This window comes from Miniopterus natalensis, chromosome 14 (assembly GCF_054644295.1).
Source record: "Miniopterus natalensis isolate mMinNat1 chromosome 14, mMinNat1.hap1, whole genome shotgun sequence".
Lineage (NCBI taxonomy): Eukaryota > Metazoa > Chordata > Mammalia > Chiroptera > Miniopteridae > Miniopterus > Miniopterus natalensis.
In genome coordinates, this window is record NC_142094.1 from 15,317,135 (window position 1) to 15,451,411 (window position 134,277).

Here is a 134,277-nt window from a genome sequence, read left to right on the forward strand (position 1 = left end):
ACAGACGCAAATTTAAGCTTGAGAGAGGAAAGAAGTTCTAGGAATCAGAGATGTCTAAATAAAGAAAGTGAGCTTCTCATTGCTGAATACAGAGGCTGAAGAGTCGTTAATCTGGGAGGCGATGGAAAAGATTACTGCATTTAAATGAAAATAATAAAATTAAATAGAAAAAACAAAAACAGTAATTTTAAATTTATGGTATTTGACATTTAATAAATAGTTTTGGTACAACTGAGTTTTAAAATAGTCTTAAGAGGCAGATAAACATTATTCTGACTTCAGGTTCAAGGTGGCAGAGTGAGGAAACACAGCAGGGAACAAAATAGATAAAAATGCCTGCCCTTGTGGAGCTTACGATTAGAAAACCCATAGATTTATATTATTCTCAAGACACTGGAAAAACTTGTGGATAGGGGAGACTAAAACAACGCAAAGAAAGAAGAAAGCCAATTATAAACTCCAAGGGGGAAAAAGACAAGAAAAACAATAAAGGCAATGTAATTATAACAATATTGATTACGTTGTAAATATTCTGTAGTTATAAGAACATAAACACTGTTTTCTATTTTTAGAAACAACGTATCAGCAAAGCATAGAAGCTTCTTGATGATTAAAGAGAGAGTGTTAATGTTAACAATCTTGACAGTATAAAAATGAATGTGTAACAAGTGTATACTTGAGCCAGAGAGGTGACATAAAGAAGGAGTCAGTCTGATGATCACACAGGGTTGCTCAGATACTGAACTGAGGTGATAAAATGAGGAATAGAAGTATCAGCACCTGGTTTCAATGTTCACATGTAACCAGTAGGAGACGTAGTTGGTTGATAGGTAGATAGATGATAGATACATAGGTGATAGATGATAGATAGATAGATAGATAGATAGATAGATAGATAGATAGATAGATAGATAGATAGACAGATAGATAGATAGATCAGAGCTGAAGAGAAAAAGGAAGGGACTAAATTCTCATTTATACTGTGGAGTCAACAGATTACCTAAAGCTGGTAAATCAAGAAATAGACCCAAGCATTTCATCTGGAATTACAGAGGCTAACTAACTACCTGAATAAACTACATACACCAGTTAAAAGAGGTTCCCTTGGGGAAGAATGAATCAGGGTAGGGAGGAGTGAACCAAGAAACTTGGCTTTTTTGCACAAATGTATATAACATTTCTTGATTTTAAACGCAATGTAATTTATTGTTTTCATGTTTTAAGTTTTAAAATCTACCTTGCCCATTAAATAGATCACATAGAAACTGAGGAGCGACCAGGAAAAGACGCTATATATTATGGCACCAGCTCCAAACGGCCCTGAGCTTTTTCCCAGAAAGTTTCTCCTGCTTCTCTGACTCACCCTCCCTTCCTCACAACCCCGCTCTCTCTTGTCCTTCCCCTGTACTCTGTCCCTCCCTCTGCTATCATGTTTGTTTAAATATTTGGTTGTCCATCTGTCTGTCCTACCATCCCCTTTACCAGGCTGTGAACCCCTCAAGGCAGAGGTTTGGTCCGATGCAACGCTGTGCCCCAGCTGCCACCCCGGTGCCCGCCGCTGGGCCTTCAGCGGCGCCTGGGGAATTGTGAACGGGCCCAGCGATGTGTCTGCCTCTGCCCCTGGGCCCCACGGCCTGGCCACGGGCCCCACGGCCTGGCCACGAGCCCGACAGCTGCGGAGGAGGCTGCTTCATTAGGTTCCGACTCATCCCTAAGTGACTCTCCTACCCCCAGCCTTCGTTTTCTGTCACCCTCCTGGTTTCTGGTTTCCCGCATCCCAGGCTTATCTGCAAATCTCAGCGCAGCCAAAGGCAGGCTTTAGGGGCCAATCCCATCTGGATTGAATTAACGCACTGACAGAGTTATGTCCCGGGTCGGCAGGGGCCAGATAGAGAGGTTCTGGGGAAGGGCTCCGACCTTGTCGCCTCAGAGGAACTCAGTCGGCAGGAAAACACTGAGCTGGAAGCGGGAAAACGCTGCCCCAAGGGCTGGGCGCAGGGAGATGGGCGGGCTGAGCACCGCCCGCCCCGCGTGCGCCCCCAGGCAGGCTCTCAGGTCTCTGGGCCTCCGTTCTCACCTGCTAACAGGAGGGGTTACATGCTGGTGGGGGTGGGGGTTCGCTGAGGCAGAGCCGGGGCGTGGGGAACAGTGCCGGCTCTCGGGAACAGTGCCCGCTCAGGACGCGTGCTCAGTGTTCCTTCCTCTCCAGTTTTTGTTTCCTTTTTCTCTATTTTTGTTTTTTGTCTTCATCACAGCTATCCATGGGCATAGTTAAAGCGGCAAATTACTCTCTTGTTACAACAAAAACCGTTTCCCGCCCTGTCCTCACTATTTCTTTTTCCCTAGAGGCAACCACTTTCAACTCTTTTAAATAGCTCTTCGGGTATTTACTTCCATATTTCAAAGTAACTTGCTTGTATTGATACTTTTTATTTTATTTATTGTTTATCTTTATTGTTGAGAGTATTTCAGATGTTCCCCTCTGTTCCCCCACCCCCCCGGGCCTTCACCACTTGGTTGTCTATGTTTATGGGCAATGCATATATGTATATAAATTCTTTGGTTAATCTCTATTTATTTTTATTTTTAAAATTTTATTTATTTTTGAGAGAGAGAGAGAAACATGGATTTGTTGTTCTACATGTTTATGCATTCACTGGCTGATTTTTGTATGTGCCCACAACCTTGGTGTACCAGGATGACACTCTAACCAGCTGAGCTACCCAGGCAGGGCCTATATTGATACTTAAAAAAAAAGTCTTTATTGATTTCAGAGAAAGGAAGGGGGAGAGAGAGAGAGATAGAAACATCAATATCAATGATGAGAGTCATTGATCGGCTGCCTCCTGCAAGTCCCCTACCAGGGATCAAGCCCAAAACCTGGGCATGAGCCCTGACCAGGAATCGAACCACAATCTCCTGGATCCTAGGTTGACACTCAGTCACTGAGCCACTCCAGCTGGGCTGTATTGATACTTTTCAAATCCATCAGTTGAAGGACATCTTGGTTGCTTTTAGTTTTTGGCAATTATAAGTAAAGTTGCTATAAACACATGTGCAGGTTTTTTGTGTGAACGTAAGTTTTCAGCTCATTCAGGTGGATACTGAGGACCCTGATTTCTGGATCATATGGTAAGAGTATGTTTAGCTTTGTAAGAAACTTCCAGACTGTCTTCCAAAGTGGCTGTAAGATTTCGCATTCCCACAAGCAATAGGTGAGAGTGCCTGTCGCTCCACATGCTCACCGCATTCGGTGTGGTCAGTGTTTTGGATTTTAGCCATTCTAATAGGTGTATAGCGTTATCTTGTTATTTTAATTCACAATTCCTAATGACATATGATGTTGAGCTTCTTTTTTGTTGTTGCTGTTTTTTGTTGTTTTGTTAGCTCTCACCTGAGGATGTTTTTTCCATTGAGTTTTAGAGAGAGTGGAAGGGAGGAAGGGAGGGGGAGATAGAGAGAGAAACATCAGTGTGAGAGAGACATCGATCAGTTGTCCCCTGCACGTGCCCCGACGGGGGCTGGATCGAACCTGCAACATAGGTACGTGCCCTTGACCGGGAATCAAGCCAGGACCCTTGGGTGCTCAGGCCCCCGCTCTACCCATTGAGCACACCAGCCAGAGCATGTTCAGCTTCTTTTCATAACTGTCGGCTGTATATCTTCTTTGAGGAGGTATCTGGTCAGACCTTTTGCCTATTTTTATTTTTTATTATTATTTTTTAATCCTCACCTGAGGATATTTTTTCCATTGCTTTTCAGAGAGAGTGGAAGGGGGAGAGAGGGGTGGGGGGAGAGAGAGCGATGTGAGGGAGACTCATCGATTGGTTGCCTTCCACGTGGGCCCGGAACGGGGCTGGGGATCGAGACTGCAACCGAGGTACGTGCCCTTGGCTGGAATCGAACCCGGGACCCTTCAGTCCGCGGGCCGGCGCTCTAACCACTGAGCTCACCCAGCTGGGGCTGCCTATTTTTAATACGGTTGTTTGTTTTCTTACTGTTCAGTTTTAAGAGTTCTTTCTATATTTTAGATACAAGCCTTTATCGGATGTGTGTTTTGCAAATATTTTCTCCCAGTCTTCAGCATGTCCTTTCATTGTCTCAATCTACTGAACTCCTACTTTTATTATGTGTTTAAGTTCTACGGGCTCATTTTTGTTCTCTGGATGCTCTTTCCTTGGGTTCCTTCTTTTTGCTTCACAGAGGCAGTCATTCTTTCTCACCTCTCCGAAGAGATCCATGACAATTATCCCCTGCATGGCCTCCATTCCTTCCACATTGCTTTTATTTCTTAGTATCAGCTTCCCTTAAACAATAGGTGGTTTTTGTCTGTCTTGTCCAAGGAAAACACCAAAGATCTGACTGGATGCTCTGTGTGGGCATGCGTGTGTGTGTGTGTGTGTGTGTGTGTGTGTGCGTGTGCGTGTGTTTGGTGGGTGGGCTGCTTGGTGGCTGTGGGGTCCTTTCCAGGGTAATCGGCGGAGCATTTTGCAGGGAACCTGCCTACACAGTCCTTGCTGGACCTGCTATGTCTGGCTGCTAGTGGTTTAGGATTTGACTGTGGGAGAACATTGGAGGTTTTACCATCTAGTTCATACACTTCCATTTAATCTCTATTTTTAATAATATATATATTTTATTGATTTCAGGGAGAGGAAGGGAGAGGGAGAGAGAGATAGAAACATTAATGATGAGAGAGTCCCTGATTGGCTGCCTCCTGCACGCCCCCTACTGGGGATCGAGCCTGCAACCCAGGCATGGGCCCTGACTGGGAATCAAACCGCGACCACCTGGATCCTAGGTCTATGCTCCACCGCTGAGCCACATCGGCAGGGCTTAATCTCTATTTTTAATACCCACACATCTGTGCCTGGCATCTTCCGGTCTGGATAGCCTCGTTTTACCCTCTCTAGATAATGGATCTTCAGGCTCCTGCTGAGGTAGAGAACAGACAGTCCCCCACCTGTGCAGTGAGGGGTGGAATGGACCTTCTTAGACTTTTTTTGGCACAATATATTGAATTTATTCCAAAGGGAAAATTTCATTTTTCCCAAGTGTTTTAGTATTCTACGAAGATAGCATCTAACATCTTTTCATGTTACTTGTGGCCTTTTAATCAGAAATGGTGATACTATGTGTATATGTACTTACACTGATTTCCAATAATCTCTTTTAATAAAAATATAATAAAGTTATTTTTCTGTCATCCTAAAATGATATTTTACTAAAATTTATACTTTTCTGTCATTTGTTCATCCAAAGATCCAGGTTTATTGCCCTTAATCTGTACTTATAATGAAGGAACTTGGACAAAACACTCTTATTAAGAAATATTTCTATATGATTTAGTTGAGTAGATTCTTCAAGGTATTCTGGCTAGCATTATCTATTTATTGTTTCCAAGTATTTATTAAAAATAAACTTTCTATTTAGTAGTCATGTCTCCTTAGGCTACTCAGCTATGAATTTCTGAGACTTTCCTGGTTTTTAAAATTTGTTTTGTTTTTTTTTGTTGTTTTTAAAAATACGTCTTTATTGATTTTAGACAGAGGAAAGGAGAGGGAGAGAGAGAAAAACATCGATGATGAGAGAGTCATTGATCGGCTGCCTCCAACACGCTCCCTACTGGGGACTGAGCCTGCAACCCAGGCATGTGCCCTGACTGGGAATCGAACCTCAATCTCCTGGATCACAGGCTGATGCTCAACCACTGAGCCACGCCGGCTGGGCTGACTTTCCTGGTTTTTGATGACCTTGACAATTTTGAGGAGTGTTGGTCAGGTATTTTGTAGAATGGCCTTTGGTTGGGATTTGCCTAATGTTTCTCTCATGATTAGACTGGAATTATATGTTCTTAAAAGAAAGGCCTCAGAGGTATAGTGCCATTCTGATCACATTGTCAAGAGTACATAATATCAACATGGCTTATCACTGATAGCGTTAACTTTGATCACCTGACCGAGGTACTGTTTGTCAGGCTCCTTCACTGTAAAGTGACTCTCTCCTCCTCCTGCTCCCCCTCCCTCCCATCCTGTTCTCTTTGGAAGGAAGTCACTATTTACAACCCATATTTAAGGACTGGGCAGTATGTCCCACCTCCTTGAGGGCAGAGTGTCTACATCAATTATTTGGAATCCTCCTGCACAGGAGAGTTAACTATTCTTTATTAATTTAATCATTTATATCAGTATAGACACATTGATATTTATTTTCTTCTTTGAGTTATAACCCAATACTATTTTATTTAGTTGCTCAAGTTGTTCCCTCTTTGACGGTTAGGAGCTCTTTCAGTGTCCTTTGACATGCCCCATCACCAGGGACGCATTGTGTGTGCATGTGTGTGTGTGCGCGCACACTCGCCTACTTCCTTGTTTTCTGGAACTACAAGATGCTCCAGGCTCATTTCCATATTTTTCTGCACCGGTTCTAGATCAGCCATTTCTCCAAGGAGTCCTGGTTCCTTTCATTAGACAGTGGTATTAGAAACCAAAATCCAAGTGCTGAGTGTGCTCATTGATGCCGATGCTTACTCAGCTGATAGAGTAAAAAATATGTGTGTGTGCTAAGTCATGTATATACACGTCCATAAATAACCCCAGATGTAACAGTCTATACGGTGTCTATGTCAGGCTAAATATGTGTTACACTGTTGCCTCCCACTCTAATCCACTTACAAATAGTAGAGCATTCTAACCTCTTTTTACTTGTGACCTCCTACTCCAACAGTGAGAAACAGGCTCCGTCCATTTACCTAATTGTTTACGTCCGTGGTACGTGTACAGCAGTGTCAGAATTGCTCTTTCATTTACTCCTGTGGGAAATAAAACTAGAGCACAGTGATTATGCAGTTTCCTTTGCCTTAGTCTACAGACGCCTCTCATTTCCAGCGTTACTTAGGTCAATACCTTCTCCCCCATCCCCTTTAGTTAGGTTCGTCCAAACATTTGAATACAATTAGATTGTTTTGTCACATTACGCATTCCACCCTGGGATCTGTTGATCTCCTAAATGATTTAAAAAAATTTTTTTGCATATGTTAAGGTTCATTCTTTGTGCTATAAAGTTCTATGGGTTTTCAGAAATGCACCCTTACAGTATCATACAAAATTGTTTTATAGCCCTAAAAAAAAATCCCTCGTGCTTTACCTACTTAACCCTCCCCCACTGCCTGGTAATCAATGATTTAAAAAAAATTTTTTTTTTTTTTACTTTCTCTATATTTTTGCCTTTTCCAGAATGTATTATATTTGGAATCACAGCATGTAGCCCTTTCAAACTGGCTTCTTTCACTTAGCAATATGCATTTAAGATTCATCCATGTCTTTTCACAACTTCATAGCCTCATTTTTTAAATTATTGAATATTATTCAATTCTATGGGTATAAAATTTTGTTTGTCCATTCACCTATAAAAGGACATCTTGGTTGTTTCCAGTTTGAGACAATTATGGATAAAGTTGCTAAAAACATTTGCGTGCAGATTTTTGTGTGGGCCTAAGTTTTCAAATCAGTTGGGTAGTTAAACAGGTTTTTGCCCAGTCATTCCTCTTTTTGGCTCCACCTTCACACCCACTTCCAGAAGAAAGGGATGTTGCCTGTTGTCAGGGCTTTTGGGGTTCTGGACTGAAAATCAACTTGCTTCATGGCTTTCTACCTGCACCTTAAGATTCAGCTCTCTCTCTTCTACTAAGTCAAGTTACACTCTTACATCAGCTTTCCAGCCTGGAAAAATGTTGCATAATTCCCTCTGCTAGGCCCATTTGTTTTGTCGGTTTACTTTTTCTTGATGTTTTACTGTCATTTTAGAAAATGATGGAGTGAAAGCTAATGTCAGTGTTCAACCCACCAAGTTCAACCAGAAGTACCTCCCCTTCCTTTCTCAGAGGCTGAGATTTGATCTCCCTGGGGATGGAGGAGGGAGAGTCAGTGTTTGTAAAGTCGTGGATGCTGTGACTCCAAGTCATGTGAAAAGACCCTCTGCTTCAAATCTGTCCCAGACCAGGCCTCAGTCCCAGCCCCTTGCCCTCGATGAGCCCTTCCTTAGGGCTTTGAAGGCCCAAAACTGTTGAGAAGGGAGGGCATTGGTTCAACGTTCTGAGGCAGAGGCCTCCGAGCAAGGTCATGTCTGGCCAGGACTCGGCTTGGGGAAATGACACAAACAGTGGAGCGGGGGTTAGGGGCAAAGAGAACAAGAATCCCACCAATAAATCTGTCTCTGGCACATCCACCTTCATCTCCCTAGCAATGCCTTGCAGCAAAGCTTCTGAGGGGAGTGATAGAGATGATGACGTTCAGGGTTAGTCAAGAACCTGAATGATGGGTCATTGAGTAGACTCACTTCTCTCTGGTCACCCCCTAATATCTTTTGCCCTTATTTGCTTCACACTAACCAGAGCGCCTTCTCCCTGGGCAACTCCATCGTTCAGTGCCCTCACTTGCAGCCTGTATCCTAAGGACTCCCCAAGTTGTATCTCCAGCCACCATCCCCTTTCTTATCTCTGCCCTGGGTGTCCCACGGATCTCACAGCCACATGTCCTCTGCATCACAATTTCCTCTTCCTACCCGAGCCCATTGTCCGTTTGAGGTTTCTTAAAGATTCTCCGCATTTCTGGTTCACTTCTGTATCTCCTCCTTGTTTCTGAGAACTGTTATGTATTTATTTGGTGGCTTTTAAGTATCTTTGTTATAATTTTTTAGGTCTTTGGATGGGGGTGGCAAGACAGCTTTGTGACTTGAAACTTGGAAGAACATGTATCTCATTTCCTGGGCTTCCTTTTTGAAGGGCCTGTGGAATTCCTTTAACCCAGACCATCTCGAGATGAGAAGAAGCCTTCCTTCCTCAGAAAATGACATTCCCCGAGCTCTTGCACAGATTAGGGTCTCGCAAGCACTTGGCAGTGTTTCTTCAAGTTTACTCTGACAGTCATTCTTTCTCCTCCATTGTTAGCTCATCTCTCACAGGGATGGGAACAGCTTCCCGGATCTCTGGTTTCCCCTTTGGAAAGTGCACTGGAGGTCTTGTTCCCATGGGAAGGATGGGGTGAAATCTTCCTAGGATGACTCCACGGCTATTTAACCAATTACCAGGGGTTTGTGCAATGTTCCCACTGTCCCAGGCCTGTACCAGTAAACATTTACTGCCTACAGGATAGAGCCCGAGTGCCTTGTCCTGTGATTAAAGCCACACGACATCTGCAGCATTAGGGCTCTTATCTCGGAGGCTGCAAAGAGCCAGGAGAGTGAGGTCAGGAATGTGGGCTCTGCAGCCAGACCACCTAGGTTCCAGTCAGACTCTGCCACCCGCTTGCTGTGAGACCTTGAGCAAGTTACTTAACCTCTCTGTGCTTCAGTTTCCTTCCTGGTAAGTAATAGTAGTAATGGTATATGCTTCATAAAGTTTTTGTGAAGATTCAATGAACTAATAATATATGAGAGGGGCTCAGAACAGTGTCCGGTGCTCAGAAAGTGCGCTGTAACCCTCAGCGACGACATCACTTCTCTGCATCTCAAGATAGACCCTCCTCTCCATGAGACTGAGCCCCTCCCTGCTCCCCTCCCCAAAGCTGAATTTCTGTCAATAGAGTCTTCAAGGGCACAGATGAAATTTTCCTCTCCCTTCCCCTTTTCCCTTCCTCTATTATCAATGATAACTGCCACCTATTGAACACTTGCTACATGCTAGTTACTTTTTAAGTGTTATTTTTTTCAAAACGCCCAATGACCCTGACAGGCTGATAACTTCACTCCAGTTTTATAGATAAGGCAGCTAAGCCCGAGAGAGGGAGAGTAAATGGTCCCGATAGGTGGCAGGGCTGAGAGCTGAACTGCGTCCATCTGGCTCTGTCTTCCTCGGCAGGCTGTCTCTCTCTCTCTCTCTTATATCAAGCACCCCTTGTCTGCCACCTCAGCCTGCAAGGCCAAGCTTGGGGCTCTCCATGTGGTGAATCAAATCACTCACAATGATTGTGGTTGCAACAGAAAGCCCAGCTCAAGGTGGCTTAAACCAGAAAGGGAGTCTGTTGTTCATAAAAATGAAGTATTTAGAGGAAAGGCAGACTTCAAGCCAGGGTGGACCCAATGAGTCATCGAGGTCCCCAAGGGCCCAATTTGCTGTTCTCCCGCCTGCTTTCTTCCATGGTCTGGTCTCGTCCTACCCCTGGCTCCTACGTGACCTCAGGATGCTGTCAGCAACAATCTAGATGCATTAGGTTAGATTCCCCTACATTCTGAGATGAAGATGAAAGAATAAATAGTTTATTTGGGAAGCAATCCCAAGAAACATTAGTAGAAAAATAGGAAACTGTGATAGGAAAGGGAAATAGTGCCTACAGGGTTATCTAGAAAATAGCCTTGCTCTAAAACTAGAGCAATCTCACTGAGGAATTCTGGGGAATGATGTAGAACCATGTATCAGAATTATCCCAACAACCTTGGGAGCAGGCAGAGTGGGCTCTGGCAGCCAGAAAAAGCCTCAGGCCAAAACTAACTGACTAACTAACTAACTAACTAACTAACTAACTAACTAACTAACTAAAACAAGAGCTAGCGATGGGAAATGGGGCAGCGGGCATGGGAAGGGGAAGCCCCTGAGTACACCTGTGATGACGGTGTGGGCTTCATCAGTCGTGCCCACGGGAGAGGAGCAATCCCTCCCACGGCCCTCAGGCCATAGCCTTGGGTGGTACTCTGGTTCGTCTTGCTGACATCCTGTGCCCACACCTGAACCCAAACCTCTGTCCGGGTGACTACCCTGCCTGGCCGCCTTGGCCTTCAGTGACCGCCCACCTGGCAACCCATCACTGTGGCAAGAGATGGATGGGGTCATGCTGCCAGGCCTCCTCACACCCTTCTAGGGTTGGAGGTGGGGCCAGCCCACCAGGACTGCATGGCGGCCGTCCCGATGCTGGCAGGGTGGGAAGGATGCCAGGAAGCAAACGACAATGTCCATCCCACAAGTATTCCTAAAAACAAGAGGCATGGAATGGGAATAAAGCTGGGAAAGGAGTACAGAAGCCTGGACCCAGAGCTAGGAGAGGACTTTGGAGGCCACATAGCCTGAGCCACCGGACCTGCTGCCATTCCTTCCTCATCTGTCCTCCAAAGTGACGTTTGGTCTCAGCTCAGACACCTCCAATGACAGGCGTCCATTACTCGCAGAGTAACCCACATTTTTTTTAGAGACATCTTGAATCTTTAGAAGTCTCTCTTCATGGTGGGTTGGGATCTTCCTTCTGTGTCTTTTCTGGGATTTCTAGGACACATCTGTTTCATTTGCCCGAAATCTCAGTTTTAAGGGAAACTGTGAACAGTGACTGCATTTCCCCCAAGACTCCTCTGGAACAAACGGACCCCACCCAGGCCTGTCTCCGCAGTGGTGGTGGCCACAGAAGGGCCCCAACATCTGGAGAGGGGCTCTGGAGAGGCCCTCAGGGCAGGCACCTTGGAGCAACAAATGAGTTTCTTCCCCGAAAGCATTGGCCAGTCTCCAGGTCAGCTGCAGTTTACTGCTCAGAAACAAATGGCCTTGGTCACAGGGAGGAGCCCCAGTTCCCTCGTGGACGTGTTTATTTGGAGGATGTGATCTCCCAGACATGCAAACACTCTGCCTACCTCCTACCCCAGCAGCTCCCCCAGGAGCCGTGAAGTGTCTGGCCACATGCTCCATAGCTGTAGTTTCTAAGGTGCAGGCTGCTCCCACCCAGCCACACGCATCTAGGCTCCACACTCAGCCCCAGCCCTGACCCCAGATGTCTGCAAAGGGTGAGGTGTACACGACAATGGAAGGCGTCCGAGCCGGAGTCTGAAGTCCTTCAGTGAATGTTGCTCCTCTGGGAAGGCTGACTTTGCCTCTCAGAGCCTCAGTTTCCTTTATCGGAAAAGCAGGGAAAGAACTCATTTGCCAAGGTGCTGTGGGACTGTGAATGCCGGGCATACACTGGGTTCTTAACAGGTGTGTGAATTAGGATGCTCTGTGGGTGAAGGCCTCCCTTGATGTCCCCAATGATCAGAATCTGTTGAGATGGTTACTAACCTTTCGTTGCAGTAACCCTGCAACTTTGAAGGCACCAGGTGGAACTCTTCTGTCATGGAAACACGTCTGAACTCCTGCCTTCCTCCAAGATGCCCTCACATACACCAGACAGGGCAGTGTTTTCAAATGTCCCAATCTCCAACTTTTAGAGACCCTATAGAAGACATATGTAGTTCTGTCTTCCCTCCTTCTTCTTGGGCACTGTCCTAGTCCCATTCATATGTCTATAGAGGGGCACCCTGCTGGATTACTACCCATAGCTGGGTCTCCGTTGACCTCATGTCCTTCCCCATGACCTAAGTTGGGCTAAACAGAGCTCTCTGATTCTTCACATTGGAAGTGAAAGAACCCTTCCTTCTCCAAGGTGTGTAGATCTGCAGCTGTCGGCAGCCATGTGGAAACAAAGCCGGCACAGAGAGAGGGGGGAACAAATGACACAGCACGTTGGAGTCCATGGGTCAGGTGTTCTTCGGCCTGTCTGTCTTGCTGCTTAGAGGCACAAACCATCCGTAGCATACAAAGGAATGGTCCATTTCCCCCAGCCTCGTCTGCATCCAGCTGATTGACATGGGAATCTATCCAGAAGCAGGAATGGTCCGACTGGATTGCATATATCTTAGAACTGGAGCATAGAGTGTCAGGATCAGATATTAGCCAGCCCTGAGCTCTAGAGGTAAACACCAGCCTTTGGGGGCAGTCATGTGGATTTTTGACATAAGCAGAGATAGAGCTTGGAGCAGAGGCAAGAGGGGGGCTGGGGGAGGGGCTGCCTTGGTTCCTGGCAGCTTTCTCTTCTTGTTTTCACTCCCCCAGTCCTGCGCTGCCTGCCCTCAGGCATCACGAACTTCTTCTCCATCTATCTGATAAACCTTTCCTTTTGCTCAAGCTGCTTTGAAAGGGCTCCTTGTAGGAGCCCCCACGCTTGTTTCCTTGACACAGCCCAAGATGGAAGCAACAAACAAGAGTCTGTGTCCACCAATAGGGGGCGCTGGAGAATGGGTCTCTACACGACCTGAGACTTGACACTGGGCTCTTTAAAAAGCCTTGAGATATACAGTAGTTCCCCCTACCTGTGATTTTGCTTTCTGCTGTTTCAGTTACCTGTGGTAACTGAAGTCAGAAATATTACATGGAAAATTCCAGAAATAAACCATTTGTAAGTTTTAAGTTGCACACCATTCTGAGTTGCTTGATGAAATCTAGTACCACCCAGTTCTGTCCCGTCAAGGACATGAGTCACCCTTTTGTCCAGTGTCTCCACACCGTGTGTGCTACCTGGTAGCCCGTTAGTCATTTAGTAGTCATCTTGGTTATCAGATTGACTGGCGGGGTATCTCAGTGCTTGTGTTCAAGTCACCCTTCTTTTGCTTCATAATGTCTCCAAAGTGCAAGAGTCGTGATGCTGGCAATTTGGATATGCCAGAGAGAAGCTGTAAAGTTACGCCTTCAAGTGAAAAGGCATGTGCGTATAGGAAAACACATAGTACGTATAGGGTTCGGTACTATCCACGGTTTCAGGCACCCACTGGGGGTCTTAGATTGTATCCCCCACGGATAAGGGTGGGCTACTGTAATTCACATGCATCAGTTCATCCATTTAGAGTGTACACTTCAGAGTTTTTTAGTGTAGTCCCCGAGTTGTGCAATCATCACCACTAATTCCAGAGCAATTACATCATTATGAAAGGAAACCCCACACCCATTTTTTCACTGCTCTCCCCAGCTCCTGGGAACCCCTAAACTGCTTCTCTCTCAATAGATAGATAGATAGATAGATAGATAGATAGATAGATAGATAGATAGATAGATAGATAGATAGATAGATTTGCTTATCCTGGACATTTCATGTAAATGGAGTCATACACAATGAGGCATTTGGCATGTGGCTTTTTTCACGTAGTGGAACATTTTTAAGGTTTACGTTGCAGCCTGGGTCATTACTTCGTTTCGTGGCTGAGCGATATTCACATTTTGCTTATCCATTCATCGGCTGATGGACATTTTTGTTGTTTCCACTTCTGGGCCACTGTGCACAGTGCTGCTATGAACACATGCGCACGAGTATTTGCTTGAGGACCTGCTTTCAATTCTTTTGGGCATATGCCGAGGAGTCGAATTGGTCCGTCATATGGTAATTCTAGGTTTAACCTTTTGAGGAACCGTCAAAGGTGCTACATCTTACATTTCCACCACCAGTTTCTCCACCCCCCCCCACCAGTGCTCGTAATTTTCTTTTAAAAAGAAAAATAACCGTCTTAGTGGCTGTGGAGTAGTATCACCCTGTGGTTTTGATTTGCACTTCCCTGGTGACTAATGATGTTGAACATATTCTCATGGGCTTATTGGCCATTTGTATGTCTTCTTTTTTTGAAAATTTGTATTATTTTTTTTAAAAAAATATCTTTAATGTCTTCTTTTGAGAAATATCTATTCAGATCCTTTGTCAACTTTCAAAAATTGATTATTTGTCTCTTTATTAATGAGTTGCAACAGTTCGTTACGTATTCTGAATACAAATTTCTTATCAGATATATGATTTGTGAATATTTTCTTCTATTCTATTGGTTTTCCTTTCACTTTCTTAATAGTGCCCTTTAAAACACAAAAATTTTAAATTTTTATGAAGTCCAATGTATGTATTTTACTTGTTACTTATGCTTTTGGGGGCATATGTAAGAATATTCAGTCTTTAACCTTAAGATCACATTCCTCCCTCCTGTGGAGTTCTGAATTCTGCCTGATGTTTGCGAATGTCCTTTCTATCACTCAGATCTTCAGCAAGTCTCCCTGTCTGAAATTACAAATTCCCAGGGCTGTGGCCAACTCTGAAAAACTAGTCCACGCTGTGAAACTAAAGCTTTGGTTGCAATAATGACCCAGTGATCAGTAAGTTCTTCTTCAGGTCTAACCACATATTGCAGAACAAATCCATTTCCCCTTCACAGGTTCTGAGGGGACTTTGATGTGAAGGCCCCGCAAAAAGGGGAGACACTTAAACCCAATGGGGGGGTCAGCAGTGACTGACCTGCTTGGAGCTGGTCCACCAGCAGCAAGGATTTCCACTGAGCCTGGCTTCCCACCAAGCCAAGGGCCGCAGTTTGTGCTGGGACAGTGGTGGGGGCTGGGAGTTGGCACCGCCTTTCCCACTCCAAGAGAAAAAACTGTGCTGCCTGGGCAAGACCCAGTCTCTAGCTCCGGCAGCTCTGGCTGAGGGTGGGAACGTGGGCAAGGCAGGCAGACGCAGGACACAAGGAAGGTGCTGCTCAGCTCCTGGTCTCCAGAGACACTTTCTGGCTGCAGTTTTTTGGGGTCAGCTCTGCCCTGTGGGAAGCTTGTCTTGGGGGATCTTCCCAGGTTCTGCCAGGGCAAGCCAGCCCTGAATAAGGCGTACCTCCTGCCAGTGGACAGGGACCACGACTGACTGGCTCCAGGTCCCAGGCTGCCCACACTCACAGGCTTCTGCAGGACTCACTAGCACATTCCCATCCAGTCATGTTGAGACCTCCCACTGTGTGCCTGTGCCACCCCAGGCCCTCACCCAGGCCCTCAGAGCTTGGCCTGGCAGAGCTGGGCTTTGGGTGGGAGTCTAACGTCCCTGCTAAACTCAGAGGCCCCGGAAAGAGCCTGGGTTTGGGTGCTAAACCAGTTTGTATGTTGAATTATCATTTAATTCGAGTGTGATTTGGGTAAGTCGCTTAACACCTACAAATGTTTGTCCCACAAATGGAGAAGTGATGCCACTGATGTTGCAAGGTGGCTCTGAGAGCAAATGATGTGAGGCCTATAAGGGTCTAATGTCCGATAGGATGGGCTTGATAGGTGGAAGGTACTGTAATCAGTTACTACAGAGCCAGCTTGCAGACCTGGTCTTGCTTTAATCCCTTCTTTAATCTCCTAAGTGGGCACCTCAGCCCTGCTCTCTCTCCTGAAGCCTTGAATATCCAGCTCCTCTCAGGCCTGTCCACCTGGAGCCTCAGGGTCCCCAGCTCGCCATGCTCGCTCTTAACTCCTATCGCCTCCTGAAAACTTGCTTTTCTTCCCATGTTCACAGTCTCAGAAAGACCTGACCATCCAGCCAGTGACCCAAGCCAGAAAGCTGGGCGGCATCCTAGAGCTTCGCCCTTCCCCATTCCCCATGTCCGCTAGGTCACCAAACCCTCTTGGACGTCTTCTGGTTGCATCCTGCCCTGTCCCACGGCCCATGTGCAGCCGGGGACCCCGTCAGTTTCCCAGGACATTGCGACATCACATACTCCCTCTCCGTGTCTTTCTAGGGCCTCTTTTACCAACTCCAGCAGGCTTTTAACTCCCTCACTTCCCCAGATTGCTCTCGAAGATCTCCAGTGCCTTCCACCAAGCCCACCGGCTGCGTCTGACCCCGTGGACTTCTCCCCATCCTGAGAGGTCATCTTCCCTTGTCTCCAGGACGCTTCTTTTGCCTGATTGCTCTCCTAACCCTTGGGCTGCATCCCCTCAGCCTCCCTTACTGGTTCACTCTCATCTTGCTGCTTCTAACTGTTGGTGCTCCTTGAATCTCATTTCTTTCTTTCTTTTTTTTTTTAACCTTTAAAAGGCAGCATTTAAAAGACAGCATCATACAAACTCCATATATTTTCCAAGATCAACTGTACAAATAATGGTTTCTTTCCTTTTTCCTGTAAAAAAAGAATGTATATGCTTAGGTTTCTGAGTATTTAATATATCTTTATTGATTTCAGGGAAAGGAAGGGAGAGGGAGGGAGAGACACACACACATCAATGATGAGAGTTACTGATCGGCTGCCTCCTACACGCCCCCACTGGGGATCGAGCCCGCAACCCGGGCATGTGCCCTGACTGGGAATTTCCTGAATCCTAGGTTGATGCTCAACCACTGAGCCATGCCAGCCGGGCTGGAGCTCATTTCTTAACTCCTATTTTCTACCTATACTTACTCCCTGGGTGATCTCTCCTGTCCCATGGATTTCAATACCCTCTCTAGGCTGATGATTCCCAGCTCTAGTCCAGATCGGTCTCTTTCATTTATATCTCTACCTGCCTACTTGATATCTCCGTTAGAATGTCAAACAGACATCTCAAAGGAACCATATCCAAAACTGAGCTCCTAATCTTTCCCACAGACCGACTCTTCTGCAGTCTGTCTTTCCCGTTTGTTAATGGCAGCTCTATTTTCCCAGTTGCTCAGGTAAAAACACTTAGTATTATCTCTCACACTCCACAAGAAATCTGTCAAGAAGTTTTGCCAGCTTTACTTTCAGAATATATCCAGAATATAACCACTTCCCACCACCTCGCCAGGTAACAGGCTGGTCCCAGCCACTATCACCTTGTGCCTGCATTACCACCGTGGCTTCCAACCAGTGCCCATGCTTCTGCACTACCCTACTTCTAAGCATAATTCAGATCATGTCACTCCACTTGTAACCCTCCAGTGCCCCTCCATATCACACCCAATAAAAGCCACACTCCTTGCAATGACCATGAGGCTCTGTGTGGGCCCTCATTTCCCCTATAAACCTTACTGTCTTCTACTTTAAGACAGTCCTGGGTCTTATTCATTCAGGTCCTCGCTTGCCACCTCCTCAGAGAGGCCTACCCTGACTGCCCCATCTACAATATCAACTGCTGGCTTTTCTAATTTCTTTTTCTCTACTTGGCACTTATCCTCCTAACAAGTTATTTGTTTTACTTATTTACTTGTTGTGATGGCTAATTATGGGTGTCAGTTTGAATGGGTGCCCAGATACTTGTAAAATGTTATTCTGGGTATGTCTGGGAGGGTGTTTCTGGATGAGATTAATATTTGAATCAGTTGACCGAAGAAAGCAGATTGCCTTCCCCTATGCCGGTGGCCTCACCCAATCCGTTGAAGGCTTGAATAGAATAAAAGGCTAAGTAAGTAAGAATTCTCTCTCTCTCTACTGGGACACTGGTCTTCTCCTGCCTTCAGACTCAGATGTGGACTGGATATAGACATAGGTAGACATAGATATAGGGATATAAATATCTCCTATTGGTTCTGCTCCTCTGGAGAACCTAACACACTTGTGTATTATCTAAATTCCTTCACAAAAATGTAAGCTTGCTGAGAGCAAAGGTTTTTGTGTGTTTGGAGACTATTTTACATCCAGTACCTAGAACAGGGCCTGCACGAAGTGGGTACTCAGTAAAGTTTTGGTGAATGAACAGTTCCTCTGGTCTCTGCTCATTAGGCCCTCCCCAGGCGATGCTCCACGCTGAGGCCAAGGCATCCTGTGGCGGGCACACGGCACACACTCATTCACGCCCTGTCTTCATCCAAGAACTGAGTGGCCTCAGGCCGTCCGGTTGTCTGAAGTTGTCCAGCAGCCCCTGACAGTACAGGCCAACGCAGAGAAGGCTGGTGATGGATTAATCTACACTGGAAATTTTCTAGGCAGGTGAGATGACAGGTCAATGGGACCAGTGGAGTGCCCACAAGAATGATAGACAAGATGTCCCAGGACACGTAAGGCGTATGAGGAAAGACGAAAAATAGGAGTAAGAGAAGGTGGGGGTAACATTGGAAGGAGAAGGGTTATGGGCACAAAGAGAGGTTGCATTTTCACTGTCAGAGGGGGGGTGATTCAAGTGACTGGAGTGCGGTGGCGATGATGTCCCTGGAAATGAGGCCGTCAAGGACCTGAGAGGGCAGGGTGGTGATGAACCATCGTATCATTTCCCATCCACTTCTTGAAGTGAAAGGAGGCTTCATTAATTTATTTTTTTAATACTCACCTGAGGATGTTTTTTTGCATTGCTCTTCAGAGGGAGAGAGAGAGCGAGAGAGAGAGAGAGCGAGAAAGAGAGATTGGTTGGAGGCATCATTAATTTACAATCTACACAGGAATGACTGGCATGAGCCTGGACCATCCCGAGTAAACCGGGACATAGTCATCTTAACACTAGGCACTCAGGCTGATGGCAGGCCTCAGGACAGAGGAAGGCAGTGCCCTGGGGTGATTCGCAGGGACTGAGGGGCATGCAGGCAGCAGGGCACAGAGCAGGGAAGTGGCAGGCCAGGCTCACCCGGGGGAGTGGCCTGTGACGGAGAGTAGACACAGACCCACTTCCAGACCCGGTGGGTTACAAGCTAGATATTGAGATTTGTTCAAGCTCACACACCAGTCACACTCTTTTGGACTTTCCCAAATATTCATTTGCAGCCTCATAACTTCCCTGAGAGCGATCACCTGTGCTTCCCGTTTTCAGAAAGTGAAACCTCGGCAGAGTGTGGTTTAGGTGGCTGACCCAGGGCAAACCAAGGAAACCCCTGCAGTAGGGGTGCCACCTAAGATACAAGGCGCCCAGTTAAAGCAGAATTTCAGATAAACGACAAATAGTTTTTTAGTATAAGTATGTCCCCAAATATTGCACAGAGAGGTACTAATACTAAAAAAAAACCTCATTGTTTATGTGAAATTCAAATTTACCAGGGCAACCTTGTGTTTGCATGTTTTTTGTTTTGTTTTGCTAAATCTGGCAATCCAGAAGGAAGGGTAGTAGACCAGAATGGCAGTGTGGATTAAGGAGCCTTGTTAGTGGCCCAGGAGGCTGGGAGAGCAGGGCCAGATCTGAATGTGGCTGAGAGAAGAGAGTCAGCCAGAGGAGGTGGTTAGCGTGGGAAAACGACTCTAAACCTGTAGTCAGCTGTGGACACGAGTGCCAGTGGAGTGAATGCGAACAGCTTTCGGACACTGGCTCACGTCAGGCAGAGCCTTGGAGCCCACAAAGGGCACTCCCATCTGTTATTTTATTGGCTCCTCCAGCTCTGGGAAGTAGGCAGAGCACAGATCCCTAAGCCTAGAGCTCTAGCCAGGCCTCAGAGGTCCAGGGAGGTTTCATTGAGGTTCTGGAGTTGGAGTCACAAAGGAAGGGGTCTTAGGAAAGGGCACCAGCTCCCACAGGAGCCATGGCAAACCCTACACCAGGCCCTGGAGAGCATGGTGCCACTAAGGGAGCAGGGAGGGGGCAGGGGCAGGGCACTCAGCCAGAGAGAGCCAGCTTGGAGAGAGAGGGAGAGGCTGGGAGAAGATAAATGACCAAAGCTCGGGATCCACTAGTAAATCATTAGCTTTTGCTTTGAACACAGAAGCTGTGAACTGTTTCATAAAATAATGAAATTAAATAAAAAATAAAATACAATAAAGCAAAATAAAACGGCACAATTAAAAACACTAAAAGTTGTCCACCCCTCTGATAAAGGTTCAGGAAAGCCTGAGGTAGCCTCAGGAACAAAACCTTTGGTTGCAGACTGGGGAGCCCAGGGCCAGCAAGGGACAGTGGTGTCAAGCAGCTGACACCCTCAGTGACCTTATGGCGTCTCTTATCTCTCTGGGCCTCACTTTCCTCTGCCCTAAAGCCCCGGAGTGAGCTGAAGAGGGATTCAGAGGAGCTCTGGAGACCTTCAAACTAGTTTCCAATTGTCAGGAGACAATGAGTGTTGCCCCAGGTGCTGGGGTCAGTTCGTTCATTCGCCAGCATAAACCGATGCCCTCCTGTGTCCCAGGCAGCTCGCCCGTGCTAGGCAAGGCCTCTGCCTTCATGAGACCTACATCCTGGGGTGTGTTTGGTGGCGTGAGGGAAGACACGATAAATAGGTGAACAACTAAACAGGGAGGGACGGAAGTGTGAGTAGAAGCCTGAGTATCTGTGTAGCCAGGCAAATACTTGGGGCCGAGTGGCCAGGCAGTGGAGCTGGCTGGTACAAAGGTCCTCAAGGGCAACCAAGCCGAGGGCGCTAGAAGAACGGAAAGAAGGCCAGTGGCTAGAAGGAAAGCGGGTGAAGTGAGAGGGAGGGGCAGGCTCTGCAGGCTGTCCGTGCTCAGGGTAAGCACTCGTTTTGAGCGTGGTGGGAGCTATTTGAGAGTTTTGAGCAGCATTGTCATAGCATCTGTCATGGATTTTTAAGAAGTACATACTGAGGATACTGTGCTAAGTGAAATAAGCCAGGCTCAGAAGGACAAATACTACATGATACCACTAACTCATAGGAGCAGAGAGTGGAACAGTGATTGCCAGAGCTGGGAGGAGGGGAAGCGGGGAGGTATTAGCTGAAGGGTGTAAATTTTCAGGAAGACAAGATGACTGAAGATCTACTGTACAGCAAGGTGCCTATAGTTCACAATATTGTATTATATGCTTCAAATATGCTAAGAGGGTAGATCTTAGGTTCAGTGTTCTTATTGCTCTCTCTCTCTTTCACACACACACAGACACACACAAAAAAAAAAAAGAAGAGAAAAAGAAAGAAATGTTATATCATGATGAGGTACACCAGGGATGTATACGTGTATGTTTTTTATAAATGAAACAAAAGTCTCACAAAACAATCGATATTTAGTGCAATGTATTCTGATAGTCTCAATTCTTCTATTTCAATAAAATAAAAATCGGGCCACTACCCACTACATTGATTTCACAACACGCTCATTGATTGTAGCTTATATGTTGCACTGCTTTTAGACTATCACTCTGGCCCTGGGTGTAAAATATATTTCGGGATTGAGAGTGGAGGGAGGCAGGAGAAGCAGCAGGGAGAGCAGTGAGGAGGGTGTTGCACAGATCCAGGCGCAAGAGGAGAGAGGACCGGCCTGGGCTGTTGGAGGTGAGTACAGGAGCTGGTGGGCAGACCCGGGCTGTGCATCTTAGAGGCAGCACGGCTGGGACTTATTAGTGAATCAGATGCAAAGGGAGAGAGAGGAGGAATTAATAATGACTTGCTTTGGGGTTTGGGTTTCCGGGGAACAGTAGTGCTGATTGCTGACGTGGGTTACCTGGGGAAGGAGCAGATTGCAGGTCACCAAGAGTTCGGTCTGGGCCATGTCACTTTCATTCCTCTTCATAGTTTCTGTTCTACACTTAGAGTCAGCTCCAGAGAAAGTACGCAACAGGTAGAAAGCAGCCCCAGAGTGAAACGTTAGGCAAAACAAAAAACTCAGTTAAAATATCTACTCAGGGAGTACTCTGTGCCCGGCAGTGTTAAGAGCGTTACACATATCCATTCAATTCTCAAGATAATGCTGTGAAATAGGTTCTTTATTTTCATTTTACAGGAGAGACACAGAGAGGTTACTTTACTTGTCTTTAGTCACACAGCGAATACGTTCCAGAGCTGAGATTTAAACTAGGTCAGCCTGATGGCAAAATATAGCTCTGTCAAGGAAAGAGCTACTCCATCATGGGAGAAGAATGCATCTTCACTTGGAAAATGACCACATTATATTGCAGAGTTGAAAAGTAAAAGCAGGATCCAGGTCATAAGCAGTGCATGCAATTTTTGACGTTTTGCGGTAAAAATTATGTATGTATATATGCACAGAGAAAAGGCTAGAATGATGCATATAACAGAGCTAACATTGGTTATTACTGTCTGGTGGGATTACAGGTGCTTTAATTTTTTTTTACAAAAAATGTCTTTATTGATTTCACCAGTGTCAATGCTGCTATTGATTTCAGAGAGAAGAAGGGAGAGGGAGAGAGAGAGATAGAAACGGCAATGGTGAGAGAGTCATTGATGGGCTGCCTCCTGCACGCCCCCCACTGGGGATCGAGCCCGCAACCCGGGCATGTGCCCTGACCGGGAATCAAACCGCAATCTCCTGGATCCTAGGTCAACGCTCAACCACTGAGCCACGCCAGCCGGGCAGTAGTGGAGATAGTTGAATAGCAGCATTGACACTGGTGACCAGTTAGTAATAGCTGACATTTGTTACATGAGTGCTTACTATGACTGTATGTTATCATTGTCAAAAATTTATACCACCACCTGGCTGGCATGGTTCAGTGGTTGAGCATGGACCAAAGATCAGGAGATTGCGGTTTGATACCGGGTCAGGGCACATGCCTGGGTTGCAGGTTCGATCCCCAGTGGGTGGCGTGCAGGAGGCAGCCCGTCAATGACTCTCTCATCATTGATGTTTCCATCTCTCTCTTTCCCTCTCCCTTCTTCTCTCTGAAATCAATAAAGACATTTTTTTGTAAAAAAAAAAAAAAAAAGAATTTGTTTTAAAAATAGGAAACAAAGACAGTGGTCTGTGCATCTAGTGTGTGTGATATGGGCACACGGGACAAGTGAGTTGTGTGTTGTGGTGGAATCCTCAGAAGACCTGGACTCTCACCTCAGGACTACCTGTGACCCACTGCGTAGCCTTGGTCAGATCTCGAGCCCTCTTGGACCACAGGTTCCTTGGAGGAGGGTCTTAGGGAAAGCACCAAGGAGCAGAGGTGTCCTGGGTAATGTTTAGCAACCAGCTCTCAAAAAACAATTCTTGATTTGTAACATTAGCTGATTTTTGTGGTATCAATACTGCCACCATTTTCACATTTGTGCTTAAGTGACAAACATAGGCTGGGAAGGGATGCGGGGCAGCCTTTCTACTATGAATAAAGTACATAAATCACTGCAAGAGCGTAGATAACAGCAAAACATAACCAAACCATCAGGATGCGATGGATTTTGAGTATTTATCATCTTTGTTTAAAATATAATTTATTTCATGGTAATCTTATATAATTTAATTTTTAATAATGACTGTATTTAAAAACTAGCTGACAAAATCCCTAAACATTTAGCAATAGGCTTTTATGAATCCAGCACACCACTGCCTAGGAGTGTTTTGGACTCAGACAGGCTGAAGGTCCAAGATTAAGGATCTATGAGCCCACTGGGGCCACTGAAGGTGAGAACTGGGCCCAGCCCCTGGTCCTTGGCCCCACAGGCGTCTTGGCCTGAGTCACAGTCTCCGGAAGGAGAGAAAGGAAGGGGCATAGGAGAGAAGGACTCCAACAGGGAGACAAGCAGCAGGAAGGGCTGGCGGCATCAGTGCAATCTTCAGAGCTGTTTTTCTCTGTCTTATCAATGGCAGAGGCCAGGGAAAACAATACCTCTGACTTAATATCACTTCTTGAGCCGACAGGAAAACCCCCCGACTGTGGGTCTGTGATGAGTTGGTGAATCTGGGTGGGCCTGGAATCCTTTCCCAGCCCCAAGCTCTCATGCCTGTCCGCTTCTGCTTTCCATCTTCCAGCACAGTGATTACAGCTTCCCCTTCTCTGAAGTGGCCTCATGTGCCAGGTCCTGGAGACATCGGAGGGAGTAGCTGTCTGTCCTTCACTGTGAAGACCACAGCTGAAGCACAGCCAGCCTTCTGGTTCCTTGGCTTCAGGTGTCCTGCACAGATGCTACCTGGTCTCCAAGCCACTTCACTTCGGGAGCTGTGTAGGTGCTGAGCATATCACCTCCCTTTAGCAGATTTGGAAACTGAGGTCCAGGGAGGTCAGGAAGCCTGCGGTATTGTCAACAGAAGTAACTGCACACACATTTGTCCAGATAAAAATGAACTCAAGTGTTGGGGAGGGTGTGGAGCCACAGGACCTGTTGTGCTAGAAATCACTTAGGTGTCCATTGTAAAGATGAACAATCACATATTCCACAGTGCAGCAAGTGTGTGTCAGGAAAGTCCTGGCCACATTGCTGCAGAACCATCAAGAGGAGAGTGGGTGAATGAACTGTGCTGTAGTCACCCATGGGATAGAGCACAGCTATCTAAATGACTGAATTATAGTGGCGCACCTTACTATGATTAACATTTAGCAATACTATATTAAGTGAAATAAGTGAGTCACAAAGATGTCAAAGACCATGATGCTCTTTTAATAAAGTTAAACAACAAATCAAAGATATATACTTTTAGAATACATATATATAAGACAAACTATATACATTGGGAAGCAAGAGAAAGTTTCCACGTGGTGATTCTCTCTGGTTGGGGGAGCCTGGGGAATTGGCTAGAGACTGACCTCATAGGTAGATATGCTCTTGTCAAAGTCTGAGTTTTTATGTTGGCTGGTTTGCCCACAGGGACTTATTATATTAATAAACAAACAATTAAGCAAAAATATTACTAACCAGGGATTATGGCTAATGGCATTCTATGACCCTGGGCTAAAAGAGAGGGAGAAGGTTGGCATTGGAAACCAGAAGACTTGGCTGCTGCTACCATGTAGTTTTCAGAGGGGCAACTCAGAAATCACAGAACCAGAAGCCATTGTAATTTTCCTCTTCTTGAGCATCAGCTTTCATACAGATAAAGTGAGTTTTTTGGACCAGATTGTCTTTGAGCCACTCTATTAGCTGAGCTAGAGCAGGCTCTGCTGCTGTAACAAATAAGCCCAATCTCAGTGGCTGACCACCAGAAGGCTTGTTTCTAGCTCACTCTGCAGTCTGAGAGGCCTCGTGTCAGCTTTCCTGCAATGCTGACTTAGAGGTCTGGGTCTGCTATACTGGAGTCTTTCACTGCCCCCCCCCCCCCCAATAGGAGATTGAAAATGTGGAGAACCCACACCTTCTCTTGCTGCCTCACTAGAGACACACTGTTTCTATGCACCCTCCTCTGGCTGAGAACAAGTCCCATGGTCCCAGCCCAACTGCAAGGGAGGCTGGGAAACAGAGCGAACAGTAGCTCTAGCTGCAACAGTCCCTGCATTTCTACAATCCCCTGAGTCCCTGGACCAGACTTGACAGTCTCCTGTCTCTGAGTTTAATTCATTTATTCATTCATTAAGTCGACAGAGGGCCTGCTCTGATCCAGCACTGGGCCAGAGCAGTGGTGCTGGGAGGGAAGGGCATGAGAAGGGAGGACTGACCACTTCACAAACATCGTAATACCATATGGACACCCCATAGTTGAGAATAAAAGAAAGAGTATCTAATGGGTGCATGTGAGAGTGGATATCAGAGTTATGATGACAAAAGTCTTCTTTGAGAAAGTAATTTTTTCAATGGGGTCTTCAAGGGTGACAGGAGACTGCCGGGAAAACTGAAAAAGGAGACCCTTCCTGGCAGGGAACAGCATATGCAAAGGCATGGAGTTGAGGAAGGCCTTGCTTGAGTGGGAAAAGGCCAGATGTTTCATTTCATTAGAGGGTAGGAGTACACATGCGGTGTTGGGGTTGGAGGGTAGGTGGTACCTGCAATCAGGGTAGAAAGGTGGTCAGGAGTCAGGGGACAAAGGGCTGAATGTCGTGACCAGTAGGTGTTTGGACTTTATCCAATGGGCAGCCATGGAAAGATTCTAAGCAGGCAAGGAAGACCAAGAGGTCACCAAGGACAATTTCCACTCCTTCCAAAGTTTCTGTTAGCCAGCTTCTCTGCCATTCTTTGATTTCAGTAAGACTTTTCCCAATGTAGGGAGCTCTGCATACTCAACTTTAGGTGCCACCTATACAAGATTTGAGGCCACTGGAGTTGAGAGCAACCTCTTTTCTAATCTGCACAGTCACTGCATAGGTTAGAAAGTATCCTGGGAGGGTGCACAGAAGTCAGGGATGGTAAATTCTTTTCATCTTCTGGGCCAACTCCACCGTTAGTGGCAACACAGATGGTTGTGATGAGAAGGAATCTGGTGGCCTGGGAAGGAGCTCTGCACTCGGTGATTTGTGTCCTGGGGAGGAGATGGGCAGTGGCGCTTGCAGGGAGAGGATTTGCCATTTTGCTATCACTGCTGTAAACCGATACCTTCTGTGTCAACAGGCCCAAAGGAACCCAGTGCCCAGTCCTGGCCAGAGGAGAGGGAACCTCAGCCGCCCAGTGTGTCCTTTGCTGTTTACTCCTGAGGCATGGACTGTAGGCAAGTTCAAGAGGGTTAGGGATTCCTTTGTATTATAAACCGCTATACGATGTGGTTTAGAGACACAGCAGCATTGATCTGCACAGGACTGTGAAGCCCCCACTTCTTCTGCTCATCTCTGCCGGCCTTTCAAGTGCAAATTGGAAGCTGATTCCCCCACGAAGATCTGCTTGCTCTTCCTTCTAAAGTTTCTCCTGCTTCTCTGAAGTCAAGGCTCTTGTTTGCAACTCCACCAAACACCTATCAGACCTGTTGCCTGGGCAACTTCAGGGGCAGACACTTCCTTACATGCACCCTGCTCCTCCCAACCACCACTCTAGATAAATTGAATATTACTTTTACTGAAATTATTGATACTATGCTTTCCTGCCACTTGACTCTATTCACAGCTAGCAAAGCACCTTCCTGTTCGCACCTTCATCTGACCCCATCAGCCCCTAACTGAGAAAACTGAGGTTTACAGAGAGGGAGGGGACTTGCCTAAGGCCAAGCAGCCAGGTTTCTTTTCTCCAAATCCTGTCTTCTCTCCATTGCCTCATTCTGGAGACCACAGGGTGGACAGAGTCACCAGAAGGGAAGGGGACAGGGACTCAAGCCTCACCTGGGAGTTCCCTCCCACCTGCAGTTCTGAGGACTGTGCTGCCACATCAGGAGACTGCCAGACCAGGACCAGTGAGGGGAGTTAGGATGCGGAGTGGATTAAGAGCAGATGGCTTAGCCATCAGGCTTCCTGGGTGATCCTAGGCAAGTCCCTTTCCTTCTCTGGCCATGGCGCCTCCTCCTCTGCAAAGCGAAGACTTGGGCTAGGACCTCTAACATTTTAAATGCAAGGCTTTTTAATATGTATGTGATGGGGAATGGGGAGGCATGGAGTGTGACTATGGCCCAGTCTTCTGGGCCTGGTACCCAGGCCTCTGATGCCCATCGGGTCACCCTCACCCATTGCCCTGCCCCCATTCTACAGGAGGTGTTGTCTCAGGGAATCCAGCTGCGGAGCTGACCTCAGGTCAATCAGCTGTTATCCAGGCAAACCGCCAGTCAGTTGCTCAAATTTATTGATCACCCACTGGGTACAGAGCCCACGTGTTAAGCAGGTGTACTGTGGGCAAGGGGAGGGAGAAAAGTACATCACCAAAGGAGCCATCCGGTCTTCAAAGGGGAGCATAATCTGGTCATCTGGTTATTTAACCATCGACCTAGCAAACAGTTTTGGGTTATTTACTATGGATGCACCAGGCCTTGTGTAGGGGGTGGATGTGGTGGGGGTTGTGAAAGGGAAAGAGGCCATCAGCCTGGTCACCAGGTATGACAAGCACCCTCACAGCAACAAATCACTCTGAAGGACAGGGAACCCAGGCCACATGGCTCTCTAAGCAGGTGCCAGACTCATAGTCTCAGGCTGAGAACCAGGACAGAAGGGTTTTGTGTGGCCAGCACTTTAGTCCACAAGCTTCGTCACTACCTGTTTACCGCCTTATACCTGGTGGTACCTGCCTGACCTCTAAAGCAATTTGAATTTGCAACCCATACTAGGACTTCTTCAAACTAACAGGACTACCCTCGCCCAGAAGAAGATTGGGAGGCAGAGACCGAGAGCTCTAGCTGGAGGTGGGTGCCTCAGGGGCTCCTCTGGCCTCCCCAGCTACCTGCTGGTACAATTGGAAGATGTCCCCTCTCTCAACAGCAGTTTTCTCTGTAAATCCAAGGAAAGTCTAGATCAGTGGTTCCAAATTCTATCCACCACCATGGCCCGCCCCAATCCTCAAAGATAGTAGCAGAGTTCCAGAGATGACCCCAAATATTTTCAAGAGTAAAATGGTTATCACACATATTCCTAACAAATGTGTACCTTGCCTTTAAACAAATAGGTTTAACCCTTTTAAAATATAAAGGGCATCATATAGATGTTTCTCTGATAAATAAAAATGTTAAGATATGATTGGTATTTGAGCTATGGTTTGAATCAATAATTGCAAATCACTTGATAGACAAAATCTTTAAAAACATGATCAAATAAGACAGGAAAAAAATCGAAGGAGTTCTTGATTAGTGACATGGTGGCAAAGAGCTTCACTGGCCATCACCAAAGTCCTTCCATGTCCAAGTACCCACAGAGGTGGGTGGATGCAGGTCCTGGGAGAAGTCCTGGTGGAAGGGGGTGGCAAGGACCTGACTTTTATGGGATATATTCTGATTACCAAGCTCAAACTGGTAAACTCACAAACATCCTGACATAGGATGGAGGCTGCCCCATTTTACAGGTTCACTCTTAGAGGCTAGGTGCCACCCTGAGGTTACTTGGCTGGAAGGTGGCAGAGCTGGCACTTGGACTCTGGTGGAATGGCACCAGAACCAGGTTTCAGGTGGGAGAGGTGACTCGGCCACCTCCAGGAGCTTTGACTAGGTCCCTGGCTGGGGTGCAGCGCAGGCAGCGGGTGGCTGCCCCAGGTGACAGGGCTCCAGGGCTGGGGGTGAGTCCCGCGGGGACGGGGGGCTCGCTCCAGGCACACTTGGACTAGCTGGGTGTCCTGGGGTGGGGGTGGCCGTCGTCTTCCGAGCTTCCTCGGACCCATCTGGTGTCTTGGCAGCTCGCAGGGCACTGCGGATCCGGGGGGGAGGAAAGGGGCGAGAAGCGAGGCTGCCCCAGAGCAGAAACAGGAGAGGGGGAGAGGGAGGGGGGAAGGCGAGGGAAGGGGGCGGGGAGCCCTTCCTGGGGCAGGAACCCGGGCCCCCCTTGGCAGCGCTGGCCCGCAAAGCGATTCTGCAGATGGAAGGAATTAAGTGGGAGGGGGAGGGTCCTACGGTGATAGCGAGGGGAAGGAGGGAGAAGTGTGTGTGTGCGTGTATGTGTGTGTGCGTGAGTGACTGTGTGAGTGTGTGTATATGTGTGCGTGAGTGACTGTGTGTGTATGTGTGTGTGAATGTGTGTGTAGGTATGTGTGAGTGTGTGTGAATATGTGTGAGTGTGTGAGTGTGCGTGTGTAAGTGTGTGAGTGACTGTGTGTGTGAGTGCGTGTGTGAGTGTGCTTGTGTGTGTGTGTGAGTGCGTGTGTGTGTGTGTGTGCGTGAGTGACTGTGTGAGTGTGTGTATATGTGTGCGTGAGTGACTGTGTGTGTATGTGTGTGTGAATGTGTGTGTGAATGTGTGTGTATGTATGTGTGAGTGTGTGTGAATGTGTGTGTGAGTGTGCGTGTGTGAGTGTGTGAGTGACTGTGTGTGTGAATGCGTGTGTGAGTGCGCGTGTGTGTGTGCGTATGAGTGTGTGTGCGTGTGTGAGTGTGTGTGTATGAGTGCGTGTGTGTGCGTGTGCGTGTGTGAGTGTGTGTATGAGTGCGTGTGTGAGTGTGTGTGAGTGCGTGTGTGAGTGTGTGTATGTGAGTGTGTGTGTATGTGAGTGTGTGAGTGTGTAAATGTGAATGTGTGAGTGTGTGAGTGTGTGTGTGTGCGCGCGCCCCGGAGGAGAAGACGAGACAGAGACGCGTCAGACTCGACGGAAATGGAAAAGCCAGAGACACACAGGGACAGCCACGGAGAAACGGACAGCAAGGAGGGACGGGAGGTATCGGTGTGAGAAAGAAGACAGCGCGAGAAAGGTGGGGAGACAGAAAAGGAAAACCGAGTGAAAGGAACAATTGGAGAGGATCTGGAAAGGACGGGACGGGAGAGAGCCGAGGGCAGAGCTAGACGAGCGCGCTGGCCCCGGCCGCGCCGAGCTCCCGCGGGCGCCGCGGGACAGCGGGAGCCGGGCTGGGGCCTGGGAGGGGCCGCCGCGGACCTAGAAGAGCCGGGTTCCCCCTCGCCCCGCCCTGCTGCTTCATATTCAGGGAGACAGCCAATGGGGGGCGAGGACGGCGCCAGAGGGGCGCGGCCTCCGCGGGCCCCACCCAGGGAGCGGTCGCCGACGGGGTCAGCGCTGAGGCAGATAGCGGATCCCCGCGCGGAGCGGGGGGCGGCGCGAAGTGGGCGGGCCCAAAAGTTTCCTGCCCAACTTTCGCTGCCTCCTTCCTCCGCCCGCGCGCTCTGCGGCCGCAGTCGGGGGGAGGCGGCGGCGGCGGCGGCGGCGGCGGCGGCTGCGGGCAGCGCGCGGGGCGCAGGGCGCGGGGCGCGGGGCGATAGCCGTCGGGGCTCCGGCGGCGGGCAGTGGGCGCAGGCTCCCCGGTGCCCGCCCCTCCGCTGGAGGTGGGGGGCGCGAGCGGGCTGCCGGGGAGGGGCCGGCACCGCCGCCGCAAAATGAGCCTGCTGTCGGCCATCGACACGAGCGCCTCGGTGTACCAGCCGGCCCAGCTGCTCAACTGGGTCTACCTGTCGCTGCAGGACACGCACCAGGCGAGCGCCTTCGATGCCTTCCGGCCCGAGCCGCCCGCCGGCGCTGCGCCCCCGGAGCTGGCCTTCGGCAAGGGCCGCCCGGAGCAGCTGGGCTCGCCCCTGCACTCCAGCTATCTCAACAGCTTCTTCCAGCTGCAGCGCGGAGAGGTGGGTGCCCCTACGCGCCCCCGCCCTCCGGCCACCGAGCGGGGCCCTTTCCTATCTGCCCCGCTCCCCCTGGCCTGGCCCGGCTCCGTATTGCCCGGCCCTGCTTGGCTTCGCTCGGCTCAGCTCTGCCAAACTCGCTGCCCGAAGTCCCCGGGGCGCCGGGAGCGCGTCACCTCCCGGCAGAGCCCAGCCGGGAGCTGCTCGGGCGCGGGCGGGGCTCTCCCGCCCCCTTTCCCAGCCCCGGGCGCGCGGCTCGAAGGGGCCTGGGGGGGCGGGGGGAGCGGCTGGGAGGGGGCTCCGGATTCTCTCCAGACAGCCCGGGCGCGGCCGGGGCGGGGAGCCTCTTGCAGCCCTAACCCCATCCGCGTCTTGGCCACCGCTAGCTGGGACCCAGAGTGAAGATTCCGCTCCGAGCTCCTCTGGAGGGGCCTCAAATCTTTTTCTCTCTCGACCTCGGTGGTTTTTCGACCCGAAGGGCACCCTGGGGAGCGGTGACTCGCCCAGAGGGCTTTTCCTGCTGTTCCCACACTGGGACCCCCAGATACCTCCTCCAGCTGCTCGCCCTCCCCCAGCCGCATAGGAAGTGGTTTTTGAGGGCTTGACCCCACAGACTGCGCTGTCCCCCGCCCTCCCAGCCTGGAAGGAAATGAAAGGGAAATCCTCTTGAGGTCTTGGGAGGGGGGCTAGTAGGGGGAGAGGCTCCAGCTGCCAGCGCCTTCTCCAGAAACCTGGGCCGGCTGCTTGCAAAGTCTGCTCTTGGGTGGATTCAGTTACAACGTCGGAGGGGCAGTGCATCTTCCCCAGCTAGATAAACACACAGATTGCCAGCAACTCCCAGCCCTTGTGAGGGTCTTAGGAGGCTTCCTATATACTACTCCTCTCTACTGGCCCCCCTCCCCCACCCCCACTTACCCCTGCTTCGTCTGGGAACTGCAGACACCCTCTGTGGCCTTCACTCACTCCCCTCTAGCAGCTCTCTCTGTAAAAGTCAGGAGGAGGGGGTGAGGGAGAGAGGGGTGAGGGAGAGGACACACAGGAGGGTCATTTTCCTTCTAGACTTGAGCACACCCGTTAGCTTTAGGAGAGCCAGAGGCCTGAACGTTTGTGGGAGAGAAGGCCTGTGTAGGCACCAGTGCACTCGGGATGAACAGTGAGACAGAGGGTCGCCCTTTCTGGCCCCATCATGCGTTCAACTCTGCCGTTACCGACTAGGGGAGACAAGGCCATGTAAAATGCTGGCCTCGGGGCTAGAGGTGGGTCAGCACCAGGCAGGCCGAGAGGACTGGTTGACCTGTGTTGGGCTGGTTGGGCACAGTTGAAGGAGAGGAGCGTGGAGAGGCAGCCTTTGGTGCCAGGAGAAAGAATTTGTATGCCAGAGCTCTTTGTAAATTGTAAAGCACTCTCCACACGAGGAATTATTCTTGGCTGGGAATCTTTCTTTCTTGTAAGAGACTTTGCTGCCTCTTCAGGGAACTGCCTTCAGGGATCAGTGACTTTGGGGGACGGTTTGTGGGGTCTGTCTTCAGTGCTTGGGTCATCTGTTACCAAACATTTGTTGAGCTCTGTGTGGGCCCCTGGGGATTCATTCACAGGCTCAGGGGCTCAGATTAGAAGACAGGACGATACAGGGCGAATGGTTTCATGATATCATGGGGGTCCTGTGGAAGCCCTAAGGGAGGAGGATGACTGCGACCCGCAGGCCAAGTGGGGGTCACTAATCAGCCCCTACTAGCCTTCCTCTGCCCCCACCCTGTGGTGGCCTTGTTCCCCATAGGTGAGTCTTTGCTGAGAGGGCCCTGGGAGTTTTTGGCCATCAGGAGTCCCCTGTGGGAGGAAGACGGTGGAAATTTCTGGCATCCAGGATCCCAGCTGGGTCTCAGTGAGACCTGCTTACTGTCACTTCACTGCTGCTTACCTCAGTTTCTCCACGATGAGGCACATTCCTTTGCTGGGGCCCAAAAAGTCTCATGACCTGACTTTGGGGGAATGCCCCGGTCTCCAGGCCTCAGTGCACCCATCTGTTAAATGTAGTCTCTGCTGTTCCTTAGGATGGTGTGTGTGGGCTCTGAGAGTTGCACAAACAGGAGAGGATGTGCCTACAGATGGGCTGGGTTAGGGGATGTAACAGGAGCTCCCCTGTGCTCCTAGGCCAGTGGCTTCCTTGGACGGGCTTGCCTGCTGACTCCAGAAGGCTTTCCTGGCTTCGGGCTCACTCACTCTCACCTCCCAACCGCTTCGCCTCCTAAACCTTCTTGGAGCCCCAGCTGTGCTCCTGGGGACAGGCCTTTCCTGCATCCAGGACTTAGCTGGTGACCTAATGTAGCTCCAAAATAGCAACGAGCTGAGAAGGCAAGAAAAAATACTCCCCACCTGAATGCTACCAAGGGGCTGGTTGGAGAGGAAGCAGGTCGTGTGTGGGCCAGAGGGGACTCTACGAAGGAACCCAGGGACACAGGAGCGTCGCCATTCTGTGTGAGGCCTGGCAGGCCCGGTGGCAGTGCCTGCGAATGTGACTTGCATGCTGACCGCTGACCACGGCCTGTCTTCGCCAGTCTCTGTGCCAAGAGCCCACCCCCTCCTGCACCACCCTCAGGCTGCTCCCACCACAATAGCAAAACACCATGAATGCAGCTGGGATTTGGGCGGGGAGGGGGGGTTGAGGATATGGGGGCACAGAAGCCCATTGTGCCCCTGGAACCTCAGCTCTGGAAGCTGAAGATAAGCCAAGGGTTCTGAGTGGAACACTGGCCCTGGAAGGAAAGAGAGGGAGAGAGATGGCAGAGTTCATGGGCAAGTGCAGGAGCAAGCACCAGGAGGTGACTTGGATGCTTGGCAGGGCTCCTCAGCTTCTCAGCTTGTGGTGAGGGTGCCAGGCCAAAGCAGGCACAGGCCCTTTGTGCAGTCTTTTTAAAAGGCACCTGGGTCTAGAAACTGGGCCCTATGAACCCCGTTTCAAGTCATGATCTGTGACAACAACTATATGTCTTTGGAGAGAGACTCCTGAGTCCCTTGGCTTAGCACCATCACTCTCTCCAGGTACCCAAGGAAGGCAGCTCTTAGTGGGAGTGGGGGCTGGGAGTCGTGGAGTCTCCTCTGCCAAGTTTTGTTTGGAATTTAAATTCACAGCAGTGTGTGTCCTGTAGGATTCCACTTTGAGAAAAGTAGAGTTACCACCTTGTTGAGCATTAGCTCTTATGCCCCTCAGAGGGATGCCCAGAGACCCTCCTGGGTAGTCCCTGTACCTGTTCAAGGGAAGGTGTGGCTGTGCCACTCCAGGTCAGATTAGAGCAGCCATTTTCTTTCCCTCTTCCTCCAGGGACAGGAGTGGCTTGAAGATATGGCAAAGTGATGCTTTGTGGGGTTGAGGGAAGCGCTTTGGGGGTCAAATGCATTTGGAAAACATAGCATACTGTCCCTCCCTTGGAGAAACACAATGCCCTCTAGCACAGTAAAGGCTCTGAGAAGTCTTGCAGCACAAAACCTATTAACCTTTCTTCAATCCAACATTTTCTGTACCTATTTGGAGCACATTTTTGGCACACAACACCTACCAGTGTTTGTTGGAACATCTCCAAGCCCAGGAGACATTCCATGGAGGCAGACCTCTCCCTTGTTGGATAGTTCTAACCCTTAGGAGGCTCCTCCTGGAGCTGTGAACCCAGGGGCCATCCCCAGGTCTTCTGTAGCACTGAAGACCCCTCTTTACCACTCTGGCCTGCCCCTGGGAGATTTGAGAACAGCAGCAAACATGTCACAAGGCTTAACAGATAGGGCTTCAGCAATTCTTCATAGACAGGGCTCTTCGAACCTTAGGAGGAGCGACTGTGGGGCCTGTTTTAAAACGGCCCCAGGTCTGGCCCTGGCCAGTGTGGCTCAGTTGGTTGAGTGTAGTTCCATGCACCAAGAGGTTGCCAGGTCAGTTCCAGGTCTGGGCACATGCCCAGGTTTCAGGCTCAATCCCCAGAAGTATGTGGGAGGCAGCCGATCAATGTTTCTCTCTCATCAGTGTTTCTCTCTCTCACTCTTTTCCTTCCTCTCTCTCTAAAAATCAATAAAAACATATTCTTTAAAATAACTAACTAACTAAATAAATAAAGGGCCCCAGGTCTTGACAGCCTTCTCAAGGTTTTGTTGTGTCTCTTGTGCCTATCCACAGCTATCGATGAGCCAGGGGGTCACATGCCCAGTGTGGATGTGTAGAACAAAGCCACATACCTGTGTGAGGATGGGAGTTTGCCTCACTGGCACTAAGAGTGGGCTTCAGGAGCTGAATTTGTTCCCAGCAGCCTTTGCGGCCTGTGTGAGTGGGGTGGGGGTGCAGGCCCAGGTTCTGGGAGGAATGACCGCTCCAGCCCAGCCAGGGCTCCCTTTGGCACCGTTCCCCCCTCCCCTCCAGAAGCTGAGCTCTGACTCAAGCAAGGAGGACTGTCATCCAAGGGCCTGTTGGCTGAGGTGGCCCGACCCTCCCTCCATCAAATTAAGTTAAATGAGTGGGCCTAGCCCCAGAAAGGAGACCACACCTCAGGGACCTTTTGCGTCAGGTGGGATTGAGGAAAGCAAGCAGCATTAGTAATTACTAATTAGCAGTGGCAGAGAGCCAGGTGCTGTCAGCACCAAGCGGAGGGCCCTGCGGAGAAGATGCCCTTGAGTAGCAGCCCCTTACTCTTGGGTAGTGCTTTCATCTTGGCCTCTCTTTCTTCAAAGCTCCCATTTACAGACGAGGAAACAGGCCTGGCTAGTCCCCCAGTGAGTCGGTGGCAGAGCTAGATCTAGAACTCCTCTGTATTCCAGCTGCAGTTGTCTCTGTGGCTCATTCTGCTGGTCTCTGGGTTGGCTCGCACCTGGGTTATTCTGTGGGCCCCAGTTCTTCTGATGTTTCGTCCCTGATCCTAGATCTTTTGGGGAATGGTGGCATTGGTCATGGGCACTGGGTTTCCTGTGTGCCCCTGCTCCGGCCATTCTCCAGAAACCCAGCATGGACTCCATGGGATGTGAATCCAAGGGCAGCCTGGCTTGGGAGAGGCGGAGGAGACGGGCACTGAGTACTTCCCATACTTTTGTCTCCTCATAGCCTGTATGTAGCATCCCCATTGTCCAGATGGGGAAACTAAGGCTCTTCAAGAGTAGTATGAGCCTGGCTAGGCGTGGTTCAGAGGTTGAGCATTGACCTAGGATCCAGGAGATCACGGTTCGATTCCCGGTCAGGGCACATGCCCGGGTTGTGGGCTTGATCCCCAGTTGGGGGCTTGTAGGAGGCAGCTGATCAATGATGCCTCTCTCATCATTGATGTTTCTATCTCCTTCTTTTTTCCTCTCTCTCTGAAATCAATAAAGATGTATTTTTTTAAAAAAAGAGGAGTATGAAACAGGAAATTGGTGGCAGACCCAAGGCTCCAGCCTAGGTCTCAGGATGCTTGGTGTGTGTGTGTGTGTGTGTGTGTGTGTGCGCGCGCACGCGTGTGGTGGTGGTAGTGTATAATCTTTTATTCTGCCCTCCTCTGGCCATACTGGTCTACTTTGAGGTTTCTGAAAACATCAGGCAGTCCCACTCCTCAAAGCTTTTGCACTTGCTATCGCTTCTACCTAAAATGCAATTCCCTGCCCTTGTACAACTGAGACCCCAAATTACTTCTTTGTGGCACAAGCCCCTTCTCTGAGAGGCTTTACAAGGCTGTCATGAAGAGCACACCTCCACTAGCTTCTCTGTCCCTCCAGTTTCTGGACGTGACAGAAGAGTCATATGTGTGTTTGGTAAAGCATGTCTTACCAGTTGGTCTTGCCATGAAATATGCACTATATGTGTCTATCTCCATAGCCCTGTTGTTAGCACTCCGAGAGTAGGCATCTTCGCTTTTTCCACTTTGCAGTCCTAGCATCCTATGCTTAGTCAGTGCCCAGGACATACTAGGTGCTCAGTTAACGTTTACTGGGTGGATGCGTGGGAGCTGAACCTTCTCTTTTCCTGCTCCAGACTTGTGACTGTGTGAACACTCTCCTCAGTTTCTTAGCCTCTTGTTTTATCTCACAGAAGGAATGTTTACGGAATCCTGATTAATTGGAAAGAGGTGACTTGGGGGATGGTGAAGCCTTGTCCCTAGAGCAGTTGCAGCAGAAACTTAGGTATGCTAATGATTCCTGGCCTTCTTTGGTTGTGGACCTCTGACAATCTGAATCTCTCCTTACCACAGTGCACAGAGCACAGCACACACGCACACACATGGCTGTGCATGATTTCAAGGGGATCATGACACCCTCATGTCAACAATGGAGTCCTAAACTAGGCCCCCTGCTATCGAGGCTGCAAGCCTCAGTGATACCGCAGACTGAAGAAATATTAGGGTCCCTTCTAGTTCTCAGATTCTGACTCATGCCTTCTGCTTTTATTCAGTGACTACTTTCTAGAAGCAAGAGGCAGCCTGGTCCCCAACGCTGAAGCTCTAGCTGGGCAGGGGCTTATGGCTGTGAAACGTGAGCACCTGTCACGTGATTGCTGACTTGGGCGGGAGTAGGAGGAGCTGAGTGTGAGAGGGTCTCCCCTGTACCCCCTGTGCCTGGTCCTGCTGCCACTGCTCCTCCATCTCCTACCAGAAAGAACAAGGACTGCTTATTTAAATTAGAATGTCTCATTGAGCACTGGCTGTGTTTGGAGAATTGTGCTTTGCACGTCCTGGGAGAATGGACCTCCAGGAGGCAACGGTGCCCTTGGAGGTCCTGGGTGAAGGGTTGCCTGGGTGAAGCCGCCAGCTCTGCCACCTTCCTGACCTATAGGTCAGCTCTGGACCGTGGAAACCAACGGGAGCAGGGCCGGGGTCTGCCCACCGCTAGGGAAACCTTCCTCCAGGTGGGGCTTCATTTCCCCGTTGGTCAGCTCCTTGCCTTCACAGCGGTTGTCTCCCCCTCTCCCGGAGCCCAGCCCACGCCCGCCTCTGCTGGTGTGTACAGGGTGGGTGCGTGCCTGCATGCGTGCGCTTGACTCTGGGGCTGGAGCCCCAGATAAACACTAAGGGTAGAAGAAGTGCAGATCCCTTGGAGAAGGGATGGAGTCATTTGTGAGATGAATGGTTTCTTGTCTCAAAGAGAGAAATGTGGGCGTGTATGTGTGTGCAAGTGTGCGTGTGTGCATGCGTGGGCATGTGTCCATGTGGGGGATAGAGGGGAAACTTGGGATATGAAAGCAGTTGTTCAGCTGGTGAAAGAACCCCCACATAGCTGGGGACTGGCATTGGAGGTCCCCCCCACCCGGGTCCATCTCAGCCTGCGGGGCAGGGCTCATTATCTGCTTCTGCCAGGCCCCCTCGGACACTGCCTTTCTCATCCCCTTGCCCACCTCCATGCCCTTCCCTGCAGGGGCTGCTCCCGTGTCCACCAGCAGTCGCTGTCTCTGTTCTGCACTGGTCTCTTCTCTAGTCTGGTCTTGGAACTTCTGCCTACCTGCCCTAATTCTGGCCTGCCCCCCACCTACCATGCCCTCTTGCTGTACTGGTGCAGGGGGTGGTGGGGACAGGAGGGGCCTAGCTTGGCAGGCTGAGTCAGTGCTGGAACCTCTGCCTCTCTACCCCAAATCCCTCAGCAGAACCACCAACCCCAGGGCCCAGATCCCTCACGTAGCCCAGAAAAGTGGGTGCCTCATCTTGCCAGTGCTGAGGGGCTTGGCAATATGATGTCATGGGGCCCCTGTGCCAGAGTGGTTCGCACCTGGCGCTTTGCTCTGGCGCCCCTCCCTGGAGGGGAAGCCAAGCCTTGGAGGCCCTGGGTGGCTGACGTAGAACAGGCCAACAGACCTGGATGCCCGAGTCTCCTCAGCCACGTGCTTGGGCCAGTTGCTCAGCCTCTCAGAGCCTCAGTTTCCAGTTCCATAAAATAATGCCGAAGACTAAGAGAGGGAAAGGATCTAGTCAAGTATGTGACACAAATAGGATCAGAATAAATGTTAGTGTCTTCCCATCTGACTTTCCCCAGCAGCCAAGCCGGAACCTTCGAGAAGTTCCAGCAATGGGTAGGAGTCTGACACTGTCTTCCAGATGTGTGAGGATCCCACACTTCCTGCTGGCTGCTTGGGTCACTGCCCTAGGGAGGAAGGACAGGTGATTTTTCTCCCAGGCTGGTGATTTGGGCCTAGATGGCCCAGAGGCTTCCACCCATCACACTCGGGGGCTGCTCCTGACCAGTCCCCAGAGCAGCTGAATCTAGGGTGAGATCGCCCTCCGACTTAGTCCACAGGAACTCGGGGACCTCAACCCAAATCCTTCAAGGTGTTAAGGCATCTGTCTGCTTCTGTCAGGTGGGACTCCCAGGCCCTCCCCTGCCTGTGATGATCTGTACCCGGGGCCATCCCAGGTGTAAGGAGCAGTCGAACAGTCTGGGCTCTGGAGTGACAGGGGTCACAGAATCTTTGCCTTCAGGGATGTCCAGCTTTGTGGAAACGTGAGGAGGCGACGTCTTGCAAAGAGATCAGAGAAAGACTTCAGGCTCCTTCAGGCAAGGGCAGGGAAGTCATGGGGTGGCCCCACCCCACCTATAGCATTGAGGGACAGGGCTATATGGCAGGAATGCCCAGCAGGCCCCTGGAGGAAGCTGGGGCCTCTGGCCAGTGAGGCCTCAGGAGCACCTGAATCTGGGCTTTTCACACTGTCCCGCGGAGTCCAAGGCCTGAATAAGAGGAAGGGGTGGTTTCGAGGCCCCACCACTAGAAATAGAACCACATCAGGAGTCAGGTTCCAGAGGAGGTTTGGATAGGCCTCCCGGGGGTGGACAGCAAGTGCAGGACTAGAGGTAGAAAAGCAGTTGCTCCTTGGGACGCAGAGAGGAGCAGCCCGGCTGCTGCAGAGTTAGGGGCTGACCACAGGGAGTTGCTGCCCAGCCTGCCCTTGGTGCCATCTACTTGCTGGGCTCTGGGGGTATCTGTCAGTTCCTGCGTGTCCGACCTTAAGAAAGTAGGGCTGCAGGATCATCAAGTTTGCGTATCTTTCCTGCTCCATTTTACTTTTTGCCCATGGGACACCCAAGAGGTCAGGCCCAGCCCTGCATGCAGACGGGAGGAAGTTGTGGGTGTCCTGGCCTCTGCTCCATCCAGTCGCCACAGGCCTGGGAACATCTGAGAGTCCGACTCGCCTTTCACCTCCATGGCCCCAGCTCCTTCTCCAACTTCTTTAGAGAGGAAGCAGCTTGCTGCCCCACCCACTCTTTGTGACACTGGCCCTTAGGCCTGACTGTGTGCCCTGGTCTGTGCCCCTGGTCCTCTGGGTCTCAGCTTCTCCATCTGTGAGAGTGAGGTTGTATCCATTTGCCACTCTGTCCTTCCATCTCTAAGGTGACATCATCTTAAACTGGGCTGGAGCAGCCGTGAGGCACAGGCTGGAGCACTGCGGAGGTGGGAGAAGCAGTGAGGAGAGGAGCCCTGGCCTCGCCGTCTGACTAGGAGCTGCTTTTGTGACAGGGGCTAAGTGTGGCCCCCGAGAGGTGTCGAGCTGCCAGGGAGAGGGCAGCCTGCTCAGAGGCCCGGGTGCGCGGGGATACCAGCGGGGCTGTGCGCAGGGGAGCGGGGCCGCCTGATGAGGGAAGGGTTTTCAGGGTGTAATTAGTGCACTTTCTGGCACCCACCAAGCTTCCCCTTCCTCTCCACGATTTGCTGCCAAAACGGTCCTGATTCCTGTGGACTTGCTTAAATCTCATCCAGAAAAGAAAAGGGAAAGAAAGAAAAGGGGGGAAAAGAGGGTTGTTATTTGTGAAATTGCATTTCCCAGCCATGAGGGTGAGTCATGCATTTGGAGCTTCAAATCTTGTGTTTGGATGAACTTTTCTCGGGGAGGCTGGGGCCATGCTGCCCTCCCTCAGGCCAGCGGGGTGGGGAGAGGCCGAGAGTCAGTCTAAGGAGAGACGTTGACCATCAGAAGGTCCAGGTGCTCCGCCAAGTGGGCTGGGCTCTTTGTACCTGAACTGCCTGGGGGAGCTTTAAAAATTCAGATTAGAGCGGTGGTGGGAGAGGGAAAGTTAGTGTTTAATGGGAACAGAGCTTCCATTTGGGAAGATGAAAAATTTCTAGAGATAGATGGTGGTGATGGTTGCATATGATAAGGGTGTACTCAATGCCACTGAACTATACACTTAAAAATTACTAAAATGACAGATTTTATATATGTATAGTTTTCCACAATAAAAAGTGCAGATTCCAGGTCCTCAGTCCAAGGTGGCTGCATTGGTAGGTTTTAAGTGGGGCCCAGAAAACTGTATTTGTTAAAAGTTTCCCAGATCATTCAGTACAGGTTGGAACATGCTCGTTTAATCTGTACAACAGGGACAATGGCTATCTTAATATGTGTTCAGTTTTTAGGGCCTGGTACATAGTAGGTGCTCAGTTATTACCTAATCCCATTTCCATTAAACCCCTCCCATGCCCCTAAGGTTACTCAGTATTGGCTCCCACACATCCAGGGATGGGGGACCCTCTGCCTCCCAGGATGGACCACCCCATCTTGGGCCATCTGAAAGCTGGAGAATTGCGCTCAGACCGAATGCGGGTTTGTGTGGCATCTTCCACTGGTCCTGGGTGTCATGGAGGCACTGGGCAGTGGTAGAGCAGAGAGGTGATTGAGAGCCTTCTCAGTTGCTGGAGGCGGCCGACTGTGTGTTTGGCCTGGGCTGCCCTGGGCACGTCTGGGTCTTTCCTTCCAGATCCTAGTCTCCAGTCCAAACCTACATGAGAGGGAGCAAGGGGCTGGCCCAGAGTCACATAGCAGGGTGTCCAGGGGGTCAAGAAGAGTGTTGGAACCCAGATGGTAAGGGCTGTGTCCTCTAGAAGGGGCGCACCAGACCTCCAGAGATGGAACAAGTAGGGAGGCTGACGTAGATGTGTAAGGGGTGGGATCTGTCCTGGGTGTGTGTGTGTGTGGGGGGGGGTGCCTGATCTCCTGGGGCCAGCTCTTAGCTCACCTCCATCCCCTTCTCACACTGAGGGGACACAGAAAGGACTGCCCCACCCTGAGCCTTTGTCTGCCCTGTCTTTGTAAGGGTTCCTGAGGCAACTTCCTCTCAGGGGCTCTCCTTGCCCATCAGCCTGGGGACTCCCAAGAAAAAGGCCATGTCTCTTCATTAGACCCAAGGCTCCCCAAGGCCTGCAGTTCACTCCTGGAGTTCTTGGGCACCTGAGCTGGGGTCGGGATGCCCAAGCCCATGCCCAGGCATGACATAGACCCACCCCCTGAGGGAGCTGCCTCTTTCCAGCCTTGGCCTTGCCCCAGGAAAGGGAGCCCATGGCCTCACCGCAGGCCCCACCTTCACTAAATTCCAGCGTGCCTGGCCACGGAGCCTGTGACTCCTATAAATAGAGGGTGTATACACCGGGAGGGGGCCTGGGCCACGTCTGCTTTGAAGCCAGGCGAGACATCTGGTTCCTGTCAACTGGAGGTGGGAGAGGTGAGAAAGGTGGGAGAGGTGGGCCACTTCCTCCCTGGGTCCCCAGAGAGCTGGCTGGGCCGGGCCGAGGGCTCCCCAGAGGGTCTGCACAGGTCTCACGCTTCCAGAGACCCGGGAAAGCGCTGACTCAGCCTGCTCCCTGCATCGACATCCCCTTCTTTGCAAGTGGAGGAAACTGAGTCAGCTCAGAGATCAGTGACTTGTCTCCAGTCACTCCCCCAGTGAGTGGCAGAGCCCCTAACCTCACAGGTGGTTTTTTGCTGGACCTGCTTATCTCCTGGCAGAGTCTGAAGAACTAATGACAGTAATAATCGGCATCACCCTCATCACCATCTCTGGAGCGGCTCCTAAGTGCCAGGCAGATGAGAGCTATACACCTGTGACTTCGCATTAGTCTTATAGAAACCCTAGGAGATAGAGCTTATTATGCCCATTTTCCAGATGGGGCCACTGCGGCCCAGAGTGGTTAACTGACTTGCCCATGGACACACAGGTACAGTTAGGATTTGAGCTCAGGCTTCAGGAAGCCAGAGCCCACGGGCAGCTGCAGCTTCATTATGAATTCATGCGTGTGTGTGTGCCCATGGACATTTCCCCAAGGTTATGGCTGCGAATGAGTGTGTCCAGGCCTTCTGGAGCCCTCACAGCCTCTGTCCCCACAGGCACTGAGCAGCAGCGTGTACAAAAGCGCCTCGCCTTATGGCTCCCTCAACAACATCGCCGACGGCCTCAGCTCCCTCACCGAGCACTTCTCGGACCTGACCCTCACCTCCGAGACCCGAAAGCCCAGCAAGAGGCCCCCGCCCAACTACCTGTGCCACCTGTGCTTCAACAAAGGACACTACATCAAGGACTGCCCCCAGGTAAGGCAGCCTGGCCCAGGTGGGGCTCGTGGGCCCCCTGCTGACCTGCTGACCTGTGGACCAGCTTCTATGGATCAGGCAGGTGCAGCAGCTCCCCCCACCATCCCCTTCCATGAACAAGTGGCCCTGTGGCCCTCTCCGGTCTCCACCTTTTTGTCCCCTCTGGTATTTCTGAGTTAGGCCTGGCTGATGTGAAAGGACAGAGGCCCAGCTTGGAATTGCACTGGTTAGGCAGCAATCTGGGTGGGGGAACCCAAAATGAGGTTCTGGACTTTCAAGTCCCTCCCCTGTTACAGTGTGGCGGGTGAGGCGGGACGGGGGCCAGCAGCCTCCTCACAGGTCTCCCCCGAGACCCCATCTCTTCACACTCACAGGGTAGGAATGTGGGCTCTGGGCCAGGAATCCAGATGTGCGCCCCCTCCCCCAGACCCACCTCTGCCTCCTCTGCGCCAGGCTTCCTCGGCCTGCTGCCTGGAGGGAGGAGGGGGCTCTGGAGGGAGGGGTGACTGCCCGACTCTGCCCCCAGGATGGCGCTGGCGAAGGCACTGTGGGGCTGGGGAGGAAAGGAGACCAGGAGATGGAGGGTCTCTCGCCGAATGCTTCGCTGACAGGGCGGGGCTCCTGGGGCAGACCCCTCTCTTGAGGTGAGCCCAGGCTCTCTGACAGATGCGGCTTTGGAATCCTGGGGAGAGAGGTCAACAGTCATTTTAAATACAGTCTGAGATTATCAGTGATTTTTCCCTATTATTTTTTCATATTTTCCAGTGTTTTTATGATGTGGTACTACTTTATTTTGTGTATGTCATGGAAATGGAATCCTGTAAACTCAGAAAACCCATGTTGTCTCACCCTCCAGATGTTGGAAGCTGAGGGCATGGCTGGGTGGGGCTGGGTCCCTCCAGGACCCGTGGGAGCTGAGATGTGCTCCTTGCTCACCACTCCCCGCACAACTGGCAGTGCCACGCTTCTGTCCTGGCTGTTAAAGTACAGCCAGGCATGGCCGAGTCAGTGTTGCCTGGGAACCTGTGGAAATACAGACTCTCAGGCACTCCCCAGAGCTGCATTTTAGTAAGACCCCCACCCGGGTGATTCATGTACACCAGTGAGCTTCGCCCCCTGTGCCCCGGGCAGGGGAGGCCCTCCCTAGTTCCTGAGTAGGGGGAGTTGACCCACTGGTGAATGTCCTCCAAATCCACCCTCCAGTGAGCCCTGTCTACCCCTCAATATGTAGTCAGCAGGGACCTTGGGCACGAGAAATCTCAGCAGAAGGTGAGGCCTCACCCTCCAGGGGTTCTCTGAAAAGGGCAAGGGCAAGCAAGCAACGAAAGACCTGGCTAGTCTTCAGAGTTATGTCCATGGCCCACCCATGGACAGGACCCCTTGTGTCCTCCCCAGCTGAGCCCCCAGCAGAGGGGTTCTCTGCTCTCAGTCATTCGCAGCAGCATCTCTAAAACTTTCCTCCACCCTCTCCCGCTTGCAGCCTGGGAGGGGGCAGAGCAGGACTTAGCCCCATGGAAGGACACAGGCACTGTGATGAGTGCTTCCCAAGCATTACTTCATTCAGTGCTCACAGCTACCCGATGGGTAAAGTGCTCGTATTAGCCTCATGTTATGTGATGCTTTGTGTGAGTCAAGAACTACAGAGGAACGTTGAGCAGGAGGATCCAGGATTTTACCCCCTCCCCCCAGGCAGGTGACAGTCAGACACCGGGGCTCCGAGGAGGTGTGCTCACCGAATGGGGCTGGCAGGTTGATGGGAGAAGGGTGGCAGATCCTCCCACAACATGACCAGTATCCCAAGGCAATGGGTGGCGAGCCAGAGGTGGGCTGGGGAAGGGGCGTGTGAGTATGTCTGCACCCACTGCCCTCTCTCCAGACAGGGCCTGAGCTTTTCTAATGTGGGCAGAGGGTCCCTGCCCTCAGTGCCTCCCACTTTCCAGCGCAGGGCTGACTCTGCTTCTTCCTTCATGTGGATTATACAGCATGTTCACTTATCTTGTGCAGGGCTCTTAACGCTCTGGCAGAAATAGGAGTAATAACCCCACTTTACAGCTGAAGAAACAGAGTCTCAGAGAGGTGAAGTGTGAGGAGAGGGCAGACGAATATGAGTGCCCAGGTGTTGGGACCTCCATGCTCTTTGCCTCCCTGAGTACCCATGCCACTCCAAGTGAGACCCCCATGGCCTGTGGAGCCTCAGTTTCTCCCTTGAATGGGCAGAGGCCCTGTTCTGGTCTCATCACAAACCTGATTCTATCTGGGACTCTTGCAGACCCAAGTATCTCCCTCCACCCTTCACGAGAGGTGGGGGAAGGGGGGGCGACAAAGGCGCAAAACATCAATTTCATCATCTGTAAAATGAAGCTAATGACACTAACTCATAGGATTGTGAGGGTCCAATGAAACAGTGCATGGAAAGTGCTTAGCACAGTGCCTTGCACACGGTGGGCACTCAATAAATGTTGGCTAGCATTATTTTTTCCTCCTTTGGGTCACAATGGAGAGTGTACCCTCCTGGCAAGGTCCTAGGCATGTTGGCAGGAATTTGATTGGGTGGTCACCACCCCTCACCTGACCACAAGCTCAGGGGCAGTGCTGGGCTAGATTTAGCTCTGTACCCCTTGCTGTCTGACCTCCATGCCAGCCCGAGACCACACACAGCAGGTGCTCAGTGCGTCTCCCTGAAGGAAGGAACACGTGAACAAGTCTTTTAAAAGGCCTGGAAAACTTTGCTCAAATGAAATATTTAAATATATAATATTTAAAAGTGGAATGCTTATTTTGGTAATAGCTTTAATGAGATATAATTTACTTACCATATAATTTAATCGTTTAAAGTGTACAATTCAATTACAGAACATTTCATCACCTAAAAAGAAACCTCACACTCTTTAGCTGTCACCCTCCTATTCCCCAGCCCCTAGGCAACCACTAATCTACTTTCTGTCTCCATAGATTTCCCTATTCTAGATATTTCATATAAATAGAATCATATAATAGGTGGTCTTCGTGCCCTAGGTTCTTTAGCTTAACGTATTGTTTTCAAGTTTTATTCATGTAGTATCGTTTATTGGTTCCATGATATGGGAGGTATTCCATCCTGTCTATTTTCTGGAAGATTGTGTGAAGAATTGATACTAATTCTTTTTTAAATGTTTGGTGAAATTCATCTGTGAAAGCATCTCAGCTTAGGCATTTTTTTAGGGGGGGGATTTTTAAAATTACTAGTTCAATCTCTTTACTCATTGCAGGTCTAATCAGATTTTCTATTTCTTCTGGAGTCAGTTTCTGACTTTCTAGGAATTTGTCCATTTCATCTGTTATCTAATTTGTTGGCATACAGTCGTTCATAATATTCTATTATAATTCTTTTTATTTCTGTAAGCCTGGTATAAATGTCCCCCTCTTTCATTTCTGATTCTTATAATTTGAGTCTTTTCTCTTTTTTACCTTAGCCAATCTAGCTATAAAGTTTTGTCAGTTTTGTCGAACTTTTCAAAGGACAGACTTTGGGTTTAGTTACTTTCCTCTATTATTTTTCTATTTCCTATTTCATTGCTTTCCAGTCTAATCATTTAAAAATTGTGGCAGCCCAGCCGGGCGTGGCTCAGCGGTTGAGGGTCGAACCAGGATCCAGGCGATCGGGGTTCGATTCCTGGTCAGGGCACAGGCCCGGGTTGCGGGCTCCATCCCCAGTGGGGGGCGTGCAGGAGGCAGCCGATCAATGACTCTGTCATCATTGATGTTTCTATCTCTCTCTCTCTCCCTCTCCCTTCCTCTCTCTGAAATCAATAAAGATATATTTAAAAATAAAATAAATAAAATATAATAAAATAAAATAAAATAATATTGTGGCAAAATATATAACATAAAATTTACCATCTTAACCATTTTTAAATGTATAGTTCAGTGGCAATAAGTACATTCACATTGTTGTACCAGCATCACTGCCATCCATCCACAGAACTCGTTTGTATCTTGCAAAACTGAAAGTCTGCTCCCATTAAGCAGTAATTCCCTTTCTTTCTCTCCCTTCTCCCCTGCATCATTTTACTTTCTGTCTCTGTGAATTTCACTACTCTAGGAACCTCTTATACATGGAATCATACAGCATTTGTCCTTTTGTAACCGACTTATTTCACTTATAATATCTCCAAGCTTCATTCACACTGTAGCATGTGACAGGATTTCCTTCCCTTTTTTTTAAACCTTCACCCGAAGATATGTTTTTATTGATTTCAGAGAGAAGCAGGGAGGGAGAGAGAGAGAGGGAGAGAAACATCGATTGGTTGCCTCCCGTATGCACCCCGATGGGGGATCAAACCCGCAACCTAGGTATGTGCCCTACGGGGAATCAAACCCACAACCATTGGGTGCACGGGACAGTGTTCAAACTGATTGAGCCACCAGGGTACGACTGGGGCAATTTCCTTCCTTTTTAAAGGCTGAATAATATTCGTGTGTGTGTGTGTGTGTGTGTGTGTGTGTGTGTGTGTGTGTGTGTGTGATTACCATGTTTTGCTTACGCATTTATTCATCAATGAGCAACTGGATTGCTTCCACCCTTTGGCTTGCGAATAATGCTGCACGTGAACATGGGTGTACAAATATTCTTCTGAGTCCTTGCTTTTAGCTCTTTGCTCTAATCTTTAGTATTTCCTTCCTTCAGCTTGTTTTGAATTTAGTTTTCTCTTCTTTCTCTAGTTTCTTGAAGTGGAAGGTTGGGTTACTGAATTTATATCTGTCTTCTATGTGTATGTCCAGCACATCATGGCTCAGGGTGCCTTCACTATCACATTGATGAGATGCCGTCGAAAGGTAACCCGTTTGTGTCAGTTAGCCTATGGTAAAGCTGGTTTCCTTAAAGTCGCAGAGCCTCCCAGTGGTGTTAAGTGTGGACTTACTGTAGATATTTACAACTATACATTTTCCTCTGAGTGCATCCCGTTAGTTTCAGTATGTTGGATCTTCATTTTAACTTATCACGGGTATTTTTTTAAACCCCTTTTTCTTCTTCGACCCACTAGTTATTTAGGAGTGTGTTGTTTAATATCCACATATTTATGAGTTTCCCAGATATCTTTTTTTTTTTAATGATTTCTAATTTTATTCTGTTGTGGCCACAGAACATACTTTATATTATTTCAGTGCTTCTAACTTTATTGTGGATTGTCTCATAGCCTAGCGTGTGGGCTTTCCTAGAGAAGGAGATGCACTTGAGATGTAGTCTGCTGTTGGTGGGCAGAGTGCCCTATAGATGTCTGTTAGGTCTGTTTGGTTTATAGTATTGTTCATATCTTCTGAATCCTTGTTGATCATGTCTTTTGTCATTATAGTAAGTAGGGGTACTGAAATCTCTATTATTGTTTAAGTGACTATATTTTCTTCAATTCTGTCACTTTTTGCTGCATGGATATTGGTGCTCTGTTATTAGGTACATCTATGTTTATAATTGTATTTCCATGATTGATCCTTTTTATCATTATAAAATGTCCTCTTTATCTCTAGTAACATTTTGTCTGATAATAGTTTAGCCAGCTTTTTTATGGGTGCTGTTTACATGACAGACTTTTTCTTTTTACTTTCAATCTGTTCAAATCTTTGAATCTAGAGTGTGTCTCCTGTAGATAACATACAGGTGGATCTTGGTTTACTTTTTTTTTTTTTAAATGTATCTTTATTGATTTCAGAGAGAGGAAGGGAGAGGGAGAGAGAGAGATAGGAACATTAATGATGAGAGAATCATTGATCGGCTGCAGCCCGCAACCCGGGCATGTGCCCTGACTGGGAATCGAACCCCGATCTCCTGGATCCTAGGTCGATGCTCAGCCGCTGAGCCACGCCCGGCCAGGCTTGGTTTACTTTTTATCCAACCTGACAATCTCTGCCTCTTTGGATTGTTTAATCCATTCACATTATTGATAATGCTATTTGTTAATGCTATTTTGATATACGCTATTATTGATATAGTTAGATTTGGGTCTGCTATTTTACGTTTGTTTTCTAAATTACTCGTGTATTTTCTCTTCTTCTATTCTTCCTTTACTACTTCCTTTTTCACTAAATGATAATTTTTAATGTAACATTTTAAAATCTTTAATGATTTTCTAAATTATATTCATTTATTTACTTATTTAAAAAAAACATATCTTTATTGATTTCAGAGAGAGAAAAGGAAGAGGAGCAAGAGATAGAAACATCAATGATGAAAGAGTCATTGATCGGCTGCCTAGCCCGCAACCCGGGCATGTGCCCTGACCGGGAATCCAACCCCAATCTCCTAGGTCAATGCTCAACCGCTGAGCCACTCCCAGCCGGGCTCTAAATTATTTTTTTAAAGCTATTTCCTTAGTGGTTGCTCCAGGACTTAACTTATCAGAGTCTGCTTCAGATGTACATTAACTTAACTCCAATGAGATATCGGACTGTTGCTCTAATATAGCTCTGGTCGTTTTTCCTTCTTTTTGCTGACATTATTGTTACACATATTATATCTATATATGTTACAAATTCAACAATACTTGTTATAACTATAATTTTATATCATTTTATATGTTTTAAAAACTGAAAGAAGGAAAGCATATATATATATATACATAGAGAGAGAGAGAAAGAGAGAGAGAAAGAGCGCGCACATGCTCTTTCCAAGTTATCCCCTGGAGTCATTTTCTTAGTCCAAGACAGATTTACACTCACCTGCCTCCCCTGTGCTATTATTGGCAAATATATTACATTTCTACATATTATAGGACAAATAGTATAATTATATGCTATTGTTTTATTTTTATTTTTTTGTTAATTTTCACCAGAGGATTTTTTCCATTGATTTTTTAGAGACAATAGAAGGGAGGCATGAAGAAGGGGAGAGAGAGAGAAACATTGGTGTAAGAGAGACATATCAATTGGTTGCCTCCTACACATGCCCCGACCAGGGCCAAGGGATCAAACGTGCAACCCAGGTACATGCCCTTGACTGGAAATTGAACCTGAGACCCTTTGGTGTGCAGGCTGATGCTCTATCCACTGAGCCATACTGACCAGGGCCATATTGTTTTATACAATTGCCTTTTACATCAGCCAAGAGAAGCAGCAAAAGGAAATATTTATTTACAGTATTTTATATTACATAATCCCCTTATCAGTGCTTCTGGGTTGTTTTTTTTCATGTGTATTTGCATTCCTGTTTGGGTCACTTGCTTTCTGCCTAAAGAAACTTCCTTTAGTATTTCTTGAAAGGTTGGTGTGCTAGCAATGAAATCTCTGTTTTCATTTATCTGGGAATGTCTTTATCTCACTTTTATTTTAAAGATAGCTTTGCTGGGTATAGAATTCTTGGCTGACAGCTTTTATTTTTCTTTGAGTACATTGAATATGTTATCTTACTGCCCTTTGACCTCCATTGTTTCTGATGAGAAGTCAGTTGTTAATATCATTGGAATTCCATTGTAAATGTTGTGTCATTTTTCTCTTGATGCTTTCAAGATTTCCTCCTTGTTTTAGCCTTCAGCAGTTTTACTATGATGTCTTCATTTGTGGGTCTCTTCATAGTTATCCTACTTGGAGTCTCTGGAGGTGTTTAGATGTGTTAATTAAAGTTTTTCATCATATTTGGAAAGTTTTCAGCCATTATTTCTTTGAATATTTTTTCTGCTCCTTTCTCCTCTCCTGTGGAATGATTTTTAAATGGTTTAAATGCCTTTAAAATTTTAAATGGTCTAACTGGGTGTGGAATGTGCAGAACCCTAAGCCAGCCCTGTCTCACTCCTGGAGCTGTTCACGCAGCCCCTGGGCTCTGAGGAAGGCAGCAGTGAAAGTGCTGTTCAAGCATTCACTGCCAGTCACCCAGGTGGTACAACACAGGAACTAGGGGATGGAAACCTATTTTTTTTTCCAACCTTAAGGGTAAGATAGAGGTATCCAGAGCTCAGTTCATCAGAATACTGGGGCCTCTTATAGATCCCTGGGTCATTCTGGGGGGATTAGGTTCTGTAGGAGGACCGGGAGACCCTGAAGCAGAGATGGAAGGTGCTGGAGACTGGTTTCAAATTTTACAGAAGGGCAGCCCCTCTTGTGGGATGAGGCTGTGCCTAGACCAGGGTCTGTATCCAGCCAATGTCAGGACGGCTCAAGAAGTCTAGTGAGCCAAGAATGTCTACCATTCAGTTCTTAAAAATCCTGTCTCTACTGCTGTCTGCACACAGTATTTCCAGGCCTCTAGTTCAAGGGTAATAATAACATTAACAACAATAATAGTTTCTAAGCATTAAGTTTACCGTTGAGTTTAATGTGTGATATGCATTAGCTCATTTAATTCTTTCAAAAACTATCAGTCGATTGCCAGATGATAAAACTGAGGCTCAGAGAAGTTAAGTGACTTGCTTAAAGTCACACAGCTAGTGAACAGCAAAGCTGGAATTGGAACTTGGATCTTCCTGATTCCAGAGCCCTTGGTTTTCAATTTAGGTTCTACTATCTGCCTTTGCATCCAAATTTGGCTCTTCGCTACCATTCTCAGAAAGTCAGAGTTTTTAAAAAAGATAGGTTGCTGGAAATAAAGAGGGGCAAGAACAATGTGGGCAGACACCATACTAGGCCAAGTCGGTGTGTCCAAAAGATTCCACCGGTCCTTCCACCACTGGTCCAGCCCTAGGGTGTCTGCTGTCCCAGTGTAGTCAAGGAGGCCAGGGGTGGTTTGGGGCTTCCCACTGTAGTGGCTACAGAAATCCCAGGTGGCTGTAGGAGAGTCATGGTTGCTATTTGTTGGGCCTTCCTGCCTGGGCATCTCATGTTGGCCTCTGCACACCAATGTGGCAGGACCCTGAAGACCTGCTCAGCAGTACCTTGCTCTCAGCCAGCTGCACGTGCCTGAATAAGTATGTGGGTTTGTGGTGAGGACTTGGCTCAGTGTCACATCTGGCCCAGGACACACAGTCTATCTAGGGCACAGCCAGGCCCAGAACTCACTACAGTCCCTCCAACCCTTCCTGAGCTCCTACTGTGTGCCAGGCCTAGGCTAGATAAGGCCCTCCCCCTAACCACAGTGGGTCAGACAGAAACACCGTTGGCCATTCAGGGTGCTCAGGGCTACAGTTGATGACTGCAGTGAGAAATCAGCTTTACCTGGGCTTCAGGAGACGCCTCAGAGAGGGGGAGTCTGGGCCTGGGGCGGGGAAGGCTTCGTGTATATAATGGGGGAATTGTAGGCCCTTGGTGACAGCTGGCCCTCTGGGTGCCTGAGGGGAGGAGCAGGAGGTGTGGCCACAGCAGGTGGTGAAGGGCCTGTGTGCCAGGCTGCACAAACTTGGACTTTATCTAGAGGGAAGGGAAAAAGCCATCCAAGGGTTTTAGGTGACATGCTCAGATTGGCACTTTGAAAGATCACACACACACAAAAGATCACACTAGTGGCAGGTTAGAGGCCGGGCTGGAGGAGGCAAGACTGCAGACAAAAACAGTCCAGGAACCTGGATAGAGGGTAAAACCAGATACAGGGAAGAAGTGAGCAAAGGTTGGAGGTGAGGGGACAAATTCTGGACACTATGAGAATGTAGCATCTGTGGGGCATGGTGACCATGAGGGGGAAAGGGATGAGGTGTCGAGGAGAGCTACCGGATTTCTGAGGTGGCCACCTGGGCAAGTGGGGTGCTACTAACTGGGATACAAATATACCTGCCTGGAAAGATAGGCTCTCCTCCATTTATTCACTCAGCGAGTTTTTATTGAACACCTGTTAGGGGCCCACATCTAAGGATGCCACAGTGAACAGACCAGGAAAGGTGCCTGCTCTCCTGGAGCTTACCTTCTAGTTGGTGAAGTCAGACAATAAGCACAGTTAAGAAGACAAGGAGACAGCAGGTAGCAAGAAGCGTGCTGCAGAGTCTGAGGGCTTTCACAGGGAACTCGGCTGGCTTCTCAGGACAAACAGCAGGCCCATGTTATTTTAGGGGCCCGCAAAAATGTTTTAATGTTTACTTATTTTAAAGCCAGAAGAAAAGAATAAGTATAATAATAATAGATCCAACCTGTCTTTATACCAATGCAGTCATAAAACATCATTCTGAACAACTTTTTATGGAGGAACCGGCCCACAGGAGTCACACGGTGGCCCTGAAGGATATCCTCAGGCTGCTTTAGGTTGGGTGGCCACCTTGGGCCTCTCTGTTGATAGGATGTGGAAACCCCAGATTTTACTTTCCATCTAAAGGTCAGATAGGGTTCAGGGTCCAACATAGGACCCTGATCTTAGTGAAAGGATATCTTACTGAGGTCAAACGAAATGGCTTCAAATTTATAACCCAAAGACTAGAGTTCAAGTTCCAGCTCTGCTATTTACCTGCTGTGCAACCTCAAGCCATTAAACCTCTCTGGGCCACCTTTTCCCATCTCCAAAATGTATGTGTGATTTGGGGTCAGCGCAGGGCTTCCTGCCCTGATGGCCCACTCAGCACCTCTGTAGGAAGAGACTGGGATGTGGATGGGACAGTACCTCCCTTCATGGCGGTCAGGCCCAGCCACACCCAGCCTGGCAGCCATCCATCAGGCGCTGAGCTGAGAGCAGAAATTCTCTGAGCCTTCAGCCTCCACCCCCCCAAGACATCTGTAGGGGGCTGGTTACTCCTTTGAAGGAGGTTTGAGGGGTGTTGTCACCTGTGCCTCCCGCGTCAGCTGAGGACGAGGCACTGGGAGGGGTCTGGGGAGGGCCTGCACCCAGGGGAGCTGCCATTCCTGAGTCAGCATGCCCAGGGCCGTTAATGGAATCCAGATGTCAGACAGAAAACAATCGTCACCCCCACCCATCTGGCAGCTCCGGTTTCTTGGAGATTGCAAAAGAAGAGAAATAGAGCAGGGAAAGAATCAAATTCTAGAACAGCTGAAACCTTAGAGGAGGGATGTGAATAGTTTCAGAGTCCTGCTGGGGGAAGGGCAGGAGGCGAGGGGAAAGCAGACCCCCTTTCCCTGACCCCGGTCTCTGTAACACTCTGGCCGCCCCTGCTCCCCAGGTGGGAGCAGGCTGGTCCCTGTGGAGTGGTATCCGACCCCCGCCTGGGGTTTCCCATCCCTCAGTCAGGTGCTGACCTCACTGCAGGCCTGGGCCTCATTGGGCCAGAGTGGCTGCAGCCTGGGGAGGTGACAGGCAGAGGCCTCTGAGGGTTTCCCCTGCAGAGCCTGGGCCAGGACCGCTGGTTGGTTCAGACCCACCAATGTACCGGTGGGACAACAGGTTTCCTCACAGCCCAGGGCCAGGACCACATGTGATGACAGATCAGTAGAGTGAGGAAGGGAAGGAGGTGGGGGAGGGAAGGCAGGAACGGGGGAGAAGAGGGAAGGGAGAGAGAGGACAAATGGCATCGTGCTATGATTCCGTGAGGGTGGGAAGGATTGGGCCCTCCTGTGGCCTCCCCGTGCAGGTGGCCGCCATCGCAGGGCCCTCCTCAGGAACCCGCTCGCTGGCTGAGGGGCCGCGCTTGGCACAGAACCTGGAATGTCGCGAGTGCTCAGAGAATGTGAGCCGGGATGGGTGTTGCCGCGATGGTGTGACTGCTGGCGTTGGCGAAGTCCCCAAACCAAAGGTTGTGGCCTTTCCGAGGCCCTCTCCTTGCGGTGCGGGGAGGTGAGCACAGCCCCTGAAGCCCCCTCCTGGGCTCAGCCCCCCTGCTCTGGCTCGGACTGACTGGGGCCTTTGGGATAATTAAACGTCTCTAGGTCTCAGTTTCCTCCTCTGTTCGATGAAGTGTAATAAACACCCACCTCATGGGACGTTGTGAGGACAAACTAGCTATTTTATTATTATTATTTTTTAATCCTAACCCAAGGACATGCCTATTGATTTGAGAGAGAGAAAGAGAGAGAGAGAAACATCGACGTGAGAGAAGCATCAATCAATTGACTCCCGCATGCACCCCAACCGGGAATCGAACCCGCAACCTTTTTTTGGTGTATGGGACAATGCTCCAGCAATGGAGCCACCGGCAGGGGAGAGTTATTATACATGAAGTGTTTAACAGAGAGCCTGGCATACGCACCCAGTGCTAGCTGCTGGGACTGTGTTAATGACTGTCATTATTGCGCCTCAGCTCAGCTGGTTTGAGAAGTTCCAGAGTTGCTTCAGGGGTGTGGGGGTCACCTGAGGGGGGCTCTGGTCCTCCATCCCACCCTCATCCCACAGAGGGGGTTACCATCGGGATGGGCTCAGGGAGGACATATGACAAGACTGTGCTTTCTCAGGAGCCTTCAGGTGGGGACAGGGGCAGACTCTGATGACTCTGGGTCACCCAGGTTGGCTTGAAGGGTGAGGAGGCAGGGACTGGGTCCTGGAAGCTTGGCTTGGTGCAGGGTGGGTGCCCCAGGAGGAGGGGTGGAGGGTCATGGCTGGAAGGTGCCCAGTGCCACCTGTGGGCTGTCAGCTCCCCTCTGGCCAGGCAGAGGGATGGACCTGCCAAGTGCTCACTCTGGCACAGACAAGTGAGAGCAGCTGCAGGAGGGTGGAGGGGCGGGGCACAGGGCATGGGAGCTCATGGGGCAGTCACTTCCCCAGACTAGCAGGAAAGAGTCCCAGAGAGCCACTTTCACATCCTCAGCTGCCAGTTCTCCTTTTGAATGGACCACAGATGGTGACTCAGGGCCCCCGTGTCCCTATACTTATTGGAGCCTCCAGGAATCTTGCCGTGTCCATTGGCTTCACCGTCTCAATCCTCTGCCCCTGGGCCCTGAGGGGCAGGGATGTTAGCAGAGCCTGGGGATAGGACCCATCCCTGGTTCCTGGACCACCTGCAGGGCTTGGGCTTAATAGCTACCTGATGTCACCTTCTCCTGGCAGCCTTCTGATTTCACCTGTCCTCAAGCTCAAAAGGATTGCCCTCCTCTGAACACCAGAAGAACCCCATTCACTCACTCACTCACTCACTCACTCACTCACTCACTCACTCCCCCTGTCCATGGCCTCCTATAGGCCATGCTCCTGACCTGAACCTCTCTCATGGCTTGTTTTTCTCTTGGAGCTCAGGGCGGTTCTGCAGGCCCTGCTCTGACTGGGTGGTTTTCTGCTCCCCTCAACCTCAGCGAGGACATGAGCACGCAGGGCAGTTGAGTCTCCCTGAGGTGGCCTCAGACCTCACTCGTGCCCTGTCCCACCTGTGTCCAGGTGTATGTTGCACACTTTCACCTAGACATCTGTGAAACGGTCTCACCACCTTGTGGGTGTTTGTGGGAAATGTGTGGGCAAAGCAGCGTATTCAGTGCTTGGTGGCCAAGAGCATTCAGGAAGTGGCAGATCTCTTGTTAATATACCTGCCAGGTTGCTGGGCCCTGAGCCCTATCTGCCCTCATTTGTAAAATGAGGATCAGGAGCTTGGCTTTGCAGGGTTGGTGTGAAGTAGGTAAGAATCAGCCTGGGACACCAGGGCACTGAAGCCTCTTCTTTCCTTTTCCCTGCCCACTCCCAGCCAAGAAGCTTACCTGCACACACAGGTGTACACACGCACCTGCGTGCACAACACACACACACCTGGGGCTCCCCGACCTCCCTGCCTTTGTTCATGCCATCCCCGCAGCCTGCAGTACCCTTCCCTAATCTTTTCCCTTCTTACCCCCCTTCTTCAGAGCCCAGCTGGAACCCCCACTCTCACCTCAGAATACCTTCCCTAGCCATCCCAGGCCCACGGGCTCTGCTCTCTGAGCCCCGCTGTTCATGACCAGCACCCCCATCCAGGACCTGGTTCTAAGGCCTTCAAGGCCTCTCACCTCTCCTGCCTCCCAATCTAGTCCCTAGAGGACAGGAGCTGTCCCCTCATTGTGTGAGCTCCACTCTGCCCTTCCCTGGTCCTGGACTGTGGCCCTAGCCTGGGTGCCAGGAGCTGGTCCCAGCTGTTTGCCATTTGAGTTCTGCTGAGCCTTCTCACGCCTCAGGACTTTGCCCCTACTGCGCCCTCAGCCGGTAATTCAGTCTCATTTTCCCCATCTCCTTCAAGCCCAGCTCCAATGCACCCTCTCCCGTGAAGTGTCCCCTGTGCTCCTGCACTGTCTTGCTGAGCCCTGCCTAGCCCAGGGTTGATCCTGGCACAACCACTTCTCCTACTTCCTGAGGGCCCATCCCAGGTAGCGTCTGCGTCCACTTGGCGGTCAGAGGGCACATGGACTTTGGGGTCAGAAGACCCGAGCTCTGGTCCGAGGCCTATTTCTCAGTAGCTGTTCAACCTTGGCAGTTGGCCCTGCCCTTGAGTCCCACACCCCCTAGTGTGGGAAATGGGGTCACCCATGAAGCTCATCTGTCAGGGCCTCTGTGAGACCCAGAGGCAATCGGGCAGCAAACATCCTTTGAAAACTGTACAGTTGTGCCCCACTGCCCAGTGAGCAGCTAAGCTCAGGCCCTGCATACAGCAGGTGCTCACAAAATGTTTGTGAAATGACTAGAGGGGAGCAAGTGAGGATTTATGGGCTTCTGGGGTGTGTGTAAGCCCTGTCTGCCAGGGTTCTCACAGGCACACCTGTGATGGCAGTGATTTAGGGAAACCACTCACAGCCCCCGGGTGCCTCCCTTCCCAGGATGGGGCTGGAGCCTGCACTGAGTCCCTCCTGCACCTTGTGGCTTGGTCTGGGGCAGGAGGTAGTCCAGCCACTGGGTTCAAGAACTTGGCACCACCCACCTGGCCTGCCTTTAAGAGCTGGGCTTCCTTCTCCTCAGGTCCCCCCATTTAGACTGCAGAGAAATCAGGCCACAGATACAGGGAAGAGCTCCTGTGTATGGGGTGGGGAGGCCAGAGAAATGAGACCTCCCTCACGGGTGGCCTCTGTAGCACCTCCACTTCAAGGTCCCATTGGATTCTCAGCCTAGCCTGAACCAAGTCTATAGTCCATCTGCCTGCCTTCTCTCTATTTGTCTCTCCCTCCCTTCCTTTCTTCTTTCTTTTATTTTGTAACAAAGTTAGCACAGAGAGGTTAAGTAACTTGCCCATGATCGCACTGCTGGGCCCAGGACTTCCCACCGCCCCTCTCTGCCCACAAGAGCAGATCCGTCCACCAGGTCACACTGTGCACCGGCTGTGCTCAGGCCCAGCCAGAAACCAGGCTGCAGGAGGAGGTGTGCCCCCTGGCTTTCCCCCTCACTTTGCATCCTGATGCTTCCCTGGCTCTGGCTAGAGAGGGAAGCTTTGTGCAGGAGCAAACTGTCATATTTCACAGTTTGGGGTGATGATGAGGAGGGGGCTGTCTCCATAGCGGCGAGCGTGATGACGGGGTAGAGACTGACAGAAGCCCAAGCCCCTCTGCTCCTTGCCTGGGAACATGGAACTCAAACAGGGCTGTGTGTCCCCTTCTGCCACGGCCTTCTGTGCTCTCCCCATCCATCAGTTACTCTGTGTTCCCAAAGACCCTCACCCAGCAGCTTAGGACTTGGCATTCTCTTTTGACTATGATCTTGGGGTGGGGCTAGGGTAGGGCCAGGAAGTCCACAAAATCACTAGCAGGGTGCCTGGCACATAGTGAGTGCTCAGCAAATGTGAGCTATTGCTGCTGCTTTGATGCTGTAGCCCCAGTGTCTGCCATCACATCTGCTGCAGATCTGGGCCGTCATGTGGAGGAAGTGTTCACAGTGCAGGAGCTCTCACTCCCAGGGAGAATTGGCCATGTCCCAGGCACTGCTCTGAGCACTTTACACATACTGACTCATCTAATCCTCCCAACAGCCCTCTGTGCACTCTTATTATCTCCATTGCACAAAAGAGGAAACTGAGGCACAGAGAGGGTAAGTGATTTGCCCAGGGTCACACAGCTCAGATATAATTCCAGGCATTCTTGCTTCAGAAGCCATGGTGTCATAAATATGTAAGGAAGAAAGGAAAAAATGAACAAGACTCAGTTGAGACATGGGGAAGGAAAGGAGGGCAGGGTGCTGACACTGGCTGAGTACCCTCCATGTGCCAGGGACCATGCTGAGTCCTTGAGCATCATCAATGTTCTCGAAGACATCAAGGAATTCCCCCAGGGTCACATAGGAGCCAAGGGCACAGCTGGGATTTAAGCCCAATGAGCCTGGCTGATTCCTAATCCTCCGTTCCACCAACTCAACCCACTGGGCGCCAGATCAGCAGCTAGCACAGGTCAGCGAGGGCTCCCTAGAGACCCCTGGGGTGCCTCGGGGCAGAGGGACTGGCCTCTACCCTCAGGCCTGCAGAGTGAGTGGAGGCAGGATGGGGAATCGCTGGCTGAGGTAAGTCATTGCCAAGGTGTATGGTTCTAACCAGCCATGGAGGAGCAGTTTAGAGGAGGGAGCATAGCCAGATGGGTAACCTTGAACAAGCTCCTTGCCCTTGCTATGCCTCAGTTTCCCCTTCTGTGCACTGGAGCCAGCAATATGCATTCTGTCTGCCCCTTGGGCTGCTGTGTGACTCTGATGACCTAACAGCTAGAAATGACTTGCCAGCCATGCTGAACAAAAGCAAGGGGTTTCTAGGAATAAATAGATGGTTATTTATGAACACCTAACAGCTTGTCTCACAAAGTGTGTTCCTTGGGCCAGCAGCCGTATCACCAGGAGCTTCTCAGAAATGCAGAACCTTGAGCCCCACCCCAGACCTGCTGAGTCGGAACCAGCACTTTCACCAACTCCCAGGTGACTCGGGGCACACTAAACTTTGGGAAACAGTGGTCTAAGGACTACCTGGGCTTCCACTTCCCCATTCCTGAGGTTTCTCCATTCTTGGGCCTTCTTTCCATAGCCCAAGGGGTTCTTGGCTGGAAATTCCCTTCTCTCTGGAGGAACCCCGCTGGCCCAGCAGGATCCCTGCATCAAGTTAAAACTGGGGTCAGGCATGGCTTTGACAGCCTCCTTCACCCTGGCAGCCCCTGGTGAGGCCCACTCCATCTTGCTGGGAGTAAAGCTCCTACTGGACTCAGCAAGGCCAACCAGACCTGCAACAGGGACAGGGAGAGGGGCACCCTAGCCAGGGTGCAGAAAGTGGGGCTTTCCTCTGAGCAAGTACAGGGCACTTGTGCCCAGATAGTCTACATCTTTATGCAGGAGGGCAAAGGGCTGAAACTACAGCTGGAATGTTTCAAATCAGACATAAGAAGGAACTTCCTAACTGATCGGGAACAAGCCAGTGAAGAATGCCCAGGGCTCCCATTGCCTTAAATGTGTGGTCTTGTTGTGGGAGGTCAAGAGACAGAGCTGGATTCCGAGAGGCTCTCTGTCCTGCCTCTGCCTTGAGACCATTTAGACCTAGAGAGGCTGAGCAACTTGTCTAAGGCCACACAGAAGCTAGTGACAGCTGGCTTATGACTCCCGGGCCTGGGGCCTTTCTCCGTTACAGGCCTTCCTAGAGGCTGGGGACTGACCTTTGATGATCTTCCTAGTGCCTCTCCAACCGCCCCCCCCCCCTTGAAACAACCTGAAGGACTCTGAGCATGGGAAAGGAGGGGCTGGCTTTGCGAGCCTAGAAGCCTCTAGGTGTCTCACTCTGTCCTGGCGTGCTTGGTCCCCAAGACCACCAGGAACACTCCTGGAGCAGGGGGGCTCAGAGGCGGATGCAGCAAGTTGGGGACAGGGTTCCTGCAGCCAAAGGGGTCCAGGCAGAGGAAACAAGTAGAGAGAGGCCTAAGGGGTCTGACCTTGGTCTAGAGGCTAGGGAGCACCACTGTGTCCTTGGGCCAGTTACACACATTCCGTTTCCTCATCTGTAATGTGGAAGAGAGGTTTACCAGATCAGTGATTCTCAACTGAGGCTTCACACTAGAATCACCTAGGGAATTGTTTTTAGCTTGGTGCTGGAAATTCTGCTTCAGTAGGTCTAACATAGGCTTGGCCGTGGCCTTTTTTTTAGCTCTCCAGGTGATTTTGATATCACCTTTGCCCAGGTCTGAAGTGCTGTGGCGCTCAGGAAGGTGTGGGGAGGGCCCCTGCAGGTGAGCAAAACCATCATTGTCCTTCTGAGGTCCTGGGAATGCAAGACTGAAGGTTCTATGAAACTTGAAAATCGACGTTCCAGGAGGTCCCGCTTCTGACACTCTGATGTTCAACCCCAGATTTCTCAGATCGTGTGAGACAGTTCTGACATTTGGTGGCTCTGAGTTTTCTGAATCTGAGGTTCTGTAATCATTCCATATCTAAACTGTGTGATTCGGAACTCTTCCACATCTTTGTTTCAATGTGCTTTATTGTTCTTGGATGAAGATTCTCCATGTCTATGATTCTAACATATTATTATTATGGGTTTTAGAGATTCTAAGAATCTAAGCTGTTATGGTACTAACATTTTTAAAAATTCTAAATTCAGCAACTCTGTGATCTGTCATTCCATCCGGGCAGTTGGCCGCCAAGGCCTGGAGCCTGGCCTTTGCCTCCCCGAGACAAGGTGGTGATTGTGTAGGCTTGGACTTTTGCCCCCCCCACTTGGCCTGCACAGCCTCTCTTGGGGACAGAGGGGGAAGGGGAGAGCAGAGACCCTGCAGATCTCTCTCTGCTCTGGCTATTGCTCCATCTCTGTAGCCAGGGGAGTGGAAGGCGGAACAGTATGGGAGGCCTGTTTGCCTGCCCAGCAGGAAGGGCAGCGTGTTAGACGTGGAGCAGCATCTCTTATTCATTCTGTTCATTGGCCCCGCCTCACAGCACAGCCGTCTGTTCCCAGAGTGTCAGTTTTGGCTCAGACATCAGAGTCTATTGCATCCAAAATATCCCCTCTAAACACACACATCCCAATTCCAGATGGGAAAACTGAGGCCTGAAGGAGAAAGTGACTTGCCTGAGAGCCGGGGCTCATACCCAGAATTCCTAGCTAAGTGTCGGGCTATATCGTGGTATTTTCCAGTCAGTCCTCAGGCCTTGCTCTTTGCACGGAACCATCGACCTTTTATAGGGCCTAGCTAACTTTTGGGTCTCCCTGAGGTGACTGCAACCAGCCCTGTGGCTTGGGATTACAGGAGCCTGGAGCCTGGAGCCTGGTGGATTTTCCTAGGCCTAGGAATGGCTCTCCCTGCCCTGGGTGACCTCCCCTGGCCATTTCCTGTTTGCCATACCACACGGTCTTCCATTTCACTCCCCTGGACTGGTGCCCGTGTGCCTGTGCAGGGCAGGCTCGGAGATCGGGAGGCAGAGGGTGGGCTGGGAATAGTCAGGCGTGGGGTGAAGCCCCCCACTTACCTCGCTGGGCCTTTCCATGCTGGGAGCTGGTGGATTGCAACCCCTAGTTTCTGTGACTTTAGAGAGAGCAAGTGAGAGAAAGAGAGACAGAGAGACAGAGACAGAAACATCAACGTTAACATCGATTTGTTGATTGCCTCTCGTACGTGCCTTGACTGGGATCAAACCGGCAACCTAGGTATATGCCCTGACTGGGAGTCGGACCCGCAACCTTTGGCGTACGGGATGGGGCTCCAACCAACTGAACCATCTGGCCGAGGCTCATGCAGCTACTTTTAATCCTTTTGAGAAATCCAGAGCTGCCTGTGGCTGACCAGCCCTGGACCTACCCCACCCTACTGAACTTGCAGATTGGGTGTATCGCAGGGGCCTCTTCACAGCCATGCACACAGTGCCTCCACCCGGAGCTCTGATGTGCACTCCACATGCACCCCCCTCACCAGTGTGTCGGTGTGCACACTCACGGAGAGGCCGTGCCGCTGCACACTGCCGCCAAGCCCCAGGAAGCCAGGAGATGGTTAGGAAGCTCAGCCAACCCACCTCCTTTAAGGCCCCAGAACAGGTTTAGGGAGCCTCTGTTGCCTCCTTGACCACTTCTTTCCCTGTCGGTTGACTTAAAATAGAGCTGGCATGTCATCTTAAAGTGTATGCCTGTGAAAAGTAGCTGTGCGTGTCGATTCCTGTGGGCCTTGCCAGCCCGGTGCGTGTCTGCCACCATATGCCCCCCAGGTCCAGGCCAGTGCATGGGCTCAGTGCCCCTTTGTGGGTAGAGCAAGGACGCTTTGCTCTGGGGGTTCCACAAGCCCAGGTCCCCAGGCAGTTCCTTCTACTCCTGCCGTTCTGGCCTCCAGGGCTTCTGGGAGCAAGGCAGGGATGGGAGAGATGGTCAGGGACCAGTAAGGAGCACGTGTGGATGGGCTCCAGGAATGGGATGGTGGGCTTCCCAGGGGGCTTGCCTTGGGCCCCTGTACCTGGTACTGCCTTGGCATCACCCCTGGGGAAGAAGATGTGCCCCACTGATGACCCATGTCAAGTTGACCAGTCCTCTCCTGTGGCATGGCATCCCTCTGGAGCATGGCAGGGTTCCCCAAGCTAAGCAAGTGGTTCCAGAAGGTATAAGAAGAGTTGTCTGGAAGTGGGCCATCTTTCCTTCTTCTCTGCATCTGCTTCAGACTGTCCCGTGGCACTGGACTTAGATCCAGGAGGTCTAGCTCTATCCTGCCCTGCACAGTCTGTGCTAGGCTGGAGATCCCCTCCCCTGGAGCCCCTGGTCATCAGTCACCTGCTGTGTGACCCTGGGGCTGAAGGACATGGGGCTCATAGATCAATATCCATGTGTGTTACTTCGTTCATTCAGCATGTATTTATTGAGCACTACTATATGCCACATACTGTTCTAGGACCATGGAAGAGAAGGGGAGAATTCAACTCACATTCTGTTGGCTGACAGACAGTAAAGACATACAAACAGAGATGCTATGGGGCTAGGTCATGTCCAGACATGGTTGCCTGGCAGGCCTCTCTGAGGAAGTGTAATTTGAATAGAAATGTGACATGGGGAACAAATGATGTGGAGATCGGGGGAAACACATTCCTGGCCGAGAGAACAGCAAGAGCAAAGGCCCTGAGGTGAGGCAAGGATGTGCTTGGCCTGTTCGAGGAAGAGCAAGAGGGCCAGAGTAACCCCCCGACAGCGCCAGCTCAGAGGGAGGACTGGCTGGGAGGAGAGGGGCTGAGGCTCAGGGCTGAGCACGTCTTTAGCGCTGCTGTCCCTTCTCCTACCTCATCCCCCAGCTGGGCAGCCCTCCTCTGGGGGACATAGATGGGTGCTTGTCTTAAGAGCCCCCCTTCTCTCCCCCTTCCTCTCTGAACACTTGAACACTAGCAGTGGGGACAGGAAGTGTCGGCCCTCGCTTTCCAGCTGCCTGGGTGGGACGCCACCGAGCTGGACTGGCCTGCCCAAGGAGGGACAGAGGCCCTATTGAGCCTGCTCTCTGGACCAGCAGGGACAATAGCCACACTGAGGACCAGGAACATGGGCTGGCATGCTTGTCCAGGAAGTCACCAGGCTGCTGCCTGCCCCCCTCCCCATGCCACCCCGACTCTTCCTGGCTTTCTCTTCTAGCTACTTATTTCAGGCTGGGAGTAATGTCTAAACCGGCCACTTTGTTCTTCACCTCCTTCCCAGAGGCTCCTTGCTCTGTGCCAGACCCATTCTGGATCGGGAGTCAGAGAGGAGTTCTCCATGGTCTGTCCTTGGGGAGTGGCCTGGGGATGAAGCAAAACACACACAAACTGAGTGGGACACCCTACATGCTTGCTACAAAGACATAACAAAGTACAGGGGGGCCAGGGAATGTCAGCTGGGAGGGCTAGGAGGGAAGCCTTCCTGGAGGAGGTGTCAGGATTCTAAAGTGCTTCTGCAGCAAGGATCGTGTTTTGAAGGCACAACAGCCATGTGACACAGGCAGGGCAAGATTAGCATCTGTGACAGGCCCAGAGGTGGAAGAAGCGATGGCCCCTTCCTCACAGCAAGCCAGGGCCCATTCTAGGACTCTAACCCTGTGTATCCAGCCTGCATGCTGTCTACTTGGGAACATTTGCACCAGAAGGATCTTTAGGAACCACCTGGGCAGGAATGCTTAACATAGGCCATATGTGCCTGTCACCCCTGCCCTGGGCCGTGGTGAGGTGGACCTCACTAAAACCATACCATTCTGGCCTGTTGAGCTAGGGTACAGCTGCAGAATCCTTCTCAACACAGTGTTCGGGTAGCAAGTAATTGGTGTGGACTCACAATTTGAAGATTTGACTTTCCTGGTTCTGTTCCCTCCCCTCATTGACCCATGGGGAAACTGAGACCCAGGCAGAGAAAAGACTTGTCCCAGGCGACAGTGTGTTGGGGCTGGGGTGGGGGGCAGGGGTCAGTTAAGAAATACTCACCTTAAAGTAGTTTAAGTTGTGAAACTTCAGAGGCTGGGATAGAACCTGCCACATGGCTGCCCTCTCTGAAGAAAGGGTTCCCATTAGCATCTTTTGTGGCACCCAGTTCCATCTTAGCCTTCATTACAACTTTATTTGAATAAAGTACTTTTTTTTCCTTTCCCTCCTGATTTATAAGATCTTGGGGGCCAGGGTTCCATCCATCTTATTAATTATCCTGCTCCAGTATCCTGTGGATAGTGGACACTTGAAATGTTGAGGCATGAGTAGAGAACCTGGTGGCAGGCAGGGAAGTGCACATGGTGACAATTCCTCAGTCCCTTTCTTGCTCTGTGGCTGGTTGTTTGCCCCCAACTGGCCTTCAGAGGACAGTGGGACCCCGGGGGACAACATAGGCCCAGGCACCAAGCTGGCCAGATACATGCCGGCACGTGGTAAGCAGCCAGCCCAGGTGGGGTGGCACCTGAGCTTCCTTTGGTGAAACCAAGGCCCAGGGAGGCACAATATCAGCTCAGAGCCCTGCAGGCTGAGCAGGAAGCTGAGCCGGCTGGGATCTCCTGACTTTTGGCCAGGCTTCTGGGCACACAGCCTGGCCACCAGCCCCCACTGTAGCTCAGAGGCTGACTTTTCCTGACAGCTGGCCGTTGGGACCTGTGTGTCCAGTGCCAAGGCAAACAGTGGTGGTGGAGGTGGGGGCAGGGGATGCCTGCAGGCCGCGGGTTCCTTTGCTCTCCAGAACAGACAAGGCTCGGGGCCTGAGCCCTGAGCGACCAGGCTCCCTCTCTCCCTTCATTGTTCCCCGTGATAGTTTCCAGATGCCGAGGAGTCACAGGTTTGGGGCTGGTCCAGGAGAGCCAGGCCAGCCCTCCCCCAGCACCCTGCCACCACCTCCACCACCGCCAGTCTTACTTTTAAAGAAACGGCTCTTCCTCCCACCGCAAGCTGTTGCCCCACCCGAGCGCAGCAGCTTCGCTGTCCTGCATCCAGCCCGGCTCCTGCAGTGAGGAGCCCTCCGTTCCTGGCTCTGACCCTAAGTCTATGGCTTGGACTAGGCCCCTTGCCTTCCCTGTGCCTCTGTTTCCTGGGTTATAGGTGAGCATGTGGGGAGTGGGCAGTGTGGAGAAGACAGTCTCTGATTGACCCTCCTACCTGAGCAGTGTCACCTAGAGTAGTGGTCCCGAAGTGGGCCCAGCAGAGTCAGCCTCGCTAAGGAACTTGTTAGAACGCAGATTCTCAGCCCCGCCCCAGACCTGGGGATTCAGAAACTCCTGGTCAGGACCCAGCAGGCTGTGCTATAGGAGCCCCCCAAGGGTTCGGATGCCTGGGATCTAGAACTAAGAGCCTGGGCATCTGGAGTCAGAAACACAGAATGCAGACTTGGCATCTGTGTGGCTTTGGAAATGAGCCTTAGTTTTCTGGTAAGGAAAACGGATTGGTATTCCTAGCACTGTGTGTGGTAGGGTCACTGTGCTGAGTACATGACAGTTAGTTAGCACACAGCCTGGTCAGCCCAGCTCCATACCAGGGCTCTTCTGGGACAGATGCCTCGAGGTGGCAGGTCCCACATGTGTCAGGCTCAGGCCACAGCATCAGCTGACTCTGAACCTGGCTGAGGGGCGGTGTGCACAGGTTGCAGGGCATGTGTGCACCACTTTCCTCGGCAGGTGTACTTCCTGAGGGGCCTGTGGCACAGAGAGGTACAAGGTGAACTCCATGGGGAGCAGAGACCAGAGGGGTCCCTGCAGGCAGGGGCCATCAAGGAAAGCTTCCAGGGGGAGGTGTGGCTTCCACTTTGAGAGATCGAGGTCTGCTGGATAGTGGGACTGGCACGTGCAGAGGTGGGTGTGAGAATGAGCACCACCAGCCGGCCCCCTCCTGTAATTGCCACACACTCCCTTTCTTCCCTTCCCAGGGCCCCGGCAGGGTTATGGTCACGTGGGGCTGCCTGCAAACAAGGGCAAGGACACCTCAGCGGATCAGAGCTGAGGACCACATGGAAGGCATGTGGTACCATGGGAATCAGCCAGGCCTGGGTTTGGATTCCAGCTCTTCTACTTTCTGGCTGTGTTACCTCAGTCAAATCTCCCAACCTCTCTGTGCCTTGGATTCCTCATCTGTAGCTGTTATCATGAGAATGGAATGGTGGGTGGAGTGATGCTGCACATGACAGCAGCTGTGAGGGTTTCACAGCTGGAAACCGGGGCCCAGGGAGGGGCCTGGAGCATCTGGGGGCAGCCAACATGGCTCCATCATCCTGCTTCTTACAGAGCCATGCCAGGCACCCTTGCCCTTGGGGCCAGTGTGGAAGGGACAGTTCTGCGGACGTTTTCAATTCCTGGGTGAAGAAGCGAGGTCAGACGAATCCTGGGCTGTGGGGTGGGAAATGTCAGGTTTGCTTCCTCCCTGCGACCCCCTGGAAAGTCACATTAGAGCAGCTCTGATACTGCCTGACCCCCCCACCCCCCAAGGGGAAGACCATGATGCTCTGCTGTGACCATGAGAGGCACGCACACACGCAAATGCACCTGCATGCTCACCCACGCACACCCTCCTCCCCATGGCCTGTTCTCTGATTTCCAACACCAGCATCACTGCGGGATGACGGTAAAAGCTGGAAGAGGCCTGGGCAGGCCCCCAGGAACCTCTTAACCCCTGCCCCATGGCAGTTGTCACAGGTGACCTTGAAACCAGTCCACAGCCTTCTGGACCTCACTCAGCAATGAAGGTATCAGACAACAGCCAGAAAGCCCAGGGTGCAAGCCCTGCCACTTACTTGCTTTGTGACCTTGGACAGGTCACTTAACCTCTTTGGGCCTCCGTTTTCTCATCTGGAAATGGGGTCACAGGGAAGCCACCTACAAGGCATGTGCACGGCGCTGCTGGCACGGTGTAGTAGTGGCTGTGGCTGTCGTGGTCTCCAACACTCACCTGCTGAAAGTTCTCAGGATAGACAGTTTGCTTCTCCCTCTCCCTCAGTGGCCAGATGAGGAGATCGAGGCCCAAGAGAGGAGGGATTGATGTGAGAACTGAGTCCAAGCTGGAATCAGGCCTGCAGCCTCCCAGCCCCCCGCCTGCCGGAGTGGCCCAAACTGCTGACTTCAGCCTTTCGCTGGCCAGGGCTGATCAGATTTCTCTTCTGGCACTTGGCCACTCTCCACGCCCTTCCCCCACCGCTGTTTTGAGCTGAGTTCCCTGTCCCCTCTTCCTGGGACTGTGGCCTTCACACCCGAAGCCTCACTCCAGGTTACAGCCTTTGTCTTAACCCACTGCCTTCCTGCCCCATGCCAGATCCCCCTCCAGCCAGGTAGGGCTGGGCTGGTCATGGCCACATCTAGCCAGATCACATCTGACCAGGCCTCACCAGGGATGGCCTCAGATGCAGAGCCAGGGACCAGCCCGCCTATGAAAATGCTGGCCTGAGGTGGCCGCCAGAGTGGTCAGGACAGCCCAAGAGGACTTCCTGGGAGTGGTCGGAGCCATGCCGAGGACCAGCATCACCACCTCCTGCATGAATGTCCTTGGCCCTGGCCGCACACCTCACCCATCATGGGCACTGCCCCACGCCTGTGTCCCCTCCAGCTCCTGATGTGCCCTGAGTCCCCCTAAGGTGCTCCGAGGGAAGCAGGAGGTACAGAGGGCCTCTTGAGGCCACAGCACACTTACAGACTAGTGGGAAACAAGACGGCAGAAACAGCAGTTCATGGAAGTCTTTAAATTTGGGATGAAATCCCTGGCCTGTGGAGGCCGGGTCAGGGCAGGACATGACCCAAAGCCAAGTGAGCGGTGCAGACCACAAAGTCCCCTGGGAGTTGGAGGAGCCAAGACCTTCTCTGGGGGAGGGGGGGGGAGGGTTCTCAGCAAGCGCATGAGGCTGGGACTCACAGTGGGGTGAGTACCCGGAGAAGAGCAGCTAGGCCTGTCTGAGATGTGGGAGGCCAGAGGGATGCCCTTTGAGCTTAGCCTTGAAGGCTACCTGGTCACTGACCAGGCGGAGAAATGTTTAGGGCACAGGGATAGCAAGAGCAAAGGAAGGGGGATGAGGTGGGGGTGGGATGCATCTTTTGCAGGCACTGATTTTGCTGTTGTTCAAGCGTGAGTTTTGTAGGAGGGAGTAGCAGCAGCTGTTACATGATCAGCTGGGCCAGATGGGGAAGGGGCCCCACAGCTTGAGTGTTTGCCTCAGCCCTGTAGATGGTAGGTGCCCTCAGTCCTGAAATGGTCACTAAAGTACCTGCCAGAGACTCTGCCTGGCTGACCGGGGTCATGGCTATAGCAGGCCAGGGGCTACTGTCAGAAGAGAGGGCTAAGTGAGCTAATGAGCCCCAAACTGAGACCTGGAAACCCACTCAGGACGACAAATGGGGGTCAGATTCCTAGGAGCATCCAGCTATCTGCCAACCTCAAAGTAACTGCAAGTCTTACCTCCACCCCCCAGGGCAGCCGCAGACGGTGGGTGCGGTCTCTGCAGTCACAGGGGGAAGGAAAACCTGGCCTTCTGCAGTCACTAGGATTCGGATGTTTTCCACCCCTTCGGACTGGCCCCCCTTCCCCTCCCTGCCCCTCAGCTCTGATCTGTGCGGTTTGCTAATGGAGGAAAGCCAGAAGCAGGAAACAGATAACTTAGGGAGTGGCTGTTCATGTGATTAAAAAGTCTTTGCTTTCCAAAAAGTTTTGCCTGAGAGAACTTCAAATTGCCTGGCCTGCGGCAGGGTTCAAAGAGAGGGGTTTCTTTTGACCTCTGGGCTGGGGTTCCTCAGGGCCATGGATTCCGTGCCCCAGGGCATGTGGGGGTGCTGAGGCCTCTGCACCCCTCTGGGTCCTGAAATGGCTTCTTGGCCTCTGTGGTTTCACCCTGGGCCTGTTTCCTCTTTCCCTTCGGTTCATTTCCCACCTTCTCTCGCCTGGCCCTGTCACAGCCGTGGAATCCAGCTTCCCACACTGTCCTCAGCCTTGCTCACACCCTTGGCTCTCACCCCACCCCCACCTCCCTGTCCCTCATTCCTGATGTCCTCTGCCTCTCTTCTCTGCCTCTCTGTCTCCCCTTGTTTTCGCCTCTCTAACTGGCCCTTTCCCTCCTCTCCACGCCCCCCCCCATGCCCCCTCCCCAGGGTTTTCCTGAGACCTTTTCCTGGCTCTGTGAAAGATCCCATTGTCCCCTGCACTTTGACAAACCCCAGTGTTGTGGAACCAGGATGGCATTTCTGTGGTGGCTTTGGCCTGGGAACCGGGTGGGAGGGGTGCCTAGGAGGCTGGGCCTTCTGGGCCCATGCTGGGCTGCGGCAGGAACCCAGAAAAGGGGAGGGGGTCTGGGGCAGGCGACGAGGGTGCCTGTGCTCAGACAAGGAGGCCCTTGAGGCTCCGGAGGAAGCCCAGGGTGGCCTCGCAGCGTCCTCCCTCCCTCCAGCAGCCTGCTGGCCTCACGACCCAGCCCACCTGTCCTCCTGCCGCCTGCTCCCTCCAGGGCCTCGGTGGAGTCTCAGCTGCCTGGACCAGGCTGTGGGGCAGAGGCAGCCCTCCCACCTGCCTCCCGAGGCCACGTCTGTCACACTGGAGCGTAGGAGTCTTTGGAGTGTCCCTAAAACAGTGTCACAGAACACATGAGGAGGAAAAGCGAGGGTTTTGGCACTGGACGGACTTGAGCTCAGAAACCGGCCCTACCCCTGGCTAATTACGACTTAAGACAAGTCATTGCTGCCACCCCAAGCCTCAGTCTCCTCACCTGCCATTGTGGTTAAGAGTGCTCATTTCATGGGGCTGTTGCATTGATTAGTGATCATTTTATGCCACATGGCCCCATGCCTGTCACTTAGGAGGACTGGGTGAGGAGTGGCCTCTGCCTAAGGCTCTGGATCCAAGTGTTTCCGCAGGTGTGTCTGACTTCAGCTTGGGTCTGGAGGTGCGTGGCCAGGTGTGCGTCACTGGCATGGGCCACGGTCAGGGGGCTGACCCTTTGGAAGGCTCTGAAATCTGAGAGTATTCTTCATCAGTCTTGTTGATTTCCATGTTCCTGGAATGTCCCACAAAACCTTGTACAGAGAGGGTGCTCAATAAATGTTAGTTGAAGGAAGGAATAATTGAGGTGGGGGCCCAGGGTCGGAAGTCAGAGGTGGGTCGTGTTCTAGGAGCAGGCTCGTTCTCTAGTTTTCTCACAGCCGTTTCATGTAGAGGCTGTGTGTGATGTGGGGTGTGTCACTTTGGAGTCAGCAGGTAGGGTTCAAGTCTTGGCTGCAAGGCTGTGGGACTCTGCACGGATACTTGGCTTCTCTGGGCCTCAATTTATTTTCCCATCAAATGGAGGGCCTGTGAAGTGACAGGTCGGAAAGTGTAGGGCACATAGTAAGTGCTCATTAAAGTCAGTGTCCCAACTCCCCCAGAGCAGCCCCTTCAATTGGCAGATGAAGAAATCAGGGCCCTAAGATGGGTAGGAGGCAGCCAGGGCCCAAATCTGGGCCTCTGGCCACAGTGTTTCCTCCTCACTGGCCCAGGCTCAAGGAGACACAACAGGGAGGGCAGAGGGACACCTGTGGGCTGAGAAAGGGGGCTCAGAAAGATCGATTCCCCTCCTCAAAAGAGAGCATGACATGCCTCCCCTTAGGGAGGGCCCCTAGCCTCCAGAAAGGGTCCCCAGAAGCCTCTTGGACTGTCCAGGAAGGGCCAGCAAGGATGTACAAGGAGTCGTGGGCCTGTGGTCCCAGACCCCCGGCCTCAGCCTCCCTGTCTCATCTGCAGGAAGGGCATCTTGAACTCCTGAGACCTAGGGCTCTTCCTGTCTTTCCTCTAGGCCAGGACCACCTCAGTGGCCCAGCTGCAGGAGAGCGGGCAGAGCGGCGGGACAGCGAGCCGGCGAGGAGCCCATCTGTTCCTTATTTCCTCCGCTGCTCCTCTGGCTCCAGCCAGTGCCTCTCAGCTGGACCCACTGTGGGGCCGGCCTAAAGCTCCATGGCAGAGAGGGGGAGCAGCAGCGGGACTGCCAAGCACAAGCTGACCTCTGGACCTCAGGAGGAAAGTGACCCTGCCCAGCAGCCAGTGCCACCCTCGTTCTGGAGATGGGGAAACTGAGGCCCAGAGAAGGGAAGGGATGCCTCCAAGGCCACCCAGCATGCCAGTACCCATTACAGTATCAGCCCTTCCTGTTTCGCATCATGCTGGCTGGGCGGGTTCCTCATTTTTGTGTGGTCCTGGCACATTACAGGGCAATGGAGAGAGGGGGCTTGAATTAGATGGCCTGGGTTCAAATGCAGACTCTACCACTTGCTGCTGGTGTGGCCTTGGGCACATTTACCTTTTCCTGCCTCAGTGTTCTCATCTGAAACTTGGGACTAATCCTATTTGGCTCATAAAGTGTCTCAAAGAGGGTCTGGCCAGACTGGACACCTAATTCGTGCGGCTGTTAGTCTGTCCCAGAGCTTGGCCCGCACAGCCGGCTCTCCCGGGCAGGCACAGGTGGTGCGGCCAGGGCTAGGGCTAGGCTGCCGCTGGGGCCAGCAGCTGGAACCCAGAATCCTAAGAGCAGATTCTGTGCGTCCTGGGGCAGAACCAGCCTGGAGTCATAGCTCCAGGTCTAGCAACCCCACTGTGCTGCCACCTCCTGAGTCTGGGGTTCCTGGGATGCTCTGCCTCAAGTCACCAAAGCTGACAAAGTCATCTCCCTGCAAAAGGGACTCACTCTAAAAGGGGCCAAGAGGAGAGCATGCTTCACCCTACTGGCTGACTCACTCCTGGTGGGACTTTGGGAAGCAGGGGCAGGGGCGCAACATTAATGGGCAGTGACCAGCTAGGCTCTTGTGTCCTATGACAGGTGTGGATACTTCTCTGGCAGCCCTCAAAATCAAGGCAGCAGATGGGATCCAGGAGTGAGAAGTCCACTCCATGGCTGGGGGCAGGGCAGCTCTTTGGACACAAACATGGTCAAACAGAACCGGTAGCCAGAGGTCACCAGTGCCCTGAACCCAGTCCCCAGTGTCCACACCTGCAGGGGCAAAGGGGGGAAAGGTATGGACAGAACCACCTTTTCCGTTGGAACAGTGCAGGGCGCCCCCTCGTGGGCAGGCAGAGCCTGCAGGCCAGGGAGTCAGCTGATGAACTGTCATCTTCATCAAAGTCATACCTACTCGTTAAAGACAGTTCACTAACTAGAACAGAGCATGCTGACTCCTGGAGGCAACCTCGGAGCCTTCTGGCGGATTTCCTGCCAGCCCTTTTTTTGCAGTTTTCCTTTTTATAGTTTTTCTCTGAAAGCAGTTTATATTTCATCGTTTATCCTGCTTTCTTTATAAGCATTTTCCAAACCCTTAAAAACCCCTCATAAATATTTTAATGGCTCTGTTGTCATTCATCCAATGGGTGTAACATCGTTTAGGGAACCAGAGCATCAGTGTTGAAGGTTTCACTTGTTCCAGTTTTTCACTGTCATAAACAATGCCATAATGAATATCCTAGGACAGCCCTTTGGTCCACATCTCTGGTCATTTTTAGGATGGTCGCTCAGAAATAGATTTGCTGAGGGGAAGGAATGGATTTTTTTTTTTAGTTTGAAAGCTTACTGCCAAGTTGCACTGTAGAAATACAGTAGGAAATATACCTGCTCAGCCCTCACTCCCAGCAGCCTCTGAGAGTGTACCCCTTCTCCACACCGGCCCAGTTGGCCTTCACCAGCAACAAGAGGTGGAAGGATTGCAGAGTTGGCAGTGCCCTCAGAGTTACCTGGTCCAACTGCCTGACCAGGTCATAAGTCCTCTTGGCAACTGCCCTGGTAGTCAGTTGTTCACCCAGCTTCTGCTTACATACCCCCAGTGACAGGGAGTTCACCATCTTACAGCCAACGACCAGAAATCTCATGAGTTGGTGGAAATAAAATTCTGAAGAAGTGCCCAGATAGTGTCAGCATCATCTGCATCTCCTCTCAAGATGCTGGCCTGCCTAGATGGCTCCTCCCTTCCCCCACCCAGCTCTGCTTTCACGGCTCCTTGGCATAGGGCCTCCTTCCTACTCCCACGCCAGCCACCACCTCCCACTTCCCAGGCTGCCCCTCATGGCTATTCTAGCTTTGCTTTGGAGGCCAGGGGATCCAATCCCTCCTCCCAGCTCAATTCCCAATTTGCTATGTGTCCTTGAGCAAGTCCCTTGATTCTCTGGTCCCCAAAGGGCCTATCTGTGCTGGCAGAGGTGGTTTCTGAGCCCCAGTGAGCTTTGCCCAGGCTCTTGGCAGATCTAATTCCCCAGAGGGGTACGTGGCTGGGGCCCGGGTCAGGAGAGCCTGGTCGGACCTGGCATCCTTCCCAGCTGAGGCGGGTGGCGGCCCCTGCAGAGCCGTCAGCAGTAACCGTCTGTTTCATGCTGTTTATGAGAAGAGACTTTGCCTTTCTGGGAGGAGGCAGGGGGACGGTGTGGGGGGTAGAGAAGCCTTTGTTCTGTCAAAAATTCCTGCCCCCTTTGGCCCTGCCCTTGTCCGAAAGCATAAACAATGTTGGGACCGAGCCTTTCCAGGAAGCGGCTCCTCGCCTCCATTACCCCTGCCCAGGCCACGTCTCTCCTCTGACCTGCAGGAGGGCACAGCCACTGGGTTGGGCTGAGCTGGGGGTCCCGGGGCCTGGTGTATTTCTCCTTCTAAGCACAGGCCTCAGCCTCAGGATGGAGACGCTCTTGGGAGTGATGGAAAAGATGAACCAAGTATAACCCACTGGGCCTAGTCTCCTGCTCCTCACACACTGGAAACCCTTCAGCAAGTCCTGCTCCCTCCCCAGACCTCAGTCTCAACATCTGGTAAATGGGTTGATGATATTCCCTGCCCCACAGGGTTATGAGAAGAGGTGAACAGGGGCTTACAGGATGTGGGGCCCTGAGCACAGAGCCAGCACACACAGTGCTTCATAGATGTCTGCTCTTCGCTCTCTCCTTTGTCCTCTGGCAGCAGAACCTGCAGAGCCTCTGCAGCCTTCCTCTGTCTGGGTCCCTGCCTGAGAATCCCAGAAGGCAAAAACACCTAATGCAGCCCCCTTTTCGCTTGCCAAGTCCCCCAAAGCCCAGGGAGAGCAAGCCCACCTCTACCCGGGCCTCCCCCCATCTTGGGAACTTTCCTCTTACAATTTGCACCCACTGGTCTCAGCCCTGGCCTCCCCATCACCTGGAACATGTCTGCTCCCTCTCCCTGTATAAGGCCCAGGAGAGAATGGCGCTGAAATCGCTGACAGTAACTGAGCACTTGCAGTGTTCAACCAGCGAGCTCAGACCTTCGTGTGCATGAAAGCATCCCTTTCTTCCAACAGCCCTGGGCGGCAGGCCCTTCATCATCGCCCTGGGTGTCCAAATCAGGAAACCGAGGCACACAGAGGTCCAGTGACTTGCACACTGTTTTACATGTGTTATCTCATTTAATCCTGAGAGCGCACTTACGTGGTAGTGCCTATGGTTTCCCTTGGGAAGTAACTTGCTCAAAATCACTGGCTAGTGATTTTGGGTCCAGAGTCTGTGCTCTTAACTTCTGTGCACTGCTTCATAAGTGAGCAGTTACCTGGGCAAACGTTACTATGGAAACAGGTCACCTCAAGCCCAGTGCTTCTTAGACTCAATGGCGTTTAAACCCCCTGGGCCTCTTGTTAAAATGCAGATTCTGAGTCAGTATAGATCAGAGGTGGGGCCTACGATTTTGCATTTCTAACAAGCTCCTAGGGAATCTGCTGAGGCCAGTCTAGGAGTCACAGTGGGGAACCTGTGCTCAAGCTGGTCTCAGACTCAGAGCCTGCACATGTCATGCAGGTGACACAGTGCAGGGAGCAGCTGGTCAGAACAGGTGGCATCAGTCTGAGGAGGTGGCTGCTTGACAACTTCAGCTGATAGACCCCATAAGAATTCTGGACCAATGTGGTCATGTCTCTAGGTGGAATCTTTCATGTTTAAATATTGGGGCAACTAATTCAACTTTATGAAACACTGTGCAGCTTGTACATGACTGTTCACAGCAACATCACTCCCAACAGCCAAGAATTAGAAACAACTCAAAGGTCCAGCATCTCATGAATAATGTACATAAAACATGGTGCGTCCATACAACGGGCTACTTTTCAGCAACAAAAATGAATGAAGTATTGGTAAATGCCACAGCATGGATGAACCTTAAAAACATTATGCCCAGTAAATGAAGTCAGGCACCAAAGGGCCTTATCGTATGATCCCACTTATATGGAATATTTAGAGTAGGGAACTCATTAGAGTCAGAGAGTAGATTAGGGGTTGTCTAAGCCTGAGTGGAGTGAGGAGGTGGAGGTAGGGTGGGGATTGACTGTTGATGGGCACAGTGTTTCTTTAAGGGTGACAAAAATGTTCTAAAATTAAATTGTAGTGATGGTTGTATAACTCTGTGAATATACTAAAAACATTGAATTGTACACCTTAAATGGGTAAAATGTAGAAGCATGTCTCAATAAAGCTACTTAAAAAGCACCATGTAGGAGAAAACTAGTTTCTTTAATATATAAAGTGCAGTTACAAATCACCAAGAAAAAATGCCAAACCCCAGCAGGGAAAAAATTTACAAAGGATTTGCACTAACAGTTCATAAAGGAAATGCGGGTGGCTCTTAAATGCATGGGGAACATCTCTTTCATAATAGAAGACAGACTAGTCAAAGCTACTCTGAGAAGATTGTCTGCCTCTTAGATCGGCAGTGATGGAAACTGTTGGTGAGGGTATGGGAGGTTAAGCTGGTACACCTTGGCCAGGGCAGTGGCAATTTGTTGTTACCTTTAAAAATTAAAAGTGTACATACCAATTTTATTTCTAGATTTATCCCACAAATGTTCGTTCTCTCTCTCTCTCTCTGACAGACACACACACACTCTCACACACAGTTGTTCACTGGAGCCTTGTTTGTAACTGGAAGAGTGGAAACCACCCAGCTGTTCTGTCACAGGGACCGGCAAACACTGGAGCTGCGTGCATGTGAACACTGTGCAGCTGTCAAAGAGAAGACAGTAGCTCTGATTGTCCTGATGTGGGGGAAGGATATTTTATTATACCTGTCTTACAATAATATGTCCAAGACGCATGGCTAAGTAAAAAAAAGAAAGATGCAGAACCAATATAATGTTTCTATATGAGGGAAGGGGGAAAAGCATGTGTGTGCATATGTTACACATGTTTGTAAATGTGGAGTGTGTCTTCGGGTGGAAATAAGATTGCCTCCAAGGAGAGGAGAGGGTGGCTGGGAGCGGGGTGAGGGCAGACCCAGTTCCACTTCATGTGTACCAGGCTGTACGGTGCCTGGGTTGCCTCTTCGATGCCATTTAAACCAGCCCACTGTGTGGGCCAGAGAGCACCTGTGTGCAGGTTCACGCCTCTGTGCAGCCAAGTTACGACTGTAACTCCCAGCCACACCAAGTACTTTGCTCCTTTAAATCTGAAAAAGGTATGTACCCCCCCACCTCCTCTGTTCTCTGTCCCCCAGCCTTGGATTCCCAGATGTGCTCTGGGGTGACCCTGGTGTTCTCTGGATTGGGGACAGAGTGCTTGCATACAGGACACAGGATGAGCACTGAAGAAGGAGGCTGTGGAGCCCCTGTGGGGGCAGCACTTTGGCCTGGTGGACCCCAACCCCCTGTGTTTGCTTCCTGTCCTGCAGGCACGCCCCAAAGGTGAGGGCCTGACCCCATACCAGGGCAAAAAGCGCTGCTTCGGCGAGTACAAGTGCCCCAAGTGCAAGAGAAAATGGATGAGCGGGAACTCCTGGGCCAACATGGGGCAGGAGTGCATCAAGTGCCACATCAACGTGTACCCGCACAAGCAGGTGAGCGGGCGGGGCGGGGCGCAGGCGCCGTGGGAACAGTGCAGCGGCGGGTCTCCCGAGGGCCAAGGGAGGGTGACTCTGTCCCTTCCTCGGCCTCCTCATGACAAGGACGAGACCAGATCCCTCCAAGTCAGCTCTTTCTTTCCTGCCTCATCTGAGATGAGGGTGAGAGGGCGCCGTTGCCCTGGGGAGAGGAAGAGAGTGAGGGGCAGTGTACCAAGCCCCTGAGACCGCAGACCACAGGTAAATTTAGAAAGTTATGAGCTGCAGTGCTGTTGGGAGACAGAGAGGGGTGCGAGGGCAACGGATGCTGTAGAGAACGTGCGTTTTGTTCATTTTTCATCCAGTTGACTCGTGTATGGGGCAGCTGCTGTGTGCCAGGCTCTGTGCACAAAGCTAGTGGCCAAGACACCCGCCGGGCTGCCCCGGTGGGAAGGGGTTGAGGCAGCTGGCCCCAGGGAGGGCCCACTCATTGCAGGCTGCAAGGAGGGGAGATATTTACTCTGGGGCCTGAAGGAGGAAAGGAAGCTAGATCTTTCACAAGTGGGGGACGGCCATCCTGGGAAGAAGGAGGATAGAGCAGGTGCAAATGTCCTGAGGACATAGGACTTGGGGTGCTCCAGGTGCAAAGCTCAGTGAAGGAGCAGGAGAGTGGAGTGAGAGGAAGGAGCGGGAGCTGAATGACACCCAGTAGAGCCACGGGGGCCACGAGAGGAGACCCCTGAGCAACAGGCTTTCTGCTTCATTTTGAAGTGATTAATCTGGTTGTGTGTAGAGATTCATTTCAGGGGGACGGGGAGCTGAGAGATTGAAAATGGGGAAACCAGTAGGAAAGCCGTGGCCATAGTCCCATGTGAGCTGGATGAGGTCTGAATTAAGGAGGTGCCTCCAGATCTGGATTCCATACAAAGAATCACCGGACTGGATATGGAAGGTGGGGGAGAGAAGGGGATCCAGAACAATCACACTTGGGCTTGAGCCCCTGAGTGGGTGGAGGTGGTCATTACTGAGGTGAGCAGCCTGGACCGGGGCGGGGCAGTGTGGGACACAGGTGTTCTGGATAAAAGCAAAGTTCTCTGATACACATGTGACATTTGAGATGCTCCTGAGAATCCAAGTTGAGATGTCACAAAGGCCATGCCGTTCTGAAGCTCAGATGAGAAGTCGGGGTGGTTTCTACATAGCTGGGTATCGCTGACCTAAAGGTGTTTAGGGACCGGATGAGATTTCCTGCAGAATGTGGACAGAGTAGAGAAGGGATTCCCAGGCCACAAGTTACGATCCCAGCATTCAGGGGTCAGATGGAGGAGAGGAACCCAGCAGGGAGAAGAATCGGGGAGCATAGAGTTCAGGGGAGCACCGTTCGAGAAGACAGGTGGTGGCTGGTGTTAAGATGTCAGGTGTAATGACCGTGGAGAAGTGCCCTTGAAATTTGGCCATGAAGAGGTGGTCCACCAGCCTCATGGGGCATCCTTTTACAGGAAAACTTGCTGAACTATAGCCACAGTGTGAGAACCACTGGAGTTGGTGCCCTGCAGGTCAGGTGAAGGCAGAGCGGGGATGTTGGTCCACAGCGGACCTGCTGGTGGGTAACGTCCAGGAGCCGTGACGGAGGCGGCTTCTTGGGCCCACCTGAGAGGGAACACCGTCTTTGTCTACTCTCTCGAGGGGGTTCGATTGTGGAGAGAAGCAGGCAAATGGGACAGTAGCTGGAGTTGGGAAGGTGGCATTAGGGTGGCTCTTAGGGAGATGGAGAGCCTGGGGCATATTACAGGCAAATGAGAATGATCCAGAAGAAAGCAAAAGGCTGGTGATGCAGGGGCAAGAGGTGATGCCTCTCGCTGGCCAGGACGGAAGGAGGTGGGTAATTAGGAAGATTGATGGGTTTGATGGTGCCCAGAAGAGGCACCATTTCCAAGGCTTCCGTTTTCTCAGTGAATGGGACATGAGGTTTTTAGCCCAGAGTCAGGGTGAGGAGTGTGGCCGGCTGAAGAAGGACAAGTGATGGAGGGAGCGGGAGAAACTCGCCGGAGTGCCGGCCCAGGGGAAGTTTGATCCTAACGTAACCAAAGCCATGAGCCCAGTTCTGTGACCTTCTCCAGCTGGGCTCACTGGGCAGAGCAGGCAAGAGAGGTGAGCGGGGTGCCCGGGGCAGAGGTTTGTTGGGGCCTGTTTCGGAGAGGAGGAGATGAAGAGTCAGGCGTATTTAGACAGGTGGTCATGCATGACCCCGGGGGCCGGCCTACACGGCAGGAAGGGAAGCCTGAAGGGCCCTGGTGGGAGGTGGCGCCAGGACTGGGTGGAGGCCAGGGCGCCGGTGAGCTGGACAGAGGAGTTTCTGAAGAGGACCTGGTCGGGGCGTGGTAGGAGAGAAGGTCGCTGTTGATGAGGCAGCCGGGGCACCGAGGAGAAGGGTGGCGAGGCTTCCGTGTAAGCCAGGCCACCAAGAAGAACGGCAGCAGAGAGGTGAAGCGGGCCGAGGGGAAGGGAAGCAGGGCGTGGGGAGGCGGACACTGAGGGCACTTGGTGAGGGCTCCCCCAGGCAGTGCTGTCAGGCTGAGCCCCGATGGGCAGCGGAGGTCCCGGGCTAAGGGGCTGGGTGGGGGCCGCAGCAGGTGCAGAGCAGGGGCCCTCAGGCACAGAGCCGGAGGAGCTGAGGGGCGAGGCCGAGTGCGGAGGAGGGGCGCCGGCTGGCGGGAGGCCCTGGCAGAGGGTCTGGGCCCTGTCCCTCTGGAAGGGCGAAGAGAGGATTCTCACGGAGAAACGCTCTGTGCCTTTATGACCCTGGTGCTGGCCTCCACTTCCTGTTTGCAGACTCTCCATCCCCACCCCCCAGGTTTTCGTGGTTCCCATCACCCGCACTGTCACTGTCACACGCAGGCAGGCAGACCGGAGACTGGCCATGGAGGACCCAAGGACGAGAGTCAGGCCCGCATCCTAACATCCTCGGGGCACTGAGGGACAGGCCCGATGACCCAGGGGCGGTGGGCAGAGGGCGCATGAGGTGCACTGTGTTTGGGAGTGTGCCCCGGGGATGGAATTGGGGGGCCGTCTAGAGGAGACTGCATCCTAGTTCCTGAGGCCTCCCCGGTGATTCCTGACAAGGCCGGGACCCCAGTCCGAAAACACCACTCACCACGTCTGACGGTCCGGCCGCTCGCCCTTTGGCTGAATTCTGCTCTCCCAGCCCTTGGGCTTGGCTGGTGCTATCAGAAGGCTCATTCTTCCCCGCATGGGAAGGGACACACTTCGCTGGGGGCTCTCGCCAGGTCTGTGTAGGCACTGAAGAAAGATGAAGGTCAGGGGCTGCTTGGCGGCCCAGGAGCTTCCTCTCCAACGGAACTGCATTCAGCCAGACAGGTTAGCCACTGGCGTTCGGAGAAATCCTGGCCCCGATCGCAGGTGTGGTCACCCTCCAGGTACCGTGTGCCATGCCCCTGCACTTCACCTGTGCCCTGCCCTCCACCGGGGGTCTGTTCATCCCCATTTCATAGGGAGAGAAACATGGTCCTGAGAAGCCATGTGGACTCTCCAGGGTCCCAAGGTGGAAGTACAGCCTCAGAGTTGAACTTGCCTTTGTCAGGAGCTGCCCTGGGGCACACAGGCCAGGTTTGTGTCCCAGCTCAGCCTCCCATGAGCTGGACCAAAGTCCCCTATTCCTGATGCAGGAGAGAGGAAGCAGGGCCCCACAGGCAGATTTCAGTGACCGGAGGGCCAGCACTGGGGAAGGTTATGACAGCAGCGGGCGGTGGCCAGGCGCTGCTCCGAGTGCCTTACAGCTTCATCCTCTCAGCCACACCATGAGGTCAGCTCTGTTGTTTCCCCATTTCACAGAGGAGCAAACTGAGGCAAGGGGTGCAAGTGACTTACCCAATGTCAGCAGGGAAGAGGGATCAAGTTTGGGGCTGCAAGGGCCAGATGAGTAGCCTGGGTGGGGATCAGGGGGTCAGGGAGGACAGGTCACAGTGGCTGGCAGGGCAGGGGAGTGGGAATGGATCAGTTCCTGCAGGAGCTCAGAGGGACAGGTGCTTGGGTCTGTGCTGGGCATCTGGGAGGCTGGCCTTGAGACTTTCACACCCTCTGTGACTTAAGCGGAGAGGCATGACCCATGTCCCAAGGCTGGTGGGACCCGACTTCCTGCGGTGGCTCCAGCTCCTAGGCTCCTGTCCCTATATTGCCCTAGCAGCCCTTCCTCCATCCTCCAGGCCGGGCCCATTCCTGGCCTGTACCACCATGCCCAGGCCAGCAATGGCCTCATCTGCTTCCTCGTTTGTTTCTATCCTTCCAAGCTCAGTCCAAGCACCGCACCCTGACCACCCTTCTCCCATTTCCATTGCCAGGATCAGAGTCTCCCAGGCCCAGTGTGGAAGGGTCTTCCAAGAGCATGTGGCACTGCTCCCCCGCAACCCAATCATGACCCCTCGTTGGCTGAACACTTGCTGTGCATCCGGGAGACTGAGGCCCAGGCAGGATAGGGAACTTGAGCAAGGTCACTCCGCCAGCCAGCATCAAAGGGGCCTAAGGCCCAGGGCTCCCATCCCCCAGGCTCCTTTCACAGGGTCTTCACCCTCAGGGAGGCTGCAGACCCCGCAGAGGTCTGAGGGGCAGTGTCGGGAGCTAGTGAAGAGCTGAGAGGAAGGGTTTGGAGTCCCGGCTCCTGGTCCTGTGGTGGAGAGGGGCTGCTTTCTTTCTGTGCCCCCTGAGCTCTGACCTCTGGGGCAGCCATCTCCTGAGAACCCTCCTCTTCCCCATCCTCCCCTGCCACATCTGTTTTCTGTCAGGCTCCAGCTGAGCCGCCCCCACCCCCTGCCAGCCCTGCCCCCCACAGAAGAAAACACTGCGGGGCTTTGCCTCACTGCAGGGGTGGGAATGGCCCTGGGGCGATCAGTCCCAGCTGCTGCCTGTTTTCCCTCCGTGGAGGGGAGTCGTCTTGACAGCTTCCCCCAGCTCCTTCCCCCCAGGCAGGGCTGAGCCAGGACCCAGGGGAGAGGGGAGGGGAAGAGGCACTGACAGGGTCACAGCCAAGGGGGATGGAGAGGATATTGCAGGGGCAGTTCCACAGGGACTGAGCTGGTTCCCTGCCCCCAGCCTGCCCCCAGCCCTACATAACACTAATAGTAATAATATATGATGTTAATACCGGCCAACACTTTGCCCTTTACATGCCAGGCACTGTCTTAACAACTTTGCATATATCAGTTTATTCACTCTTCACAACAACCCTATCAAGTAGGTACTCTTATTAGCTCAGTTTTACAGAGGAGAAAATTGAGGCCCAGAGAGGTTAAGTGACTTCCTAAAGATCACACAGCAATGATGAATCTTGCAGAGCTCTTGGCCACCAGCCCTCAGCAGGTAGGTGAAGCTGCAGGCCCCTGGGTAAGACCCTTAGAATCTTGGATCCCCTGTTTCCTCATCCGTAAGGCAGATAGTCATATGCCCCCGCAGGAAGGGTGTGAGGGTAGATGCTATGATTCGTGTGGCAACGCTTTGCAGAGCATAAACCATGGGGAGCATGAGGGTACCAGGCCTGCTTGCTCTGGCCCCTCTGGCCCCACCTGGGAGATCCATTCAGAGAAGGGGCCCTGACCAGCATGAAGAGGGGGAGGGGAGTGGAAAAAAGGCTGGATTTGGTGAGGGAAGGGGAGACTTCTGTGTGACTGCTGTGTGGCTGGGATCACTAGGATGGGAGTCCAGGGACCCAGATGTCAGTTCAAGATTGGGAAGCCCTTCTTACAGCTCAGGCAGTGAGCTGAGCCAGGGAGCTCAGCTGGCTGGCAGGGCTTGTAGGCCATGACCTTGGGTGTTATAGGTGTCTGTTGAGATGTCTGGAAGGGTAGGGCATGTGACCTTCCTAGGCCTTGCAGCTTGGAATCCTGACTTCAACTTTGACTCTCTACTACTGGTATCTCCCTCCCATTAATAATAATAATTAGCATTAATAGCTTCTATATGCTCTCTTTCTACTCCTGATCTTCACTGAGTTAGAACAGCAGTCTCATGAGAAAAGTGTCATAACATCCCCTTTTACAGATGGGGAAGTAGAGGGTCAGAGGTCAGGTGGCCTGCTCAGGGTCACTCAGCATGTGGGTAGCAGAGCTGGTGTTCCAGCCCAGGTCTGACATGGAGCCAAACTCTGTCCCCTCTCCTCTGGCCAGGAAAGCTGATCACCTGTACGCCCTTTGAGGGGAGGCCAAAGCTCCTGTCCTTTATCCAGTCCGTCCCTGTGTGGCCTTAGCCTGGAAGTACAAGGATGGGCTTTATGTCCCTGGATCAAAACCCTGCCCACCCACAGTCCCCATACTCATCTCCCAGAGCCCGCTGCCTCCCCATTCCTGAGCTGCTCGCTCTTAGTGTCACCCTGGGGCCAGGCACTGCATCATTGGGCAGAAAAGGCAATAGTCCATTTTTGAGCAGCCTGCGGTCTAGCCAGGGGGGCAGCGCTCACCCTCAGTGTCCTTCCAGGACCATCCTTGGTCATGGTCACTGGCTCTGAAATTCCCTGCCCCACCAACAGCCTGTAGCTCCTGCCCCCTGTCCTCGGCATGTGGCTCTCAGCTGGCTCTGACTAGCTTCCTCTGATCCCCTCAAATCCGTGCAGGGAACCTTCTGCAGGCAGGGGTTCTGGGTTGGGACTGTGCCAAGAAGCTGCCTCAGGAGGCACACCTAATAGCATCCATAAATCGTCCAAGGAGACAAGGCTTGGCTGGCTTTTGAGAGCCAGGGAGGGAGGAAAAGAAGGAGCAGGGAAGCTCCCCTTATAACAGGAACGTGCCTAACACTGCTCAGTTTACAAATACCGAATCTTCCCAGCACCCTGCAAGCGAGGCGTGATGATGGCCCACTTCGCAGATGTGAAAACTGAGGCTCCCTGAGGTCGCAGGGAGGTTCCGTTCATATAACCACTCAACAAACATGGCAGATGGTGTGCCTGGCCCTGGGATGCGGGGGACTCAGGGTACTACCTATTTACCCCTCTCGGAGCTGAGGGATCACTTCTCCCAAGCTGAAGAGCTGTGACCGTGTCCACACTGAACCCTCCTTGAGTCCTGAGGCCACGAGAGTAAGGCATGGGAGTGACAGCAGCCAGGGAGGAAGCACTGGGGGCTGAGGGAGGAGGTGTCCGCTTGGTCTCCCTTGCTCTGGGCCTTGGCTTCCTTACCTGGATAAGGTCTGTGCGCCTGTCCTGCCTCTATCCCGGGCTTTTGTGAGCTTCAGGTGGTGGCTGCTCAGACAGTACGGGGACAGTACAGGCTCTGGGTATGGGACCCCCTCCCCCAGCCCTGGCCCCAGCCCAAGGCCTCAGCCTGTACCTCCGGGGACAGCGAGAGGCAGGAAAGGTCCTGGTGCCTCAGGAAACAGCCTCTGTGACTGCCGCACACTCTCTCTCTGGACCCTCCCCGTCTCCCGGCCGCCCCTCTGCCTCCCTCCCTCCATTCACTCTGTGTTTCTGTCTTTCTTGCTGGCCCCTCCTCTCCCCACCTTGAGCCTTCTCCCTCCTTCCTCTCCCCAGAGGCCCCTGGAGAAGCCCGATGGCCTGGACGTGTCTGACCAGAGCAAGGAGCACCCGCAGCACCTGTGCGAGAAGTGCAAAGTGCTGGGCTACTACTGCCGCCGAGTGCAATGACTGCCATCCACACCGCCACCCTCCTCCGGCCAGAGAAGACCCACCCCCCACGTCTGTCCATGTTGCTGCGTGTTCCCATGTGCGTGGGGGTGTCCTCGCGGGCATGAGGGTCTGGGCAGGGGTCTTAGGTTCTTGTCTCATGCATGTTGACAAACAGTGTTACTGACATAGCTGCCCCGCAGAAGGCCCGGTCTCTGGGACTCTATAGGTGGGCCTGGGGTCTGTGGAGGGGATGGGGTGAGCAGAGGTCCATGCACAGGACCCCACAAAGCCCTTGGGGTCCCCCGCTGGCCCTCCTCCTCTAAGACTCCCTTTGGTGAGCAGCCTTGTATTGGCCACAAGTGCACTAAATTTACTGTGAATCCCAAAGTCTGTACGGGGTTGTTTCCCCAAGACCAGCCAGGATGCCTTCTCCTGCCCATGGCCCCCGGTCTGCCCGTGTGCAAAGCCACACTCAGAAAGGCCCGTTTCTATGTCCCGTTTAAGTCTGCGGTAATGGCGGGCTGATACCTGTTCTAGCAGCTGCTGGGAGTGGGTGTCTCTGCCCCTTACCCACTCTGAGCCCCAAACTTGATCGCCTCTGATGTCACTGGTATTGCAGCCGGGTTCTGCCTCCCCCCTCCCCAAAGACCCAGAGGTCAGGGACAGGAGGCAGTAAATGTGCGACAGTGTCCCAAGGTGTGACCCAGACATCGCCTCCCCCACCCACCATCACACACTTTTCCCACTTGCTTGGATTTGTCAGCCGCATTCCCTTCCCTTCTTTACCTCCCACCCACGGTCCTTCCCCGATCGAGGTTTTAGGGCCCATGTGGAAGCCACTCTGGCAAGAAGGACACAGGCCTGGCGGTCTGGAGACCTAGGTTCAAATGCTGGCCCTGCCGCTGACAAACTACAGAACTTGGGGAGGGCTTCTCATCTCTGGGCCTCAGCTTCCCCGCTAGTTCAGTGAGAGTGACACTAGAGAGCAGAGAGGCCCAGTTCACTTCTGATCTGGAATTCAGCCTGGCTGGGCGCCACCTCCTGGAGCGCAGGGCTGAATTTGGAGAGTGTCACCAGGTCCCATACTCACACCATCACCCATCAGTGGGCCACTTAAGTCAAGCTGAAGGATGCAGTCCTCCCTGTGCCCCCTGCAGTCCCAGCTCTGCCTGTCATCTCCCACCCCTGCAGAAGTGAAGGAGAAGGACCCCCTCCACCTCACACGGGGGAACCCCAAGCCACGCTGCAGAACCTGTTTGTGAACCCAGGACAATGCTTTCCTACCTCCTGAGGGAGCAGGAGGCCTCTGGGCTCCTCACGTTGGTCAGGGAGACTGTCCTGGCAGGTGGGAGGGATCGAGTCCTCTCCCCTGTCCCAGGGAGGAGCCCTGTTTTTATTGTCATACCATTCTTCCTTTCTCCCAGGGACAGGGAGGAAACTGGTTGTCAGGACTGAGTCACTTGATTCTGCCCCAACATTATGCCTCTGTGGAAAAAAATCAGACCACGAAATGGGCCTGAAATTCAGTGTTTACCACGGCTCAGGGACACCCAACTGGTGCCCAGTGCCTTTTGTTTTCAAATGAAAATGTTTGTACAGCTGAGGAGTTACAGTAAAGTGTTAACCAGGGGTCCAGGGAGTGAGTCGAGAAGATGGAGTGAGTGTATTTGAAGCCGGGGGCTGCAGAGTCGGATTTCAGGGGGGGTCACACCCTCTGAGCACTTAAAAAGAGGGGATTAGCTCCCACCTGAGCCCCAAAGCTGCCTCCCTCCCGCCCACAGCAGCCATGCCTGGCCAGGGGCCGTGAGCACCTCCCCCCCTCTGGGAATGCCACTGGGGGGCCCTTGCCCAGCTGTTCCCTGCTTTCTCCGTGGTGTCAAGGTGAGCTGGAGTGGCCCTGGCTGAAGGCGCTGCGTCCCCAGGAGAAGCTGTTACTGTCAGTCATCCTAGTGCGGCTAAAGATAATGTTCATAGTGGTGGGCAGTGTGCTTGTCTCGGCTGCCAGGACCAGGCCCCAACCCTTCCAGGGACCTGTCCCCACAGTGGGACATTGGCCCCAGGATGCCCAGGGCCTGCCAACTATGCTGCAATGGTGGGGGAAGCCCATACCCTAAAAAGAACCCAGACTCCAGGCTGCCAAAGGCCAGGGCCTTCCACGGGCCAACAGGAGATGGGCTATCACCCCAAAGTGACCTTCTCAGTGGGCTTGTCCAGCTGGCAGCCATTGCCCTGCCATCTGTGCAGAACTGGCCACCATGGGGGCTGGGCAATCTGCCTGAGGCAGCCCCTCTGCACCCCCCCCCCCCCCCTTTCTGTACTGTTCTGGCAGAATTTGGGAGCTCTCTGTGGTCAGCAAAAGCCACTGATGTCCAGGCTGGCTGCTGTGAGAATTAAGTGCTCAGAGGGCCTGGGAGCCCAGGGAAGGAGAAAGTGTGTGGTTTTAGTATGTTCAAAAGGGACAATCGCTTGCAGTTAGTAGATCTAGCGATCTAGCTGGGAGATAACAGTGTTTACCCCATCTGAAGTATTCAATAGTCCTACTTGTGAATTTGTATTTATTTTGAGTTATACTTGACACAGAATTCCTTTTTTTTTTTTTTTTTTAAAGAAAAATACTATTTGTGTATTTTGAAAAAAAGATCATAGATGTTAAAATTTCTGCATGGTTACCGATTACTCTCACAACACTGAATTCGTTACCTTCTTCCGAAAAATCCTCACAGTGACTTTTGTCTGTATATATTTGAAGGCCTTTTTTTAAAAAAAAAAAAAAAAGAAGAAGAAGAAGAAGAAGAAAAAAGAAAAATATAATGGTTTGATTTTTGAGATTAAAAAGCAAACAAAAAGAGGCATTTTCAGAACTTCAGAGCTTTCAGGAGGGCAATAGATTATCAAACAGAATTTCTGGAAGTATTTTGCAAACCTTGTTGAGCTGCAAGAAAATATTTATGGTGAGAACTTTTCTCTTTTGGGGTTTTTTTTTGTTTGTTTGATTTTTTTGTTTTCTACTATACTTTGGTCTGTAAAAAGTATGCAACTGAACTACATTAAGATGGAAATATTGTCTACATAGAATATTATATGAAGTTGGTACATAATTCTGACACAGAAGAAAAAAAACCTTTGCAATTCTTTAAGCCATATTATTACTATTCTGTGTTGTTTTCCTTGGAAGAATATATCAGTATTAAGTAGCCAGCATATTATTCAAGTGCTTAGACTTATTAATATGTTTCTGCCTTGTATTTATACATGTGTGTATTTGGAAAGTATTGCCTCTTTGAAGGGAAGCTATTGTTAGACGTAGTGAAAAGGGATTGGTGACCCCTTTGAGCCTCTTCAGCTGAGGGTAACAAACAGCATTGTAATCCATTCTCTCGCACCTTCTTATTACTATCTCGTTACTATGGTTATTAGTTGTGTAGGGGCAAGGAGGTAGGCCAGGGGACGAAGGGGCATGTACTACCTAGCCCCCCTGTGGCCAGCCAGGTCCAAGGACGGCCTTGGCCTGGAGAAGGGGCCCCGGTCAGCAGGGCCCAAGTAGGGAGCGAGGAACCGAGGTCGTCTGGTCTTCGCACCCCTCTGCGTCTGCCATCTGAGCCATGCTTCGGGGCCCCAGGCTCTTTGAACTTGGATTTGTCCACCAGAGCCCTCGCCTGCCGTCCAACGTCTAATAGACTTGAATCTATTCTAAACGAATATTTAACCCAACGTCACTACATTGTAGCCCAGTGCGACAACTAACCCTGAAGTGTGGGAGGTGCCCCCGGGAGCTGGTGGCGGCAGGCTTGCTGCTCTCTGCTGCCAACCTCACCGTTGACCTCCTGCACTCCCGTGGGGTGACCTGTCCATGTCTGTATCCGTTAATGCGTGTGTGTCCAGCTAAAAAGACAAACGACCCGTGGGCCCAGCTCGGAGGGTGCGTGGAAAGCTCCCGACCTCTCTCTCCGAAGGTCACCCTTGGGATGGCATTCCGTGTGTGCCTTATTTCTGGAGATCCTGTATACGGCTTGCCTAGAGAAAGAAGCATAGTCTTTTCATGCTGAATTAAAAGGACTTTAAAAGCGAGAGAGGCTCGTGGCTTTCCTTGTTTACACAGAGCGTCAGGAGGGAGCTGGACACTTTCACAGATTCTGGGGCCGAGTGGGAAGTGGGGGACTTGCGGCCACCCTTCTGCTGTCCCGTGCCTGGGTCAACTTGCCCTTGCCCTGCCTCCAACCCACTGGTCTGCCTCTTCCCAGCCCCTCTGCCCCAAGCTGGGCCCCAGACTGGGCAAGATTGTCAGCACATTAGGTCACACGTCAGCTCAGCGATGGGACTCTGGGTGCCCATATATAGGAGTGAATCTTCCTCGGAGTGGAGCCGTCAGCCCTGGGCCTTGCCGCCCCTGCTCACACTTGGCCCTCTCTCTAAGGCTGGGGTTTGGGCCTCCGACGCTGGGCATCACAGTCAGCAAAGCGAAGTGTCCGGGGCTTCCTGGGAAGTCCTCAGACAAAGGAACAGAAGGTCCTTCTTCTGAGCAAGTCCAGGATGGGGCTGGGCTGTCACGTGGTGGGGCTCTTGCTGGGGGCCACAGACGGGAAACCAGGGCTCACAGGCTTCGGGAGCTACGGCAAAGCGACCTGCAAGCGGAGCCCTTCGGCTCAGGATGGGTGCTCTGCCGGTTCTCAACCTTGCTGCTCTCCAGAATCACCTGTGGGGGCCTTGGTCTCACTCCCGAGATGCTGAGATACCAGCCTGGGTGTGTCCTCAGTTTCCCAAAGCCCCCAGATCAATCTGATACAGTGCACGGGACTTTGCAGTGGTCCCTCATGGCCCCGTGGGAGTGACAGTGACGTCAGTGAGAAGGCCAGGGAGGGGGCCGCTCCAGCCCCCTGCAGGGGCATCACATTCTCGACTCCAGTCAGTTGCTGCTAAGGCTGTGCTACCCGAATGTAGCGGTGGTGGGGGAGGGGGGTGCAGCTGGAAATGCGGTTATTACGTGAAATTTTCCCACTTTTTAATTTTGGCAACTGGTTTACTAAATGTTTAAACAGTATACAGGCCACACCAGGTCTGGGCCAGCTCCAGACGGCAGCCTCTGAGATGGAGCAGAGAGAGCAAGATGTGAGTCCCTGGGATTCAGGGACCATGGGTGGGGGTGGGGGAGGGACAGGCAGGAACAGAGACCCCAACTCCAGAAGCAGGACCCCTTGTCTTATCCTGGTGGACTCCAGAAGCCGCCAGGCCCAATCCTGCTTATTGGCGCAAAGGGAGGATTCACCTGTGGCGCCTCCTTGGGGCGGGTGAGAAGGAAGCAGGGCCAGAGGGGTCTGAGCAGTCTGAACGCAGGTGGGGTCAGCTGGCCTTGCGGGCCAGAGGGGCGGGGACCCAGCCCACCCAGAACGAAGACAAAATAATCACCGGCGAGAGCCTGCTGCGCACAGGACACTGTCAGCGGCCCGGGAGGAGGCTGCCCTCCCCGGGGCCGGCCTAAGGATACAGGGCCTGGGTCTATCTCAGCGCCCCTCTCCCCTAGACCGGCCCCCCGGCTGTGTGAGGTGGAGCAGATCCTGTCTCTCTGAGCCCCAGCTTCCCCGGGGTTAGTGTGCAGATAAGATGGCCCAGGGAACACAAGGCCCAGTGCACAGCTTGGCACCCCAGGGGGCAGTGGATCTCTTGTTCCCACTGTTTGAGGCTCAGGCAGAAGCGCCTTGCTAGAGATCACACAGGAAGTCAGAGGGGGAGCCGACCTCCAACTTGGGACCCCTGGGTTAACGAAGCACCCGCTACGTGCTGGGTTTGCTGAACACCCACTGTGTGCTGGGTTCACTGAGCGCCCACTGTGTGCCAGGCTGAAGCCCCAGGTTCATGCACTTCTCTGCCCTGCCTGTCACTGTGCATGCGCCTGTGTGTTTCTTTTCCGTGGAAAACAAACAAACCCAAAGCAAACACAGCCTGCATTTCGACATCTCCTAGAGCCGTGGAAACCAGTAATTCCCCTGGACAGGAAGGATTTCCGGTTGGACTTAATGTCCATGTCCAGAGGCTGCCAGCTGCTGAGGGCCAGGAGAGAGCAGAGTTCACTCAGAAAGGGGTGTCAGGGGACCCAGAGAGGACGGCCAGCTCTGGGCCCACACCCACCTTCCTTCAGAACTGATCCCCCCCCCCCCCCCATGTTTCTGTCTGGGCTGAAGTGGAGGCCCCCAGTGAGTGAGGTCTAGCCTGAGGCTGCCCAGAGGGCCAGGGCGGCAGAGCCAGGATCTGAACCCCGACTTCTCACTCTCAGTTCAGTGTTTCAGAGGCAGACCTGGGTTCAGCCCAGGCAGCATCTGCACCCAGAGTTGCAGAGGTGAGGCAAGGAGTGGAGGCCCCGGGGCTGGGGTGCTCTGGAGGGACAGGCGGCTCCAATCCATGAAGGCCTGGGTATAAAGAGCCCTGTGGTGCCTGCTCCAGACACAGGGAAGGGAGACCACGCCAGGGCCCCCGCCTGGAGGAGAGAAGGCGCAGTGCTCAACTCTCCTGCTTCCCACTTCAGCACGGGAGCACCTGGAACTCAGGACCTCTCCTGTGACCCAGATAAGGCCCCTGACACCACCCTTTTCCAGAGTGTGTGATGTGGATTCTCCGTGCCCTTCTCTGTAATCCGGAGGCCGTCAGGACGCACCTGCGGCTGCAGTGGCCACCAGGCAGCACTTTTCGCCCAGCAGATATTCCGTGGTGGCTCCTTCCCTTCCCACCCACCCTGCTGCAGCTCCTCACACCCTGAGGCTGGGCCCAGGTGGCCATCCACCTCTGTGCTGGGTCCCACCCATAGGCCCAGGTCTCTCTTGTGTCCTCTTAACAGTTCTGGCAGGAGCTAGGGCAGGGAAAAATATGCCCATATGATAGGTGGAAAAACTGAGGCCCGGGAGAGCCCTGATGCCCGAGCCTGACAGATGGGGTCCTCTGCTGCCCCCTCGCGCCCTCCAGCTCCCAGCTTGGTGCTGTTCCTGATCCTGACAAGCTCCCAGTGGATTTCCAGGAGATGGTTCAGGTCTTCAGCAAAATATGACGTTTCTAGGGCCAGCCCAGTGCTCTGCATCAGGGCCGGGGAGTCAGCCCCCTCCACCCCAGATGCCCTGACCCCAGGCCCCCACGGCCTGGGAGCCGGAGAAGGGACCGGAGGAGCTGATACAAAGGGGGCCACGGGCTGCAGGGGGGCTCGCTCTTTCTGGAGTCAGGCCTCTCTTTGCTTGTTCCCCAGGGCTCTGGCCAGAGCCAGGAACAGCCCGTCCTTGGGACGGAGACCCCTATACTCTCCCCATTTATCCACAGATGATAGAGGCCCTGTGCTGCCCCTGCCCCTGCCACACACGTACACACACACACACTCATACACACCTCCACACAGTCACACTCACACACTCATACACACAGTCACACAGTCACACACACTCATACACACAGTCACACTCACACACTCATACACACACAGTCACACTCACACATTCATACACACAGTCACACACACACAGACACATCAAACACACACTCATACACACACAGTCACACTCACACACAGACACACCATACATATACATTCATATACACTAACAAAGTCACACTCATATACACTCACACAGTCACAGGCACACTCATATACACTCACATAGTCACACGCACATATACATTCATATACTCACACAATCACACTCACACTCATATACATTCACACAATCACACAGACACACTCATATACACGCACTCATAGTCACACACACAGACACACTCATCACACACACTCATAGACTCGCACACTCAGTCACGCTCAAACATTCACATTTCACACACGCATACTCATACCCACAAGCACCTGCGGGGTGGGGAGCCCTCGGACACGCGCTGCAGCTAGAACCCCACAGTGCCCACAAGCCCGGCCCCAGCGGCCTCTCTCCCCTCCCTAGTTAGGGAGGAGGAAACTCCGGTCCTCCAGAGGCCGCTGGCCTTTATGTGCCTCTGCCCACCTCCTTCCCACAGGCCCTGAGTCTGGCCATGAGCTGGGCCCGAACCCCTCATGTGGGTAAGAAGCCAAGTTCAGCATCTGGCGCAGCACAGGGAGCAAAGTCTGTCCTTGTGTCTCAGACCAGGGGTAGAATCTACGCTTTGCCAGGTGTGCTGAGAGCACTGGGTCACTCGGAGATGTCCTCACGGATTAGACGCCTGAGTGTTTATGGGAGAAGTGAGGCTGCCTGTGCTTTGCTTCCAAATAACCCAGACTATGGGACGAGGTGGGGGTGCAGAAATGAGACTGGCAAAACAAACAATGACAGTGGCTGACGCGGGGAGACAGGACCCGGAGACCAGCTGTATCTCTGCTTATTTATTTATTTTTAGTCCTCACTGGAGGATACGTTTTCCTGCTGCTTTTCAGAGAGAGTGGAAGGAAGAGAGAGAGAGAGAGAGAGACATGGACCTTGATCAGGGCCAGGGATCAAGCCCACAACCGAGGTATGTGACCTTGACCAGAATCTAACCTGGGACCCTTCAGTCCACAGGCCGACGCTCTAACCACTGAGCAAACCGGCCAGGGCTGTGTTTCTACTTCCATGTGTCTGCTCCTGGGCAGGAGGTGGGTTCCAAGGGCAGCCAGGCCAAGGGGATGCACCAGGCAAAGTGGAGGGGCCCAGCTATGTCCTCACACACACCCAGAGCCCCCCACCGTCCTCCGGGAGGCTGCCCGGCCTTTGCCTCTGCATCTGCAGTGCTGCCATGGCCTGGCACGTGGTGGGGGCAAATGTGGAACATCTGTGAGCCCTCTGTGTGCCAGCCATTGTGCTGTGTGATTTACATGCAGCGTCATTTTTGATCCTTGCAATAACCCTGTGAGATGGGGGCTACGATGAGCACCATTTTACAGATGGGAAGCTGAGGTTCATACAGGTGGATCAGACAGCCGGCAAGAGCGGAGCCCTCCCGGACCCACTCCCAGAGCCACTTCCCACCCCTCTCCCCCAGGTCCAGGGCCTAATCTCTGTCTTCTGCAACTGAGCCTACCCTCAGCCCCTCCATTCTGCCCTGGGCCCTCACACCTGCCCAGCTCGGCTTGCCAGCCTTCCAGGCCCCAAGGCGGTTACTGCAGGCCTGCTGGAAGCCAGAACTGAAGCCAAGCCCCCAACACAGCACTCAATCCTACCCCCACCTCTGTCCTTGAGAGCTTCCCAGAGGGACCCCTTTCCCAGGTGCAGTGGGAGCCCTGCTTCTGCCTCCACTGCCCCAGAGCGAGCCAGGCCTGGCCCCTGTGCCTTCTCTCGCTCAGTCCTGCCCTCCTCGCTGGCCCACAGCTTCCAGGAGCCCTGCTCCCAGGTCAGTCTCCCTCCCACATCCTCCCTCTTGGTCCAGGAAGTGCAGGGGTCTTCTCCCTACCCCCAGCACCCCATGCTGAGGGCTGAGCAGCACCCTCCTCTACACTCCCACCCCTGGGATGGCGATGCATGTAAATCACATAGCACTCCCACTTCTGATCACTTCTTGAGGTTGGGGCCGCCCTGAAGCCTGTAGGGGCAACTTGGGGCCCAAGTCCTGCCTTGTCTGTCTGGGACCACAGCACCTGCGGTGACCTCCACCTCTGCCTTCCCATCCCCCTCCTGGCAGGGACTGTGGGGTCAGATTGAACTGCACCTTCACTGCTTATCAGCTGTCATCCTAAGCCAGTCGCCTCCCTTCTAGGGCATCGATTCCCCCCCTTGGGAAATGGGAATGAAATGCCTGCCCATCTACCTGAGGCCATTGTCAGGACTACACAAGATGAGGCCAAGCGCTTGGCTCCTGGGACGTGCACACGAACTTGGTAGCTACTGCCCGGCCTTGGAGGTGGTCACTTACCTGGGCCTGTGCTGCTTCTGAAATTGGCCCACACGATTTCCCCTCTGCCTCTTACCTGTCACCCGCATGAGCCAGGTGTTCTGAAACCTTCACCTCAACCAGGTGGCAGGAGATGAGGGCCCCCCTCCAGGGACTTGGGTCTGCCTGGTCCTTGGTCTGTAGGCCATTCCCCTTCCTTCCCCAGGCACCGACGCTCTGCTAGCTCTGTTCTGACTGGCTTCCCTCCTGTGCGGAGGCAAGGGCCCTCGCCTAGCAGGTAGCTGGGCCTCCTTTCCCTGGGAACCTGGCCCAGCCCTGCCCCACAGTGGAGCGGGGTGGAAACAGTGTGGCGGGCTCCCCCCACGTCCTTGCCAGCTGCCCCCACATCCTTGCCAGCTCAGAAACTCCCCAGCTGACTTCTTTCAGGGATGAGCTGATCCCCTGCTTCCCCCTGGTGGCCACAGCTGAGAACTGCAATTTTTTCCGCCGGCAGCAAGCCTGTGTGGTGCACAAAAGAGGCTTTTTTTCTCTCCCAAATCCCACGTTAAGTCCTGACCTCCCCAGCACAGGGCTGCTCAGGCCTCATGCACCTATCTTGGGTAAAACTGTCAAGCTGTAATGTCTGGGCCCCCCTCAATTATAAAAAAAATGCATGCACAATGTAAAGTGGAAACAACACATAAAAATAGGAAGATAGGAAAATTCCTAGTAGCCCAACTTCCCTCAGAGATCACTACTGTCCCGAGCCTGGCAACATCCTCCCATAGTCTCTGCTTGTATAATATATGAGTGTGCGGTGTACACACACACACACACACACACACACACACACACACGTTTATGTTAACAGCATTGCACTTGGCATGCTGCTCTGTAAGCTGCTTTCTTCATCACTTTCCCTGTTAGTACAGAGACCTGCCTCATTTGTCTAACAGCTGATTGTATTCCTCTGTTGACTAACGTATTTATCAATTCCCTATTGAAACTTATTGCTTTTAAAAGTCAATCTTTTTTTTTTTTTAAATAGCCTTTTTATTTAATGCAGTAGGAAGATCTGGAGTCAGGAAAGCCAGGGTCTGACTTGGCAGGTCTCAGGCCACTGTTTTTTATCACAGCCTGTGCCCTTCCCAGGCCTCAGTTTCCCCATCCGCACACTAGGGCATAGTGCTCCACCTAGAACCTTCACCCTGGCAATCACTCAGGTCTGATTCCCATTGGGTTGGCAGAGCCTACAGGCTGCCCTGGGGTTATCCATACAGTTTTTGGGCTGGTGTGGGGAGGGGGCCTGAGAGCCCCCAAACCTGTTTGAGGCCTGGAGGCCACTGAGCATTTTGATAATTGTGGAGAGAAACAGTCTGGGTGCTGCCTGCTCAGACCTGAGGCCTGCTGACCCTCAAGAGTGAGACTGACTCTGAGGGGAAGACTGAGACCTGACCCACCTTCCTTTCTGGTGCCCCTGGTGCCCCTGGGCCAGCTGCTTTCTCTTGGAGGGGAATGTGGGCATCCATACCTGGCTCCCCAACCCTGTGCTGACACTGCCTGTTACCCAAGTAATAATGTATTCTCCTGTGTACACTTGAAACCATACAGAAGATGACTTCTACTTCTGGCCAAGATGGAGTAAAAGAGACGGACTGACCCTCCTGTTTTAAACAACTAAATCAACAGACAAAATATATGATATAATGGTTCTCAGACCTTGGACAGGCAACGCAGAGCAGAATTCTTGAGAAGAGGAAAGCAAATGAGGTGAGCCCTGCAGGTGCAGAGCATTCTTGCAGCCTGGACAGTTTCCAGGCCGCCCTGCAGGGAAGGGGCGCCACAGGGCCCCGCGTGGCAGAGGCCGAGCTGGGAATTCGGGAAGGCAAAGGGTGGGTAGAATCTTCAGACCAGAGTCTGGGAAAGAAGAGAGCTGAACCAGGAGCAGAGAATGGCCCAGACAGGAGGAAGACCAGAGAGAGGGCTCCAGACGTGTGCACATGGTCCCCTCGACTCTGGCTGCGAACCAGTGAGCACGTGTGTGCGAGGAAATTACCTTAAGCTGGTGAGAGACCTCAAAAAGGAACAAGCAGAACGAAACCCCAGAGCTCACCGGGGCCAGAAATAGTTTGAGTTCCCACCATCCAGACTGCAAAACCCGATGATAAACAGGGATAGTGCTTAGAATGACCTGACCTTGGTGGGGGGGCAAAATTAGTCCTTGACTAAAGTGTGCTCGTCTCTTCTAACAAATCTCAAAAGAATAAAACTGTTTCCAATAACTTATCTGCGTTCCAGAACAAGGCTTAAGAATTTTTAGAGGACTACAAAACACATTCAGTACTTAAGTTAAAATGCCTGGCATCCAATAGAAGTTAGGCACCTAGAGAAGCAGAAATATATGACCCATAATGGGAGGAAAAAATTATTAAAAACAGACACAGACACACCACGGATGACAGGTTTAGTAGACAGGGGTGTTAAAACAGTTATTATAACTTTATTCCATATGTTCAAGAAGGTAGAGGGAAGCATGAGCATGTTAAAAAGAAACATGGAAATTATATTTTTAAAGATCTAAATCAAACGTTTAGTAGTGAAATTTTTTTTCCTGATATGAAAAATACACTAGATGGGATTAACAGCCAATGAAAAGAAGAAAAGCTTAATGAAACTGAAGACATAGTTATAGAAACTATTCAAAACGAAACACACAAATATCAAAAGACTAACCCTCCCCCCCCAAAAAAAAGAACTGGGTATCAATGAGCTGTGAGACAACTCCTATCAAATTAGTATAAATAATAGGAGTCCCCAAAGGAGAGGGAAGAGAGTAAAATACAAGAGAAAGATAGATATTCAAAGAAATAATTGATAAAAGTTGATGAAAACTATAAACTTATAAGTTCAATCAACCCAAATACAAGAAATAAAGAAAGAAAACCACATCATGTCACATCATAATCAAATTGCTTAAAACCAGTGATAAAAGAAGATTAGGGAGGGAAAGATACATTACATATGGAAGAACAAAGATTAGAAAGGTAGCACATTGTTCATCAGGGAAAAAAGAAATTCAAGCCAGAAGACTGGAGCAATATCTTCAAATTACTGAAAGGAGAAATTGTCAATCTAGAATTCTAACTCAGCAAAAATATTTTTCAAAAATAAAGGCAAAGTAAAGGCTTTTCAGATATTCAAAGAAAAAATAATTCATCATCAGAAGACATGTATTGTAAGAAATATAAAGGAAGTATTTTGGTCAGAAAAAAAAGATACCAGATAGAAATCTGAATCTTCACAAAAGAATAAAGGCGTTGGAAAATGGTTACAATGTGAGTAAATACAAAAGACTTTTAAAAATTATTATTTAAATTTATTTAAAAGATAAGTGACTGTTTAAAATCACAATATATGTTTGTAGCATGTCAACAATATGACAACAGTAGCACAAAGGCCATGAAAGGGAGAAACGAAAGTATATTGTGGTGAGGTCCTTATGTTATATGTAAAATGGTACAATGTCACTTGAAGGCAGGCTGTGCTAAGTTTAAAATGTATGCTATAAACCTAAAGCAACACAGCAAAGAATTACAGCTAATGACCCAAGAGAGAAGGTAAATGCAATAATAAAAAACTCAATCCAAAAGGACGCAAAAGAAAAAGAAATAGGAATCAAAGGACTACGGCATGAATAGAAAATAAGTATCAGGCCCGGCCGGGCGTGGCTCAGCGGTTGAGCGTCGACCTGGGATCCAGGCGCTCAGGGTTCGATTCCCGGTCAGGGCACATGCCGGGGTTTCGAGCTCAATTCCCAGCAGGGGGCAGGCAGGAGGCAGCTAATCAATGACTCTCATCACTGACGTTTCTGTCTCTCTCTGTCTCTCCTTTCCTCTCTAAAATCAATAAAACTATTTTTTTTTTAAAAAAAGCAAAGACTATCAGAATAAAAAATCCAATACCCAATCATATACTGTCTATAAGACACCAACTTTAAATATAAAGATACAAATAACTTAAAAGTAAAAAGGGTGAAGTTCCACTTGCGGGAGGCAGTGCGAAAAGCTCCATGTACCTACTTCCCTGTGAAATAAGCCAAATCATTTCAAGTCCCTGGAAATTTTCCTAAGAGCATAGAGCAAATGAAAAAAAAAAACAACAGTTATTCAGGAAAATTCACTAAACTAACTCAGTAAGAGCAACAAGAGTCGGAGGCGTTTGGCATATGGTTACTCCCTACACCCCCACTTCCAGCTCAGTTTGGTGGAAGCGTCTCAGCAGGTGGGGGTGACCAAGAAGATGAGGTTTTCCCTCCCCTCAGCTCTCATATCTGGGTGGGAGAGGTAGGCCAATAGAATTTCTAATCTCCTCCACCTTCAAGTTGAAGAGGCTAAATTCTGCAGGAGTATGGCTGGGAGGATGGGGGCTCTTTCCTACACCCAGCCCTCACCCATAAGACGGAGGCTCTACCCCAGGTAGAGCAGGTCAAGAATACTGAGGCTCTAGTCTCCCCTGCTCCAGCTCACTCTAGGGCACAGGTTCCATACCAGGAGAAGTAAGCCCAGAGCATGAGAGGCTACCATGCTGCATGCCCAGCTTCCAGAGTGGTGCTTCAGAGATTTTGCCCAGGAAGGGAACCAATCCATAAAACAGGAGAGCTCCAAAGCTCTCCACAAAGACTCTGATTTTATTTTATTAAATATATCTTTATTGATTTCAGAGAGAGGAAGGGAGAGAGAGAGAGAGATAGAAACATCAATGATGAGAGAGTCGTTGATCGGCTGCAGCCCACGACCCGGGCATGTGCCCTGACCGGGAATCGAACCCTGATCGCCTGGATCCTAGGTCGATGCTCAACCACTGAGCCAAGCCTGGCTGGGCGACTCATTTTATTTTATTTTTTGAAACACAGTGTGGGGATATTCAAGCATATGGTAATTTCTAAAACCACAGGTAAATTGGACTTCATCAAAATGTAAAAGTTTTATGCTTCAAAGGACACCATTAGGAAAGTGAAAACTTAACTCACACAATGGGAAAATATATGCAAATCATGTATCTGGTAAGGGACTTGTATCTAGAACATAGAAAGAGCTCTTACAACTCAACAATAAAGACAACCCAATTTAAAAACCGGCAAAGGATCTGAATAGACATTTCTTCAAAGAAGGAATACAAATGGCTAATAAGCACAAGAGAGGATTCGAAACATCATTAGTCACTGGGAGAATGCAAACCAAAACTTCACATCTGCTAGAATGACTAGAATAAAAAAAGACAGATAATAACAAGTGTTGGTGAACTGAAGAGAAATTGAAACCCGCATACATTGTTGGTGGAAATGTAAAATATTTGTAGTTACTTTGAAAAACAGTTTGAAATTTCCTCAAAATGTGAAATATCGAGTTGCCATTTGACCCACCAGTTCTTACACTACATGTAAAGTGGTAGAGTATCATTTGCAGGTAATCAATAATAAGTTAAACTACATATTGTAAACTCCAGAGAAACCACTAAAAATATAAAATAAAGAATTAAATTTAGTAAGTCAATAATAAAGATAAAATGGAATCATTTAGGAAAAAAACTCATTCCAAAAGAAAGCAAAAATGGAAAAAAAGCAGATGGGACAAAGGGAAAACAAATAGCACAATGGCCAATTTAAATCTAACTATATTGATAATTAAGTTAAACATAAATGGTCTAAATATTTAATTGAATGGTAGAGATCATCAGATTGGTTAAGAAAGCAATGCTCAGTGCACCACTTATGAGTCCATTTCTCTTAACTTTAAATCTTCCTCCATTGCTGTTTGCGATATTGTAATTGCCACCTGAAATTATGTTAAACTCTATCAGTAGAGGGCGCTGGAGGGACACTTTATTCTTCAACGTTCTCATTTTCCCTCAGTAGATAAACTCATGTTATGGTTAATAATTTTTTATGTTAAGCTACTCGATTGGAATTACTCTGTTGTTTTAGTATCCTGCTCGGACCCATCCAATTCAGAATCCACATTGGAAACGGTCCTAGGAGATAACTCCACAAAGATGGGATTTAGGGATTTGTTTGGCTGTGCTCTTGGACTTCAAGACAGGGCTGAACTATCTGCCAATGAGAAATGGAATTCTGGTAATGTACGGCATGTAGTGACATCACAATTTATCATGCTGTCTATCACCTGTGATTAAGTGATGAGTGAAGAATGTGCCTTGGGAGGCCAGGTGGCTGCAGCACTTGACTGCTAATGGCAGTGATGATGACCGTAAGGACTGTGGTGTGGAATGAATGATTTTGAGCATGCTTGATAGCTTACCAAAAGAAAATGACAAACTCATGTCCTTTCATTCTCAGCTTAAATTGTGGTCTGATCATAAAGCTTCCATTACAACTCTAAAAGATTTTCTGACTTCTTGCAGACACCGGACTGATATTGCTTAAAATCAAACAGAAATTTAATTATGTAGGTTGATGAATTACAACATCAGTTGAATTCACAATCTCAATAAATTTGTCATGTGAAAGGGCATTGATGGGAAAGAATGGGATCCTGAAATTTGTGATGGGGACATCTCGTTGGATCCAAATGAAACAAACAACTCGAACCCTCAAGTCACTCTGTTCCTCCCTTGCCAGAATTAGCTTGTCTTTCTGTATGGGCTTATTTGCTTGAAAATACTATCATATCTTCACCTGGAATAGATGCTTTCAAAGGTGATGCCCAAGACCCACCACAACCATTTCCATAATGAGGTCAAATCTCAGCATTTTCCAGAGGAAGAGGAGAGGACTCTGGAGGGAACAGCTTACATGGACAAAAAAAAAAAAAAAAAAAAGAGACTACTAATACAGATTTTAAAGCAGATTTATTGAAATACATGTCATACAACTCATCCATTGAAGGTGTACAATTCAGTGGCTTTCAGTATATTCACAGATATCTACAACCATCAGAACAATTGATTGTAGAACATTTTCACCATCCCATTAATGAAAACTCCTATGGTATGTACACTTTAGCTGTCACCCACTTACCTCCCCTCACCTCACCCCCTTTAGCCCTAGGTAACCACTAGTCTACTTTCTGTCTCTATAGATTTTCCTGTTCTGGATATTTCATATAAATGGAATCAAATACTGTGTAGCCTTGGTGACTGGCTTCTTTCCCTTAGCGTAATGCTTTCAAGGTTCATCCATGTTCCTTGGATGGATCAGTGCTTCCTTCCTTTATAGCCAAATAAGATCCCACGGGATGGCTATGCCACATTTTGTCGATTCATTTTCCACTGATGAACATTTGGGTTGTTTCCATTTTGTGACCATTATCAAGAATGCTACAATAAACATTTGTGTACAAGTTTCTGTGTGGACATGTTTTCATTTCTCTTGGGTACATACTCAGGAGTGGAATTGCTGGGTCATGCATTACCTTTATGTTTAATCATCTGAAGAACTGCCAAGATTATTTTCCACCAGCAGCACTTGTTTTCTCCCATTGTGTGGGGTGTTTTTCATTTTCTTTATGGTATCCTCTGAAGCATAAACACTATAAATTTTAACTGTGGTGAAGTCCAACTTATCTAATATTCCTTTTTAAAAAAAAATAATAATACCACCATCATAATTCTGGACAGTCTCTAAAGGCTGAAACAGATCAGGGGTGTAGAGTGGAACCAAGACTTTCTCTCCCTACTCTGTTTCAGTGGACTTTGAACATGGGTCTGACTTCTGGCCCTCACTTCTCACTCACTGAGAAATTCTCTCCAGCATGGGCCCACCCAAGCCAGACCCTCCTCCTGGTGGCAAAAGAAGAGCCTGAGGCCACCATCGTAGGAATTCCTCCCCTCAAAGGCAGCCCCACAGGCTGAGGGAGTGGGCAGCTACCTTTCCCAGTGCCATGGAAGAGCAGCCCCCAGCAGCCAACAGTCCCCACGAAGCTTGGGATGAACACACCAACCAACCCACCATCCAAGAGTTAGGACTCAAATGAGGCATCTTTTTTAAGTGGAGGGTCTCACTCAGATCCCCAGAGCGTACAACAAACATGTGTCCAGAAGGAAACAAGGACTTGAGCGGTGAGCCATGCCTTTCCTTTTCCGTCTTCCAGCTCAGGCCTACACTCAAATATTCACACTTTAGCAGAATTGTTATTTTAAAATTCAAATTCCTAGATCCCATCCTAGAGATCTGTCTTCAGTAGGTCTCAGGGGTCGCCCAGAGATCACATGCTCTACTGGCACCCCATGATTCCTAGAAGCTTTGCTTAGGCCTTACCAGATCGAGAAACATTGATAGTCAATCCCTTTTCACGGCCCAACATTCCACAGAGCCCAGAGGATACGAAATTCTCCATGTTCTCACACCTGCGCCACTAAAGAAGTTAGACACAAAAAGTAAATCTTGTATGATTCCATTGATTAAAAAAAAAGTCTTAGAATAGGCAAATTAATCTGTAGTGATAGAGTTCAGTAGCTGCCTGGGAAGGGGCAGACAGGTAACTTTCTGGAGAGGTGGAAATGTTTTGTAACGTAATTGGGTGGTGGTTACTCAGTGTATGAATTTGTCAAAAGTCATCAACCTATACACTTAAAATGTGTTAATTTTACTGCATGTAAATGATACTTCAGTGATGTCATTGTGAAGAATGATCAGTGTCTGAGAAAAAGGTGATTTCAGATCTTTACACACGTGCTTACATTTCTGAACAGGCGCATGGCTCACTGTCTCATTCATGTGTAAGGGACCTCGTGCCAGCAATCCGTCAGTGTCTGATTTGCATATTACTGAGGCTCCTGCTCGTATAGGAAATAAGACCAGGCTCAGGTCCCTGTGCCTAGTGCTGGGGAGAGAACTGTAGTAAACAGCCCCATTTTAAGGAAACTCCGTTTTTAGAAAATTCCTGCTTACTGGCTGTGTCCCCATCACATCAGACTCCACTGGATGCACACACATGTGCACACACACACCATTTAAAAGGAAATGCTCTGTGAAAATAAACACAAGCCCACAGGCTCTGTGATGGTGACCCCTCAGAAATCACTGCGGGGCAAGCAGGTCACACCTCAAAGGGCGTACCTCAAACTTGAAAATGGCACCTCTGCCTCCCCTAAAGTCCCCAGAGGTCAAGAGAAAACTGCAGGGACTGAAGCTGTGACCTCAGAGCGTGTGTGATCCGAGGATACAGGCCTGTGCATTCTGAGAGACCTCCACATAAACTGGCCTCAGAACTGGCAGGTCCGGAGTCCCAGCCCCTTCCCTGCCTGGTGACTCACGGGCTCACCTTGGGCAATTATGATTCCTCTTGGGTCCTCAGTTTACCCCTCTGTAAAATGTTGGACTGGGTGAGCAATTACCAATTATTATTATTAGTCAGCTCAAGATTCCATTCTTCAAATGAAATTTCATGCGGAGCCGAGTAACAAAAAATGGAGGATGCTTGATTGAAAATAGGGTTCAGGGGCCCCTGCCCTTGTCTCCCCCTTGCTCTACTTTGAGGACCCCCTAAGGCTTCATTGTTTAAAGACTGCTAGGCTGGCTGAGCTCCCAACCCATGCAACTGAACTGACTTCACGGAAACTGTCCAAGACTTCCAACGACCCAATCCAGCCATGACATCAGTGACGTCAACCTGTGACCTCACGAAACCTGACTCATGGCCCTGGACTCCCAGTGACTCAATCCAGCCATGACTTCAGTGATGGCAACCTGTGATGTCACGAAACCTGACTCACCACCCTGGACTCCCAATGACCCAATCCAGCCTCTGATTGCACAATGACTACACGGACATGTGACCACACACCCTGACTCGAGGAACCCGGGTGAAACAATTGTATTCACACCGTGACTAGAATGATTCCATTGTGTGGACCGTGCCATAGCTGGCTGTCTAAGGACGCTCTGCCTTCCTCTTACCCCCGAGTTGCCTTCCCTGTGGATTCAGAAACACCTAGAAGCTATCCTTGGACGGTGAAGCCCACGCCTAACCTTAGATGACCTTAGATCCTTCTCTATAACCGACACGTGGGAATGTCATCATCCTTGTCGCTCAGTTACTAAGATGTGCCAGGCACTGTGCTATGCTCTCTATAAGCAGCACATCAGACCCTCACCCCGTAAGGTGGGCATCACTGTTCCCCCCTGTGCAGCTAAGGAAAAGTGAGGCTCAGTCACTGAGAGGCAGAGCTGGGGTGCGGGTGGAACCAGTGCTCCTGGGAAGGCTGTGTTGATGTCTTTTCTGAGACCATTTCCTCACCCATAGAACAGGATGACAGTAACACCCTCATGGTCGCTGGGGTGACTGACAGTCCTTGGAAACACCCTCAGTGTAGCAGCAGACACAGGGCAACTCAGTAAAGGCAGGACACAGACACAGCTCCCTAAAACCACCAGACACCAGTCTATAGAAAATAGGCTTTATTTTCACATTTAAGGTGAACACAACTACATGTCCCTGAAATCTACTATATACATAACCAGTAGATTTGTTATTAAATACAGAAAAATCTGAGCCCACCAGGAAATACATGTTTACTCTCCCCAGGGCCCACAGCACCCTCAGGCCATTTCCGTTTCCACTGGGGAATTCACATCTGCTAGCTCAGCTCACAATGGCTTGGTTCCCAGGTTCATCTGCTTCTATCCCACACTCTCCAGAAATGACAGCAGCAAACGGACAGGTCTCACAGGGGCGGGACAAAGAGGCCTCGGCCACGAGACCCTTCACAGATACACGGATTGCAGTCCAGAGGCCAAGCTCCGGAGTTCTGTGGCCTGGGCCTAAACTCAGGTCACACCACAGCAGGGATGAGTTAGTGTCACAGCTTCATCTCCAGGTAGTCTTGTTAATTAAATTATTCCAATTAGGAAGACATCATTAAATAGACATATCACAGCCCTTTTTGTAGCACTGGCTTTCCCCCTTGGTCAAGGAAAAGGCACAAATCTGAACTGGAAGCTAACCTATCACCCCCCAAGGCACATGTGAACTCAGGCTGCACAGTCACAGCCAATGCCTGCCGAGGGGTAGCGATGTGACGTCCACAACGGGGGTCCAGAGACAGTCATGAGGAAGGGTGGGCACTGAAACAGTCTCGTGGGTCCTGGGGAGGTCTGGGGTTGCTGAGACGCCTTCCTCGAGCACATGGCGGATGGAGGGAGCACAGGCAGCTCTGCGGGGCATCCTCGCCCGGAGCCCGGGCAGCCCCCTGGGTGAGTGAACACCGGGTGCAGCAGCTGCGGGCGCAGTACCCTGGCAGCAGGGCGTTAGCTCAACTGGCCGCAGTCTGTGATGACAATCTTCTTGGACGTCTTCCCACTCTTGGAGCCAAAGGATTCTATTTTCTTCACAACATCCATGCCGTCTTTCACATGGCCGAACACAACATGTTTGCCATCCAACCTGTGAGGACAGGTGAGCCAGGTGAACAGAAAGGAGAGTAGAGCAACGTCAGCCAACATCATGGTCGCTTGCTCATGGACCTACCTACCAAAACAGCCATTCTGAAAGGAACGCACCCCGAGAAGCTGGAGCCGTTCCCCAGAGCTCCCAGTACCAAGCCTTGCTGAGCTCCCCAATACAGCAAAGGCTGCCCCTTCCTGCGCACGCTCTGCCTCCCCCACACTGTGCGGCCGTGCCTGGTGACCTCATCTATGAAAACTGAGTTATTCTTGCTCTGCTCAGGGAGATAACAGGATATTGAACTACTTGAAAGAAAGAAAAGGCCTGTGTAAGTGGAACTATTTTAACTGTCATGAATTATGAGGTGAGAGCCAAGGTAACAAGTGTGGTGAGACTAAGTCCTGAGCATTTCTCAACTTGAGAGAGGTCCAAGAATCTACAAAGCAGCTGAGTCTGGTGCCAGCAAGGCCACGACTGGCTACAGCCAAGGACAGAACTGCAAGATCCATTAAGGATTTCATGGAGGAGCACAGAGCAAGCAGAGCCAGCACCGATCTGCCCAGCCTGACATCCACGGCCCCTCTGGCTTGGAGGCCAGAGACAACTAGTGTCTACCCCTCACCCCGGTCTCCCTAAAGTCATCAGAAATGGGCTTTATTAAGTCTTAGCCCCTGGCCAGCTATTGTCCCCTCAACCCCAGATGCCCCAGGGCTTTGGGCAGAGAATCTTATCCCTTAGTGGAAAAATGTACTGGGGAAGACATCCCTAAAATCCTGTGGGAAGGAGGGCTCTAAGGGCTGGAGCTACCTGGAGGTGTGACATTGAACTGTCTACCACAGTGTTTCCCAAGAGCATTCCACGGTCAAGATAAGCCTGGGAAACAACAGCTTACACCAGGCAAATGGGCCTCTATGACAGGCCATCTCGAGCCCTGCTGTGCTCGGCAGCATTTCCCACATGTACTTTGTATGTGTGTGCAAAACACACTGAGAAAATTCCAGCTGAGAGTGACAACTGGAAGTCTAATTAAGACAGAGTTCCAAGAATGCCCACATTCGCCCTCGGTCCTCTCAGGGACTCGCTCTTTCTCTCATACAGGCACAGCCCCGGTGAAGTACTGTCCCAAAGCAGACAGTTCAGCCTCGCACTACCCTCCTCTGAAAGCACCCTCCCTCCTCCAGCTGCAAGGCTGTCCCTCATGCTTGGGACCAGGGAACTCACCAGTCTGTCTTGATAGTGCAAATGAAGAACTGGGAGCCATTGGTGTTGGGGCCTGCATTTGCCATGGACAGGACTCCTGCAAAACCAGGCAGGGGTGAGCCACGCTGCCCCAGGAAGCATCTCACCTGGGCAGTGACTCGAAAGAGCAGATGGCTGAAACCACATTGAGGACATTTGACTCTGAAGAGCCTGGAGCTTGAAGAGAACAAGGCCCTGAGGACACCCAGTTCCCGGGGCCTGTGCTCCAGAGGAAGGAAAGGGCTTGTGGAAGCTCTCATGGTAGAGCCAAAGCAGGACCCCCACCTGACTCTAGACTTTTCCACACTGTACCTTGGGTCTTAAAGGTGATACAATGCTGGGGTTTGGCTCAAAGGTTCTCCCTTTACCGTGTTCCCAAAGGATAGTTTGTGTTTAAATTGAGAGCTCAGAATAGAAAAAGCTCAAGGAAAACCCAACAAACTGAGCACTGAAGGGAAGGAAGGCGCATGATAGGACACTATCAGGGACGAGACTGCAGCCTCCCGGGCCTGCTGGGCACGGCAGAGGTGGGGTCAAAGCTTGGGGAACTGAGACCAGGGAATGCGGCGCCCACTCACCTGGCCCCACGTGCTTCAGTGTGAAGTTCTCATCAGGAAAGCGGCTTCCGTAGATGGACTTCCCCCCTGTGCCGTTGTGGTTGGTGAAGTCGCCAGCCTGTGAGCACAGAGCACCTTCTGAGTGTCTGCCACCCAGACTGCAGGGGGAACCTGCTGCAGCACTGGCAAGCCGCCCACCCACCAAGGCCCACCCAGCCAGAGGCCCTTCAGGAAAGGGGTCAAAAAATGTCCAATTATATAAGGACTAATAGAATAAGGAAAATAAACCCAGGAGATCAAGGGTCAATTCCCAGTCAGGGCACATGCCCAGGTGGTGGGCTCGATCCCAAGTAAGTGGCGTGCAGGAGGCAGCCGATCAAGGACTTTTTCATCATTGATGTTTCTCTCTCTCTCTCCCCCTCCCTCTCTGAAATCAATAAGGAAAAAAATAATTAAAATAAGCTTAAATCTTTTCTGATAATAACTATCCTGGTTTCTGAATAATTCACTTTTTGTCTAAGCAAGTTTTTAATTAATCCTCAAAGGACCCAGCGACCTATGATAGGATTCTTAGTGACCCAGAATTTCCTATCTGACACTCCTACAGGATAAACAGGGAGGTGTCCAGGGCCCTGAGCCCACGTCTGGTCTGTGGAAGCAGCAGCAGCTGGCACAGAGCCAACTCCCTATGCTGAGCCCCCTTCCGCTTCCCCAGCCAGGCCCAGTGGCTTCCCTCTGCCTTGCAGTCCACCTGGGGATGGTTCCCTCCTCAGAGCTTGCCTGAAGCTTCCACAGCCAGAAGAGCCCAATGGTGCGGTCGACCCCAGCCCCAGGCCATGGCCACGCTGCCATTTTCCTGAGATGAAGCACCCACAAATGTCAATAAGGTGTCGCCCAAAGAAGTACAATTCAAAACCCTGGCCTGGGTCCCCCCAGTGGTGCCACCTCATGCCTCAGAGAGCCCTCCAGCTTTGGAAGTCCCCAGCCTGCCTCAGGACACCCACTTCAGCTCCTGGGAGCCTCTGAGGCAAAAAGCTACAGGGCTTGACCAAGCCTGCCCCTCCTGTGGCACTTGCCATATCTGCCACATGAGCAAGCCCAGCCCCAATCCACTGCCACTTACTACCATATGATTACAGCCACTGGGGTGGAGGGAATGGGGGAGAGAATTCCAGGCTGAAGGAGCTTCAAAAAGGTCATGGCGACCATGCTCCTACCTCTGGGTTTGCTGACCTCAGGACACAAACCCCCGACCTAGCAGGTTCTGACCCAACAGAAGACAATCCCCAAGGAAGTACGAGTCCTGATCCCTGGGAAAGTTCCTGATGTCGACAGTTACCCTAAACCTCTGACACAGCAATACTAATGTCTCTGACAAATGGGCAGGACACATGACTAAAGACGATGTTCATTCAACCGAGATGCTCTTCTATGCAGAGACGCTCCAAGCCCAGACCTGCATGTTCCTGCTCATGCTCCCTCCTCCCTCCTCTTCCTCTTTTCCCAGGCTGTGGGCTCAGGCCAGGGGCACCCAGAGACTGAGTACACTAGTCCCCTAAAGCCGCAAGAGCTACCTCCCACGCACATCCATTCTCAACGCCAGTGCTCCCTCCACAGGCTCAACTTTCCTAACCCAGATGGGCAGGGCCATCCTGCCACTTGCCCTGTTGCTTAACTTCCGGGGCAGGGAAGGGCGAAGGCAGTGCAGACAAGTCCCAGCCTCCCAGGGTGAGAGGACAGGTCAAGAGAGTAATTAGAGTTGCCCTCCATTCAGTAATTTCCAAGAACCAGGCACATGCTCACTCATTACTCCTCGGAACGCTCCTGTGAAGTGGCCCCCATTATTACCCCACTTACAGAACAGGGACCTGAGCAGTGAGGGCCACAGTACCTGGCACATGAAGGACGGAATCACTCTGTGAAACGTGGAGCCTTTGTAGCCAAAGCCCTTCTCCCCGGTACACAGGGCCCGGAAGTTCTCTGAGGGTGGAAGGGAGAAGCAGGTCAACAGGGCAGGCCTCAACTCAACTCCAGGGGTGACACCTCTTCCAGCCAGCATCCCCTCTAATCCCCCAGGTGAGCAGGGCACGGAAGACCGTAGGCCCGCCCCTGAGTCTGCTCTGGCTGTGTGACCTGGGACAAGTCATCTCCCTTTCTGACCTCGGTGGTAGAATGAACAATCCTAGCTGTTCCAGCATGAGGTCAGCAAGGCAGGGAGTCCAAGGTTGTGAGCCACCAGCCTGACACACTGGGCACCAGGAGGGAGGAAATTGTCCCATGGAAATTTACATGTGCCTTCTATTGATGCTGAGGCTACTACCAGACAGATGGGCAGGGCCAACACTGAGGCCGAGTGACAGGAGGCTGCCCCACACATGGAACTCTCGCCTAGTCCCAGGTCTCCTTGCCCAGACTCCTGCCAGCCCACCCACCTCACATGCCTCTCTCCCCCACCTAGACGAGACTCAGGAGGGCCCCAGGGACTGTCTCACCTGCAGTCTTTGGGACAACATCTGCCTTCAGCTGTAGGGAGAGAAGAGGGACCAGAAAAGATGGTTAGTCCAGAGGCATGTGAAGAAAGGAACCTCCTCACCACCCAACCTCCACAGTGGCCAAGGAGACTGAGAAAGCACTAGCTGCCACTCCATTCCTGTTACTCCCAGCCCTATGTAGGAGGCAGCCTAAGCAGCTATCATTTTTGCCAGATGCTTCCTGAACCCAAGGCTGAGTGGGAGGAGGCAGCCTCGGTTTCCTAATGTGTCAGGAGAGATCACAATACCACATCCTGACCTGCTCCTCTGGGGCAGAACTGGCAGAGCAACTACATACAGCTGGGCCCAAAGCACCAGACTCAGGGCCTGGAGAAAGGGTCCAGGGAGGAGCTGGTCCAACCTCCTCAATGCGTAGATGGGACACTGAGGCTCAGCGAGGGGCAAGAGGGGTGGGGGTAAGAGGAGGCTGGAGCCCCATCCAAGCCGGCCTCTTGTCTCCCAGCTTCAAAAGCCACCTTGGTGCCAAACCATTAAAATAAATAGAGCAGGAGCGGTGCCCTCCATGTTCCAGAAGAGAAAACTGAGGCTTAACTGAGACCCCTTTGTTCAAAATAGGGCCAAGCTTGAGGGCTACACTGAACATCTCCTACCTTCCCACTCAGTTACCTTCAGGACTCTTTACTTCTTGTTTTTAATGTTTTTACTTTTTTAAAAAGGCTCAAAGAGCCCTGGCGGGTGTGGGAGGCTACATGCCCGCGTGCCCGGCTGAACCCCCAGTAGGGGGCGCGCAGGAGGCAGCCCGATCGCGGTTTCCCTCTCCCCCTTTCCCTTTCTCTCTAAGGATCAATAAAAGTATATTTTAAAAAAATAAAATAAAGTAAAAATAAAAAGGCCCAAAGAGTCAGGTGCAGGAACTAGTGTCGCCCCCGGAAGGGTGGCTGGGGTTGGAACGGGGCGCCCGGCACACTGGCCAGACGCCACCCCGGGGTCCGCCCGGCGGCTGGAGCCCGCGGCCTGCCCAGCGCGCCCCGCGCGAGCCCCAAGCGCCCGCACTGGGTCCCCGGCCAGGGAGCCCGACGGCGGGCGCGGGGCGGGGCGGGGCCCGCTCGCCGCTGCAAAGGCGGCCACGTGAGCGCCCAGTCAGGCCCGCGCGGGACCCCGCACCCCGACGCCACCTGCTAGTCCCCGCCTGGGTTCCGACCCCCGGAGGCCTGGGCCCCGCCCCCACCCCGGCCGGGCTCCTGCGGCCAGGCCCTCGGTCCGCGACCTGACCTTGAGCCCTCTTGTACCCTGCGCCCCGCCTCCACGTCTCCAAAGTTCCGAGGGGAGACCAGACCTCCCCAATACGATGCCCCTTCTCACAGGGGGGGAAACTGAGGCCCGGAGCCCGGGAGTGGGAGGCAAGGTCACCCAGGGAGCCAGGCACTGCGCCGGACCGGGTCCAGGGCTCCCCGGAGGACGGCCCCCACCCCCGGCCGGCGCGGTCCGGCCCAGCGCTCTCACCTCCAGCACCACGCGGCCGAGCGGCTGCCCGTCGGCGTCCACGTCCAGGTACACGAGCGGGTTCTCGGCCGAAGAGGACGGGTCGCGGGCGCCGCCGCCGCCGCTGCAGGCGCGGGCTGCGGGGAGGCTCAGCGGCGGGCGGCGCGGCGCGGGGAGCAGGCCGAGCAGGCGGGAGCCGCAGCGCAGCGCGAGCATAGTGGCGCGGGTCGGGTCGGGTCGGGTCGGGTCGGGTCGGCGCGGGTCGGCTCGGGTCGGGTCGGGACGGGACGGGAAGTCCGCGGTGGGAGCAGAGACGCCGGCAGCGAAGGTCACGCGCGCCCGGGTAAAGCGGCGCCGCCGCCGCGCGCCGCGGCCTTTATTGGCCGGCTGGGCTCGTGGCCCCGCCCCGCCCGCCCCGCCCCCTTCGGGCCTGTCTGCGGGCGACCTCTGCCGGCCTCGGTGGGTAACGCAGCCTGACGAGTTGGGTGGCGGAGCATGAAGTCTTGTGAAGTTCAATAGAACGGGAGACCTGATGGACGGACACAACCTCGCAAAAAGAAGGCTGGTTCCATTTTGTGAGGGTCCCAATAGATTAAATTTTAAAAGGGAGCAAGTGTTAAAACGTAGTTAAGTGCAAAATATGCGCTTCCGTATGTTTTTAGCTGTAACAAAAGTCTACATTTGTATAGGCCGCCTCTCCCCCCATAGGCGCTGCAGACAGACCAAGGGAAATAGTGACACTGAGAGTCAGTCAGAGAAAGCTGGAGATGAGAGGCGGGATTAGAGTGAGGGGAGGCAGGAGGAGACACTTCCCATGGTGACCGCAGGCTTGTCCTGTCCACAGATGCTTCTAGAGATCAGATCTTCCTGCAAGACTAGACTCTGCCTGGGCCTATCCCGCTCCCACAGGCCCCAGCCCTCCTCCAGGACTGGGTCTGACTCCCCTTTTCAGCCCTACAGACTGACAGTCCTGGGGCAACCAGGGCTACTGGCTCCCCTCCCATCCCCACTCACCCCTAGCAGGCCTCCCGTGGACTGCACAGGATCTGCGGGTAACACGGCACAGGGGCCCTTGCATAGGGCATGCAGGGAGAAGTGACAAAGCAAAACCAGAGGAGAAAGGGAACTGGGGGGGGGGGGCTGCGGGGAGGGGAATCGACCCCACATGCTGAGGTGGACTTCACAGGAGCCTGCGAGGTGTGGAGGGCCCATAGCGAGTGGTCAACAGGCAGGGGTCCTAAGGGAGCATCTGGGCCAGCACCTGTACCCTCCAGATAGGAAACTAGGCCCAGGGAGAGGAAGGCACTGTCCAGGGCTAGGAGAGCCCAGGAGTCCCCACCACCAGTCCTCCTAGACCTCTCAGGGCCTCAGTTCCTTCTCTGAAGAATAGGGGTGTGATGATAATCCTCACTCTGCTCTTTTTCCAGTCTGTTCCAAGGATAAAATGAACAAGAGGGAGAAATCTGTCAGCTATTAAGCACTATGCCACAAGCATCAGTGATGGACAGAGTCTAAATGGTCTTTGCTCAGGGTTTGGGGCTCAGACAGCAATGGGTCTCATTTGCAGGGGCTCAGAGGTCTGAGAGGCCAGAGAAGAGGGTGGAAGCTGGGCCTTGGAGTCAGGTGGACTTGAGCTTGGACTAGACAGAATCAACTCCTGGCAAGGGTTTGCACAGCAAAATGCTGACGAAAACAAAGTCATGAGGTCAAAGCAGAGTGTCCTAGCCTCATGAGAATGCAAGTTTGGCCCTTTTTAGGAAGTTCACATTTGAGGGGCCGAGACACAAAGATGTGGAGAGGAGATTCCAGAGGAGAAATCAGCAAAAGGCAGCCCAGAGCTGGGAGAGGTTAGGGCACTTTCAAGTAAAAGCTGTGATATTGAACATGAGCTGAAAGGCTTTGAAGAGGCGGGGGGTGGGGGATGGGGGTGGCAATCACAGGGGATCCTGAGGCCAGGCTGAGGTCTGACGTTGTTGGATAGAACTGGTGATCCATCAGTGGTGCAATGCCCCTGTTCCCAGGATCCTGGACCAAGAACCAGCTTCCTTCACTCGTGTTACTCCTTCTACCCTCTTTAGAAAATCAAACATCATCATTACCTTCTTGCCAAAGAAAAAAGTTTCACTTCCCCCTAGGCTCAGCTGTGCAGTCATCTTCCTGTACTGTCTTCAGTGGCATCAGGAAGAGGGACAGTCCCTGGGCTGAGCTATAAACTGAAAAGTGCCCAGCCCTTGAGGACTTGTGACCCAGGTGAGACAGGTAGATATCAGCACTCACCTGGCTCTGAGGCTATTTATAGACTCTGTGTCACCCTCAGGAACAGCAGGTTCTCCATTACGCAGCCCAAGTGGCTTCTTATCCAGGGTGTTAATGGTTTTTGTCACCTATGGCTCCCTTAACACCAGTCTTTAGACCTCACAGGGCCAATTTTTAAATGTTGAGAACTAATTTTAAAATAAAATTAAACACTGAATGAACCAGAAACAACATATTTATAACTTGGGTGGGGCCTCTGGGGCCAGTAGTTTGCAAGCTCTGATCGCTGTACACATGAGAGAACCGAAGCTCAGAGGGACAGTGGTCACACAGCCAGAAGTACTGGGACTAAGGTAAAATTCCCCACCACTCTTGCCGGGGTCCTTTCCGCAAGAATGATTCAGCAGACATGTTTTCAGAGCACCTGCTGTGTGCCAGATCTGAGCTTTGCCCTAGGGATACAGAAGGACAAAGACTGGGAAAGGCAGTTACAGTGCATGTGATTATCGGTGCTGTGAACAAGCCTCTCCAGGCGCCCATGTGCACGGCAGGAGCGAATGTTGTGGTCGTCCTGGGCTATGAAGTTCTGGGTGTCCTGGAGAGCCTTCCAGGAGGGACTGGGGGTGGACACAGGGTGGGGTTTTCATGAATGATCCTTGCCAGTGTCATCAGTGGGACAGTGTGCCTTAGGTAGAAGGAGGCCTTGGACTTCATCTCTCTGGGTTCCATTTGAGGGTGTGGGGTCTGGGAGAGCGTCTGTCACGGGCAGCTGACAAGGATCTGGAAGAGAGGTTCTTGGGTGAGAGCGCAGAGGTTGATGACAGGCCACTGTGAACGCTGCGCTCTCTGGGGTGTTCCCCGTGGCATCACCGGCCTTCACGAGATCAGTATGAATGCTTTAGCTTCTCTCTGCTGGCTTTCAGGAACCACGGCGGGTCTGGGCTAGAGCATGCTCTGAACAGAGCACAGCGGGAGGCAGGGAGAGGCAGGCAGGGGAGATTTTCCTCAGGGCCTGGTGGTAGTAGTGGAGGCACAGTGACCAGAGCCCCCAAAGGGGATGGTCTGGGGAAACTCCCAGAGTCCAGCTGGGCTTGAAAAGTCACCGTATGGGCTCCTGGATGAGGCAGCCATCAGAGCAGGACAGGGCTCACCCCCTCCAGCACCTGGCTCTTGCATGGCCCACTTGGTCACAGTAGAGTTGGAAAAGCCAGCCTGCTGAGTGTATCTGTTGTCCACTGTGGTCCAGGTGGCCCTGGGGGCTCAGGAAGGCTTCCCGAGAAGCTGACACCAAAGGGAAGCGTTTGGAAGGACTTTGGAGGTAGGCCCTGGGGGAAGGGGTGACTGTCAACCAACACTGGGTCCCAGAAGCATGGTTTTTGGAGTCAGGCAGAACTCAGCTGGAGACTTGGCTTCCCATGTCATGAATTCACTCATTTATCCATTCACTCCACAGTTATTGTCTGCACCCACGCTGTGTGCCTGACAGTTTCCTAGGCACTGGAAATAAGGGTAATCATTAGACAAAAAAGCAGACTTATTTTCTCAAGGGAGAGAGAACAACAACAACAAAAGAAAAGAAACTAAGGAAAGCAAAAAGAAAGAAGATGATTTCAGACAGTGGTATATGCTCCATACAAGCGAAGCCAGGTGATGTGCCGCAGGGCTGGGGTGAGGGTGACGCTCTGTGGGCGGGGTCTGTGTGGCCTGACCAAGGAGGAAACACTTGGACTCAATCACATGTAGCTGTGTGAGCGCAGGGAGGCTGCTATGGGCTTTGAGCCTCCGTTTCCTCACCTGTGAAGAGGACCTGGTAACGCCTGTGTCATAGAGCTGTTCTTATTAAGAAGAATGACATGATGACATGGTGAAGGGCCTTGAACATACTAGGGCCGCAGCGACTGAATGAATGAATGACTGAACAGATGGATGCCACCTAGCCCAGGCCAGCTGAGGGGTCAGAGTTGGAGTGGGAAGGCTGATCTTGAGTGAATGGTAACGTGTCCTATGGATATGAGCCCTAAAGCATGCCCCCGAGGGAATTTTACAGGTGGTTTTTATGACTGTCCACCCAAGACTTCCCTTAATATAACCATCCCATCCTTACACCAACTGGTGTGTAATGTTTGGAGGCTTCCTTAATATATTCACAGCCACCCATCTTTTGATCCACCATTGGCCTGAGGTCGGCTGGGCTGGATGTTATCTCACCTGATAGAGGAGGAGGAGGCTGGGGCTCTAACCAGCTAGGTGACCAGCAGTCCCAGTCTTCACAACGATCAACATTTGAGCTGGGGACACTGGGTTTGGGTTCTTTCCACTCTATAAACAAAGTTATGATGGCACCTTTTTCCCACTCCCCACCCCTCCGAGGCAGGTGGTCTCTAAGATGGCCCCAGTGCTGCCCTGGTGGTCATGGCCTGGTGTAGGCCCCTCGCCTTGGGTGTGGGCTTGACCTAATCCCTCCTCACAGCCTGACTACTGCAGGAGTGATGGGACGCTACTCCCAAGAGCAGGCTGAAAAGAGACTGGTTCCTGCCTTGGGCTGGCGCTCTCTGTCTGTCTCTCTCTGTCTCTGTCTCTCTGTCTCTCTTTCTCTCTCTCTCCTCACCGGCTGCCATGCTATGACTCCAGGCAGCCCGTGGAGGCCCCATGGTGAGGCATCAAGTCCTGCCAGCCACACTGTGAGGGATTTGGACATGGATCTTCCACAGCCTGCCGAAGCCTGTGAGCAGGCTTGGAAGTGGATCCTGCAGGTCCAGAGGAGCCTTGGGTGACTGCTGCCCAATCTGCAGCCTGACTACAACTTCTGGAAAGACCTCGTGCCAGAGGCACCTGCTAAGCCACATCCGACACCTAAGCCACAGGAACTGTGAGGTGATAAAGGTTTGCTGTTTAAGGCCCCTCAGTGTTGGGGCCATTTGCTTCGCAGCACTAGATGCCTAAGACACACGCATCCTGCCCTCAGCCAGTCCCCATCAAAGGCCAAGCCCAATCTCACTGCTGCATACGCAGGCCATCCCTGGCCTGCCCTCTCAGCTGGCTGTGTCACCAGCCACTCTTGGCAAAGACCTCATGGGCAGTCAGGGAAAACTGGCCCTGAGAGACAGGGTTGGCCTATCTCGGTGAAGACCTGGAATGTGCTATTTCTGCCTCATTCCTCTGAAGGTGAAAGCCCGGAGCCTAGAGAGCCTGGGCTGGGTTTGTGGCTGTGGCATCTCAGTGGCCTCTAGAAAGGGACAGTACCTCACACTATGACTCCACACCAGGCCCTGCATGAAGCACTTTGCCTACATGGCCCTGATCCGCAGGAGGACCCCACCTACCGAGTGGACATTGCTATTCCTGCCTTACAAGTGAAGGACTGGAGGCCAAGAGAGTGTAAGTGATTCACCTAGGGTCACTCTTGTGCGAAGTGGAGCCTGATTCTTCCCAATCGGCCCTTGGCTGTGTGTCTTCTTCCAGGAGCTGATGGGCTCCAAGCTGTGCCTCTTTAGATGGATTAGGCCAGATACCATCCCCTCCATGCAGCCTTTTCTCCAGCTCGCCTGACACCATGCTTGGTGATTTAAATCTGCCACCCCTTCTAGTCCTTGTGACAACTCTGCAAGGCAGAGACTGTGGACCCCATGTGACGGATCACAGCTCTGAAGCTGAGAGGGAACCTATGACTTGCCCAAGGCCACACAGATACCAGGTGGTTCAGTTGGATTTGAACTCAGGTCTGCTGGCTCCAAAGTCTGCACTGTCCCCCACTGGGCCTTCTTGCCCTAGAGAATCTGCCATTGACTTCTACTTATACAGGTGAGCAACATATAAACACTGAATTTATTTACACAGTTCCCGCCCAGAGTCAATAAGAAAGGGATCTGGTGGGCAGGTCCCAAGAGGTCAAGCACAGCCCCATCTCCACCTCAGTTTACCAGCACTGATTGGCACCATTATCCTAAGGAGAGGCCCCCACTGCCAGGTTCCAGAGGAGTGGGGCTTGAGCCTTTGCCAAGACTAAAATGCTGCTTGGGCAGACCTTGGCTGAGCCCTGGGCTCCCCACCCAGGGGCTGCAGAGAGGCTAACAGCCTGCTATTCTGCAGTTTCTTTTCTCTCTCTCTCTTTTTTTTAAAAATATATCTTTGTTAATTTCAGAGAGAGGAAGGAAGAGGGAGAGAGATAGAAACATCAATGGTGAGAAAGTCATTGATGGGCTGCCTCCTGCACGCCCCCTGTTGGGCATCGAGCCCACAGCCCGGGCATGAGCCCTGACCGGGAATTGAACTGCAATCTCCTGGATCCTAGGCCCAGGCTCTACCGCTGAGCTATGCCCGGCCGGGCTCTTTTCCCTTTTTTGATGTTTCTTCTGTAGACCTGTGTAATATTCTGAATCTATTTCTGATCAACATTGCCTACCTTCTAATTGATATTGCCTATCATTGATGGCATATGTTTGTTTTTTATTCCAATTAAAATAAGAGCTACAGCCCTGGCTGGGTGGCTCAGTCGGTTGGAGCGTTGTCCCAACCCACAAAAGGTTGTGGGTTCAATTTCCAGTCAGGGCACATACCTAAGTTACAGGTTCGATCCCGGGTTGAGGTGCGAATGGGAGGCAACCGATAGATGTTTCTCTCTCCCATTGATGTTTCTCTCTCTCCCTCTCTCCCTTCCTGTCTCTCTAAAAATCAATAAACATATCCTCAGGTGAGGATTAAAAATAATAACAAGTGCTACAGTCTTAGATGCTTGATAACAATAAGAAAAATAATCCGCACATGGCCCTTAAGGACAGGAACTAGTGTTATCTGCTCTTTATAAATGAGGTCTCCTGCCCAGCCGGGTGTGGCTCAGTGGTTGAGCATCGACCTAGGACCCAGGCGATCGGGGTTCGATTCCCGGTCAGGGCACATGCCTGGGTTGCGGGCTGCAGCCATCAAAGACTCTCCCATCATTGATGTTTCTCTCTCTCTCTCCCTCTCCTTTCCTCTCTCTGAAATCAATAAAGATATATTAAATAAATAAATAAATAAATAATAAGGTCTCCAAAGCTGACGGAAGTAAGCTATCCAAGGTTACACGGGCCTTCCCTTGGGTTAAGTGGCCGAGCAGCCTGTATTTGGCCCAGCTCTGCCTAATCCCAGAACTTGGCTCCTCTGTCACTACTGCTGCTGAATTTTAGTACAAAATGTCAGCAGGTACAGGTCAGGTTGGAGAGGCCTCAATTTATGTAACAAAGATCTCAGATTTTCTGGGAGCAGAGGCTCAAAAATTCGAATGACCCACAGGCTACATTCCAAAGACAGCATGTCCGTGTCACAGGCCCTGGTGCTAGACTAGTCTGAGTGCACCAGGAGATTACCGCGGATGCCTCAGCTGCTCGTGGATAGCCCCAGCAAGTTCAGTAGAAGCTGCAGCCGGGGAGGGGAGCAGGGGACCCTGTGATTCAAGGATGTGCAAAGCAGTTTAACAAGTCTGTTCATTAGAGAAGGGGGAGGGGTAGACAGGATGCCAAGTCCAGGGTCATAGGGATGTTAAACAGAGAACACAGTGGGGCTCCATAAGCCTGAAGCAGGACCAGCAGGGAACCAGATTTGGGCTTATTTAGATGAGAAAGCTTTCTGTCAACCAGCAATCTCACATAACAGTGCCTTGAAGCAGTGAGCTCCCTATGGCTGGAGGTGTGTGAGAAACACCAAGCAGAGATGCCATAGGGAGGCTTCCTACTGAGGTGGGTGATGGGACCGAGTGACCCATGAGATTCCTTCTGATCCTGAGACTCTGATTTAGTTCCCTTGGGTCGGGGCTGCTTGGGGAACAGAAAGAGCAGAGCATAACCTCAAGTCATTTGTTGGCATATTGGTGAGTGCAATGTGAAACCATAACAGCCTGAGGAGAATGCTGGTGCACGGCTGCTGGTTTCAAAGTGGCCCAAAGTGTTTGCAGCATAGAAGCAAATGGAAGGAACTATAAGAAAAATGTGGTGCCCTGGCCGGGTTGCTCATTGGTTAGAGCGTCTGCCCATGCACTGAACGGTCACCGGTTGGATTCCCAGTCAAGGGCACGTACCTGGGAGGAGCCAGCAATGTGTCTCTCTCACATCTCTCTCTATCTCTGTCCATGCTCTCGCCCAGTTCCAGGGCTTCTGAACTCTTCCTCTCAACTTCTCAACTTTTCAACTTCTCAAGCTTAGGACTCCCAACTCTTCCAGGCACACAAAGGGTTGTCAGGGATGAGCCTTGGGATGGGACTGCAATAGAGGAAATCCAGTGACACTGAGCATCCCTGGATGGGCAGATATGTGAGACTCTAAACCATCAGCTGGCATCTGAGAAGGCCTGCAAGGGTGGAGGTCCTGACCCACCTGTGGTAGGGTCTTGCAGAAGACTTGATTGGAGTCTCCACTGGCAGGTGATGGTCGTTCATTAACAGGGTTTCTGACAGCAGGACCCTAATCCTTTTGACAGGGCCAGGGCCAGGGCCAGGGCCAGGGCCAGGGCCAGGGCCAGGGCCAGGGCCAGGGCCAGGGCCAGGGCCAGAGCCAGATTCAAGAGAGAGTGAGGCAGGTCTCCAGCCTAGCAGCCTAAATGGCCCAGCACAGTTAGGACACACGGAGGCTGGGGGACCAGCACGGTCCAGATGTGAAAGCAGAGTGCCAGGCTGCCAGGTCCTGGGTCACTGTCCCTTCTTCTCTCCCTCACTCTTGCATTCACTCTCTTCATTAAGCAGCTACTAGTAAGACTCAACTACGTGCCACAGGTGCTGAGCTCTTCATCCAGGCCAGTTGTCACTTAAGCTTCCAAAATGCCCTCCTTAGAAACAGGGCTCATCCTAGAGTCTATCAGTTGAGCTTCCAGCGATTCCCTGCTGTGGTAGTTTAAAACCTGTCACAATTTCATTGTTATTTGGACATCAAGAGGCAGAGTCTTCTCTACTCTTGAATCTGGCCTGGCCCCAGTGACTCACATCTAACGGATAGAATGCAGCCGAAGGAAGGTGTTGTGTCTTCCCTGGCTCCTGCTCGGATACCCAGCTGCCCTGCTGGAGGAAGCCCAGGCCACAGGGAGACCCACAGGAAGGTGCTTCAGCTGACAGCCCCCGTGAGGTCCCGACTGCCAGACCTGTGCCGGAGAAAGCTTCTGAGAGGACGCCACTCCGGCCCCACGAGCAACAACCTCAGAGCCTTGAGTAAGGGCTGTCTAGCTGAGCCCAGATAGCCCTAAGGATCATGAGATGATACTAGTAAGTAATTGCTACCATTTGCCCCACTAGCTTTGGGGTGGTTAGTTACGCAGCTAGAGGTCAACAGAACACCTGGCTGGGGGATGCGGTGGACACCCGAGGGGCTGACAGGGTCCTCGTCGGGTACCTCTCTGGTGGGTCTACAAGATTTGCAGCCATGTTCCAGAGAGGGCCATTACCCCTTCACCCCTCCCCTCCTCCTCCCAGATGTCAGATAACAGCACCATCATCCACCCCAGCCGCAAACTGGGTGTCTCCTTTGATTCCTCCCTGTCCCTGACCTGTCTCATCTGATTTGCTCCCATTCATTAACACGGCTTTATGGAACACTCACTCTGGGCCAGGCTTTGTGCTAGGTTTGCGCTAGATGCACTGGAGAGCGAGATGAACCTGGCCCATTTTCAGAGCTTACAACCTGGCCCATCTTCAGAGCTTACAGTAAAGCAAATTACTCCTTACAAGCTGAACAGATGCTAAAATCTTAATACCTGTGTGTATTAGTTAACCTGAGCATAGTGCTTAGGGCCTCACATTCATTCAGTCATTGCCTCCCCATAACCAACAGTCCCACGAGGGAGAGATTGTTAGCTCCCGAGAGAACTCCATTTTTCAGATGAGGAAACTGGAGCACCCCCAGGCTGATGGGGGTCCCCAGGTTATGTGTGGGTAAGCAGAAGCACTGAGGTGCAGTCTCTTTCCTGCCCCCCCCTTCTACCCCTGCTGGGAGCTCATGAATCCTCCCGAAGGGGAGCTGAGGCAAAGGTTTCCTGGGGAAGGTATGCCCATGAGAGACAGAGGAGGAAGCAGGACTGGGCAGGGACAGTCCCAGACTTCCACGCAGATCTGCCCAAGCCTGGGCCCATCAGTGGGAGCTCCCGACCACAGGCGGCTGTTAGAGGAGCCCCACTGGGCTCAAATGGCCAGGCCTTCCGATCCCCACTGTATGCAGTTGCTGGAGCTGTCAGAGGAGGTGGCCTCCAGGCTTGCCCCACCCCTTGCCACTGAACACATATTTTTTCCTGAAGGGAGAGCCCAGGGTGCCCCCATGGCTGCCACCTGGATTATAAGACTGCTCCTCTCTGGTCTCTCTCCCCACTGTGTCTGGAACTATCATTCTAAACACACCCCTCCCCTGTGAAATCCACTGATAATTCCCGCTTCCTCTGGGGTAAAGAGCAGATTCCTGAGCTGACCATCAAGGCCTCCACCTCCCACCTGACACCCTGCACCGCTGCTCCGACCACTGCAGGGACACGGGCTCTGGAATTGGACCCGCCTCTCAGCACAGCGCAGAGCCCATGAGGGGCCGGCGTCACGCTCGGGGTGTTTGTCACCCCCAGGCCCTGGAAGAAGAATGAGCCCAGGGGCCGCTTTCAGGCTGCCTCACCTGCTGAGGACCCGAGGAGCAGGTCCAGTCACCCCAGGCAGGAGTAGATGTGGTTCCCCTGGTCCAGACCTGGCAGGATCACCGTGTGAGGGGTGACGCTTGGATAGAGAGGTGGGGAGAGTGGGGGGCACTGCGGTGGGACTGCTGCTCAATGCCCGGCCCTGCCCCATCCTGTAGATGGCTGTGTAGGAGGCCTTGTTTGTAGGGGCCCCCTCCAGCCCGCCTGGCGCCAGCTTGGCCTGCTCCACAGAGCCCCTCCTCGGGGTTGTCCCCACAAGCCATCTCTTCCAACAAAGAGCCAGTGTCCTTGGGAGGGCAGGCGCTATGCAGGCAGGATGGCAGCCAGGCCTGCCAGGGGTTCAGGGCGGTCAGATCACAGAGAGGTGGCTAGGGCCAAGCCAGTGGGCTCTCTATTTGTTTGTGTTGGTTTTGAGCCAGTGTCCCTAGGAAGAGGTCAGGGGAGGGAGGCAGGCAGAGGCTCAGCTTGGGAGCTGAGATACATTTGCCAAGCCAGTGGCTGGAGGCTAGATGAGGGCCCCCCAGAAGGGGTGCAGGCTCTCTACCCTCCCCACTGTTCACCCCAGGTCTCGCCTCAAGCCCTAGACCCACGCCTGACCCAAGACCCAGAACAGAGAGCTAGAGTCCACTCCCTTGAGCCTGGAAGGAGACCACTGTTCTGTGTGGCAGCTGGTGTCTCCACCCCCACCTCAACCTCCATTTTCCTCTTGGCCAGTGCTACTGACTGCTGAAACTCCTGCTCAGGCCCACTGCTTGCTTACCTCTCTGTTTCAGAACCAGGCCATCTGCTAGTCCCACAGACCTAGCCTTCAAATGTCCACTGATGGCCAGTCAGCCCTGGGGATGGTGCCCCTCCCCCCACACTGGGAACTACTTCTCCGAGTATAGATTGATAACAAACAGGATTTAAGCCAATGTTGGGCCAGGGCTGCTGACCACCTCAGGCTGCATCAATAAAAGCCAAGTATCTCAAATGAGGGAGGTGAGAATCACCTTTGCTATTTGCAACTCAGACTTGTGGCAGCTAGACTATCTGGGAGTGTCACAGAACAAGGACAGGTAAATGGAAGTTTCAGAGAGTAATAAATGAAAGCTACAGATTTCAGGACAGTGTGAGGATAGATAGAAATCTGCCAAAAATTTTGTGTATGTTGTATTTTTCCACCAATCATAAGCTCCTTGGCGGTCCTGTTCATTTCAGGAATTCTGCCACCATCTCAGTTTCTTACCATCTGTTCTCACTCAGCTCATGGTGATGGCAATAAAAACCAGATAGAGCAATGGGTAGATGGGTGAGTGAGTGTGGTGGCAAAGGAAGAACGAGGGGTGAGTGGGTGTGTGGATGGATAGGTGGGTGAGCAAAATAATAAACAGCTGACCTCGAAGACGGGACTGGGTAAGTAAGTAACTGGTTGAATTCTGCCCTGGAAAAGGCCAGAATAGAAGCCGGAATGTCCCTTACCAGCACAAAGCCTCGCTTCTCAAAGATTTCTTAAACAGAGCACGCACAAGACACTGAACACAAAAGAAAAAATGGATGACTCAGACTTCACTAACCCTAGTAACTTCTGTTCATTAAAAGACATCATTAAGAAAATGAAATAAAGAAGTGACACCACAAACGGGGAGAAAATATTCATAGTATGCACATCTCACAAAAGTTTGTATCCACTACATATAAAGAACTCTTCTAAATAACACAAAAAGTCAAACAGTGCAGTGAACCGTGGTCAAAACACTTGAAGAGGCATTTCACAAAGAGGGTGTGTGTGTGTGTGTGTGTGTGTGTGTGTGTGTGTGGCGGGGGGGGGGGTGGGGATCCAAAAGACCATTAGCATATGAAAAGACACCCAGCGTCAGGAATCATCTGGGGAAAGCCAATTAAAGCCCCAGTGAGATACCATTCTACACCAGTAGAACCAACCGCTGGAAACAAAAAGGGTTGGTGAGGATGTGGTATAGATGCAGCTTTCGTACGCTGTGAGTAGGAGTGTAAATTGGTATAAGTACTTTAAAAAACTGTTTGGCAGTTACCTTGTAAAACCAAAAATATATTTACCTATGACCCAGAAATTTCTCTCTAGGCTTATAACCAAGAGAAATTAATATGCATGTCTGCATAAATACTTTATATGGATGTCCACAGAAGCCCAAACTGGAAACAACCCAATGCCCGTTAACAGTAAAATAGATACATACACTGTGGTACAGCCATACAATGGAATACCACTCAGCCATGAAAAAAGAACAAGCTGCTGGTACAACATGGGTGAATCTCACCCATTATCCTAAGCAAAAACAGTCAGAGTGTGCAGAGTGTATACTGTATGGCTCTGTCTATAGGAAGTGCAAGGGTAGATCAATCTAATCTGTGATGAGAGAAGTGAGACTAGTGATTACTCCTGGGGGTGGGATTGGTGAGAAAGGGGATACAAGGAGTCTTCTGGAGTTCTAGAAATGCTCTGTATCTTAATCTGAGTGGTGGACAAGTGTGTAAAATTTATTCGACTCTGCATTGAAGATGTGTGCACTCATTATATGTTTATGGTATACCTCAATAAAAATTTTAAAAATACATCCAGGTTTAGTTTATTAGGAAGAATTCAATGGACCATCATGGAAGTGAGGTAAAGGGAGGAGCCCAAAGGAAGTGCTATCATGGCCCTTGAGGGGAAGCAGAGTTTGTCACCCCAAAGTATGCCTCTTTAGGACATTATTTTAGGCTTGTTAATTTTAAGAAACTGTACATATGGAAGAAGCTCTGAAAACAAGCAGAAATTTCCCTTTATAAAGGACATTTACATTTGTAAGGGACATCTCCGTCTGTAAGGGTGTTTCCCTCACTGTACCTGGGCCTGCCTTCTCTAATGGAGAGGGCGCAAACTGAAGTCTGCATATCACTCTTAGCCTTGTAGCTTCCTGTAACTGCTCTCCACACAGTGACTTCTGCCTTTTTGGTGAGTTACTCCATTTCCCTGGGTCTTTCCAGTGTCTACAGGAGGTATACATGTTATTAAACTTGAATTGGCTTTTCTCCTGCTAATCTGTCCCATGTCAATTGATTATTAGATTAGCCAGAAGAACCTTGAAGGGTAGAGGAATATTTTTTCTCCCCTACACCCCCAAAGAGGCACAGTTCTTGGGACTCACGATAAAATGTCTCAGAGGAATTGTTTGAGAAGAGTCTGAGTCCTTGCTGAGGTGAGGGGCTGAATCAGAGGAAAGAATCTCCTAAGAGAAGTCTGCAGGGAGGGGTAGATGTCAACAGGGTGACACACAGCTTTGACTTTCCCACCAGCTCTGCCAGAGGCCACCTCACACCTCACCTGCTAAGGTGCACGGGGAGCTGGTTTCTTAGGTGCCTCCTTGCCCTACTGAGCTATTTTCAGAGGGGCAGGGAAACTCCTCATGAGCTCCGTGCCCACAGGTATCCAAGAAGGGAGGGTTGTTTTAACTGCTGTGCCAGCAGCTGCCCACCCAGCTAAAATCAGAAAGAAGGGCCTTGAGCTACTCTCCTCCCCCATTAGACCTTGGTCCTTTCCTCTTTTACATGGGGAGGTTGGATTACACCTCCCAGGTGATTCTTACTGGAGGTTCTGATGGTTCTCTGGATGCCTCAAATCACCCATGAGCTGAGGTGGCTTGCCACACCCTCCTCCTCATAGTGCAGCAAGTACATCTGGGAAGCCTGAGGGCTATGATCTGCTTATGTCACAGAGCTGAGGTCATCTGTGCCTCTTCTCCCAAGAATCAGGGAACGTCACAAGATTCTGACACATGACAACCAGTGAAGCCTCTAGTCAGGAGAGGCTTCAATCAGAAGTGGAGTAGCCTTGGCAGGAAGCTCACGGGATTGAGCGGAAACAGGCTGAGAGCTAACCCATGACAGGTGCTGAGAAAGGAACCCATGAGTAAGACTTGGCTCCTCTTCCTCCCCACTGTCCCCATTCCTGCTAATCAGGAGCGCCCTCTCCATCCTGCCCTCGCCGCCTCCTTAGGATCCCTCTCATCCATGCCCCCTCCCTGTTCTGTGGCCCCTGCCGTGTGCTGTATCCAGAGAGCCTCAGTCCTATTTCCTCACCACTTCCAGGAGTCATTCTTTCACCCACTTTCAAGTATAATTTCCGCTCAATAAAATGCACAGATCTTAAGAGTAAAGTTTGAAGAGTTTTGACGAATGTACATCCCTGTGTAACCAACACCTCAATCAAGGTACAGAACATTCCTATGACCCAGGAAAGTTCCTTGCACCTCCTTCCAATAACCCACCCTGAGCAAAAATAACCTCTGTTCTCTCTTCTGTCTCCACAGATGAGCTTTGTAGGGTCTTGAATTTCACATAAAATGGAATTTCACAATAATTATACTTTACATCTGGCCACTTTCACCAACATACTTTTCACCCTCATCCATCTTTTGTGATTTATTGATTAAGATTCCACTTTTATGACCTTAACTCTTCTATTGATGGACAGGTAGGCTGTTTCCAGTTTTTATTATTACAAAAAATGCTACAAGTGTTGTGTGGACATATATTTTTATTTCTCTTGAGGAAATACTGCCAAGCTGAATTGCTAGGGTACGTAGTAGATATATATTATCTTTATAAGAAATTGCCTAACTTTCCCAAAATGGTTGAACCATTAGAAACTCCCACCAGTAATGTACAAGAGTTCCAGTTGCTCCGCATCTATGCCAACATTTGATATTGTCAGTCTTATCCATTTCAGTTGTAAGAAGATCTTTTTTAAAAAACACATCTAGTCCTGGCCGGGTGACTCGGTTGGTTGGAGCATCATCTGGTACACCAGAAGGTTGAGGGTTTGATCCCTGGTCAGGGCATGTACAGATCAATGTATCTCTCAATCAATCAATCAATCAATCAAAACTTATCCTCTATCCTCCGGTGAGGATTAAAAAACAAACAAAACCCATCTCAGAGGGAAAGGGGAGGTAGGGACAGGAAAAGATTAACCAAAGACTTTACGTGCATATACACATTGCTGGTAGACACAGACAGCTGGGTGGTGAAGGCCTGGGGTGGGGCAGGAACCTGGTGGAGGGGGCAGTGGGAGAACAAAGGGGGGACAACTGTAATAATCTCAACAATAAAGATAAGATAAATAAATAAACACATCTAAACAGCTAACATGCATAACTGATGAATGAATAGACTAAATGCAGTCAATCTATGCAGCGGGATATTATTTGTCAACAAAAAGAAGTAAGTACCAAGACATGGTGCAAAGCAGACAAACCTTAAAAACATTATGCTAACTGAAAGAAGCCAGTAACAAATGACCTCATATTGTATAATTCCATTTATATAAAAGGTCCAGCATAGGAAATTTATAGGGACCGAAAGTATGTTAAGGCCTACCTAGGGCTGACGGGATGGGAGGGTTGAGGGCATAGCTAGTGGGCATTAGGTTTCTTTTTGGGGGTAATGAAATGTTCTAAAATTGTGGTGACCACAACTCTGTGAATACACTAAAAGCCATTGAACAGTACACTTTAAATGGGTGAATTGCATCGCCTGTGAATTTTATCTCAGCAAAGCTGTTTAACAAGTCCCCCGGACACATGTTTATTAAACCAGTGACCCCCTAGCTTCTGAGTCCTCAGGGTAAAGGCCCAGATTCATCCACGTCTCTCCCTCCTCTGCAGGCACAGCAGAATCCTGCCCTTTCCAGGTGTGCGGTGCGCTGGCATCCTCTGAGTGTGTGCGTGTGCTGTGTCTCCTTCCCAACTGCTGTTCTGCCTCCTGCTGACTCACTTTGTGGTCCGGTTTACCTGACAGCCTTCTCTTACCCCTCCCTCCCTCCCTCCCTCCCTCCCTCCCTCCCTCCCTCCCTCCCTCCCTCCCTCCTTCAACAAGTCATTATTAGGCACCTGCTATATGATGCCAGGCTCTATTCTAGGAACTGAGGGTATTGCAGCAGAACAATAACAACAACAACAACAACAAACAACACACACACACACACACACACACACAGGGCATGGCCCTCATAGCGCGTCTGTGGCTGTCTGCGTGAACAAATCCTAACTGAGCACTCAGTACATGTGAAGCCCGTGTCCCAGCCCCTGCCCTGCCAGGCCCTCTATGGTCTGTTTCAACACTAACCCCTATAAATTCCCCTATGAGGTTGGGGCCCATGGGGCGGGGACCTAGAACTAGCTGTCCCGGGCATCGGATCAAGGATGATTCCTACTCCACGTTCACGTCCTTCCACAGCTTACAGACCCTCCTACGGCCCTGGTCTCATCTGTCTGCTCACCTCCCCTTCAGCAAGTGAGGACTATGAGAAGAGCAGGTGAGAGGAAGGATGCCCACTGCCCAGATGGGGAAACTGAGGACCCAAGAGACACAAGGTCATACAGCTAGATTCTCTCTCTCTGCCCTGGGCAGGTTCCTCGTGGCCTGGTCAGATCTGAAGGCCGAGGATTGGTGTCCCCACACCAAGAAGTGATTCCAGACCCAGGATAGACCATGGTCCCGGGGCTGTCGCTGTGGGTCATCAGTGGGCATTTCCACCCCTCAGGCTGGGGCAACGGCAGCACAGGGCAAGAATGTCAGGAACAGCAGTGTGTCTCCTGGGTCTCCTTCCTCACCCTCAGCCTGGCTCAGGTGAGCCACAAACACATGAGTGTGAAGTCACCCTCGGGGCTTCCTCTCCCAGGAAGTGTGTGGTTTACAAGGGAAGCCACAGGAGAGGCACCTGCAAGCAGCCTCCTTAATGGCATGATTAATGCTCAGGTGCTAACAGTGTCTCAAAGCTCCGTTTATGGTGACATCTCCAGGGCCCCACAGACACTTGGCTCCCCTGTACATGCTCCTTGTGGTCTGATCTGGCAGCAGCAGGAGCGGGGCTGGGTCTTCAGGAGGTGCTGTGGGGTACCTGAGACCTCCCTGTAACCTTCGTTCTTAGGCCGCTCCAGCCCATTTCTCTTTGGTTGCTTGGAGTCAGGTCCCTGACAACTGGTGGGATTGCCTGCCTGGGGTCCTGTCACTGTCCCCAATTCTCCTGCTGTGACAGGAGGGCAGGGACCTCCCATTGACACGAATGGCCCTAGTAGTTCCTGAAGCTCTTCCCTCCTCCAATGGGCACCAAGCCCGGGGCCCTGCGGATGGGACCCTGGGACAAGGTGTCTCCTCGCCTCCGCCCTCACCTGGAGAAAGGAGGGTGAGGGTATGCTCCTGCTTCCCATCTGCACACCAGTGCGGGGGCGCCGGTGCCCTGTTCAGCTCAGAGGCTACAGTGAGGGACCAGCTGCCTCCTTTCGGGTCCCAGGAGATATTCTCTTGGGAGTATAGCTATAGCCCCTCACCGGCCCTTCCTCTAAGTGGGAGGTCCCTGGGAAGGTGCTGAAGGGGGTTGGGTGAACATTTGAAGTCTCAGAGACCTTGGGGTAGGAATAGGAATCAGGCACAATGCCCTTCTTGGCCCCAGAATGGTGTCCTCACAAAGAGTGGGGACCCTCTCCAGGCCTCTGAAAAACTGTCCACAGACACCTTCTGCCACTTTCTCCATCTCTTTTCCACCTTCTTCCTCTCTTTCCCCTTTCCCCAAAGCCACAATGAAACCGGAGCTTCTTGAGTCCCTGTACTATTGTAGAGCCCAGGGATCCTCTCCATGCTGCTCCTGGAGGTGAGGTGTGGGGAGGGTTTACCCCATCCCTCCATTCCCTGAGCTGTGCTCTTCTCAAATGACGACAGATTCAGCGCATCCTGCATGGCAAAGATGACTCCCTTCACTCCAATGGCTTGTTGACCTGTGGCTGCATGACACACCAGCCCAGAACAGCAGTTTCAATCAATAACAACCAGTGATTCTGCTCATGGATCCGGGGGTTGACTGGACCCAGCTATGCAGTTCTCTCTCAGGGTCTTCTGGCCTCAGTCAGATGGCAGCTGGGCAGGGGTCATCGGGAAGGCTTCTTCACTCCCATGTCTAGTGCTTCAGCTGAAAAGATTCAGACAGATGGGGCAGGAGCAGTGAGGGCTCCAAGGGCATCTCTCTTTCTCTGTGGTCTCTCCATGTGGTCTTTCCACATGGAGCCTTCAGACAGATGGACGTCATACACGGTGGCCAAAGGCTCCCAGATCTATAAGAAACATCTGTGTTTGTGCATCTTACACAGACTTGACCATTTTCCTGACAATAACCTTGATGTTACATGATGTTTAGAGAGCTCCCATTCCTCCCTGCTCTGACTTGCATTCTGTTAACAATGATAATAAAGGGAATCCTGTCTAAATCATTTCCCTTTAATTCCTGTGTTTCTTCTTAGTCCACAGAACTGGTGGGGAGAAACCTTCGTTTGAAGACAGACAGACAGACAGACACACATACACACACACACACACATACACACACACACCCTAAATCTTTGTCCTGTCTGGCCTTCCACAATTCTCCCTCTTCCTAACAACACTATGGAGACTTCTTTTGGAAGAAATCTTTCTCCGTCTACATCTGTCTTTGTGGGTCAATGTATCCATATGCCTGAGCCCTACTGTGTAAACTAGGGGTTGGCAAACTTTTTCCTGAGGGGCCAAGTAATAAATACTTTAGCTTTTGTGGGCCAAGAGGCAAAATTGAGGCTATGATGTAGGTACTTACATAATTTAAAATGTAATCACTTAAAAATATGAAGACTATTCTCAGGCTATAAGACCTAAAAACAGGAGCCTGTTGGATTTGGCTCTGGATTTGTCATTTGCAGGCCCCTGGTATAAACCAAAGGGGTCACTAAGGTACTTTCCACAAGACTGTTCTTCAGAGGTCTGTGTGGGGGTGGGGTGAGGTGGAGGACAGTTTTGTCAGAGACCTCAGCTTGACCAACCAGATGCTCTCTAGCAGGCTGTGATACCAGGATAGGAAAAAGAATTGGAATTCATTCATTTTTTCCTATAGCTGTGCCTGAGAAAGCTACTGTTTCTGCTCCCATGCCAGTCTGGAGCAGTGTTCCTATGTGTTGTAAGCTAATTTTCCATTCTTTCTGCTTAGCCTCTCAGCTCACCCACATCTTACCAACAAATGCCTTTTTCTTTCCCTTACAGTAATCCCCGCTGGTTTCTGTTGCTGGCACCCAAAGCTTCCTGGCTGATATAGACATTAGTAATGTCACTTTGTGCAACCATGGTGACATTTTCTGAGCATGCACTCTGGGTATAAGAACTCAGAAAGGGTCCAGGATGCTGCACCCCATGGTCCTCAGCCTTGGGATGGTTGCTGTGGTACCAGGCCCAGAAACTCTACACAATTGGACCCTGGAGTCTACAAGTCCCCAGGCTTCCTCTTCTGTGGACTCCAAAAAACTTACCCTTCTTCTTGAGGGGAGTATGGCATACAGCTGGGAGAGGGGATGACTGACACCAGCCCCACCCAAGTCCATATCTCTCTCATGGCTCTTCCACGAATTTATCCTGCCCCCATCAGTGCAGCAATGGGTGGCTTAAGCCAACCAAAAAATAAGGGCTGCATTTGTCATATTGTCTCTCCAGTGGCTAAAGCAATGCCTGGCAGAGATCCAGTTCAAATTAGCTAGGAGAAAAGAAGAATCACTGGCTCATATAACTGAGGAAGACACAGTGTGACTGGGAAATACTAGGACTAAGGCCTCTGCTACTTGCCTCTTTCTCTCTGTCACTCTTCTATGGTACTGTTTGCATGGCAGTCTCATGGTCTCTAACTCTAGGCCTCCTTCTCCATGTGGTATGAGACATGACAACCAACTGCTTCCAAGCTCAGACCCTCACAGCTCCATGGCCAGAGGAAAAGAGCTTCTCCATCCTAGCACCAGAATGAAAAATCCTAGGGAAAGATTCTGATTGGTCCAGCTGGGTTCTGCCCCCCCCCCCCCCAGTCATTATTGACTGAAAAATAGGGTTGTGTCAGCTTCCATGGACCCATGTAGCAGAAACTGGCTGTGGTAGACTACAGTTGTCTACCCTGCAATTTTCTCCCTCCATATCTGTGCAATGTGATGTTGAACTTCTCCAATTCAAGAGGTGAAGTTTATTTCTCCATATCTTGAATCTGGGCTGGCCTTGTGACTGTTTTGACAAATGGAATGAGGTAGAAGTGATATTGTATCACTTCTGAGTTATACAAAGCCTTGTGCATTTCTTTTTTTATCTCTCAGAACCTGCCACCACCATTTCTAGAAGCCCAGGCTAGTCTGATGGGTGATGAGACACATATGGCCCTGTTAGCCCATTACCCCACTTGACTGCAAGCCAACTACCAAACACGAGTGAGGTCATCCTAAACCAACCTGCCACTGACTGCAGGCACACAGCGAGCCAGCTGAGATTAGATGAGCCTGACCCAGATCAGCAGAACTACTTAATCAACCCACAGACTCATGGGCAAAACCAAAATAGTCATTTTGAACCATTAATAATAAATAGCTGCTTGCCATGCAGCAAAAGTTAACTGGCTAAATATTCATCAAATCCATGTGAACTAATACCGTCTTTCCTTCCAGCCTACAATGACTAGTTCAGGAAGTGGGCTCA

General features: G+C 51.4%; 2 protein-coding genes across 3 annotated transcripts; one reads left to right on the top strand and one right to left on the bottom strand.

Moving 5' to 3' along the window:
* Positions 1–30,890: 30,890 nt before the first annotated feature.
* On the top strand, positions 30,891–89,958 carry ZCCHC24 (zinc finger CCHC-type containing 24). Of its 2 annotated transcripts, XM_016195525.2 has the most exons (4): positions 30,891–31,153; positions 43,228–43,428; positions 78,117–78,281; positions 85,795–89,958. In XM_016195525.2, exons 1-4 carry the CDS (start codon positions 30,911–30,913, stop codon positions 85,906–85,908), a joined length of 723 nt encoding a protein of 240 aa, XP_016051011.1. In that variant the 5' UTR covers positions 30,891–30,910; the 3' UTR covers positions 85,909–89,958. The 2 variants fall into 2 exon arrangements, with proteins under 2 accessions (XP_016051011.1, XP_016051012.1); XM_016195526.2 differs by lacking the exons at positions 78,117–78,281; positions 85,795–89,958 and adding an exon at positions 72,282–73,464.
* A 16,133-nt stretch (positions 89,959–106,091) lies between these two features.
* Positions 106,092–113,079, bottom strand: PPIF (peptidylprolyl isomerase F). The gene is made up of 6 exons (XM_087824130.1): positions 112,885–113,079; positions 111,382–111,412; positions 110,781–110,869; positions 108,911–109,007; positions 108,315–108,390; positions 106,092–107,093 (listed from the first exon to the last, which is right to left on the bottom strand). Exons 1-6 carry the CDS (start codon positions 113,077–113,079, stop codon positions 106,958–106,960), a joined length of 624 nt encoding a protein of 207 aa, XP_087680256.1. The 3' UTR covers positions 106,092–106,957.
* Positions 113,080–134,277: the final 21,198 nt, after the last annotated feature.

Coding starts and splice junctions, on each gene's coding strand:
- ZCCHC24 (XM_016195525.2), top strand. CDS start 30,911: ATGAGCCTGCTGTCGGCCATCGACACGAGCGCCTCGGTGTACCAGCCG. Junction 43,429..78,116: donor ACATCAAGGACTGCCCCCAG/GTAAGGCAGCCT, acceptor CCTGTCCTGCAG/GCACGCCCCAAAGGTGAGGG. Junction 78,282..85,794: donor ACGTGTACCCGCACAAGCAG/GTGAGCGGGCGG, acceptor TCCTCTCCCCAG/AGGCCCCTGGAGAAGCCCGA.
- PPIF (XM_087824130.1), bottom strand. CDS start 113,079: ATGCTCGCGCTGCGCTGCGGCTCCCGCCTGCTCGGCCTGCTCCCCGCG. Junction 109,008..110,780: donor TTCCGTCCTTCATGTGCCAG/GTACTGTGGCCC, acceptor CTGTGCTCACAG/GCTGGCGACTTCACCAACCA. Junction 107,094..108,314: donor TGCACTATCAAGACAGACTG/GTGAGTTCCCTG, acceptor CTGTCCTCACAG/GTTGGATGGCAAACATGTTG.